The sequence below is a fragment of the Terrapene carolina genome, unplaced genomic scaffold (assembly GCF_002925995.2).
Source record: "Terrapene carolina triunguis isolate 2854851 unplaced genomic scaffold, T_m_triunguis-2.0 Scaffold113, whole genome shotgun sequence".
Classification (NCBI taxonomy): domain Eukaryota; kingdom Metazoa; phylum Chordata; order Testudines; family Emydidae; genus Terrapene; species Terrapene triunguis.
In genome coordinates this window covers 12,233,867-12,364,875 of record NW_020664464.1, presented here as the reverse complement: position 1 = coordinate 12,364,875, position 131,009 = coordinate 12,233,867, and the positions used below count along the sequence as shown (strand labels likewise).

The 131,009-nt window shown below is 42.7% G+C and overlaps 2 protein-coding genes across 2 annotated transcripts; one reads left to right on the top strand and one right to left on the bottom strand.

The window, feature by feature from the left end:
• Positions 1-29,396: 29,396 nt before the first annotated feature.
• On the top strand, positions 29,397-84,159 carry GDA (guanine deaminase). The gene is made up of 14 exons (XM_026652439.2): positions 29,397-29,633; positions 47,710-47,798; positions 49,588-49,759; positions 52,114-52,201; positions 63,611-63,716; positions 66,428-66,455; positions 68,435-68,542; positions 71,152-71,259; positions 74,032-74,129; positions 77,012-77,079; positions 77,557-77,703; positions 81,923-82,041; positions 82,770-82,797; positions 83,586-84,159. The coding sequence occupies exons 1-14, from the start codon at positions 29,511-29,513 to the stop codon at positions 83,654-83,656; spliced, it is 1,353 nt and encodes a 450-aa protein (XP_026508224.1). The 5' UTR covers positions 29,397-29,510; the 3' UTR covers positions 83,657-84,159.
• A 34,219-nt stretch (positions 84,160-118,378) lies between these two features.
• On the bottom strand, positions 118,379-130,606 carry ZFAND5 (zinc finger AN1-type containing 5). Its single transcript, XM_024211014.3, has 6 exons — positions 130,274-130,606; positions 126,135-126,292; positions 125,622-125,730; positions 124,880-124,980; positions 120,211-120,336; positions 118,379-119,899 (listed from the first exon to the last, which is right to left on the bottom strand). The coding sequence occupies exons 2-6, from the start codon at positions 126,283-126,285 to the stop codon at positions 119,751-119,753; spliced, it is 636 nt and encodes a 211-aa protein (XP_024066782.1). The 5' UTR covers positions 126,286-126,292; positions 130,274-130,606; the 3' UTR covers positions 118,379-119,750.
• Positions 130,607-131,009: the final 403 nt, after the last annotated feature.

Genomic DNA, 131,009 nt, shown 5'->3' with positions numbered 1-131,009 from the left:
TGGCTCCTATCTGAAATCACCTTCTAGGTCCCTCCGGCAACAACAGAACAGAAAACACTAAATCATCTATAGATAAAACAAAACAAGATAGAATGACATACTACTAAAACTAATACATAGAACAACTTTATGCCCACCGGATAGGTATCATAGGCATAAAAGTATTGATGTGTGAATAGGTGAATATTAATATTTGGGAGAATTTGATAGCCAGAGTCCTACTATTCAGGTATCAGGACCCCCAAATAAGAATATAATGCACATCTGAGTACCAAATTGGCATTTGCAACATATGCAGCAAAATATTTGGGGGTAGCTGAGTTAAGAATTGGAATTTTTTTATTTTATGTTAGCTTAGGCTGGAAGAGGCAGACTAGTGGTCTTTTATCTCCTTCCCCTCTGATGTTTTCAAAAGTACCCAAGCTTTTCCTTTTTTCCTTCTCGGAGAGTCCAGTTAGCATAAACTCCCCTCCTGCGTCTTAAGGATCCATCATTGGGCCCTCCTCTCCCAGTCATGTCAGTAGATATCTTCACAGGGCGGGCACCTTGCCCACTCACCTTCTTACAGCACCGGGAATTAGAACATTCCTGCAATACTAGCCTTTTAACTCACTAAAGTAAAGACACCCAAGAGTGCACTGTAGCATGGGGCAGGGTTTCCCAATATTCCAGTCTACGCTGGGGTATGTCTGGTTGAGAGTTTTAAAGGGCATGTACAACAAAGCCAAAGAAAGTGTTTCCTGGTCCTGATGCTTGGAGGATGGGGAAGAAAAATAAGCAGTCTCCTTACAGCTCTTCTGAAGATAGTTACTGGGGGGATTTAGGGCATATGGACCTACTGACTGGCTCCCTAGAGTAACTGAATGGAAAAGAGGGACTGCTAATCACTGAAGATCCAGAAGGGAACCAGTCAGACACCCTATGAAGACACTGTGCATGAAGGGAAGGCCATCAGACCACCTTCTGTCCAGAATTCACCCTACAGTTAGGAAGCCTAAGTCCTAATAGGGGAAAGAGGTCCTGCATAAAGGGAATAACCCTGCCCAGCCAACATATTTCTTCTGGGGGCAGGCTGTGGTGACATACACCCAAACACCCCATTTGGGCAAAGGGAAATGAACACTAAGGCCTGGTCTACAGTGTGTGTGTGGGGTCGATCTAAGTTACGCAACTTCAGCTATGTGAATAGCATATCTGAAGTAGATGTACTTAGATCTACTTACCGCGGTGTCTTCACTGTGGTAAGTCAACTGCTGACACTCCCCCATCGACTCTGCTTGTGCCTCTTGCTCCGGTAAAGTACCGGAGTCGACGGGAGAGCGCTTGGCGGTAGATTTATTGCGTCTTCACTAGACACGATAAATTGACCCGTGCTGGATCGATCACTCCAGAGGTAAGTGTAAACATGCCCTAAGAAGACATCTCAGTATTTGGGCCAGGGCAAGAGAAACAGAGCATGGGGATGAATCTCATTTTCAGAACTGGTTATAGCTAGCAATACTACACAGTTTGAGTCAAAGAGAGTGTTACTCACTTTGTGCAGTAACTGAGATGTGTGTTCCTGTGGGTGCTCCACTTCAGGTGTCAGTGCATCCCAGTGCCATTGATTGGAGATTTATGGTAGCAGTGTCTGCACGGGTCGCGCGTGCGCAGTAGGCGTCTCGCGGTGCTGTTGGTGCCGGGTGTAGTGTGCGCACCACCCGAGCCCTCCAGTTCCTTCTCTACTGCAGAGTCCTAGTGGCGAACTCCGAAGTAGATGGGAGGAGGGCGGGTAGTGGAGGGACACACATCTCAAAGAACCTGAGTTACTGCACAAGTAACTTCTTGTGCAAATTGGGTAATTGCATGTGCAAATGACCAAGTAAACATAGGGCAGACATAGCAATGGTTCTAAAAGTACTTTGCCTTATTTTTCCCCAGTGAGAGATGCTGATTGCAACAGTAACTTTGCTAACTAACTAAAGTCATATCTAGGAACAGAAAATGTAGGCCATACCTATAAAATGCAGAGACTGAAAAAGATGTAGGGGTCATAATGGACAAATAACTCAACGGGAGGCGGGAGCTCCCAGTGTGATGCTGTGACAAAAATGGCTAGTGTGATCAATGGATGTATAAACAGGGTAGTAGTGAGTAGGAGTAGGGAGATTATTTTACCTCTCTATAGGGCATTGGTGAGACCAGTATTAGAATACAGTGTACAGTTCTGGTGTCTATATTTTATAAAGGATGTTGAACAATTTGAAAGCAGGACTGTAGTGTAAAAGCAGGACTGTAGTGTTACATAGGTGCCATCTTCTACTCAATCTTTGTGCAAACCTGTTTGATTGAAAGTGGGAAGATTGCTATGGATTACGGGTAGCTTTATAGACCCAGCCAAAAATCTTTGTTAAAATATAGCCCCTTCTTCACACAATGAGGGGCACGACCAGGATGTGGGTGGTCAGACATAGTGGTCAGAGCAGGATCTGGAGGATGTCAGGTACTAGAAGGTCAGAGGGCAAACCAAGAGTCAGGCAGAGTCAGAGTATGGGTCTCTTCACACACACAGAGTCTGAAGCAGAGGAAGAGAGAGAGGCAGGCAGTCTCTTGTTGCTCAGACAGCTCCCCATCATAGCTTCCCAGTTTAAGTACTGGTACCAGCCAATCAATGGGCTGCTAGGAGGTGCCACTCAGGTCCTGCTGGGTGGTACTTCCTGCTGAGCCCAGCCTCACAAAGTCCTCCTGCAAGAACCCAGCCTAAGTTTTGGAGGGGGCTGTGGAGACTTCAGCAGTCGAGAACCCCCCATGATCCCAGGTTCTAGCCATTCAGGCTCTTACAATGAGTTTGATATGCCTGTAAACCCCTATATGCCTTTATTCTTGTGATGATTTTCTCTAATAGTCTGATGAAATCTGCTCTCCAAACATCAACAAATAGAGGTACTATTCAAATATCACTTAGATTTGGACATTACAAACAATAGTAATACTGGGATTCATTGCTGGCTCTCCAGGGTGCTGTCTGTGTTTGTGTAAAAGATAGAAAAGCCCAAGCCTGAGATTTTCACATGCAATGGAAGCTGGACACCCAACTACATTTGCTCTTTTGAAAATTCCATCCCATCTAAAATATATATATTTAAATATTTAGACTGTAAGCTCTTTGGGAAGAGAATGTCCACCTATGACAATGGGGTTCCGGTCCTTGGTTGGGGCTCCTAGTCTGTAGAGTAATACAAATCATAAATAATAGGAAACTTAACTGGGAAACTTAATGTATTGGGCTTGTAAGTAGTTGAAGTTCTATGGTTTGTGTTATACAGGAGGTCACACTAGATGATTCAATGGTCCATTCCAGCCTTAAAATCGTCCAATCTATATATTGATGAATTTATGCCCTAAATATTAAACGTAATGTATATATTTAGTCACCAGATGGCATTGCTATGTGCATTTAAACCTATCAATGCTATATCAAGAATAGGCATTGACTACTGTAAGCTTTATGGATCAATAAGCTGATATCACTTATCACTTTTCTCTCTTATTTTTCCCATCTGTAAAATGGGGATAATAATACTTCCCCTACATCCCATGAAAGCAAAAACCTCTTAAAACCTAAAGTGTTTATTAATGTGCCATAGAGGAAACAAGCTCAATCAGGAAAAGTTTGTTCCATTAACTTGTTCATACCTTTGAAAAATGTCACTCCAGGAGCTAAGGCCGTCTGGCATATGGTGTTATATAAATCCAAACCTGTGTACAATCTGTTTTTTCCTGTTGCTCGTCACTCTCTCCCTATTTCACAGCTACGCTAACCAAGATCACAGAAGTACTGAGCCTTGCTGTGTTCACCTGTAACATTGTTCTCAGTAACTTTTCTCTTGGTATTTGTTGCATTACAGTCAGATTTATGAATAGTGCCACCACCAAATTCAAGGGAATCAGAAGGGGTAAGTGAGCCAGGCAAGTTCTCTCCAAGATGTAAAGTCTGAATCTTAATAAAAGGTCTTGTTCTTGTTCTGCTATTTGTAGGATGAATAAAGGATTAGGCCAGTTCTTATTTTAGATTTAATCAAGGACAAGCTCATGGTCTAAACCAGTTCACCCATCCTTACGTTGAGATCAGATGAGGAATGTCTCAGAAAAATACACCGTTTCAGATCAATGTATACTTTCCCATAATTCAACAGACCTATTTTAACATATAAGTAGACACCTCTCATTATGTAAATGAACAAAAGTCATCAAAATAGTGAGTGCCTCAAGCATTATGTTTTTTAAAAATGTATATTCGGGATTGAAATAGAAAACCAAATCCCTTTTTTTGTGTAATAAAAAGTTGAGGGAGGAGAATGGCAGAAATGGCATGCTGACAAATTATCCATGTGAAATGTGTCTTTTACTCAGTTCTTCATTAAACATGGGTAATTATCTTAGCAACTGCCATATCACTTCAAACCCTCTAGCAAATGTGAAGTACAGAGCACTTTCCTAAACAAACTTAGCCATGAGATTTAATTACGGGAAATGACGCATTTTTCAGAATGTTCTTGGGGAGGGAAAACTTATTTCAAGCTGGAAATGTGTGTATGCTTTTTAAAAAAATGTTATTAATACATGTTTTCCCTAAACATTGTAAATGGCTGTTGTGGAGGTCCCCCTCCTCTTTTTTTCTTATTCTAAAATTATTGGTTTGAAAATCTGAGTCACTCTACATAAGAAAAAGGAACACACACACACACACACACACACATACACAGCTGGATTCTCCTCTCCCTTACAACACAGTAAGTCTAGACTAACTCCACTGAAAATATGATTCTTTAAGATATGATTAAGGCTGCGAGTCTATCAATGAGGTCATGGAAGTCAGATTCTGTGACTTTCTGGAACCTCCGGGACTTCTGCAGTAGCCGGTGCAGCTGACCCCAGGGCTGCCCGAGCAGCTGCGGTGCCTCGAGGCCAGCTGCAGCGGCTGCTGCTCGGGTGGTCCAGGCAGCTGGCCCCAGAGGCTGCCAGAGCAGCAGCGGTCCCTGGCGTGGCCCTGGAGCACCCTGGGCCAGCCATCCCCCGTGGAACAGCAGCGGTGCCCTGGGCCGTGCCCCTGTCCAGAGCAGCAGCAGTAGCATCCCGGTCCTTCCACCCCCCCACCCCGGAGCAGCAGTGGCGCCCCAGAGCCTCTTCACTTAAGCAGCAGCACCCCCTGGAGCCTCCCCCCTAAGCAGCAGCGGCACCCCAGAGCCCCCCAGAGCACCTACGATTTAGTCAGGGGTATTTATAGTACAAGTCATGGACAGATCACGGGCCATGAATTTTTGTTTATTGCCTGTGACTTTTATTGCCCATGACTTTTACTAAAAATACCAATGACTAAAATGTAGCCTTAGATACGATGTATGTGCAGTTGCTGGACAGGCCTTTAAAACTGGCTCTCTTGCATGTGCAAAATAGTAGCATATTTTCCCAAAATGTTGAGAGAAGAAGTTTTCATGTGTTCATTTGCACATTGATCAGTACATTCTGGTCATTATTGTTATTATTTTTATTGTGTTAGCACCTAGAGGCCCCAACCAAGATCTGGCTCCCTTTGTGCTCAGCCCTGCACAAACATATAGTGAGGCTACATCTTCACTAAAGATTTAACTGGTTGTGAATCACAAGCTTTCTGGTTAACATACTTTGTGTTCAGATACAAACACCCTCAGTCATGCCATCTCTGTGCCATGCAGCGGCCACCACACTCTGAGATCTAGGCAGGGGCGGATTAACAAATTTGCTGCCCCTAGGCCGTCAAAAAATTGCTGCCCCCCCCCCCGCCAGCTCACCTCCGCTCCCCCATGGCAAGCCGGGGAGGGAGGGGGGAGAAGGGGAGTTGTGGCGCGCTCGGGGGATGGCGGCAGTGGAGCAGGGGTGAGCTGGGGCAGGGAGTGGTTCCCTGCCCCCCCCCAAGAGTTACTCCCGTGCCCGCTGGCTCCAGCTCACTTCCGCTATCCCCTGAACGCGCCGCTACTCACTTCTCTTCCCTCCCTCCCAGCGCTTTCGCGCGGCAAGCCTGGGAGGGAGAAGGGGAGTTGCGGCGCGCTCGAGGGATGGCGGCGGCGGTGGAGCAGAGGTGAGCTGAGGCGGGCCGGGGAGCGGTTCCCAGCCCCCCATTACTCCCTGCACCTGCAGGCCCTAGCTCACCTCTGCTCCGCCTCCTCCGAGCGCGCTGCAACTCGTTTCTCCCTCCCTCCCAACGCGGCAAGCCTGGGAGGGAGGTGGAAGGAGGGAAGCACGGCGCGCCTGGAGGAGGAGGCAGGTCGGGGATTTGGGGAAGGGGCGGAGTTGGGGAGGGGGCAAGAGCAAATTTGCCGCCCTAGGCCTAGGCCTTGTTCACCTAGGCGATAATACGCCGCTGGATCTAGGGCAAGCCAAAAGTTACCTTGAATTAGTACAAAGCAAGACAAGCTATCTGCACAGCCACAACTAGTCACAACAATCAAGAGATGAAGGTCCACCAATCCCTTCCCACATTATTATTTTTGTTATTATAAAGAATATTACAAAATATGTGGGTGGGTTTTAGCCTTAGTCTCAACATTGGAAAGGAACAGCTTATAGGAGCTGATTGCAGTAGCTTTGAAACCCCATCCATTCAAATCCTACAATTATTTTGGGGATATTTCCCAATGTAACCACCCAGTGTTGCAGTAGAGCAATAATGGCCTTGCAAACCTTCATGACCACTGTGCCAACAGTGGATTTGCCAACAACAGATCCCTAACAATCAGTTTCCACTGGGTGATAGCAACATTCTGGACCATTATTGCCTCTCTCTCATATCCAGAGGTTCTGGTACTCCGACAAGCTCCTCACACAGCTACAGCAATGTGGCCTTCCTCATGTAAAAGTTCTGAGCCCACTACTGGTCATCTCATATTTTCATCATGATGTAGTCCTCCCACACTTGTGGTCCTAATCCAGGGACAGCAGTTTGAATAAGGTGGGGGAGGTCTGCCATGGAAGACAGCATCAACAGGATCCATGACTATGTGGTGCTGACCTTGTCTCCCTTGGTTTGTAACAGCAAGCTGCTACCATCTTCTCCTGCCAAAAAGCCACCTCAGAAACACCCACCAATACATCTTGATGACAGCTCCTGCAGAGGCATGCTAAAGAAACACTGCCTCCATAAAAGCCAGCAGGGATCAGTCCCAGTTGTTAAGGTGAGTGGGATCCGTACCTTACAGTACAAGGAGGTACCAGCACATTAGCTTCGGTCTGGCCAGGAAATGAATTTCTCAGGTCTACACCATTTCTGCCCACAATCCCCCATTGCAGGTGGCCACAGGACCATAGCACACATTCCTCCTTCCTCCCCTCCCCACTTCCTCCAGCCCAGGCCAATCATGGTGTTCAACATGGTGGCCAAGCCCTACAAAAGGGAGCATAGAGCAGCACAGTGAGTTGTGGTGCTATGACCTATGGGGTATGCACCCAGAAATCTTTGTGTCTCTCCTGATTGGATGCAGCACCAGTGTGGATGCAGGGCATGACAACAGGCACTCAGAACTTGACTGTTATTCTGCAGTGTGGTCGTGCTCTATCAAGTTTGGGAAAAGCAAGACAACTAACTTGTGATTGTCCAACTTGAGGTTAAACTCGTGAATTAGTTTAATAGGTGTTAAGCATATTCAAATTAGACCTTTATAATATGAAAGACTAATATTAGGAATAAGAAGGCTTTTCTGATGGCAACTGCAATCTTTTAAAAAGTCACTCTTTAGACTGAAACTGTCCATGTTTGCTCTTTGCTGAAAGGTGATTATTTTGTTTTATGTTATTTGAACCATTTTTGAGTTCTGAAAGAGTGAAAGAAAAACAATACGCTTTTCACATTATAAAAAATTATTGCCAGGCCTTTTTCTCATCTGAATAACTTAAAAAATAGTCTGAGCATTTCCATTCTTCCCTGCAGCCCCTTGGAAACAAATCAATAATGATAAATTAACCTGAATATTGGAATGAAACAATGAACAAAGGGGAGAATTTTTTTTTAAGTATCACAGTGAGCTGTTCATCTGAGATCAGAAGTTCAGTTGCCAAGTGAAGACATCAGCTGAGTAAAAGTAGCTGAAAGTGTTCTCTCTCCTGCTTTGGACAAGGATTAAATCAACAGATGTTTCCTATCAAAAGAGGAACTGAACTTTAGGTGTTGAGCAAGTTCCTAGCAGGGCTGCTGTTTTACAGTAACAAGCTAAGACCAAAATTTGCAAACATGAATGCCTAAAATTAGGCTCCCCAAAATGTACTTAAATGTGGATTTAGGAAAATGCTGGCCTAAGTCTTTTAATACATGTAAAAAATAGGGACTTGGGGTTTTTTTTAGAAGTGCTGAGCACCTGTAGCCCACACTGAAGTGAGGGGGAGATGGCAATGCTCAGCAGCACTGAAAACCAGTATTTATATGTCTAAAACAATCATGAAATAAAAAAAACCAAATGGTCTCCAATGTGGGGTTAAAAGAAACCACTTAGTAATGAAGTACAGGAGAGAACTGGGTGAAGTATATATAATAAAATAGGGAGATTGAATCAAAATTCTTGTTTTCCAATCTGGAAAATGTTTGTGAAATTGAAACAACTTTGTTTGTTTGTTGACAATTCATTTGGTTTATTAGCTTCTATTTTTCCCGTCAAGATCACTGTGGAAATGTTGCGGCAAGTGTTCACCTCACTAATTACTTATACAGTCACATCATGGCATGAAATGACTTCTTTATCCTTCAGTAATTACTTCAGCTACTTTTGCAACTGCATGAAAATATCACCTTTATTTTGTTTTGGTGCAGAACTCAGACATGGAGATTACTCTGTGGTCTTGTGTATGGCTCAAAGCCATCATGTGGTAATTCAGAGATGTGTCAGGGTCTACAGGCCCCAGGGCAGGGAGTAAAGCAATACTGGGCTACGGAGGCCCTGTCCCTCAACCGGTGCAGGGCATGTTCTGAGTGGAGGAGCAGTTTAAAAGGACTTGGGTAGCCCAAGAGAGAGGGGCAATGAGCTGCATATGGCACCATGAAGCAAGGCTGATGCTGAGCTGTGCAGGGTGCAGCAATAGTGTTGTGAAGGCTGCTCTAGCAGCAGGAACTTGGGTTCCTTCCTCCACTTTTGGGCGGGGGGGAGTTGAAAGCCCTGAGAGAGACTGGTTAACTGAACTGGACACTGAGAGACTGAGCAGTCTGCTCAGCTGATACCATGCCCCAAACTGAGACGTTTCAGGTTGGTAGGAAGTGACCAGAGGGCAACAAAATTTTGGATAGCTCAGTAATTGGGCTGGACATTTCTAACATCTCAAAGTACAATCAGGAAACTTGCTTTCATGCTGAAAATCTGTATCTTTCTCTGAGACACAATGCAGCTCAGGTATACATAGAAGGAATAGATACAGCGACTTTGCTGTCTCCACACTGTCACACTCAAAGGAAGCCAATTATTTATTTGTGGATGACTTTTTTGGATGCCCTTGTGCACATATGTCTGATAGGAAAAATGTTTATTTCTCACTCTGACAAACAGCCTCTCTCACACGCTGGCAAAAATTTGAAAAGCAATATTCTTGGTTGTGTGGAATTGACTCGCTAATGATTTTCCTCTAGTACGGATGAGTCTGCTGTTCATAGCTCCCAGCAAACTGCTTGATCTATGCAAGCTGCCCTGCAAAGTGCTCTGACCCCCGGTTCTGTCACAAACGTTAACTGTAACCACTTTTCATATGCGAGCATCCAGCCAGCACTCTAGGAGGAAGTACCAGGCACCTCACACAGTGTTGTTTCTTTGTCAGACAGGTTTCTACAAAGAGGACAAAATGTACACAACAGTAAATGACAGGAGTATTGACCCTTTAGTCTTTGTAGCTGAGCAAGAAATACACAAAGATTGCCAGAAGCTGGGAGTGGACGACAGGGGATGGATCACTCAATGATTGCCCTGTTCTGTTCATTCCCTCTGAAGCACCTGGCATTGGCCACTGTCAGAAGACGGGACACTGGACTAGATGAACCATTGGTCTCATGCAATATGGCCATTCTTATCTAAGAAGCAGTAATCACCCAGATTCATCTCTCCTGCTCTGAACAGGGCCTCACTAAGCAGGAGAGAGAATGGGTCTGCCTTCTTCTTCCCCTGCACCATATGGCCTAACCAGTTAACCCTTGTTGGGGTGAATCAATGACAAGCCCATTCTCCAACCCCCAGCAGTGCTTAGACCCAGAAAACCAGCACTTAAGATGCACATAGCTATAGCATGCACAAGTCGCTGGGACAATGTAAACAAGTGATTAGGGGTATTAAACACAAGTGTTATATAGGAATTGCTAAACCAGACCAAATTAGTGGTCCATATAGTCTGGTACTCTGTCTCTGACAGTGTCCAGTGCAAGATATTTCAAAAGCAGGAGTAAAAAATCCAGTAATGGACAATTATGGAATAACCTGCCCGTGGCCTATCTGGATCCTAAGTCCTTTCAGTTCCTTCTGTTTGACACCAACAGAAAGAAAAATTGCAGGCACACTAACGAATCAGCTGTCCTAGGGGAGTCGAGAGACACAGGAGTCAGCAGTTCATTTATGAGAGTTACAAGTAGATACTCATGAAATGGGCTATCACCCTGAAAGCTAATGGGACAGAATATAATTTTTACAGAGGATGGATATGTTTGGGAATGCATTGGGCAATCAACCAAAAACCTGTGATAGTGTGTGTAACTATCTGTACAACGTAAAGTTGTTTAATTAAGGGTGATTAATAAACCTTGGCTTTTGTCTGCTTGCAACCAGGATGGGAATACTCGTAAGAGTAAGGAGGTTTAAGATGTAGCAATAAAATTTATAACTTTGTATTTGTCCTATATCTGGGCTGCTCATCAAACAAAATGCCAGCATGTTATCTGGATTTCTATTTTTTTAGACCTATAATAGCAAAACGGGTCTTTTTAACTGCTGAACAGAGAAAAGGAGGAGCTGGTAATGTCCCTGCGGCCAATACACAGTACCTGCATGGGACGCAAGCATAAAACAAACTTTCTGAGGGCCTGTTTCATGTCTGTCATGTGTTTGTGGACACAATATTCTGCCTATGAAGGCATCAGCTTAAAACAGGACTACTACAATACCTAAGTATAGGCTCTGTAGTATTGGGAACTGTATCTTAAAGTATTTTAGCTTCCCAGATAGGAGGTCTGGGAGAGGGACACTGCAGAAGCCCATGTTCTGTTATGTTGAGGCAGTTGCAACTGTGTCACTGAATATAGGATCACTTTTGAGCACCTTGGGCCAAGCATGATTGCCAAACAACAATTTATCTTGTGCTTCCAGGCCTAATCTTTTCTAGCTACCTAATTTATCTGTGTTTGATATGGTTTTCTTGCTTTAGAATGCTTCTCAAGTATTTACAAAGAAATAACAAAACAATATCTCCTTCATTTCCTTCCAGCACATGAAAGTCAGTTCCCTGATCAGATGATCCAGGATTTTTTTTTAAGTTATTATTAATGTTGTGTGTGCGAGAAGAACTTATTGATAGGAAACTAAGTTGAATAAATAAGGTTTGCAGTTAATACTGAACACTGTAAAGCCTGTCCAGCAGTCATTTTTAGTTCTGGTGCTCACAAGTCTCCTGCAGGAGTAGTTGCAACGCAATGCCCAACTGATATCTCACCTTGTTCTGGTCTTTCCTGGAGGCAAAGCATATAGCGTCCATGCATTCAGTTCTTGGCCCCTCTATGGAGACTGTCAGCAGGGTTGCCAGTTTCAATGGTGGTGATTTCTGGGAAGATCTGGAAGGAGACCACAAATTCTTTTTCCAGGGCCACCATACCACCATCAAAGAATAAAAAAATCGGTGAGCAGCCTGGAACTGAATTACTGACCTAGGGTGAAAGACTGTAACCTGTTACCACTTCTCTGAGGCATTCACGTCTTCTCTGCTGTTGTTCCGTTAATAATAGTGTGTGTTGTTGTTTTTGATAAATGTGTGTGTTGTGATACAGTTTTAAAATGTAAACGTTTATAAAAAGTAAGCAATTCCAATAACTAAGACACCTAATTCCAGAGGCAATGCTACAGGAATAAAATAAAGGAGAGTAAATTAAATCCCTTATTTAGAATTAATTGTCCAGCAGAATCGATCTGATCTCAAAATTGCCATTGAATAATGTTTCAAACCTGTATTTGAAGACTCAAATATTAGCTATAAATCATGAGAGTGCAGCTCAGCTAATCTATACAAGGCAATAATCCTTTAAACAATTATAGGATTTCATCCAGGATCACGTTATTATTATGTATATTAGGCAGAAATTGTTTCTCATTTAAGAAATCTTGGGAGAAAATGCAATTCTCAGTTCATTGGCAATGTAACGGGTGACACAGTGAGGTGCAACAACTGAGATGTTGGCAATCCCCTTAGTCAGAGGCAGACTGCAGGCTAGAAAAGGGCATGGCTCGTGTAGGTGCCAATGAATCCAGTCTTTCTGGCAGTTGCATTTGTGGCATAAGTGTGATGACTAACGCGTGTTAAATTAGCCCTGCCCACACTAAACCCAGTTTAACTCTGACATCACAGTGGCTTTCAGGCAGTATTCAGTGTATGAAATAGTTCAGAAACCCAGATTTGCAGCCAGCTACCATGGAAAGTTGGTCTCTAAACAGCCACTACACAGAAGCATACTATTGTTGCCACTTTTCGACCCAAGTGGTTAGCCAATATTTGGGGTCTTGCAGGTTGTTTCCATTAGTAGGAGAAATTGATGTTGTCAGGTATTTCTTTGATGCCATCTTGTTTATTTACAAAGAATGTACACGAAGTCCTGTTTTCGTGAACAAAATAGGAAGCAAACAATATGAGACAGTTTCTTTGCTCTCAGTTTCAGCCAGCACTGTAGCCAAACATTCTCTGTCTAGGCTTTATTTCAGGGCCATGCTCCCAGTACTTATTCTGCTGTCTCCTTGGCTTTCTGTCTCCTTCACTGTGCCTGCTCTGGCTCTGTGGTGTTTCTCGCTGCTTTTCTCTCTCCCACACACAGCTCCACAAATCAATGCCCTAGCCTCTGCGTTTGCTATATCAGTCTCCAAGGAAACCCTTGGGCCACATGGTTCAGCTTCTACTCAAGCCTAGCCATGTGTCTGTGTTTTGGGTGGTACTCCTATTGTTTCAGCTATCTGTTTCCATAAAGAGCTCAATTGCTTTTTTACACTTATGCTGAATGGAAAGCGATTGTTACATCCACCAGCTTCAGTGAGATTTAACCCAACCCATAATATTATCTTCAAAAAAAAAAAAATCTTAAAGTGAATTGGCAATATGTCATTAGCCAGAACTCCACTGCAGTCCACTGTGGAGATCAACAATATCAATCAGGTGTCTTTCATAAATCCTTTTATTCCTCATCATCAGCCTAACAAGTGAAACTCTTCTGCACCCTTGCATAGCAGAATGATCAGGAATGATCCCTAAGTGCGATGTTGCTGTGTGCACTCATTACATAAATCAAGCCCCTCCCACCCATGTGTGCACAGGTACTGCATCTTTCTGATTTTACACTCACAGCAATGAATACCAGTTGCTGTATAGCTGTCTAATTTATGCACAGATGTGCACTCTGGTTGTAGATTGAATCGATCCCCGCACATTATATTTGTCTGTATTTTCACTGGGTTTGTGCTTGCTGCCATAGAGAAAGAAGCATTGATAAAACCTTCAATACAAGAATTGCATGTAATACAATAAACTGAAGATTCTATTAAAATAGATCTATAGTCACATCAGCCTTGAAAACCTGGCTTTCATACTGAACACTGGCATCTAGGCCAATCCAATTATTGTGACTCTCCAGACTAGATAAAAGATCAGGTGACTCTTTGCCAATTCAATACAAATACATATTATTTTATTTAGTTAGTTTTTCCTTTTTATTCTTCTTTATGCAGGCTGTGCTGAGTGGGCTGCTTAAGTACACACATAATGTATTGTACAAGTGCTTTTAGTACATATTCTGCAGAACGCCTCTCTAATTTCTTTCTACTGCATTTCCCTAGATACAATAATGACCATTCTCCAGAGCAGTCGATACATACCATTCTAACAGTACTAAATTCTCATTTTCATACACTCATAGACAGTAAAAAGCAAAGTGTTTTTTAATTACTTCTTCATGCTGAACAGGAGCTGAAAACATCTGATTTAATAAAATACACTGGATTGTTCAGAGAGGAGAAGGAAGTCAGGATCCATAGTGGGGGAACTCTAATGATCTTTTAGATTTCTGGCTATCCCTGTATATTTTACACAGCTGATTAGAAATATATGGCCAGATCCTCAGCAGGTGTAAATCAGCTCCATTGACTACTACGCCACATGCTGGTTTATGGATATTAGCGTAGCATAATTGCATGCTGATGTTGAGATGCAATTTTGAGCATCTATCAAAAGTTGGGAAATTCAAATATGGCCATGAGGAGTCTCCTTTTTTGTGGATTTGATATAAACCATAAGTGAAGACAGTGAAGTATTAACCTTTTCTATTTTCCTAGGCTGAGACTAATATGTTGTCTGACATCCCTAAGCAGAGGAAGTAAATAACTTACCCCAACCACACATAGGCTGTCTATGGTACAGGGGCCAATTTAAACAAATGGGCAAAACCTCAAGCGTAAACAAAAATACATTGGATGTTGCATCAAATGGGTTGTAATGAAACACACAGCTGAGTCAAATTGAAGCAAAAGGCAAAAATATTATGAAAACGTTCATTGATATGTCCCTTTTCTATCTCTTTCTGACAGCTGGATGTTGCCCCTTATTTACTGTTGCCCTTGACCTTGATTCATAGATGACTATTTCACCAAGTATAGGTATTTGAGGAAGTGGCTAGGTATATATTTCTGTGTTCAGCATCATTACAAATGCTGTTGCTTGAAGTCTCAAGGACTCAAATTTGAAGTCTTACTGCTGTTGAAAAAATAGGGAATCTCTTTAGCATTAATTGGTATGTAATGAGATAATTTCACTTTATTTTGCTCAGGGTCACTACTGACTTATTCAGTATGACTGATTTTTTTCCAGGAGAATTGCTTATTTGGTCCTTTTCACTCTATGTGCAGTGGGTCAGTCCCAGCTCTTATAAATATAGCATTGACCAAACTACAGTCAGTACTCTGGCTGGTAGAATACCAAGTCTGTGTGTTGTAGATAAAAGAGCTCCATTATGCCCTTTTCTCATCTAAGTTTCATGAAAACCCAAGTGACTTGCCAAGTAAGTGACATGAGACTAGGTCCCCAAAGAGCTTTTTTTAAAAAAAAGTGAATGAGGACCAAATTAAGAATGTAATCATCTTAGTCTAGTGTGCTTCCAAACTGCATGCTGTAAAGTTCTGGATTAGGGAACTGAGATGAAAAGGTCCTTAGCAAGCAGACACATGGGCTCAATCTTCAGATGAGTATAAACTGGTATAGCTCCACTGACTTCAATGGAGTCATGTTGATTTGCACCAGCTGAAGGGGTGGTTCAAAGATAGTGGTTCAAAGGTGGTTCAAACCACTATTTTCAAATGCACCAGCTTAGTTACATCCTGAGGAGATATGTTGCTAGCAGATACACTTGCACAGTAAAAGTATATACAGTAATGTATTTATCATTCCAAGTCAGTATTTAAACTGGTACATCTGAGTGTGATTTAAAGGAATTGGACGTGTGCAGTGTGGGTGGATGTACGTGGGCAGTGAATGGAAGTTTGTTATGGAGGTGAAGAGTCTGTGAATGTTTGTGGGTGTTGAGGCATGTGAATTGAAGTTACTGTGAATATTAAGATAGCTTTAAACTGGTGATTTCCTTGATTTGTATCAATTATGCTGATTGGAAATGTAGCTGATCAACCTTAACTCTAAGTTAATTAAGTTTTTGTAAGGGAATAGAAATACAAATTCACTCTTCCATAAATAAATCCTCTATACAAAATTATTCCATCATAAAACCATCCATCATAATACATCACTACCTGGTACCATCTCCTCCTCCAGAAATCTCTGCAGCATACAAATAAAGAGATCTTGATCATCAAAATGTGTCACACTTCTGCTTTATGCCCAGTTCCTCACCATCAGTGTGGCTGTGTGCATAAAGCATTTCTGATTTTTTCAGCCTACTGGCTGTATGAACAGATTCAGGTGAATCTGCCAGCTGTGTATAGATAGATGCCAGTCTGGTTTCCTGGGCAGTCTAGTCTGCACTGAAAACCTCACTTGTTCTTTCACATATCTTAAGCTGAATGCAGGAGGCATACATGAGAATCACTACCTTCATCACTAAACATTTATTGTGATTCAGAGTTCATCTTGCTTTAGGTCTCCCAAGTGTAAACTCTACTCATGTTCTACAGGTGAATGTATAATTGAATCTGCACATGTCTAGCTGTGTTTATTCAGGAAGAGGTTTCATTAGCAATGGCCAAAGAGGCATACCAGGTCACCCAGAATCATAATGTGGACAGAAACACCACTGAGGTCAATGTTGTTCAGTGAGAATAGAATTCCCCCTTTAAAAGTTCAGAAGTTTCAGAAACACTCGCACCATGCACTTTGCCTGGCCAGTGAACACTTCATGATGATCCACTAAGTCCTAGATAAACCCTTTCTGTTTAATATACTCCATACAGGGTATGTTGGTGAGAGGCACCATAGTGGACACCTGGGTTTGATCAGTGGCTCCTACATAATCCAGGAGCCCCCTACTGCTTAATCAGTGTTCCCAGACACACTTGCTACCTTGTTCATATGCCACTACACCACACTATGCATTGTCCTCAAAACCTCTATCACAACACAACAGTACTTACTGCAGATCTCCCAACCCCAAAATGTGACTAACAGGCTGTTAACTACTGGGAACAGCCAGTTCCCTTTGGGACATCTGCCATTCTCTTTTTCACAGTGAGGATGGCTCTCATCCTTATGGTCTGGTGGTGCAGTTTTGGGGCCAGCTAACCAGAGCTACAGAAAACTCTCCATTTTCACCATGAATGGCTGCTCTTTCCAGATCTCAAGTACAGTTTGGTCGCACCAGTCTATGGTTGTGGTCTGGACCCAAAAGCAGCCCTCCACCCAACGAACATCATCTTTGAGTACATGCAGCTATCTACTTGGAAGGTGCAAGACAGTTGCAAATAGCTCTATGAGATGCTCGCCTTGGTCTCTGGCTCTCCACAAGCACACCAGCTTCCACTGCCTGACTGCAGCTGCCTGCTTGTCTGAAGTTCCTGCAGAAACCTTTCCTGATGAGTAAGGAACAAACACTAAGCATTCACCCTGGCCTCCATTTTGAGAAAAGGACCAGGAAATGGTGCCAGCTTCAGGGAACTTATGGGAATTTCCTCTCTTCTCTCTCAATTCCCCTCTCCAAAATTACCTCAGAAGGTCTTCCCACTACTTCAGGGAGCTGGGAATTGGGGATACATATTCAGAGGGCAGTTTAACTGCACCAGTGTAAAATGTGGGTCTCAGGGCAAAAATGCAATGGTCCTAAGCCTAAAGCAGCATGTGGATATGCTGCACTGTTGGTATTTACACTGGTGCTATCCCAGTGGTTCCGCAAGGATGTGGCCATGGTGCAACAGCTTTAAGTATTGTTCATATGCTGTTCATTGCCACCCAAGCAATTATATTCATTATGAAGCATTCCCAGAGAACCTGTGCAGATGCAATGCTGGCTGTGCAAGTGACTGGGAAACAAGAGCTACATCCATTTTATTTGTATAAGATAATTCCTCTGTGCATCCTTTGTATCTGATCCAAAACACACAAAGTACAGCACTTTCACACAGGGAGTCTGTGAATGAGTGTGACATGCCTGAGAATAGAGTTCTCAAAGAGAATAAGCCAATTTCCTGCTTCTTCTGCCTTTCTGCTAGAGCTTACTATTTAGAGCTCACAACCTACATATCAAAGGGCCTATGAGTCATGTCAATAACCATGAGTCACAGAAACAACCTTCCTTAACAACTCTGCTCTGTAATTTTTTTAACCCAATACTGACGGCATGGTTGAAGTGACATTTATGTATTAGCATGACTTCACCGAGCTAGTGCAAGTGGGTGTTCTCAAGCAACAAGCGCCACTGTTGTTCTCCAGAAATACCGAAGGGAGCGGCGAGAGTAAAGGAATGAAGAGGTCTCATTTCCCCACCATTTTTTAAAATCAGGATTTCCATTGCTACGGTGAAATGAAATGTTTAAACAGGAGAAGAAGAAAAAAAGGCGCCTCACTTCCACAGTGACGCCCAATGCCAAAACAAAGTCCATTTGATACCAAGACGCAGTGGGGCAGATTCACTGTTGGGCAGCACAAAGGGAGCAGAGACTGACGGCAACCTCCTAGCTGGGAATTCCCCTGCCCTGCGGGAGTCCCCAGTGGCCTCAGAGCTAGCACCTATGCCACTCTTCTTGCAGCCCTGAACAGAGGGGGCATGTTGAGGGTGTGGCTAGAGTGCAATGTGCTCCAGCAATCCCCAGCTGACAGACAGTCCTTTGGGGACCATTGACACTTGGTGTGAGTGAAGGTAGCCCCATGGCTGTTCTAATCTGTGCCTGGGGTCTGGAAGTGAATCAGGAAGCCATATTCAGATCCCTGACAGTATGCCCTTTGCCCCACAGCTGGACCCAGGAGATGCTGGATGCAGCAGAGAGTCTGGCCCAACGTTTTCTAGTGGTCAGAGCAGGGGTTGCTCATCCTGGTGCTCTATAGCATACACCTCTGGCTGCCCCTTTCCCAGGTGTTATCAGAGTGCATATGTGATACAGAAATCATTCCCCCTCCTGAGGTCCAGTCTCCATTCCATGCAGATGGCCAGATTATCCAGGAAATATGGGATCTCAAATACTGCCAGATTAGTTACCCTGATACTGCCATTCCCAGTGAATCGGATAGTGAGGTGATGGGTGTGGTATGAAAACCTAGATGGAGATAGACAGATACACACAAGTAGTGGCACGGCACACTTCACCTCCACTTTCTTGCCACAGCTGCTCACTGCAGTCTTATTTTGTAAAGCTTCACTTCTTCTGCTCCTAAACCTCCCTCCTTTCCTTTCTACCTTCTAATCAACAAAGAGTTTTTATAATGGAGAATTTCTGGTATAACATTTCTAGCAAAATCTAATTTGTATTAAAGTTTTCAAAACTTTTGCCATCTGTGGATGTTGTTATAAATGAACCAGTAGTCATACAAATAGTGGCAAAAAAACAAATAGGATCACCCCAATAACAGTGAGCTGAACCCAAATGTTCTCACCTTTTTTTATAATTGTTTGCACTGCTCTAGCTGTGTGTGTGAAGGGAACAGCATAGACATGCCTTTTAGTCAGAGCACTGTAAGCCCCTTGAGCAGGGTGTGTTTTAGCTTAAAGTGGGAACCCTTGATGACATCTCTAAATGTCATTATTCTAGTAAACTGAAAAATATAGCTCCTCTAAAGGTGAAGTTTAGCATTCTTAGTAAGATTTTAAGAGCATCAGAAAGACATTATATGAGCCATAACATCCCTAAATGCTGCAATGCCACTTTTCTGAAATATCAAACAACTTTGGAAGCAAACCTAAAGCAGAATCCAACACAATCTGCAGAAAAGCTGTAATATAAATAGATGCTAGATAAAAATAGAACTGAAATAACACATGAAAGAAAGCAGTTAGTTACCTCTCTAACTGAAAAACAAAGATGAAGGAAAAAACAACGAAGCAGTCACCACACGAGGAAAGTGTCCCTGGTAGTACAGGACAATACTCAGCTGCAAAGAATACTGCTCCAATGCCACCATTCTGACAGCCTCCTAGCTAACTATGCATTTATAATGCACCTGCCAAAATGGTGTCTGGGCACCTTCGCTGGTGGTGTTTCCAGAGATACTTAGCCTCTGGCACTGACTTTGGAACATGCCTTCTCCTCCTTCAGTAAACTCCATCAGCCTACTCTCCTGGAGGCTTCAACAGCAGCACCTACCATACGTTAGTCTCACATGACTATCACTTTCAGATTACAGATAGCAAGCACTATATAAAAGTGCAAAGTATTACTGTTATTATTTTTATCTCAGTAGATAAGGAATGGCCTCCACGTACCTCAGAAATAGTCTAATAATGTGTGTTCCAACACTGCATCGATCTATGGTACCCAACGATGCTTCACAGGACTATCACTGAATGCCTGAGCATCAACATGCAAGATGAAAATAGCAACATTAGGAAAAACAAACAAATGGCAAACAAGTTGCTAGTAACTAGAAATAAGAAAAAGGACACGGGAAAGACCTAGGTCCACCAGTGCCTACCCTTTTGTAATTACAAGAAATCCACCATGTTTTTGATATACTCTCATGATGCTGTCAGATGATGCATGACCAATATTCTAGATCAGCATTTCTCAACCAGTGGGTTGCTTACCCTGGGAGGGGTGGGGGAGTCAGGAAAAGCAATCAGGAGGGTCACAAGGTATTGACAATCTAAAATGAAAAATATGTGGCTCTCCCCTACTCTCCATGTATCTTTACCTTTACAGGTCAAGTTTGCCCTGTCAACCTCTCAAAACACACACACAAATTCTATAGTCTTATAATCGATACATTTTTTATTCTTACTTTTATAGCAAATGTAAGGGGGTCATGAAAATTTTTGACTTTGAGTAAGATGCTGCCAACCTGAAAAGGTTGAGAAACAGTGCTCCAGATGAGAAAACAAGCCTGCTGCCAATAAGGCATAGGAAAAATTCCTTCTTGTCTCCAAATCTGGTCATCAGTTCAACCATGTACATGTGAGCAAGATTCACTCTAGCTAACTATTTATTCCTGTTTATATACCAGCAAAATATAATTAATTTATAGGCAAAAATCTGCTCTCTCTATTGCTTATACTGCATGTCAGTTTTATAAGTGCATGGGATCATGTACCTTGCAGCCCCTGCTTGATCCAGGTCTTGCTCATCCGCAACAAGCCTCTGTGACAAAGTCACACAACAACTGTTCTACACTACTGCTTCTAATGTGGGTAGGGGTGGTGGGTTAAACAGGGTCACTGATTCACCCGAGGTATCTGGCAGGATTGAAAAGTGTGTGTGCCAAAGGCCTCAATGCTGAGGTCATACCCTCACTGTTCTACTTGATGTACATGATATGTTTTATTCATCACCTGTGTAGTTGACTCCAGCAAGCTTTGTGAGAACTCCTTTGGCACAGTCACTCAACCCATCAATGAAGGCTCACTCAGGTCCACGATCAACTTATGAAACAGTAAACACTTTATTAACTAGAACCAGAGTGACAGGTCAATTCAATAGCTCAACTGGAGCAAAACTCTTTGTGCCTGAATCTGAACTCTTCTGTCAGCGGGATGCATTGAGATGCTGGCCCCACACCCTGGCTTTTAAAGTAGTAATGCACAACATCACATCTCTCTCTTATATTTCAACAAAACACTTCTCTCCTCTACCCCATTTCCAATAAGTGACAGTATATCAACAATCAGCGTCTCTGGCATCACACTTGATCCATGAAAGTCTTAATAGTTGTGGGTCAGAAGTTACTAGCACTTAATCAACTGGATTTCAGCCTTTACTGCTGATGCAATATAAAGTATTTATAAGTGCACGATAGCTATAGCTAATACCCTCTTCAGGTGAATTTATGTCAGTGATATTTGATGTGGCTGACATGCCCTCTGGTGAGAGGGTTACAGTATGATAACAGGATGTTTTGCGATGGTTCATGACACTACTCAGGTGGCTATTCAGATACAGTTGGCAGGCTGTGTTTCTCTTACTGGTAATGTATGCCCCGCTCATAAGTGCCTTTTAATGTGTCTTTAACTCCCACTTGTAGATGTGTCAATGTACTATGACCATGGCTGTAGACTCATGACTCTCTGTGTTCCACACTGCCAGCTCTGTACTGGAATTCACACTGGATCCCCATGACAGAAAACAGGCAGTAGCCTGGCCATTTGGTCATAGTATCTTACACTTTTTTCCCTGTCACAGTCTTAGTTTTGCATTAACTCTTTGCAGTGTTCTGGATTGTAGCACCATATATCAGAAACTATTTCAACATTTTGTCCATCAATGCCTCTTGCTGGAAAGTGTTTCAAGACAGTCACATTTCTAATCTCTTCCTTGCTTGATATAATTATTTTGTGAAACACTGATTTAACTAATTCTCTCAGCCCTTATTTTAGATTGTGCTTACCCTGGGCTGGAATGGCTGAGCTGCATACCCCACATTACACATTTCTATGCTTGCAAAAGGAACAGTGAAACCTAATAGTTTTCCAGGTGTGGCATGCCTTTCAAACAGGGCTTTTCATTTTGTAATCACAGTATTGGCTGATTTGTATGGTAAACAAAGGACTTCTGGATTCTTGGAGAAATAATCTATTAGAAGTAGACACTGTTGAAATATTTACCACTATCCATGGCTCCATGGCTAGTTGGCAGCCGGTATCAAGCGGAGTGCCCCAAGAGTCGGTTCTGGGGCTGGTTTTATTCAATATCTTCATAAATGATCTGGAGGATGGCGTGGATTGCACCGTCAGCAAGTTTGCAGATGACACTAAACTGGGAGGAGTGGTAGATACGATGGAGGGTAGGTATAGCATACAGAAGGACCTAGACAAATTAGAGGATTGGGCCAAAAGAAATCTGATGAGGTTCAACAAGGACAAGTGCAGAGTCCTGTACTTAGGATGGAAGAATCCCATGCACTGCTACAGACTAGGGACTGGGTGGCTAGGCAGCAGTTCTGCAGAAAATGACCTAGGGTTACAGTGGATGAGAAGCTGGCTATGAGTCAACAGTGTGCCCTTGTTGCCAAGAAGACTAACGGCATTTTGGGCTGTATAAGTAGGAGCATTGCCAGCAGATTGAGGGATGTGATCATTTCCCCTCTATTCGGCATTGGTGAGGCCTCATCTGGAGTACTGTGTCCAGTTTTGGGCCCCACACTACAAAAAGGATGTGGAAAAATTGGTAAGAGTCCAGCGGAGGGCAACAAAACTGATTAGGGGGCTGGAGCACATGACTTATGAGGAGACGCTGAGGGAACTGGGATTGTTTAGTCTGCAGAAGAGAAGAGGGTGGGGGGGGGGGGAGGTTGATAGCTGCTTTCAACTACCTGAAAGAGGGTTCCAAAGAGGATGGATCTAGACTGTTCTTAGTGGTGGCAGATGACAGAACAAGGAGTAATGGTCTCAAGTTGCAGTGGGGGAGGTTTAGGTTGGATATTAGGAAAAACTATTTCACTAAGAGGTGAAGCACTGGAATGGGTTACCTAGGGAGGCAGTGGAATCTCCTTCCTTAGAGGTTTTTAAGGCCTGGCTTGACAAAGCCCTGGCTGGGATGATTTAGTTGCTGTTGGTCCTGCTTTGAGCAGGGGGTTGGGCTAGATGACCTCCTGAGGTCTCTTCCAACCCTGGTATTCTATGATCCTGTGCAGAGCCGTCCCTTGGGGTAGGGCGAGTTGGGGCGACCGCCTGGGCCCTGCGCTTTGGGCGGCCCGGCACTTTGATAAAATCAGGACTGTCCCAATATTTAGCCCTTTGTCCCGTGACCCGACCGATGTATGATCGGGACGCCATTTGCCCCGATATTCAGGCAAGGAGGTGGGCGGGGAAGCGAGGCGGGCGGACGGTGAAGAAGAGAGCGGCAGTCGGACGGGGGGGCACACCGGACAGACAGTGAGGAGACTAGAGGGGAGGCGAGCGGCGGGCAGGTGGGTGAGGGGGCCAGCAGTAGGTGGGAGGGGGGTGAGGAGGCAAGCGGTGGGTAAGGAGGTAAGCGGCGGGCAGGTGCACCAGGCGGATGGCAAGGAGACTCGTGGGGAGGATGATGTGTCCCAGACCCCGCACCCCCCTAGGGACAGCCCTGATCCTGTGCCAAGGTAGATTAGGTGCCAGTGAGGTCATAATGGATCTTTGTTGTGCAACCTTTGTTCCTGACACATTTTGCATCTTTCTATCTATTGTTCTATGTTGAATCAATAAATGGTATGCGACTCATTCTTTTTGTTCTCTGAATGCCCTAATAATATTTGTCATTTATTTACTGCCTTCATCTTCCAAGCAGCACAAGAGCATTAGCTAGATCAATGACATTTTGTAACTTGCTAACTTTATTGGCCTAGCTGCATAATTATCAAAGCAAATCTTGTGTATGTTTTGTAATCAAACAAATATAAAAAGTTAACTTGTATAAAGGAATAATAATTAACGATTGTTCCTTGAAACCTGTACTCTGTAGAATTCCTTTGAACCTTCCATCCTCATTGAAGTGGTTGAGCAAATGCCATAGAACTTCTAGTACATTTTATCTAAATTGGAGAAAAAGACTCTCCAACTTCTCAGCTTTTCCAAAGTAGGGTAGGACTTACTACTGCTCAGGTTACTGATCAGTTACTATTCCGATCTACAGAGCAGCTCTCAAACATAGAAAGCAACTAATTAAATCCATGTGTTGTACAATAAAGGGAGCAAATTGCACTAAGTGAAATGAAAGATTGAAAAGTAGAAGCAACAGACAGGATCTATGACCACCTTCTAATGCTGCTGCAATCTCTCCTGCTGTTCCTAGAACTATTTTGACTTCATCTCCTATTGTTGCTCAGCATCAGAACTCAAATTCTAGCCCCACTGTTAAAATCTAGCAGAAGGATGCAGAGGGTTTAAAAAAATAAGAGCAAGAGAGACTGAAATGCTACTGAAAAATGATTGAGACTCTGAGATTTTATAGAGCAGTAGGCCAACCCCCCCCCCCCAAAATAAAAATAAAAAAAAAGTAGCATAATGTGAATGTGTGACAACACCAAAGGATTTTTAAGGCTAAGTAAATTATGTGACCAGGTTTTCTGGAAAGCAATCAAAACAAACAACACCTTCCCCCAGTGAATGGTTTGCAATGAGAGGTAAAAAAGGATTGCCTTCACTCTGGCTTATACATGAATTTAACCAAAAAAGGGTTTGTGCAACAAAAGTTGACATTGCTGAAGCAAACAGAAATACTTGCCAGCTAGCAATTTTCTACTTCCCCTGAGGAGGCCCAAGTTCCTAACTCAGAGGAACCCAAGTACTTGCCAAGACAACTTTCTTATAGTGTTACTGGGTGATTCATCCCAGCTGGCCCATCTCTGCTACTCTGACAACCCCAGCATTTAGCAGCTGTGATCATTCCTTTACTTAAAAAATAAAAAAGAAGAAAAAGTAGTCTGTTTACCTCTGCCAATCCCAGTAAGGAGTCTATGTACTCCATCACATTAGGGAAAGAGATACAATCTAGTTACATGTTACAACCTAACTTTTAAGTGCCCTGAAAATCACAGAAACAACACTGTGATGCACAAAGCCAAGTTAGACTATACAATGCACAGGGAGAGGCGCCTAGGAATGCAATCCACAAAAGCCAGAAGGCTAAGTGGGGAGCCACCTAAGCTATGCCAACAACAGGGGTGTGTGCTAAGCCTCACCCTTCTCTCACAGACAGGGACCTATCTCTGCTTAGCAATCCAGGAACAGTCAGATGACTTAGGTGCCTAAGCCATTTCTTGCAGGAACAAGTTATGTGCCTGCCTCACTCCATACAAAATGGGGTGATTGGGGTACCCACTTTATAACTTTTAGCTCAGTGGTTAGAGCACTCACTTGGGATGTGCAAGTGCAATTTCTCCCTCTGCCAGAGGAGGAGAAAGTATTTGTACAGGGGTCACCTTCCTCTCAGGAGAGTGCTCTAATCACTAAACTCTGGGACATTCTGATGTGGGGGCCTCCTCAGTGTCTCCTGTTGAAGTTCCATTGTGAATAAATAATGAAAGAGTGATTGGAGCAAGAATACTGGACCCAGGTCTTCCACGTGGGTACCCTAATCACTAGACTACAGAGTCATTCTCACTCTCTCTTTCTCTGGCCCAATGACTATTAAGTGAAACAGTCATTGGGTCACAAAGCAAAAAAATGACTCTACAGTCCAGAGCACCTATGTGCTCCCACAAAACAGAAATTCCATGATTCGATCAGCTCTAGTATAATATTCTTGACTTTTCTTGCAATGAGGTTTTGCTATTCCCTATGGCCTGTGTTCCCAACATTCTCACTAAAGCTCCACTAAACACACATCTGTATCCTTCCTTACTTAAACCTTTCCTTTGACTTAAATCAGAGGAGGGCCAGGCCCAGAGCATGTGGTGCCTTTGGTTGGTAACAAATCTCTGAGAGTTCATACTTTTCAGCGTGATGCACTCATGGAGTTCTTAAAGTGTTGCTCTCACCACTCCCACAACTTTGCAAAAATGTAAAGCCCTACAATAAAGAACCCCAGATATCTATTTTTTTATTATTTATAAAAAGTCCAACTTGTTACTTGATTTTGAAATCAAATTTCAGACTTTTTATGTCTACCCTGGATTCTTGTTAGAGTGCAGAGTCTCCAGGGGTTCCTAGCGATGACATCTGGGACAAGAAGAAGGAACCAGTGCAGACATCTGTTAATAGAGTATAATGGAATAAAATTCCCCTGAGCAATTATCCTTTCTACCTCCGTTGGATCTGTGTCTTTCCCTTTCCTTAAGGCCCTATTTCTTACCTTCTCCATGCCCCACATTCTTTTTCCCATCTCAAGGTGCTTTTCATCTTTCACACCCTATGAAGTTCTCCCTCACTTTTCTCTTTTCCCATAGACCCTCTCTATTTGGTCTAGACTCGACTGCTTTCTTCTTACAGTTCAGGCTGCCTGTTGGCATTTCTGTCTCTGGTCCTATATCCTGCACAATGAGGGATTCACACGCATGTACAGCATAGGACAGGGGTGGGCAAACTACAGCCTGCGGGCTGGATCCGGCCCGTGAGCCGTTTTAAGCTGGCCCACGAGCTGCACCACGCGGCTTGGCCCCGCTCCGGCGTGGGTGCTGGGTCGGGGGCTGCACCACGCAGCTCAGCTCCGCCCTGGCACTCTGGCCAGGGTGCAGGCTGGGGCCGCCCCACTCAGGCCGGGGCGCAGGGTCGGGGCCACATCATGCAGCTCCCAGAAGCTGCAGCATGGCCCCACTCTGGCTCCAATGGCCCCCTCCGGTGCTCCAATGGGAGCTGCAGGGGTGCTGCCTGTGGATGAGGCAATGTGCAGAGCTACCTGGCCACGCCTCCGCATAGGAGCCAGAGAAGGGACATGCCACTGCTTCCGGGAGCCGCTTGAAGTAAGCGCCGCTCGGAGCCTGCACCCCTGAGCCTCTCTCTATGTGCCAACCCCCTGCCCCAGCCCTGATCCCCCTCCCGCCCTCCGAACCCCTTGGTCCCAGCCCACAGCACCCTCCTACACCCCAAATTCCTCATCCCCAGCCCCACCCCAGAGCCCGCACTCCCTCCCCCACCCCAAACCCCAATTTTGTGAGCATTCATGGCCCGCCATACAATTTCTATTCCCTGATGTGGCCCTCAGGCCACAAAGTTTGACCATATTAAACAGATATAGCTCTTGAAACTTTGCAACTCCTTTTTTTAAATTAAAGCAATTTATTAAGGACAAAAACCAGTGTGTAACCAAGTTAACAAGGCCTATGACTGGCTATCATCTTGTACTTTGTGAATAGTATGTTTTAAAAAACTGAATTCTCTGTGACATAATATAAATACAATGATGTGATCTTTTTCTATAGATCCAAAGATCATTTTTTGTACATTGAAGAAAAAAGGAGGAAAAACACAACACTTTTCAGAATTAAAATAGCCACACGCTTTCTTTCTTATCTGATGGTGTCAGGTCACCATTGTACATGAGCACATTGGAGATGTGCCAAAGCAGAAGTGATTTGCTGTGGCTTCATTTTAGCAATATCTTGTTGGCTGAGTTGTGCTGATAAAGCAAAAGCAGGGTTGATATACAAATTCAGATCCTATTTTATTGGAACCCTTAAATAGATACTTTTGGGTTCCTGGGGGCTTAGAAACATCTTTGTCCTTCTCACCTCACCCCTGCCTGCACTCTGCCCTGAAGGTATCTTAGCAGCCCAGGATCTAGTCCACAGAAGGAGGGATTCATGGGGAGCAGCAGCGGCTCCTGGCACCAGCGCTCCAAGTGCGTGCCTTGGGCGGCAAGCCGCGGGGGGCGCCCTGCCGGTCCCTGCGAGGGCGGCAGTCAGGCAGCCTTTGGCGGCGTGCCTCCGGGAGGTCTGCCCGTCCCGTGGATTCGGCGGTGGGTACGCCGAAGCTGCGGGAACGGCGGACCTCCCGCAGGCACACCGCTGAAGGCAGCCTGCCTGCCGTGCTTGGGGTGGCAAAAAAGCTAGAGCCGCCCCTGATGGGGAGTCCAGAAGTTGGGATCATTTCAAGTTTTTCTTTTTAAATTATGAAAAATTCCCGTTGTGTGGGTACTTTGGAAAGAAATGAGTGTCTAGGAGGGGAGAGATTGGTAGCCTGGCAAACTGGGATAGCAGTAGAGTGACCAAATGTCCTGATATTATTGGGACCATCCCAACATTAGGGGTTTTGTCTTATATAGGCAACTATCCTTCCCCCCACCTCTCCCCAAGTGTCCTGATTTTTCACACTTGTTATTTGGTCACCCTCGATAGGAGCAGGGCCCGGAGGATTCAGGGGGCCTGGGGTCTTCGGCGGCGTGTCGGAAGGACCCCCCCGCCGCGGGTCTTCAGGGCACTTCGGCGGCTGGTCCGGAGCGGAAGGACGCCCCCGCCACCGAACTGCCGCCGAAGTCCCGGAGCGGAAGAAGCTCCGGGGGCCCGGGCGCCACGAGAGTTTTCCGGGGGCCCCGGAGCGAGTGAAGGACCCTGCTCCAGGGACCCCGAAAAACTCTCGTGGGGGCCCCTGCGGGGCCCGGGGCAAATTGCCCCACTTGCCCCCCCCCGAGCGGCCCTGGATAGGAGAGGGCAGTTCCATTTTATTTGCAGCCTAACGCTATCAGGCGTTGGGCTCCAGATCTATCCCCTCCCCTTCCTTTTTCGGTTGTTTCTGTTTTAAGACATGTAGCCAATGCAGTTCGCACAAGTGTTTTTCGCTGAGCGCTGACGGCTGACACCAGAGTAGCAGGAGCGCGTGTGTTTGGGGATGTGTTTGCAGCCCAACGGGTGGATCATTGCCAGGTCCCGCTCCTCCTAATCGCAAAATATGCTGCTCCCAGCCCAGGTGCTCAGCAAGTAAGCGGACTTTTGTTTTCTGCAGGCTGGAGCTCGGAAACCTGTAGCGTCCAAGGCTGACTCGGCAGCAACGGGGAGGAGAAAGCGCCTTCCAGCGCCAGTAACCACTCCCCAAAGGGAAAGTCATTAGGGGGTGGAGAGACAGCGCTAGGTGCAGGGGGAGCCGCTATTGGTACGCAGGGAATAGACAGCAGCCCCCTGAGTGCAGGAGGCAGCCAGGCAGAGCGAGCGACAGCCCGGAGCAGCAGCATCCCGCTCCTGCCCGAACCACGTCTCTCCCCGCTGCAACTCTGAGCGCCACCGGCCGCCTCCCTCCGGACACCGCCATGGACTGCCCGCAGAAGCCGCCCCTCGCTCACCTCTTCAAAGGGACCTTCGTGCACGCCACCCGCTCCTCGCCCATGGACGTGCTGCAAGGCCACCTGCTGGGCGTGGGCGACGACGGGAGAGTGAGTGGGAGGCGGGGGTGTGAAGGGCGTGGTGGTGGCGTGCGGGGGACGGGGGCTGGAATACCGGGGCACGTGTGGCAAGGGGGAGGGGCTGGAATATTGGGGTGCGGGGCAAGGACGTCTGTGTGTTCTGTTGGGGTGCCGGGCGCGGGCAGAGGTGCGTGTGTGGAGGGGTTAGGTAATATCGAGGTGTGTAGGGAGGGGTATTGCAGGAGAGGAGGCATGGCATACTGGGGTGCCTCTGTGGGGGTGTGCATAAGAGTGGGAGGATACAGTGTTGGGGTTTTGCATGTGGTACCATGTGGGGGTGAGATGGGTTTTCTGTAGCGTTGCATATGTGTGTTCTAGTGGGGGTATGTACATGTAAAGTTAACAGGTGTGTGGTTACTGTGGGCGCATGCATGCTGTGTTTTTGAGTGACTTTCTTTGCGATCTTACAATGAGGTTGTTAGCCGAGGAGGGCATGAAGCAGAGTGGCCTGACGCGCTGTCAAAAAGCAGACATAAATGATGTGGATGAATTTTTGGCATATCTTTGCTTTTCTTTAGGAAGATTTGAAATGCTGTGGTATATTCATTTTTAGCTATACAGATGCCTCCCAAAGTATTCAATTGCTCTCACGTGTGGCTTGAAATTGTAATTTGAGTCAATGTTCTGCAAAGGGTAGGGGGAAAAGTGTTCCAGACTCATTTTTGCTGGAAGTGGTTGAAATCGTTTAAGGAAACAAGATAAATTGGGGGAAGCAATAGAAGCAAATATTTTATGATCGGTAGGAGTTAGCTATAGGTAACTGGTAATTCAAAGAGTTAGCTTCATAGACAGGATAAACCACTTGGCATCTTTGGAGGAACCTGTCCATGATGTATAGATTACTTTGTTTTCAAAACAGCAGTTAATTTGGACCATAAATGTTTCCTCCAGTTCTTAATTTTCCATTCTCAGTAAAAATAAAATTCAGACTATATCTTTTTAAATTATTTCTATAAGAATAGCACAATTCTTTGCGTAGTGATGAATAGTCTCACTAGACATTTTCTCTTGTCAGAAGCAAAAAATGTATATACAGAGTAATAATTGACTGATGACTACAGAGCTTTGAAAATAGAAAGTACTCTATGAAATAAGAATTATTAATATAACTCACGGATTACTGATTCAGTGATGTGAGCCAATTAAAAAAAAAAGAAAATTACTCTTATTAATTGTGCAAGATCAAATATAATGGGGAAACTATGTTATTGCCCTAAGAATATTAAATCTAGACCTCAATCCTACAATGATCTCTGCACAGGTAGATCCTTGAGCCTTGTGGAATCCCACTGACTTCAATGGAGCTTCATGTGTAGATAAATTATAGAAAGATCATTTTCATCACCATGTCTCCTCTTTGTTATAAGGAGGAATACAGCAATTTATGTCTGGCTTGCATAAAATTTGACAGGCATGACTAGCAGACTGAACTTTTTATAAAACCCACTGCTATGGGTACCCGCATGGCCCCACAGTATGCCAACATTTTTATGGATGACTTAGAACAACGCTTCCTTAGCTCTCGTCCCCTAACGCCCCTACTTTACTTGCGCTACATTGATGACATCTTCATCATCTGGACCCATGGAAAAGAAGCCCTTGAGGAATTCCACCATGATTTCAATAATTTCCATCCCACCATCAACTTCAGCCTAGATCAATCCACACAAGCGGTCCATTTCCTGGACACTACTGTGCTAATAAGCGATGGTCACATAAATACCACCCTGTACCGGAAACCTACTGACCGCTACACTTACCTACATGCCTCCAGCTTCCATCCAGGACACACCACACGATCCATTGTCTACAGCCAAGCTCTAAGATATAACCGCATTTGCTCCAATCCCTCAGATAGAGACAAGCACCTACAAGATCTCTATCAAGCATTCTTAAAACTACAATACCCACCTGCTGAAGTGAAAAAACAGATTGACAGAGCCAGACGAGTACCCAGAAGTCACCTCCTACAAGACAGGCCCAAGAAAGAAAATAACAGAACACCACTAGCTGTCACCTTCAGCCCCCAACTAAAACCTCTCCAGCGCATCATTAGAGATCTACAACCTATCCTGAAAGATGATCCTTTACTCTCACAGATCTTGGGAGACAGACCTGTCCTTGCTTACAGACAACCCCCCAACCTAAAGCAAATACTCACCAGCAACCACACATCACTGAACAAAAACACTGACCCAGGAACCTATCCTTGTAACAAAGCCCGATGCCAACTCTGTCCACATATCTATTCAAGTGACATCATCATAGGGCCTAATCACATCAGCCATACCATCAGGGGCTCGTTCACCTGCACATCTACCAATGTGATATGTGCCAGCAATGCCCCTCTGCCATGTACATTGGCCAAACCGGACAGTCTCTACGCAAAAGAATTAATGGACACAAATCTGACAGGAATCATAATACTCAAAAACCAGTGGGAGAACACTTTAACCTGTCTGGCCATTCAATGACAGACCTGCGGGTGGCTATCTTACGACAGAAAAACTTCAAAAACAGACTCCAACGAGAGAACAAATGGATATAAACTGGCCGTCGGGAAGTTTAGGCTTGAAATTAGACGACGGTTTCTAACCGTCAGAGGGGTGAAGTTCTGGAACAGCCTTCCGAGGGAAACAGTGGGGGCGAAAGACCTCTCTGGCTTTAAGATTAAGCTTGATAAGTTTATGGAGGGGATGGTTTGATAGGATAACGTGATTTTAGTCAATAGGTCAATAACGTGCCATCGCAGGTAATTAGTATCAATGGTCAATGCGGGTCTGGCTGGAGAATCTTGCCCACATGCTCGGGGTTCTGCTGATCGCCATATTTGGGGTCGGGAAGGAATTTTCCTCCAGGGTAGATTGGCAGAGGCCCTGGAGGTTTTTCGCCTTCTTCCGCAGCATGGGGCAGGGGTCGCTTGCTGGAGGATTCTCTGCGACTTGAAGTCTTTAAATCATGATTTGGGGAGTTCAACAGCTGAGTCAAGGGAGAGAATTATTCCAGGAGTGGGTGGGTCAGCTTTTGTGGCCTGCATCATGCGGGAGGTCAGACTAGATGATCATAATGGTCCCTTCTGACCTTAAAGTCTATGAGTCTATGAGACTGCTGAGCTGGAATTGCTATGCAAACTAGACACAATCAACTCAGGATTGAATAAGGACTGGGAATGGCTGAGCCATTACAAACATTGAATCTATCTCCCCTTGTAAGTATTCTCACACTTCTTATCAAACTGTCTGTACTGAGCTATCTTGATTATCACTTCAAAAGTTTTTTTTTTCTCTTACTTAATTGGCCTCTCAGAGTTGGTAAGACAACTCCCACCTGTTCATGCTCTCTGTATGTGTGTATATATATCTCCTCAATATATGTTTCACTCTATATGCATCCGAAGAAGTGGGCTGTAGCCCACGAAAGCTTATGCTCTAATAAATTTGTTAGTCTCTAAGGTGCCACAAGTACTCCTGTTCTTTTTGCGAATACAGACTAACACGGCTGCTACTCTGAAACCAGATTGAATTTTGGAGCCCTTAAAAACACTCTCTCCTCCCGCCCCCTCCCCCTCTTCTTATTCTCACCATGGCCTGAATTTTGCACTTTGATCTGACTGGGTTTCCATCAAATGCAGATTTGATTGCAGGATTAGGACCTAACTTCCTCTTTCAGGGGCCATTGTAGGAGCCTTCTTATGGCTCATTAAGGCTTGGTGTAAAACCCACTGAAGTCAATGGAAAGACTCTTCTTAACTTCGAAGGGCTCTGGCTAAAAAGTTAAATTTCTATACAGCTGAATGGCTGCCAACTAAAGACAATATAGTTGAGTGAGTGGTTAAAGAGTTTGCTTAATATATTTCAAAGTTAATGAGTTCAGTACTTTAAACTTCTACGGTTATATTTTATTATTGCAGTGTCTGCTGAATCACTGTATTTTCCCCACACATAGTGCCTGATTCTGTAGTTTTAATTCATGCAGAGCTCCCATTAGAATCAGTGGGAATTTGATTGTGTAAAGACTGCAAGATTAGAAACTTGATTAGCCTTATCATTCAAATATATTCTATATATTTGGAAAATATTTCAATACTTTTGTGGAAGAATTAAAATAGAAGACTCTAAAATGGGATCGTTCAGACTCACAGAGCACATCAGGGGTTGTGTGTAGGAATCTCACAGAGGTCACTGCAGGAAGAAGTGAGCCCTGGGGAAGAGATGAGAAGGAGAAGCTGGAAGTCATGTGACCCATGGGAAGCAGACGAGACTCCCATGCAGAAGGGGAGGCTTGGAAGGCAGTAGAAAGATGATGAGGAGAAGGTTACAAAGGGGTGGTGAGAGTGGGGGCTTGGGCTGAGCAAGGTGGAAGCAGGAGGGCAGGCACGAGTGGAGCTGGGTAGGGTCTTAGAGGGGAGGAGAAGTCTGACCCAGATGCAGGAAGCAGAAGGACGACAGTGGAGACTCTGAAGAAGTGAGTGATATGAACAGAACCGCAGAGGAGAAAGGTGATTTTAGCAGCAGCACTTTGGCTGAGCCAAGTGGGAGCACATCTCAGCTGGGCCAGAGAGGAGGCAGTTGCAGGAGTCAAGAGGAGAGATGACTTAAGAAGGGAGTAGAATTTAGTTAGCATGTGGGGAAGGGATGAAAAAACAGAGTATTCAATGGCAGCTTGGGTGTGGGCTTCATGGAGGTTGCATGCTGGGGAGATCCAGGACAGAGAGGCAGAGAAGGAGGGGATCAAGGCAGCAGGAATTGATGGTAATGAATCTTCTTTTCCTTTGCATCCAGTTGGCCTGGGTATGGTGGGAAGGGGAATTCCCTGAGGCCTGTAAAGCTCTTTGAGATCTTTAGCTGGGTGGTGCTCTAGGAGGGCAGGGCATTTTGGTTCTGGGATAGAGAGTAAGTTCCTGCCCCTCCCACTCCCTACTGCAACAAACAATTCTGGTGGCTCCTAAGCAATCACAAACTTTAGCCTGAAGGGTTGTGGCACTGCACATGCAATCAGTCCCAAAATTTCCAGGGATGTTCAAGGCACCAATAGACAGAACCCTAATGATTTGGGTGAAAATCAGAAAACCATAAAAGATTGATTTCCATTGGTGAGAGAGGAAAATCAGGCCCACAGAGTGCCCCTTTGATGCTGAGCAAAGGTAATATCTGTGGTGCCTCTGCTGCGGCCTACACATATTGCAGGCAGCTGCTTAAGATGCTGCTTTCCCTCTTTGGGTGTACAGCTCAGCCTCCATAAGCAGCGAAGTGTGCAACCCTCTAGAATGACTCCTTTGCATCAATGGGGGACACACCTAGCTTCGCCAGTGACATTGCACACTCAGAGGGTGGTGGCTGGGTGGTTTGGGTCACAGCCAGGGTCCTAATCTTCCTACATCCAGTCAATGCCCAGAAGTCAATGTTAGGGGAGGAGACAGTACATCTTTTTTAGCCATGTCATTGCTGAAAACACTCCTCTCCCTGGAGGTATTAGCCTATCTGTCCCTGTTCTATGCAAGCGTAATGCTTCAGCTACTGCCATGCAGGCACTATAGCTCATTCCATCCTTGCACACTTCTAAGAGCCATAACTAAGCCCCAGAGCTGCGAGATCAGGCACACAAAAAGCACTCAAGCTCTGGAAACTCCACCGCTAAGGTTACTCCAGCAACATTAACTCATTTGTATTACATACTCTGTGTATTTTAAAAGTTGTTAATAGTAAAAGTAATACATTAAGGTTTATAGTTAAGACTACTTCATCTATATAGCTGACTTTAGCATAGCTAGAGCAACCTTAATTTGTAATTTCTTAACCTTTGAATGTTTAGACTGACAACCTTCATATTTCAGTAAACATTCTTTTGCATTTAAGTTCCTATGGTTTATTAAAAATAATAAAAAGTGGAACATAATTGGCTTGTGCAGTTCACAGACATTTCTGCCTTCACCAGACGATCTTGTGAGTGCCGTTTTCTGCTATTTGTCTTGCGTAGCATACAAACTCTGCTGGTTTGACCATCTCAGTTTATCAGTTTGTTGAGCCAGCAAATGTTTTTCTAACCAGTTGCTCATTTAACAAGCTAGGCAAAGATGTGTAGTATGTTGATCTTTAAGTGGGCAGCTAACAATTTAATGGAATGTAATACTGTGCATGCTCAGTTGTACATTTTCAAATGTGTATTGCAATTAAACAGGATAGTATGGGGTTTTATGATGGTTTTATTAGCATGAATTTAGAATGACTTTGCAGTAGTTATACAAGTCATCTAAAACAACTGCCAAAAAATCCACTTCTTTCTTACCATACCATCATATATTCTGTTTATTCCATATTTTACAGAGGTTTTAGAGTTGTTTTTTTAATGGTCTTAATTTTTTCATCTCCTTGCCCTCAGAGACTTTAAGGTCAGAAGGGATCATCATGATCCTCTAGTCTGACCTCCTGCACATTGTAAGCCACAGAACCTAGTCCATCTACTTCTGTAATAGACTCCTAACCTCTGGCTGAGTTACTGAAATCCTCAAATCCTGATTTAAAGACTTCAAGGTACAGAGAATCCACCATTTACACGAGTTTAAACCTGCAAGTGACCCATGCTGCAGAGGAAGGCGAAAACCTCCCAGAGTCTCTGCCAATCTGACCCATGGAAAATTCCTTCCTGATCCCAAGTATGGTGATCAGTGAGACCTTGATTTTTCTCACTATCATTAGTATAATTGTACAGATGGTTGAAGGCAGGGCCGGCTCTAGGATTTTTGCCGCCCAAAGCAAAAACAATTTTGGTCCCCCCCCGTTTTTTAATTACCTCACCCCCGGCCTCGCCTCAACTCCGCCCCTTCCCCAAATCCCCAGCCCTGCCTCCTCCCCCCAGGCTCTCAAGCCTAGGAGGGAGGGAGGGGGAGAAGCGGCGCCCGCGCCACGGCCACTCGGAGTCTCCCCCTCCCTCCCAGGCTCTCAAGCCTGGAGGGAGGGGGAGTAGCGGCGCACGAATCAGCTGTTTCCCACGCCGTGGCATGCGAGCGGCAGCAGCAGCGGAGGTGAGCTAGGGCGGCCGGGGCACATTTTTAGGGGCGGCATTCTGGCGCCGGCCATGCCGCCCCTAAAAATGTGCCGCCCCAAGCACCAGCTTGTTTTGCTGGTGCCTAGAGCCGGCCCTGGTTGAAGGCAAGAAAAATTATCACTTAAAATTTAAGATATTAAAAATAGTTTTTATATTTTGCTCTACAATTTTTTCTAATGTTGTAATTTTAAAGTCTGATAATCTCATAATCCGATAAAGATAGAAGCATGAGAAAGGATGGAGTCTCAAGACCAAATACTAGCCCTGATGTTTTGCGAGATAATAGAATTTATGTATGCACTGGACCAGGACTGAATATTATCCATATTAAGCCTTGGGCCAGTGAAGTTTTGTGGAAAAATTCACATTTGGAAGAAAGAAGGAAACAATTTTATGGGCTTTTAACAAAACAAAACATAGTTGTCTGTTTTGGTTTTTAAAAGCCTCCTGGGAAAGACAGATAAACAAGCAAAGTGCCAGTGACATATTTAAAGGTACAAGTTCAATAGAGAATGCATGGTGATAAGGTATGGTATAAAGTTTTTAGTGGCATGAGTTTGGGATAGCTGCATTGCTCAGAAAGATGGGTTACTCACTAGTAACCATTGTTGTTCAAGAGTCAACTTAGTGTGTTCATACTTGTGGATGTGGCTTACACTCACAAAGTGTGGATAATTTTTTTAAAAAGTGCCTTCTGTAATCTCTCTTCCTCTATTTCCTTTCTCCACACCATTATATTTTTATTAAAATTTCAACTATTCATATTTCCCATTAATAAAAATGATAGAAAATCTAACCATTTTTCTACAGCCAAGAGAGAAAGAAGGCCCAAATCTGCTTCCACTGAGGTTAATGAGAGTTTAGGCATTAAATTCAAGGGAATCTGTATTATGCCCAGAAAGAGAAATATCCAAAACAAACCATACTTACATTGATAATATATAAAAATCCAAGATGGGAAAAGTCCAGCCATATAAAGATGGGCTAATGACATTTGGTGCAAAGTGCATCTGCCAAGATGAAGCTTATTTAGCCTGGTTGAGGTAAAACAGATTCTGTAAATATCACCATAAATTGATAGTAATTTAATTAAACCATTAGATGTGAACTTGCCTCGGTTGAATAACCATGTGATCTTATTGCTGTTGACCTTTTCCCCATCCCACCTCTTCTGTACGTTATACTGGTGTGTCCCTTTCTGTCTAAAGTTAGGCTTCAATCTTGCAAAGACTTACACACATGTTTAACTTTAAGTATGTGAATTGTCCTAATTGACTTCTGTGGGATTCAAATCTTTGCAGGATTGGGACCTCAGATTTGCAACCTCATCCATGAAGTGCCAAGCCTGGTTTTGGTTGCTATATAAATAATAAATAAATAAATAAAAATACTAATGACCATACTGAAATGCGTTGGAACGTGACTGCAAACTTCAGACTAGTTATGAGCTGAAATAAATCATGTTTAAATTCATCTCTCATTGGTGACGTAGCTTATTTAGAAAGGTTTATTCTCTAAGGAGGAAAAAAAGATACATAAATGACTTACCACCTCTATTCAGCAGTGGAGAGTCAGTTACTACTGTACTTCAGTATAATCAAATGGAAGTTTGGGCTTGTTTCTATTCTGATTTGTATTTACATATGAAGTAGTAGGTAGTGAAAAAGGTAGGAGTGTGCGATTTCAACTTATTGCTCCCATGAAATAAGAGCCGCACCTATAAACAAACCTGTAAAGCAATTTTCTCTCTAAGTTTCCCACACTGCAAAAGTTGGGTCCCAAATGCTTTAGGCTACCAGGAATTATGGGTGAGTGATTGATGTGGAAAACTTCAATTCTATTTTGAATTATACAGAATTGTATTAACTCATTCTACGTTTTTAATAACTTCAGAAAGACAAAAGGTACTCATGAGTACTGGCAATCTCTTCTTGGTACCGATCAGAAGTACCATTGGTATCTAGGTTAATCTGAAAATTCCATTTCTTTCTATTACAGTGCACTAGATTGAAACTGGGCACCAGTCCCCATTTAGCATTCTATCATTGGTACAACCAATCCACCCTGGCCATATGGGAGAACTAGTTCCAGATCATGTAACTGTACTTGGGTGGGAAAAAGGATTTTATCTGATTCCTTTGAAAATAACAGTTTGAATTAATTTCCATGGTGCATTCACCTATTTGAACTGTTAGGAAGTAATTAAAAAATTCTCTTGCATCATAAAGTCCCTGGTTGATCTCTAGTTCTTTCGCAGACACAGAGGCCCTGATTTTCCAGTGTAATTGATTGCACCAGTGCAAGAAGAGTGCAGTACATGACCATTTTGATATGGCAGCATTTTGCATCCACTTTCTATTGATGTCAATGACTGCACATGCAATGACTGCAGAATAATGAAAAATATGACCCAGCGACCATTATTAATTAGGTGTCAGTTGCTATACACAGGCACATAAAACTCAAAAACAAAGATACTTGATGGCTGTGTAGGTGATGCCTTGTGGGGAACCTACGTTTGTATGAACAGCATGAGTCCACGTTTATGAATGTTCATTGACCTAGGTAGATTTTCAGGGGAAGTACTAGAACCCACCCTTACTCTGCTTTAATTTCATTCATGGTTCTAGACTAACCTTTCACACAGCCCTATGTTATTGCCTAATTTTTCTGTCTTTAGGGACTGTATATTTCTGCTAAGATGAATTCTACTTGACTGATTACAGTAAAGCTTTCTGTTGTTCCAGAACTGAATCATTTCAAAACATCTTGAGTAATGGTTTGCTATGAATAAAATACCCACTCCCATTCCATGGCAACAAGTCTGTTTCCAGCATTTGCCATCTGGTAGTTCATGTTTGTCTCTTACTTACTTTGTTCAGCAGCTAGCATTAGTCATTCCCCATCCATTTTTACTTCAGTATCTCTGTGACATTTTCTTTATTGCTCATCAGAAATTTCAATAGGTCTGGACTATAAAACACCTGCAGGTGTCCAACTGATTGAACTGGCTGAACACACCAAACATGCTTTCAAAAAAGAGAGAGAGAGATGTTGCCTTATCTGAAGTGTCAATGGATTATTACACTTTTCTGATTGTTGTTAAATATTTATTTTATTGTAGTGTCCTAAGGTTCCAGAGGAACTTAGTGAAAAATCTGCAATCACACACTATTCAAAAATACGCAAGATTCTGAAAAAAAAAAAATCAGCTTTTTCAATTAAAATCTTAGTTATCGTTTAAAAATTCTTAGATTTTCTCCAGGGAGACCCTTATTTATATCTTTTCATTAAATAAAACTAACTTATAACCACCACGTATCCAGGTACCTATCTGGTCCATGTTAAACCATGGGTGGGTTTTTTGCTGTTTTGTTGTCCTTGTCCTCCCTTTCCCTGCTCCATCTTATTGTGTGTTTACATCGGTTATTAAATCTTGTCTAAGGACTGATCAATGTACAGTTTTTGTACCACTATAACTATATACGTTTAGAAATTAGAATAGTTAATATTGTACAGCCCCCTAGGGTTGATGCAATTATGCCCGTATAAAGTTGCTTTAGCATTATATCTTATTCCCTTATATTTATGTTAGGCAATTCTTTTGACCCTTATGTTGCTGGATACTGTAAATTTGAGTTCCAGTAAGGCCACCATAGAGCTGCCTCTTCTTTCATATGGCATTTGAAAAGCAATGGGCTGGGATTATAATTGTATTTTAAGATTTGAAAGCCATTCTAATGCTTTTGGGGTAGCTAGGTGAATCCCCTTTGTACCACCACTGTAAGTGTGAATAAGGCAGTTGTCTGTGATGTGTTGCACGGTTTGTATTTCACCACAGTTACAATTTGGTGGTTCTTGGATTTTGTATTTGTGGAAGAAATACCTACACCTTCCATGCATTGTCTGAATGCAGTTGAGTGCAGGCCCCTTCCTACAGGGAAGGCAGAATCAACGAGAATGGTGGGGAAGCTGCTGCACCAAACTGGTGCGCAGTACTCCACTGGTGACAAAACAAGAGCTTGTACTGACATTCGAAGTGTGCATGCTGTTGACAATAGGGGGTGCTACTACCCCTGAAATGGATCTTTACTGGCTCCCGGTGGAGCAGATTACTGTCATACCAGTGAAAAAGGTCCACAGTAATTATCTTCAATACACAGCATTTTATTGAGAAGAAATTACACAAGCGGTAAAGGGTTATATTAAGTACATAACTCCTATGTTAGACATTAAGAGCTATACATTCCTCCTAACGAGTCTCTCTTTCACAAACACACAGAACCAGGCCCTGTGCTAGCCTGACACAGTTCCTGCTTGGCAAGCAGAGAAGGTGGTTACCAATTTCATAGATGGCTTCTTCCTTCCTGGTCTGTTCTTCTCAGCCCTCTGGTCTGTCTCAGATTCCCTTGAGGCAAGGCCTTGGTTGCCTTGAGACCCCTCTGGTTCACAGTCCTAGTCGAGCCCACGGAGCAGAGTTTTGGCTACTCTGTCTGGCAGTGTTGCTTCTTCAACCGTCAATTAAGGAATCCCAACCACATTAATTTACTTTGCTTGATTCTTATACTCTTTTTCCTCAAAGGAGTCACATGTCTTAAAAGCATGCCCAGTGGGTGTATTGTTACTAATTTTACCTAATTAGTGTTTTAGAAAGGGCTGGGGAGGGTGGTACCAAACGAAGCTCACCCCACGTTTACTCACTTATCAGTCATTCACTCTGGTTCTTTATAAGGTCATTACAACCAGGTCGACCTGTGCTCCATGCTGGAACTTTATGCATGTGACTTTATGCATGTGATATTTACTTATGCATGGGCCCATATTTGCTGACCAATAGGTTCAATATTGATCATACATGCAGACTTTGCTAGTTCTTTATCAAATATGCTTCTGCCTAAAGGGAACCTGCTCCCAGGATCCTCTGCAGCCATTCACCCATGTTTAAGTCATGCTCACACCATTCATTCAGTATGGCCACACTAATTTAGCACCATCCCACACAGGCATCACATCCCCAGGATGTGTCAGCAAGCTTCTGAATGATGTTAACCCTTCTTTTTGGTGGTGTCAAGGTATTGGCAATAGCTTGGCATCCGATCGAGGGTAACTCCAAGGTACCATGGATTGTGGTCATGCAATAAAGGCAGACCACAAAAGTCCACTTTCAGTGTCACTTTGGCCTCGTGGCTGTTCAAGTGGAAGGCAGAGATGAGTGTTTTCAAAGGGTTTCAGTTGCCAAGCTTTGAAATACGTCTCAAGCATCTGGAAGTCATTTTTCGTAACCTTTTCTGCGGCCTTCAGAGAGGATGCTTGCGTTGCTAGCACAATATCATCTGCATAGATGAATTTACAGGATGATATGACTGCAGTGTTGCTGATATAGAGATTGAACAGTGCAGGTGCTAAAACGGATCCATAGAGCCAGGGCCGGCTCCAGGTTTTTTGCCGCCCCAAGCAAAAAAAAAAGGGGGGGGGGGAGGCGGAGTGCCGCCACCGAAGCAAAAATAAAAAAAAAGGGCCCGGAGTGCCGCCCCTTGAAAAGGGCCGCTCCAAGCACATGCTTGGAATGCTGGTGCCTAGAGCTGGCCCTGCATAGAGCTGTAAGCTGAGAAACCCACAACTACTAGCAGAATTGTTGTACACCAGCTGTCATGAAGTGTGAAGGTGGATGCTGGAACTATGCCAATCACATAGGGTATGTCTACACTACGAAATTAGATCAAATTTATAGAAGCCGGTTTTATAGATATCGGTTTTATACAGTCGATTGTGTGTGTCCCCATATAAAATGCTCTAAGTGCATTAAGTCGGCGGACCGTGTCCACAGTACCGAGGCTAGCGTCGACTTCCGGAGCGTTGCACTGTGGGTAGCTATCCCACAGTTCCCACAGTCTCCGCCGCCCATTGGAATTCTGGGTTGAGATCCCAATGCCTGATCATGCAAAACAGTGTCACGGTGGGTTCTGGGTACATGTCGTGAGGCCCCTCCCCCTCCGTCAGAGCAACGGCAGACAGTTGATTCGCGCCTTTTTACCTGGGTTACCTGTGCAGACGACATACCACGGCAAGCATGGAGCCTGCTCAGCTCAGCTCAGCTCACCGTCACCATATGTCATCTGGGTGTCAGCAGACGTGGTACTGCATTGCTACACAGCAGCAGCTAATTGCCTTTTGGCAATAGACGGTGCAGTATGACTGGTAGCCTTCATCGGCTATCTGGGTGCTGGCAGACGTGTGGCCGCATTGCTACACAGCAGCAGCCCCTTGCCTTTTGGCAGTAGATGGTGTATTACGACTGGTATCCGTCATCGTCGTATTCCAGTTCAATCAGAGGCACCTGGGCAGACATGCTTTGTCTCCTGGAGACTCAGTCCTGCCGGCAGTCCTGTTGAACCGTCTTGACGATGATGGCTAGCAGTCGTAGTACAGTATCTTCTGCCAAGCACCCAGAAGATGCCGAGGGCTATCAGTCATGCTGCACCGTCTGCTGCCAGCTTAAGATGTAAAAAATAGATGTATTCATTTGCTTCCCCCTCCCTCCGTGAAATCAACGGCCTGCTAAACCCAGGGTTTTGAGTTCAATCTTTGGGGAGGGGGGGCCATTCTGTGTGACAGTTTGTGTTTCTCCCTGATGCACAGCCACCTTTGTTGATTTTAATACCCTGTACCTGTACGCCATGTCGTCAGTTGCCCCTCCCTCCCTCCATCAGTTTCGCGCCTTTTTTCAGACAAGATGCCATAGCACTGGGATCATGGAGCCCGCTCAGATCACCGCGGCAATTATGAGCACTATGAACACCACACGCATTGTCCTGGAGCATATGCAGAGTCAGGACATGCCAAAGCAAAACCAGGACCAGCCAATGAGGCGATTGCAGCACGGCGACGAGAATGATGAGGAAATTGACATGGACATAGCCCTCACACAAGGTACGGGCCCCAGCAATGTGCAAATCATGGTGTTACTGGGGCAGGTTCATGCCGTGGAACGCCGATTCTGGGCCCGGGAAACAAGCACAGACTGGTGGGACCGCATCGTGTTGCAGGTGTGGGACGATTCCCAGTGGCTGCGAAACTTTCGCATGTGTAAGGCCACTTTCATGGAACTTTGTGACTTGCTTTCCCCTGCCCTGAAGCGCCAGAATACCAGGATGAGAGCAGCCCTCACAGTTGAGAAGCGAGTGGCGATAGCCCTGTGGAAGCTTGCAACGCCAGACAGCTACCGGTCAGTCGGGAATCAATTTGGAGTGGGCAAATCTACTGTGGGGGCTTCTGTGATCCAAGTTGCCAGGGCAATCAAAGACCTGCTGATATCCAGGGTAGTGACTCTGGGAAATGTGCAGGCCATAGTGGATGGCTTTGCTGCAATGGGATTCCCAAACTGTGGTGGGGCGATAGACGGAACCCATATCCCTATCTTGGCACCGGAGCACCAAGCCACCGAGTACATAAACCGCAAGGGGTACTTTTCAATGCTGCTGCAAGCCCTGGTGGATCACAAGGGACGTTTCACCAACATCAACGTGGGATGGCCGGGAAAGGTACATGATGCTCGCGTCTTCAGGCACTCTGGTCTGTTTTGAAAGCTGGAGGAAGGGACTTTCTTCCCGGACCAGAAAATAACCGTTGGGGATGTTGAAATGCCTATTGTGATCCTTGGGGACCCAGCCTACCCCTTAATGCCATGGCTCATGAAGCCATACACAGGCAGCCTGGACAGTAGTCAGGACCTGTTCAACTATAGGCTGAGCAAGTGCCGAATGGTGGTGGAATGTGCATTTGGACGTTTAAAAGCGCACTAGCGCAGCTTACTGACTCGCTCAGACCTCAGCGAAAACAATATCCCCATTGTTATTGCTGCTTGCTGTGCGCTCCACAATATCTGTGAGAGTAAGGGGGAGACATTTATGGCGGGGTGGGAGGTTGAGGCAAATCGCCTGGCCGCTGGTTACGCACAGCCAGACACCAGGGCGGTTAGAAGAGTACAGCAGGGCGCCGTGCGCATCAGAGAAGCTTTGAAAACTAGTTTTGTGACTGGCCAGGCTACGGTGTGAAACTTCTGTTTGTTTCTCCTTGATGAACCCTCCGCCCCCCCCCATCCGGTTCACTCTACTTCCCTGTAAACCAACCACCCCACCCTCCCCTCCCCCCTTCGAGCACCGCTTGCAGAGGCAATAAAGTCATTGTTACTTCACATTCATGCATTCTTTATTAATTCATCACACAACTAGGGGGATAATTGCCAAGGTAGCCCGGGAGGGGTGGGGGAGGAGGGAAGGAAAAGGACACACTGCAGTTTAAAACTTTAAAACTTTAACACTTATTGAAGGCCAGCCTTCCGATGCTCGGGCAATCATCTGGGGTGGAGTGACTGGGTGGCCGGAGGCCCCCCCACCGTGTTTTTGGGCGTCTGGGTGAGGAGGCAATGGGACTTGGGGAGGAGGGCTGTTGGTTTCACAGGGGCTGTAGCGGCGGTCTCTGCTCCTGCTGCCTTTCCTGCAGCTCAACCATACGCTGGAGCATATCAGTTTGATGCTCCAGCAGCCGGAGCATCGACTCTTGCCTTCTGTCTGCAAGCTGACGCCACCTATCATCTTCAGCCCGCCACTTGCTCTGTTCAGCCCGCGATTCAGCCCGCCGCCTCTCCTCTCGTTCATATTGTGCTTTTCTGTAGTCTGACATTGACTGCCTCCACGCATTCTGCTGTGCTCTTTCAGCGTGGGAGGACATCAGGAGCTCCGTGAACATATCATCCCGAGTCCACCGTTTTCTCCTTCTGATCTTCGCTAGCCTCTGTGAAGGAGAAACATTTGCAGCTGGTGGAGGAGAAGGGAGAGGTGGTTAAAAAAGACACATTTTAGAGAACAATGGGTACACTCTTTCACGTTAAATTTTGCTGTTCACATTACACAGCACATGTGCTTTCGTTACAAGGTCACATTTTTCCTCTTATATTGAGGGCCTGCCGGTTTGGTGTGAGAGATCACTCACGCAGTGCCAGGCAACAGAATTCAGCTTGCAGGCAGCCATGGTAAGCCACAGTCTTTTGGCATTTTTTAACCTTCATAACATGTGGGAATGGTTTCAAACAGCAGCGCCCTCATGTCCCATACCAAGGACCCATTGGGTTGGCCATTTAAAATGGGTTTGCAATGTAAAAGGAGGGGCTCGGGTTTCCGGGTTAACATGCAGCACAAACCCAACTACCCCCCCCACACACACACACCCCAATTCTCTGGGATGATCACTTCACCCCTCCCCCCCCCACCGCGTGGCTAACAGCGGGGAACATTTCTGTTCAGCCGAGCAGGAACGGGCACCTCTGAATGTCCCCTTAATAAAATCACCCCGTTTCAACCAGGTGACCGTGAATGATATCACTCTCCTGAGGATAACAAAGAGAGATAAGGAATGGATGTTGTCTGCATGCCAGCAAACACCGGGACCATACGCTGCCATGCTTTGTTATGCAATGATTCCAGACTACGTGCTACTGGCCTGGCGTGGTAAAGTGTCCTACCATGGCGGACGGGATTAGGCAGCCCTCCCCAGAAACCTTTTGCAAAGGCTTTGGGAGTACATGAAGGAGAGCTTTCTGGAGATGTCCCTGGAGGATTTCCGCTCCATCCCCCTACACGTTAACAGACTTTTCCAGTAGCTGTACTGGCCGCGATTGCCAGGGCAAATTAATCATTAATCATTAAACACGCTTGCTTTTAAACCATGTGTAATATTTACAAAAGTACACTCACCAGAGGTCCCTTGTGTGCCCTCAGGGTCTGGGAGCACGCCTTGGGTGAGTTCGGGGGTTACTGGTTCCAGGTCCAGGGTGATAAACATATCCTGGCTGTTGGGGAAACCGGTTTCTCCGCTTCCTTGCTGTGAGCTATCTTCATTGTCTTCATCATCATCATCTTCCGCGTACCCCGAACCCACTTCCCTGTTGCGTGTTTCTCCATTGACAGAGTCAAAGCACATGGTTGGGGTAGTGGTGGCTGCACCCCCTAGAATGGCATGCAGCTCCGCGTAGAAGCGGCATGTTTGCGGCTCTGCCCCAGACCTTCCGTTTGCCTCTCTGGCTTTGTGGTAGGCTTGCCTTAGCTCCTTAATTTTCACGCGGCACTGCTGTGCGTCCCTGTTATGGCCTCTGTCCTTCATGGCCTTTGAGACTTTTTCTAATATTTTGCCATTTCGTTTACTGCTACGGAGTTCAGCTAGCACTGATTCGTCTCCCCATATGGGGAGCAGATCCTGTACCTCCCGTTCTGTCCATGCTGGAGCTCTTTTGCGATCCTGGGACTCCATCATGGTTACCTGTGCTGATGAGCTCTGCATGGTCACCTGTGCTCTCCACGCTGGGCAAACAGGAAATTAAATTCAAAAGTTCACGGGGCTTTTCCTGTCTACCTGGTCAGTGCATCTGAGTTGAGAGTGCTGTCCAGAGCGGTCACAATGAAGCACTGTGGGATAGCTCCCGGAGGCCAATAACGTCGAATTCCATCCACACTACCCCAAATCCGACCCGCAAAGGCCGATTTTAGCGCTAATCCCCTCGTCGGAGGTGGAGTAAAGAAACCGGTTTAAAGGGCCATTTAAGTCGAAAGAAAGGGCTTCGTCGTGTGGACGTGTCCAGGCTTAATTCGATTTAACGCTGCTAAAGTCGACCTAAACTTGTAGTGTAGACCAGGCCATAGTGATGGACTTGTTATTGAGTGTAGATAGTGCCTGGATTCACTTCCCATAAGAAGTTGCAGGTACAAGGTGGTTTGGTTTGCTTAGTGGACCATGAGTAGGCATTTCAAAGTCAGACCTGGGAAATCAGGTAGAACAGATGTTTTAATACAAGCACATTATGTACTTTTACATTTCTGCTGTAAAGAAATATGCACTTAAAATCAGATGTTGTAAAATGATTACTGTTTTGTCATCATGTGATGTTAATGTTGTGTATATATTTAAATGCAATATTAAAACATTTAACTATTTTGTTTTTCTCCTTTAGATTGTGTTTTTGGAGCAAGCAGATCAGCAAGAGCAACTAGCTAAGAAGTGGGGCTTCAAAGCATCTGATATAAGAGAGCTTAGTAGTCAGTAGGTATTGTATTTAAGTTCATTTAGTCATTTTGGTTTCAATTTGTTCCCTGGATGGCTGAAGTATTACATATGTATTTGCACTTATGGATCCAGACTCCATTCTGTCCTTTGTGGTTTTGCCTATGCAAGGCATTTTGGATTGGGCCCTAAATGTGGGCAGTGAATACGCTTTTGTCATTCCTTGAGTTGGGAGTTTAGCAATGAGTGAATTGTGGTAACTGATTCATAACTCTCAGATTGTAAAGCCATATTTAGGCTTGACAAATAACCTATGCTTTTTGCATAACTGTAAACAATATTCTCTATCTTTTTTAGTAGTGTAAATTTACATTCTGTTGTCCATTTTGTTGGCAGCAGGCTGTGCCAGTTGATCCTGGTGGAAAACACAGCAGAGTTAATAAGTGGGGGTAACACTTCACTTTAAAATTCTGGCTCAGCTGTCAGTTAGCATGATGTCTGTTTGTGTTAGCTACCTGTCTGATAAGACTGAGGTATAGATTTCAAAATATGACACATTTGTACATTTCACACTATTGAACAGTTAAGCAAATAACACATACAAACAAAATTCTGCCAATATTCATCCAAATTCAAAAATGAATTTTGATTCAACCATACTTGCAATTCTTGCGTTTGTGCTTTGAGAACATTCAAATTGTCAATATTTATTATCAAAATAGTAATGAAAAGCAAATTTGAAACAAAAATGCTTGAATATTTGGCAAATGTGAATTTTGAGTTGTATACTTAATTGTAATATTCAAAATACATGCTGTGTAGGTTAGTTACATATGTCACCCAATCGGGGCAGAAACTGTAGCATGTGACTTATGGAACAAATTAACAGAGCAAATTTCAAAAGTTTGAATATAAAATGTTCTTAATTAACAATGCGGAAGTTTCATGAAGAAATTTGTGAATAATGTTGAACAAATAAGTCAGAATTCATGGTTTATGATATTTCATAATCAGAAAAAATTCAGCAAATACATTATTATGGACGATTCACTCAGCTTCATTGCCAAATGCATTTTTTTAGAGATCTCATCACATTTGGAAGAAATATTTATAGCCATAGAAATTAGTTTCCAAGAAAATAACTTCAGAGTATGAGAATAAGAGTTTTGTGATACTACAAGAGGGGAAAATTATTATTTTCTACTATTTTAAAAATATTTGACATATTTACTTTTAATTCCTGATGGAGCCCATGACCCAGGGCTTCTGGTGCTGGAAGTCCACTCAGAGGGGTAGTTGTGGTGACACAAGGCCAGGGGCGGCTCCAGGCACCAGCGCAGCAAGCGTGTGCCTGGGGCGGCAAGCCGCGAGGGGTGGCCTGCTGGTTGCCATGAGGACGGCAGTCAGGGGGCCTTTGGCGGCATGCCGGCGGGAGGTCCGCTGGTCCCGCGGTATCGGCGGCGGGTACGCCGAAGGCGCGGGACTGGTGGACCTCCCGCAGGCATGATGCCAAATCTGCGTTACCAGTGGACCTCCCGCAGGCATGCCGCCGAAGGCCGCCTGACTGCCGTGCTTGGGGCGGCAAAAAACATAGAGCCGCCCCTGCACAAGGCAGTGTCCTAGAGTGCCTGATGCTGCACACAGTAAAAGGATGTACTTCCTTAGTAGAAGTCTGTACTTTGGATGCTGAACATCTGGGGTTCAAACCCCGCAGACCATTCGTGCTGGGGGCCATCACACAAGCATGTTGTACAAAACAAAAACATAAGTTATTCTTTAAGAGCAATTATTTAAAAGTCCAAACTACTATGATTTTTTTTTTTAACAGTGAATTCTTCATGCCAGGAATGGTTGATACACATATCCATGCACCTCAGTATGCATTTGCTGGAACAAGAGTAGACCTACCTCTTTTGGAATGGTTAAACACATATACATTTCCAACAGAAGCCAAATACAAAGATAATGATTTTGCTGAAGAAGTATACACCAGAGTTGTAGTAAGTACAGCAAATGTCTTCTGCGTACTATTATAAGGTAAAGTGCACATTAATGAACTATATCAGCTTTCAGAAGCTGACAGTACAACTCAAAAAAAATTAAGGAACTATATTAAAATTTATATTATGAAAAATAGGAACTAAATAAATTGGGAATATTGTCATTGTTCAAGATTGTAAACCAAGATTATCTTTCTAATTCTGATGTCTAGGAGTCTGATTAGGTCTGTGTGAACCCAGCAAAGTTCAAGGTATTCTTAGCTTCTCTTTTTTAGGGTTTTAGTGGTTTGCAAAGCTGGTTCAAGTTTAGCAATCTAGTACAAGTATAATAACTACGATGTAGTTCCATTGAAATTGTAATATTAATGAAAAAGTAACTTATTGCACAAGTCTGTTACTTGAAAATACCAGCTTTATGGACTTTATCAATGTGTGTTTCTCAGTGAAACAGCATTTAATCTATGATGCATCGCCTTTATTACAGAATGTATTTTACATTAAATGTGTACTTAGCTAAAAATTAAGATACTTATGTGATGGGGACCAATATAAGAATCTAGATAGCCCTTTATATAATGTGCATCACCAAAATAGTTCCCACTTCAACAGTTGTAAAAGTCCATAAAAAGAATATGAAATAGTTGGGAAATTCTCAGTTAAGACTAAGTATAAATTAATTCAAATTATCCATAATGAATATATGTCTTTTTGCCTAGTTGCTTACATCAGAACTCATTTCATCACATGATAGGCAGCAATTAACATATATATCACCTATCCTAGGCTCAAGGCACCTTTGCCAACATTTAAAAATGCAATCAACACAAGTAAAGCCAGTGACTGCTGCACAACCCCAAGCCAAAGAAGACTATTAACATCTACTTCAGGGAGATTATACCTAGATACAGTTTCTCTATGATCTTACCCAAACATGAAAGATTAGATAGTGTATTGTCAGCATCACACGTTGGTTTCTTGAGTAGAGGCCTCACAGCAGCTTTCTTAAGAGATGCCTACTCCCTGAAGCAGATGTTGATAGTCTCCTATCTCCTAGCAGTTCACCATCGAGGGAGGACATGAATCCAAAGAATACGTTGTGGGATGAAGGGAACTATTACAGTTTTGAACTAATAAGTACAGTAACTCCTCTCTTAACATTGTAGTTATGTTCCTGAAAAATGCGACTTTAAGCAAAACAATGTTAAGCGAATCCAATTTCCCCATAAGAATTAATGTAAATGGGAGGGGTAGATTCCAGGGAATTTTTTTTCACCAGACAAAAGACTATATTATATATATGTATACACAGTATAAGTTTTAAACAAACAATTTAATACTGTACACAGCAATGATGATTGTGAATCTTGGCTGAGGTGGTGGAGTCAGAGGGTGGAATATTTCCCAGGGAATGCCTTAGTGCTGAACGATGAACTAGCACTCGCCTGAGCCCTCAAGGGTTAACACGTTGTTAATATAGCCTCACACTCTACAAGGCAGCACAAATGGAGGGAGGGGAGACAGCATGGCAGACAAGAGAGAGACACACCCCCTGTGTGTGTGAGAGAGAGATGCGCATTGCTCCTTTAAGTACGCTGACCCCACTCTAAGTACATTGCCTTTTTAAGTAGATCAGCAAGTTGAGACAGCAGCTGCTGCCTCCGTCTTGAGCCCGGTCGTGTCACTCTCTCCCCACCCCCCGGCTCTATGGAGATAGGGTAAGTGGGGGGGAGGGGGCAGGAGCAGGGGGGAGGGGGACACCCTGACATTAGCCCCCCTTGTTCCTCCCCTGGCACAGAAAGTAGGAGGCTCCCGGGAGCAGCTCCAAGGCAGAGGGCAGGAGCAGCACATGGCAGTGAGGGGAGGGACAGTTGAACTGCTGGCAATTGATAGCCTGCTGGGCGGCTGCCACACAGGGAACTTAGGGGAGCGGGGAGCTGATAGCGGGGCTGCCGGTCCACCCTGGTTCCAAGCCTCCACCAACCAGCTGCAATGGGCTGCTCTTTCTGCAAATGGTGGACAAAGCAGGCGGCTGCCAAACAACGTTATAAGGGATTATTGCGCAACTTTAAACGAGCATGTTCCCTAATTGATCAGCAACGTAACAACGTTAACCGGGATGACTTTAAGTGAGGAGTTACTGTATATCAGCCCATATCCATCATAGTTTTCCCATTAAATACATTAAGAATCTGCTATAAAATTAGTATTTTTTCACTCCTCACTTCTCTTTCAGTCCCAGTCAGTGCAAAATTCCGTAGAGCCATCTTGCAGATTAAAACCACTGATTGCATGTTTTGTCATTTTGGCAATGTGACACACTTTTCATACAGCTCAAAACTGAATTCTTTTTATAGAGAAGAACGCTAAAGAATGGCACGACTACAGCATGCTACTTTGCAACAATTCACACAGCTGCTTCTTTGCTACTTGCTGAAATTATAGGTAAGAACATAAGAGTGAGTTTTAAGAGAGATTTCAGCAGAAATAATAGTTTGTTCAAATCAATGGAGCTATGCTGATTTACACCAGTTGAGAATCTGCCCCTCTATTTATTCTCTCCCTGAAATCCAACTATCCTCGCTCAATTGTTCAATCCCTCTCCCACTCATTCACTCACATTTACCCTCTGCTCCATCAATTACCACCACTGTCACCCCATGTCCCAATAAACAATTGCAGCTCCCAAATCAACTGGTACGTTACATCACTCATCTCTTTATGTGGCTCTGCTGCTCCTGCTCTCTTGCTGCTTGGGTACTGGAAGATCCTATGCCTAAATGGCAGGAGAAACAGTCAATATCTTTGCTCCCTACCCCACTCAGGCATTGGGGTGGGGTCAGTGCCAACATCTTCACTTACCCCTCAAGTCTGGAGAGAGGGACCTGCACCAAGATCTTCTCTCCAATCCACAGGGAAAGCAATGTTGTCAACTCCCACTATGTTATTGCAAAGCTTGGGATAACTTGGAATCTTTATTAAATCCTCAGTTTCTGGAATCAAGTGAATTTTGTGAGAATCTCAGCTTTCATTTTTAAAAAGTACGTTTCTAGCCCTGCTGCTTGTGGAGAAAACTTGAAGCGAATGAACCCTGAAGGCTAAGAAACCTGAAGACAGAAAAAAAGAACCCAATACTTGTTTATTTAAGTCTCATTGGGTTACAAATATTGACTAGCTTTAAAACAATCTCGTGGAGGGGCTTAGGCTGTACTCATTATTTTTGAATGGTTGGGGATTTCCCCCTCCCCTGCAACTAGGCCTGGGGAAGGGGAGCTGAGGCAGGATCTTGATTCTTTCCCTTGGCTTAGCAGGGAGAGGGGCTTTGTTGGGATCTTCACTCCCTCCTCCACCAAGTGAGAATGGTCAGTTTTGTCTCTTGGTGAACTGGCCTGGAGAGTCCAATGGAGACGCGTGCCTCTTGGCTAAGGAGCTCCCATGCACAGGAAATACTGGTCAGTGCATATGTCTGCCACCAGGATGCCTAGTGTTGGGGAAACCTCAGCTGGGGCAAAGGAGAAGTATTTGCCTGACTACAGTTATTGGAATAAAAGTTTACAGATTCCAATGGTCTGTGAATAAATATTTTACTTCCTTGTTTTTGTAATGTTTTCATATTTTTTCTGTGAGGTGGCTTATTGCACAGAAGCACATTTTCAGTGTGCCCTCAAGCTAACTTCTGAAGTTACATCCATGCTTTTGCACATGCAAACAAAATCTAAGCTGGTTTGCATTTGCAAATGTTATATGAATGTTCAAATCAAATGTAGAATTGATTCTCTGTGCTTTTAAGGCCCAGGACTGAAATGTCTTTGGGCGGACACTTTTGTATATAGCACTTGCCCATACAATTACTGTGTCCCAAATGTTCAACTGACATGTGCAAGTCCTCCGATGTTGTTAGTCTTCTGTTTTCATAAGGACCAAATTCGGCCTCAGTTCCAAATAAAAACAAATCAGAGTAATGACTTATTTGAATTGAACACTTTAGACAGTATGATGGATTTGTTCTGATATAGTTTGCATGCAATAAATGTGGAATATACTCTTGGCTCTTTCCTCAACACCTAGGAACATTAAGCATGTGAACTTTTGTGACCATGACCAACATGCTCCTAGTGGAATGACTGAAAGAGGCCATTACTATTAATTTTGCATATATCTCCTTTCCTAATTATATAGTAGAGATCTCATGCAAACGGAACAAAATAATGTGAGCCAACAAAATTTTTGTAACCAAGTGTGAAACCATATATGTTAAACTTTGCTGAATCAGGCCCTAACTGGCGAATCATCTGTACAAATGCCCTGTTTATATGTGCATTTATGGTAATTGCACATGCAAATATCAGCACACAATTGTATGCTCATTTTTGCATATGAATGTCCAACTTCCTTTTCTCATTGCTATTTGGCCTTGATTAAAGGACTAATATAATTTTCCAGGAGCAATATAAAAGATAAGCCAGTGGAGTAACGCAAGAGACTCATGTGGCCCACAATCTTATCTGATTATTCATTATTATGTGGTATCTTAAGTTTGAGTGCTCCTGGACCTTATGCCTATATATTATAAAGGGGCCATAGACTTCAACCCAGTTATGAATTCTCTCATTTCATTTTTAATTGAAAATGCCTCACAGTATGTAACAAGCCCTGTGCCCTGTCATGGCTGACCTTTTCAGAGATGATTAAATACTGCCATGTTTGAGGATGTAGATTCTGCATTTACTTTTATGTCATAGACAAACTATATATTAAACCAAATATAGGATTTGTATGGTATTACTCTGTGAAAACATAAGTGCTCAAAATGACAAAGATGTAGAGGGTCTGCTTGATCTCATTATTACTTGATAAGCACCAACACTGTTTTCAGTGCTGTACAAGACACACAGAGACATGTCTTCTGCTTCTAAGAGTTTACAATCTAAGGCCCTAATTCAGCAGAGAGCAGGCCATCCCTATTCAATACAGCATTTAAGCACGTGCTATATTTAGGCACATGATTACCTTCCATTGACTTCAATGGGACTTAAGCAGCTGCCTGAAGTTTAGTCTGTGATTAAGTGCTGTGCTGAATAGGGATGGACTTAAGCACATGCTTAAATCCTTTCCTGAATGAGGGTCTAAATAGGCAAAGACTGAATGGAAACAGACCAATGGGAGACCAAGATGATTTTGCTGACTTAGGCCTGATCTACACTAGACAATTAAGTTGACTTTACTATGTCAGTCAGGGACATGAAAAATCCACACCCCTGAGTGGCATAGGTAAGCTGATCTAACCCTGAGTGTAGATGGCGTGACGTTGATGGAAGAATTCTGTCAACCTAGTTACCGCCTCTTCGGGAGATGGATTACTTTGAGGGGAAGGGTTCTCCCCTCAGCATAGGTAGTGTCTACAGTGAGGCGCTATAGTGGTGCAGCTGTGTCGCTGTAGCAGTTCAAGTGTCAACAAGCCCTTAGAGTGCCATCTGCCTCATGGAAGTAGTGAGTTTTTGAACGGTTAGGAAGGGCCATTTTGGTTGGGATTTGAACAAGAGCTGCTTTAATAGTGATCATGGCTGCAAAAACAAACTGCAAATACAAAAGGACAGAACCAGAATTGTGGCTACCATATTTGGCTATTCATTTTTAAGTGACATCATAGATGAATAGCAGATAGCACCAATTTGGTCAATAATGTACAGGTATCACTTAAGCGTAATAGCACTAGGGACATTTCTAGTCATCATTATCATAATCTTGTTCATCACTATGATCTCTTGCGAGAGCGTGTGGGTTACCACAGTCTTCATTGACATGGCAAGTACACAGTTCTATGCAGGGAGGATTGTTCAGACTCCAGACGTGGTTGACTGTGCAGCAGCCCCTACTGGTAAAGGCACAAATAAGGTCTTATAGAGGCTCAAAGATCATTGGGCCTTAGAAGAATATAGAAAGTAGTTCACAATCTAAATTTTTTCTATTCATGTTGTGTTGGTGACCCAATATCTGGTTTGCCTGTGTGCAAAGACATCCAAATCTTTGTTTGCCAAGATACGTGTTTGTCCTCATGTGGTGGGAGTTTGGCCAGTGACTTGTCCTTTTCAGCAGCTAGATTGAAGCGCTAGCATTTCAGGTCACTGTGGATCTCCTTTTCTTTCTCGCTCTTGTCATACAGCACTACTACCTACTTCCTTGCTACAGCAATTGCAGCTTGTCCATCACTCTGTCCCAATTTGGCAAGATTTCAGAAGCAGTGAGCTCCTTTCATTTTGACATTAAACACAATTCCCCTCCTCCCCCAATACCAAATAGGGATGACAAAGAAGTGTACTGCAGGAAGTCTGTTGTAGAAGTCAGGAGTGAGTGCGTCACAAATTGCATGCACAAGTATGAAGTGATGCTTGTCAATTGTGCTGGTAATGGTGCCTGGTTCAATACACACGTTATCTATGTGTTCCATTTTTGGAAAGTAGTGACCTGGAAGGAATAAAACATCTGTCAGGTGACCTAATAATCACTATGGTTCCTTTGACATCATGAGACCCAAAAGCCATATTGGCACATATAGTATGCAGAAGCATCCTTGTGTCCACTGCCCATTGAGTGCTGTACAAGTCTTGGGCTTCTTCAGCACTTCTACTGGTGATGGACTTTGCTATTTCACCATTGGAAAAGCCTCCAGCAAAGAGAAGTGTTTTTGTTGGGTGTGCTCCTACACTCTCGGGTGCATTTTTGAACTAAATATTCACAGAGGAATTTTACAAGTGACTGCTTGTTGGATGCCATGTTTAGAAACTTTTTCTATGGAGGCACAGGGCATCTACCAGTCACCTGGTATTTCTTATATCCAAACTTAGATCCTGTCTGGCGCTGTCTCCCTCTGCAGTTTTCACTGAGTTACTGTTGTCTGAGGGAAGTAGGGCTTTATATCTTTGTAGCAGCATAGACAGAAGAATCACCTTGTAGTTAGACAGTGATCTTATGTACATCTCTCCCATTAGCTGATAAATTCAATGCCATAAGAGGACTATTGTTGCTGTGTAATTAGATGATTTTGCTTTAAGATTCATTTTACTTAAGTAGGAAGAAAAGCACGTTGAGTTATAAACTGCATCCTTAGCAAACGAGTCTTCCACATATATTCTGCAGAATATGTCATCATCTCATTTTTGAAGTGCTGCCTCCCTTAGATTGCTCTCTCAACTGTTTCAATTGTATGGAGTTTGTCTGTTTTTCCTCAAGCAAACAATGCAACAGGATCAATCACTGGAGGACAGGCTTGCTCTGGTGGCTATAGAAGCAGATGAACATGATGCTCTCTGATCAGATTCAGAGTCTGTTTCCCCCCACCCCCTGGGTTCAATTCTGACATGTGCCAAATACGAGTTGCTTATGTATTTCTGAAAGCAGCCCCTGTGACAGAGTCTTGGTGATGCAGCATCTAAACTAGAAAACTCATTCAGTAGCTGCCAATACAATTCATGTCTCCTGGTTTCTGCTGTCAGAATTCTGTCCAGCACTGGTGGCTTTTGATGGTTTTTCATTCTTTTGATTTTCTTGACAAACAACACATTTTTCAGAGTTTATGGGGGGTCTTTTCTCTTTGCTCTATGCTTTTAAGGGGCTTGTATCCCTTGTGTCTTCATATACTGTAATTCCCTTGTAGAGGTAGAATTCCCAAAGTATATTGTTAGCATTACCACCACCATTGCTAAATTAGATACAAATTAGATCTATATGAATCAAATTATACCATAGAGTTTCTATGGTTAGAAATCCCAAGCTTGAATAATAGGAATATAGTAGTAGAAATATACTGCAGACCATCTGACCAGGATAGCGATGGTGAAATGCTCTGGGAGATTAGAGTGGCTATAAAAATAGAAAACTCAATAATAAGGGAGATTTCAACTAACTTTATATTGACTGGGCACATGTCATCTCAAGATGGGATGCAGAGACAAAGTTTCTAGACCCCATTAAAGACTGCTTCTTGGAGCAATAATCATGGAACACACAAGGGGAGAGGCAATTCTTGATTTAGTCCTACGTGGAGCACAGGATCTGGTTCAGAGGTGAATATAGCTGAACGGCTCAGTAACAGGTGACCATAAAATAATTAAATTTAACATCCTTATTGAGGAGGGGGGAAAACCAAACAAACCTTCCACGATAGCATTTAATTTCAGAAAGGGGAACTACACCAAAATGAGGAAGCTAGTTAAATGGAAATTAAAAGGAACAGTCACAAGAGTGAAATACCTGCAAGCTGCATGGAAGCCCTTTTAAAAACACCATAATAGAGGCTCGAATTAAATTAAAAAATAGAGGACCAAAACAATGCCACTATGGGTAAAAGAGGCAGCTAGAGGCAAAAAGGCATCCTTTAAAAATTGGAAGTCAAATTCTACTGAGGAAATAGAAAAAGGAGCATAAACTCTGGCAAGTCAAGTGTAAAAGGGGTAATTAGACAAGCCAAAAAAGAATTTGAACAGCAACTAGGCAAAGATTAAAAAACGAACAGCAAAAACACTTTTAAGTACAACAGAAGCAGGAAGCCTGCCAAACAATCATTGGGGCCATTGGATGATCGAGGTGCTAAAGAAGCACTCAAGGAAGACAGTGCTTTTGAGGAGAAGCTAAATGAATTCTTTGCATCAGTTTTTACTGCAGAGGCTGTGAAGGAGATTCCCACACCTGAGCCATTCTTTTTAGGTGACAAATCTGAGAAATTGTCCCAGACTGAGGTGTCAATAGAGGATTTTTTGGAACAAATTGTTTTACAGTAATAAGTCACCATAAACAGATGGTATTTACCCAAGAGTTCTGAAGGAACTTGTAAGCTGGCATGGCTGTCCCTTCGCTTCTGCCTCTGAGGGAGGCCACACCTCCTCCTTAGTCTGCTAGAGTCTTTTCCAAGCAAAGAACAAAAGGGGGGAATTAGTGGTTTTCAAGGGGCTCCGGCCTTCAAGAAGGGCAGGGCTATAAACAGGCTGGGCTTTGGTCTGCAGTCAGGTAGAGCTGTAGCAGTTTATTCACCCCGTCTTTAAGCAGGGCTCCGGCAGGAGTGAGCACCAAACACAGTCAATGGGGCTCAAGTAGGTATTCCCAAGGAGCGCAGGCCTCGTGGGCTAAGGAGGGGGGAGTACTGCAACCCTAGGGGTGGGGTGGCAGGGGGGATGCGGGCCCACCCAACTGCACCGCGTCCTAGCCCAAGGCCCTAACAGTGGCAGAATGGTCTGCAACTGGGTCAGCGGGGAATCCACCCGCAACATGATGAGCGTGTTTCCAGCGTCACCATAGCCAGATGGTAGTGTGGCTCCCCTGGGCTGCTTCCTATTTTCCCCATCAGTCTCCCCAAGATATTCTGCCAAGTGGTAGCAGCTCCTCAGCATTGGGGGTGACAGGGCTCTCTGGAAGCTCAAGCTGGTCCTCATGCCAGCAGCGGTTCTCCCTGGCTTCCAACTCCAGCAGCGGGGAAGAAGCACGTCTCCCCTTCGGCAGCTCCCTCCAGAATGAGTTGCTGGGCTGGCCTTTTATATTTCCCCTTCCCGTCCCCCCCCTCTGCTTCTAGCGTGCAGGGCGTGGCCCTCCTGGTTCCACCCACCAGGTGGCTTGCGGCATCCCTCCACTTCTGCCTGTGAGGAAGGCCACACTTCCTCGCTACAGAACTCAAATATGAAATTGCATAACTATTAACTGTGGTGTGTAACCTATCATTTAAATTGGGTTCCATGCCAGATGACTGGAGGATCCCTAATGTGACGCCAATTTTTAAAAAAAGGCTCCAGAGGTGATCCTGGCAATTACAGGCAAGTAAACCTAATTTCATTACTAGGCAAATTAGTTGAAACCATAATAAAGAACAGAATTATCAGACATCAGTAAACATGATTTGTTGGTGAAGAGTCAGCATGGCTTTTGTAAAGGGAAAATCATGCCTCACCAATCAACTAGAATTCTTTGAGAGGGTCAAAAACATGTGGGCAAGGGTGATCCAGTGGATACAGTGTACTTGGACTTTCAGAAAGCCTTTGACAAGGTCCATCACCAAAGGCTCTTAAGCAAACTAAGGCTACATCTTCACTACGGGGGGGGGGGGTCGATTTAAGATACGCAAATTCAGCTACGCGAATAGCGTAGCTGAATTCGACGTATCGCAGCCGACTTACCCCGCTGTAAGGGCGGTGGCAAAATCGACCTCTGCGGCTTCCCGTCAACGGCGCTTACTCCCACCTCCGCTGGTGGAGTAAGAGCGTCGATTCGGGGATCGATTGTCGCGTCCCGACGAGACGCGATAATTCGATCCCCGAGAGGTCGATTTCTACCCGCCGATTCAGGCGGGTAGTGTAGACCTAGCCTAAGCTGTCAAGGGATAAGAGGGAATATCTTTTTCTGGATCAGAAACTAGTTAAAAGACAAGAACCAAAAGGATAGGAATAAATAGTCAGTTTTCAGAATGGAGAGAGGTAAATAGTGGTGTCCCCCAGGGGTCTGTATTGGGACCAGTGCTGCTCAACATATTCATAAATGATCTGGGAAAAAAAGGTAAACAGTGAGGTGGCAAAATTTGCAGATGATACAAAATTACTCAAGATAGTTAAATCCAAAGCAGACTACAAAGGGATCTCGCTACACTGAGTGACTGGGCAACAAAATGGCAGATGAATTGAATTATTTTTTTTTTTAATTAATGGAGATATCCTATCTCCTAGAACTGGAAGGGACCTTGAAAGGTCATTGAGTCCAGCCCCCTGCCTTCACTAGCAGGACCAAGTACTGATATTTGCCCCAGATCCCTAAGTGGCCCCTTCAAGGATTGAACTCACAACCCTGGGTTTAGCAGGCCAATGCTCAAACCACTGAGCTATTCCCCCCCCCCCCTTAAAATTAAGTGTTGATAAATGCAAAGTAATGCACATTGGAAAACATAATCACAACTATACATACATACATACATAATTGGATCAAAATTAGCTGTTACCACTGAAGAAAGATCTTGAAATCATTATGGATAGTTCTCTGAAAACAGCTGCTCAATGTGCAGTTAACAGTCAAAAAAGCTAATATTAGGAACCATTAGGGAAGGGATAGGTAATAAGACAGAAAATATCATAATGCCACTATATAAATCCATGTTATGCCCACATCTTAAATACTGTGTGCAGTTCTGGTCAGCCCATCTCAAAAAAGATCTATTAGAAATTGAAAAGTTACGAAGAAGGGCAACAAAAACGATTAGGGCTATGGAACAGCTTTGGTATGTGGAGAGATGAAAAAGACTGGCACTGTTCAGCTTGGGAAAGAGATGACTAAGAGGGGATATGATAGAGGTCTATAAAATCATGAATGATGTGGAGAAAGTGAATAAGGAAGCATTATTTACCCTTTCACATAACACAGGAACCAGGGATCACCTAATGAAATTAACAGCAGGTTTAAAACAAACAAAAGGAAATACTTCTTCACACAATGCACAGTCAACCTGTGGAGCTCATTGCCGGAGGATGTTGTGAAGGCCAAAACTATAACTGTATTCAAAAAAGATTTAGATATGGTACATCAGTAGCTATTAGCCACAATGGTCAGAGATGCAACTCCATGCTCTCAGCATTCCTAAGCCTCTGACTGCCAGATGCTGGGACTGGATGACAGGGTATGTGGATCACTTGATAATTGCTCCATTCTATTCATTCCCTCTAAAGTGTCTGATATTTGACAGTGTCGGAAGACAGGATACTGGGTAGATGGACCATTAGTTTGACCCAGTATGGCCATGCTTATGTTTTTATGTCAGTATCAAAATGCCCATTTTTGATTAGTGAGCACTTTGATTGAAGCTGTGTATTGTCATCTCTAATACTAATAGTAAACTGTGCATAAGTGTCATTGAACTAAAAAGCTAATTTTTTAGAATATTTCAAAGGCTAGTCCTGTATGCACAGGCAATTACAATTTAAAACCTTCTACCAGGCAGACTAGATGCTACATTGTATGTACAAAAGCTTACAAATGGAAGCATTGCATTAGTAATTCACATACATCTATATCTACCCACTATGCAGTACAAAGTATGGGCGTGCAATCTACTGCTACAGGTACACAACCTTCAGTATGAGACTGATCTGGTCAGAAAATATCAATTGAAAATATAAAAAAACTATTATAATCACTGTGAGGTACTTTGACAATTAAGAATATGCGATGTGAAAACATTTCATGCTAATACAGCGGTCTCAACCTGCGGGCTGCATTTGGCCCATTTAGCACACAGGTGTGACCCAGCTCAGCTGCTTGCTACAGGCCGGCCCGCATGGTGGGGTCTGGGTTCCCGGCTGCCTGGCGCAGTGGGGTCCGGGCTGCCCCGCTGCCCGGCGCAGTGGGGTCTGGGCTGCCCTGCTGCCCAGCATGGTGGGGTCAGGGTCCAGTCGGGGCTGCCGGCCTGACCTGCGTGGTGGGGGTCCAGGGTCAAGGCTGCTGGCTGGTGGGGTTGGGGGTCCAGGGCTCCCGACGGCCCTGCAAGGTCAGGGGTGGGTGCCTGGTCCCGCCAGCTCTGGGGCAGCCGCCTGGCCCTGCAAGCCCCGGGACAGCTGCATGGCAGAGGTCCGGGGCAGCCGGCTGGCCCCACGCGGTGGGGGTCCAGGATCCATATGCGGACCACAATGATAAATAAGTTGAGAACCACTGTGCTAGTATATTGCAAAATTGCATATTGCAGATGCCAAACAACTTCATCATTTCTGGCAAAAAACCCAATGCTTGCCCATGCAAAAACACCAAAGGGTCTTTTAATGTATTGTCATTTGGTAGCTTTGACCTATAATTTTAGCACCTTAATCTGCTGTTTAATTTAAACAGAAAAACTGTAGTCGTAGTCATGCTGCAGTGTTTCTGGAACTGTGCAAAAGTGACACGCTCTCATTCTGGGTACCATTGTTTCACCTCACCTACAGCACCACTGGACAGTTCCACATTATACCTCTTCTAAATGTACATAAAATAAGCTTTCAAATGATATGTAATATGGATGGGGGATACGTTAACCTCCAATAATATGGCCCTGTGGAGAATTGCCACATGCCTATGAAGACAGGAACAGTGTGTTCACTAATGACTAGATTCTGCCCAGCTCTTTTGGAGGTGTGCTGCAGTGGTTGTGCAGCACTGGTGTGGTCCATGGAAGATCCAGGCAGAATTGCAGTCCCTCCCCAATACCTAATGGATGCACAGTGCCCAAAAAGCAGTGCTTAATTTTTGCCAGGGCTCAGCCCTGGCACCATTAGGCTTGGCAATTCCTAGCCCTGTCACCTCTGGGCTTGCTGCACCAGTTATTAATGTAAAAAAATTGCTTGAGCCCAAGCATCTCTGTCATTACAAATTAAGCACTGCACAAAAGGGACAAGAAGGTGGGCTCTGACTTCCAACTGACCCGTGCAGTCAGATGGCACACAGGAAGGAGCAGGCTGCATGCCACAAAAGGGTGTGGTGGCATGCATGCTCCCCCTGTGGTTGGGGAATTCTGGGAGGCAGTTTGCCTGCCAGTGCTCTTCCTTCAGCAGTTTTGCACTCTGGACTATGTGTAACTGGCACGATCTAGCTCTTATTTATAATGTTTTCAGTAGCGAGTACTAGGGTAATGTTCAGAGTGTCCATTTAAATCTCTGTTGCTCATTACTTTCTCAAAATATTTTCCTTTTGGGCTAAAAAGTCTCAGTCTAAAGATGAAGAAAAGAACATTGCCCTGTTCACTCTTAAATGAAGTTATCTGGGCCAGAATTTGTTACTCTGGTTTTAAGTGCAGGTCTTGCTAGCAGTTTGTTTGGAAAACAACTAATTTTGAGTTTTATTCTGTTATACGTTTCACAGATAAATTTGGTCAGCGAGCATTTGTTGGAAAAGTTTGCATGGATATCAATGAAATTGTTCCAGAATACAAGGAAACCACTGATGAATCTCTCAAGGAGACAGAAAGGTAAAATGATTATACTGATAGTATTATCTTTAGAAATTGTATTTTTAATAAAAGTGAAAAAGGACAGGAAGGCTAGTTAATGATTAAGCCTAAAACTTTAAAGTGTAGGAAGTAATTTTTATTCTTCCTTTAAAAAAAAAAAGTCTGATTCTCCTCTCACATGAGTTTTCCACTAATGCAACAAAATCTGCGTCAGTGGAATTTCTCCTAATTTACAACAGTGTAAATGGGAGAAGAATCTGGTCCATACAGTGTACACATGCTTCTTTTAATGACTCTTCTGAAAAGGCTGAGGTTTAACATGAAGGACCTGATACAACAATGAATTAGACTGGGCACCAGATTGGTGTATGGATGCATGCTGATCTGGGAGCCATTTTGTGAGGTCACTACCCTGCAAGTACTTGAGCACATGTGTAATTTTACTCATATGAGTAGTCACACAAATGCTTAAGTGTTTGCAGGATCAGGACCATATTGGGAATACAGGATAAGGTAACATACGGCAATCTAAATATTTTATGGAGTGAGTTTGGAATTCCCACATTACTTATGTAGGTTATCCCAAGTGAATGCTAGTAAAATCTTTTTACCACTACAAGTTATCATGGATTTTTTTAATGGCATATATTTAAAGAAGAGGGTTTTTTTAAAAAAAAGGTTTAAAGATTATTAGTGTTGTACTAATGTTTTTTTCCCTTGGCTGTTCACCCAGGTTTCCTTAGTACCAACTCCAGCAGTACAAGCATTAGAGCAGTGGTTCTCAACTTATTTATCATTATGAGCTGCATATGCAGCCCACACTGTGTTACTTGGGCCACAGGGGCTGAATGATAGGTCAGTGGCAGCCTGGCCCCCAACCCCCACTGTGTGGGGCTGGGGGGGCTTCCCGCCCCAGATCCCAGACCCCACCACATGGGGCCAGCTGACCGCCCCGGACCCCCACCCCTGCAGCTTCCCCAGGCCCCCGACCCCACGGGGCCGGCCGGCAGCCTCAACCCCGGACTCCCGCCATGTGGAGTGGGCTGGCAGCCCGGACCTGACCCTGACCCTGACCCCGACCACACCATGCTGGGCAGCGGGGCAGCCCAGGCCCCACCACGCTGGGCAGCCAGGAACCCAGACCCTGCCAGGCGAGCCAGCCTTGAGCACCCAGCTGAGCTGGGCCACAGCTGTGTGCTAATTGAACCACGGGTTGAGAACTGCTGCATTAGAGAGAGAGGACCTTCAGTTCTGGTACTTGTTTAAAACATCAGAATGATCTAAAACAGCTTTCCTGTCATGTGTTTGAGATTCAGTATCATGACTATAATAAGAATGGATGCTCTATAATTTTGGAAAAGAGGAATTCCAACTCTCATGGATAAGATAGCTGTGTCCAGCCTGGAACGTTTGCTTTTGTGTGACATGGACTTCAGCCATGAAGTGGGAGAAACTCTTCCTTTCTGTTAAAAAAGGAAAGTTTTTCGGCATGTTCAACTTAATTTTTTTAAATATGGTCACGATTTGAAAACTGCTCAGAATTTTAGAATATTAGAGGTAAATTCATGAGCATAGTTAGGTTAGGAAGTCAAAAGAATGAAATAAATGTGGTTTATCACATAGTCCCATAATTTATCATATAGATTCCAATAACTTACAGCAAACTGTTTATATCATATATATGGAGGCGATATATAATACCTTGCATTTATCTTGTACCAAAGTGTGGAGAGAAAGTGGTAAGTGGGCAGGACTGGGAGGAAAGTAGGTGGGAAAGTCTAGATTTTAAAAAAACCTGTATTTAAACCTGAAACTACAGTAGATGAAACTGATTACACTGAAAACTGAAACCAAACCCCTGAACTGTCCAAGATTTGCAAGAACCTCTGTTGCCAGTGAACCTCCAAACGCCAAGGACCTTTCCTGCCCCCACCCTGCCACCCACTGGTGGGCCCCTAGGACCCTCTCACCTACAGGAACATTAGAATCTTGTCTCCCTGCATCACAGGCCCTCAGAATACTCCCACATTCCAAGATGTGGGGACATGGTATGATTTGGGGGCCAGCTTTAGCTCATCTCTAATGTCCTGACCTCATTTTTAAAAAAAATATATTTGTAGAGCCACTTGTGCTCTACTCTTTAGTTTTGAATGGAACAAACTAGTCCACATTGTGTTTTCAAATGTGTAAATATTGGATACCCCTCTGGGCACTTTAAGTGAATGAAGGATAGAGAGTCTATCAGTTTAAATCTCAATATATGTAACTACTGTAAATGAAGCATAAAATATTGCAATGTTCTAAAAATAGGATTTTAAATAATAGAATAGATTCTATGCTCTGATTTAAATTCATGTGCAGCCAAAATTAAGATGTATTTTTTAATAGGGCTGCTATAGCATATAATCATGCTTTCTGTTGATTTAGTATAACATGTATTTGGTTTCCAATGAGAACACAGAGTAATTACCACATGTCTGGGGTTAATTACTACAAGTGATAAAACTTCTGCATATTTAGGGCTGGATTCTCAGCTGGTAAAAATTGGTGTAGTTCCACTGACTTCAATAGATCTATGCTGATTTACACTAGCTCAGAAACTGACCCTTACAGTTTTCAACTTTCTACATAAAACCAATTCACACGTGAAACACTTAATAAAACACTACGGTAAATATTTTTCCTAGATTTCTTAATTTATAATACTGGTTACTTTTTTCCCCCTTCAGGTTTGTTAAAGAACTACTAGAAAAGAAAGTAAGTAGAGTTGCTTTTTTATCAGCAGCGTAACCCACATTCTGTACTGTCATGTACTTTTTTTCCTATTTGCTGTATGAAATGGCTAAAATTCATTTCTCCTTTGTTTATATTCACTTTTGCATTCCCTTTTTTCTATGAAAATAAAATGAAGATTTGGAAGAAAACAATCCAGTTTGAATGAATAAAATTGTTAACCCTAGTGACAAATCAGTAAAGATAGATTTAATGACTAATTAAATCCTTAATCTGTACAAACTTGTTTGGGAGCTGTGGGTTTGAGTTGGCAAATGTCAGTGTGACACAATGCATTCAATATTGTTTGGTCAGAGCACTGCAGAATACTATACTTTGAAAAATAACTTATTTTCTTTAAAACTGCTCAGCTTCCTACAAAGAACAATTCTATGGTCATAGGAAGAAATAAGCTAATAAATCATTTCACTGTTTATAAACCATGCTACGAAGAGAAATCTTTGTTTAACTCAGAAAAAATAGTTGCCTTTTAAGGTAACGGCAGTATGGTGCCACAACTTTACACTGCAGTTAATAATACTTTTCCACATTAGTTTTTTGGATCAGCACATTCGGTCACATGTGTGAAGAAGATTCTAACGAAAATCTGCAGATATATTTTATGGCACTGTTACTATAGTCAAGGAATGTTACGGCTTTTCCTTGTTAAATTTCTTTTTTCAGTGGTTCATTTGTATGATACTTGTTGCCAAGATTTCAAGATTGATGCCTAAAGTTAGGCACCTAAATCCATATTTACTTACCTAAATAAGTGACCTGATTTTCAAACTGCAGCTGGGAGCTGAGTTGAAGAGACTGCAGGCCAAAACATCTGGCACTCTTCTCTAGTGGTGTCACATGCATAATGACAGGCTGGCATGTGAGGGCCATCAGAGAGACCAGTAGTTGCCTGGCACTTGCCTGTCAGACCCCTGTGAATGTTATGCTATTTTCTATTCTGTTGGCAATCTTCAACCCAAAACGCCATGCTTAAATTTAATGGCTAATTCTACTTTGTTGAGTATAGTTATCTTAGAGGCCTAGAGTTTAAGGCCAGAAGGGATCAGTAGATCATATTGTAGTCTGGCCTCCTGTATACTATAGATCACAAATGCCTTCCTTACTTAATATGTCTGGTCATCTCACTAATCTTCCTGTCTATGGAAGCCAGGAGCCTGATTGTAGCCAATGCACCTGCATAGGGTGGAGAAACTGGAACAAGAGGAAGGCACAGGAAGTCCAGTGCTTCCTGGAACTACCTGCAGCCTGCATCAACCCCTACTTAAGCTGTGTCTTAAGTCCTGTTTACGGTGATAAAAAACCTGTGACACCAAGTCCAAGAGCCTGGGTCAGCTGACTTGCACTCGCGGGACTTAAGCTGCATGTCTAGAAATAGCAGTGTAGACATTCAGGCTCGGGCTGGAGCCCGGGCTCTGAGACCTCACGACCTGCACTACTATTTTATAGCCCCACAGCCCAAGCTTCATGAGCCTGAGTGGCTGTGCGCTGGGTATTTTATTGCAGTGTGGACATACGCTTAGTGGCACAATCTGGATCATAGAAATCAGAGATGGGAAAAGCCTATTAAATTACCTAATTCACCCCTTACTGGCCAATGCATAGCTGCCTTTTGACAATGGACATGAATATATTCTTCCAGTCCAGTTAAAATCTCAGTGATTTCAGGGAAGGTTGCTTATGGAAAAATCTTTATAGTCTACTAAAATGACTTATTGAAAAAACTTTGATTCTCTATTCCTGTGACAATGGTTGTAATAAAAATCAGAAAATTGCTGTATAGAGATGCATTCATATGAGCAATGGATGCAGTAGAAAAAGAAAACAATACAAAATAAAGCCCACTCCTTTTTCATCATCATATAAGCTGGAGGGTCAGTGCACTCTTGGCCCTGATGCACAGATTCTTATTTGCAATCTCAAGTATGCAATTTGAATATTTTCAGTATCAAAAGGTACAACCCATAGTGACGCCTCGTTTTGGACCTTCCTGCACTGAGAAGTTGCTGAGTAGACTTGGTGACTTTGCGAAGGCTCGTGACATCTACGTGCAGGTAGGATTTGTGAGCTCTCTAAATACCTTTTTGCACTGGGAGAAAACTCACAGGGCAGGAAATATTAATGAGAAATCAGTTTCAGAAGCTTCACTGTTTATCTGATATTGCCTGTCATAGTTCAGGGCAACTACACCTGTATTCCCCCTCACAGCCCAGCAAGGACACCCACACTAGACTCCCAGATCCTCATCTCACCTGTCTCGGGTGGATACATGTGTCTCTGTCTCTCCTGACTAAGGTTTTACCAGGCTGTGCAGTTCCCTGCCTACTCTGTGAATTCCCCAGCAAGTCAGATTGCCTAACCAGGCCTGCTTTGATTTCTCCTCCAAGGCTATATACAGTGTAATTGCCCACAGTTAGAAGTTACCAATCGCCCTTTCTAAGCAAGCACGTTTATTCTTAAGGTAAAAGCATTACAAGGAAAACATATTAAAACAATACATGAACCTGATAAGCTTACCGAAGATCACCCCCCTTCTCCAACACAGGGTCTGGCCAGTGGTCAGTTCTTCAAACCCCACCAAGGGGTTTTCAGCTGTTAGCTCAGAACGAGCACACCTATAAATGTGTGAGTCACTCCTTTATACAGTTTGGGTCTTCGAGCTTGGGACCCTGGGAACAGGTAATTAGCAGACAGTCTCTCTCTCTTCAGGCCATAGCTTCACAGGGCTGGGATTTTGCATAACCAGAGGCAGGGGTGGGGATTTGCATTAACTTCCCCCTAGATATTTCCCAGGAAATCCACTTCACATGCATTTTCCCAAAAGTTCATTCTTGTCTGCCACATTGTTCGGTGTAGTCCATTGATCAGTGAGGCCCTTACATACATCACCTTTGCATTTAACATAACGGACTTCAAAGATACGTAAACTTAATTCAATAAGATCTCCCAAAGATATTGCAGGAAATTGGCATATCTGTCATACTGCCCAATTCAGCAAAACAATTAATTTGCATACTTAACTTTGAGCCGGTCTTTAAATTCCACTGAAGTTGTTAGCCCCCTGCACTCTCTAGCTCAGGGAGTGGGCAGGGGGGTCATAGCTGGATCACTGTGTGCTTCAGCAATGCCAGCTGGTGCATGGTCTTTGGGGACCATAACCAGTTGTTTGTTTAATGTTGCTGCTATATGCCTGTGCCAGCTCTGGCATAGGTGAGAGCATCCTGGAGAACTATAACCAACAGCTCCTCATTTCTCCTGCACAAAACAGATCTCAGCACAGAAAAGAATGAGCCTTTGTATTCAAAGCATCTTAATTTAACATAGTTAAAAGAGAAGTGCATCTTACTGTGTCATTAAGTAACTGCAGTTTAGAATTAAAGTGCTTTTTAAAGCTTACAGCTGTGTTAAAGCTGGGAGACACTTTTTGGTTACATAGTCTTAATTAGATATTACACTCAAACTACGTTTGCATTATTTAACATTACAAGAAGGGATATTTGTAAATATTGGAAACATATGTTCCAGAGACAGTACAGAGCGGACGAGATTCTCAGCCACACCAGAGGAGTACACAGCACATCAGAGGAAGACTAATGGGGGCAAAGGTGTCCTTTGTGATGCCCTGAATCTGGGTCTAGTCTGTGTTGGTCTGGCACCTCTCCCCTTATCCCACTGGTCCAAAGTGCTGCTTTAACATTTGTCAACCACCAGTGACCTGGTGCCACCAGTACTTCCAGGTGTCATTGAGGATCCAGCAGCACCCCAAATTGAAAACTTTTTAAATGAAAGGATAGGAAGGACAAATCACTTCCCCCACTTTCCCTTAACACACTATCAGTGCCTCCCTTATGTCCAAACTAAGCTTTTGCCAGCTTGTCTTTATCTAAGTATTGCTCTCCGCCAGGCACTAGGAAAGCAAAACTAACTAGTGGAAATGCAGCTGCTTTACCTTTCCGGAGGGAGGCTGAGAGTTCGAGTGCGGCTGCTGGAATTGTGAATTTAGCCAGCTGAAAGGAGCTGGCATGGCAACCCTAGGGACGGCTCTGGTTAAAGGAATTTTGCTCCTCAGACTCCAGATAGCATAAAGATCCAGTTTCTCCTTATCAGGGATTTTCATCCCCTTTTCCTCACAGTCCAAACTGATAGAACAAGTGTTGGCCCTTGATTCCTCTTCATATGAGTGGGGAGGGCAAATAAAGTATTTGACATTGTGATGTCTTACAATGTCTCATTTGGTTTCAAAGGCCCTCTTGTCTGCATGACCAGCACTTTACACTAACTAATGCTTCTTTCCTGTTCAGTGAGTTACACAATTACAGACGTTTACAATGCAAAGCATGTACTACAGAGGTTATGAATGAGATTAATACATGCAGCATCCTGCACTATTCATAAGACCTAGACACCAAATACATACTTACCACTCTAATATTTATCTTAACAATGCTAATACACAGGTAAGCCAGACTGGTTTCCAGCTATCTATTTGTCAGTGTTCACTGAGGCTTGGGGCTTTGGCATGAGCTGACACCTGATCTGCCAGCATCACAGTTGCAAGTCTAGTTAACTGTTAGGCCACCCAGAGTATTTGTGTGGTCAGTTTTTATTGTTTAAATCTAAATAAAAAAGCAAATACTGATTACTGTTTTTTCCCCCCTTACAGAGTCATATAAGCGAGAATGATGGAGAAATCAAACTTGTGGAGCAAATGTTTCCTGACTATAAAAATTATACTGATTTATATGATAAAACCAAGCTACTTACAAGCAAGGTAGCGTTAAGGAACATTCTATAGTATAAGTTATGAGATTTATCAATATGGACAATATACTGGTGAATTTTATTCACTGTCCTCAGGCTTGAACGAGTTGCATTTCTGTACATCCAAGGAGATGCAATGAAATCAGAGAAGATAATGTAAATATGATTTACTATAGGGATAGTTACTGATCACAGACAATAAAAGCTTTAACTATTCAGGTGTGCCAGAGCTCTGCTCAACACTCTTTAGGAGAGGACAAAGGTAAAGAAAATTTGTGCTCCCAATCTGGTTTGTAATGGCCCCCTAGAGAAGTTGGGTGGGGAAAGGACAGGAGCAGATGGTTTAGAACTGACTATGCAGCATCTGGGGATTTCCCCAGAAAAATCTCCAGCTACCCTGCTATTGTAGTTTTCCTACCCCTTTCTGCTGCCTGAGGATTTGGCCTATTGACTTGTGTATGATCCACTTCATTTTAAAATTCTAAGAATTGCACATTTAAAATTTTTATTTAGAAGTCACACCCACACTTTCTCCCCCCCCCCACTGAGTAGTAGACATGCAATTTCAAGATATTTCAAATCAAGTTTACAAATTCCTAATATGTTGTATGAAAACTTGTTTATATACGTGTGTGTTTGAACTAGTGGCAATATAAATCTCCAATTTTTCCCACACACATCTTGAGTGTGTGATGTTTTCCAAACCATATTTTAAGGGCGCAATGTTAACTTCTGCTTTATCAGTGAATACAGTTGTGTTTAGTGTTACTATTAGGTTTATATTAACATGTAAATTTGGGGGAGAAATATGCATACGTTTCTTAAAACTGTCAAACATTTAAAATCTTAGGGGGAGATTTCCAAGGTACAAAGGGCAGTTGGGAAGTCATTGGGAATGAGGCACTGAACTTTGTGCCTTGGAAAGGCTCCTCCAAGTGTACACATCTACATAGCATTTCTATTAGACAAATAAATATAAAATTGCTAGTTTATAATGCAGTATTACTACCCTTATCATACAGTGATAAAGTCTATGCACCATAAGCTGTTATGCCCCTGACAATACCACAGATCAAGGTTGACTAATGATAAAACAGGACTTACTAAAGTACATATCCCTGCCCTGTTGTGTGTTATGTAAAGCACTGAAAATTCCTATGGAAAATCTAGGAACCAAACAGTGCTTTCTGACACAAGACTCCTTGCTTTATAAATTGTTCCTTTAAAACTAATCATAACTAAAGAGTAAAAATTTCTAAAACATCACGTCATTGTGTTTTACTTCTTAACAAGTAATGCCAACATTTCAAAACACACATTTGCAGGTTTGGAGATGAAGGGTTTTTCTTCTCTAAGACCCAAGAGAACTTTATGCATGTCCTTAACTTTAAATGTGACCAGTCCCATTGGGCTGGATTTTTGACTGCGTCTGAATTTCGGGAGTCCTGAGCCAGATGGCCCTTGTGCAAGTTAGGGCTTCAAGGGAACAGCTGTAACTTATTTGTCAGCAGAAGATTGGGCCTAGCAGAGTTCCACTCTGCCATAGCCACTCTCACTCCTACACCAAGTGTTGAGGGGGCATCTGGCATATTTTTGTGGCACAAGGTAGACTCTGCAGAATAGAGAATCCAGCCCATGACTCCAATGGGACTACCCAGGTGGAATTACTCAAGTGTTTCAAGTTAAGAATATGCTTAAGTTTTCTGTTGAGTTGAAGCCCATGTAAATCTTTAGTACTCACCATGCAAAATATCACTGTCCAAAACTTTTACTATATTTCTAGATGCTGACACCTTCACAGGCTAGGTGGCATGCCTCAGTCATAAAGTAGTGTGTGATAGACAAATACTTCATCAACACACTTCTACTGTGATCCAAAATGCCGCAAGCCCTTTACCCAAATTAGAAAAGCAATTTTAATCGTTTGGGCACTCTAACATACTGTGTTCTAAAACAGTGAAATGGACAGTATAACCCTTTGGCTCCTCCAGGAAATCTGATCATTCTAAAGATGCCGTCAAATACTTAAAAAAATAAGATTTATTTGGGGAAAGGAAAAGATACTTATTATATTTTGAAATGTCAGACTGCTGGTTGGAGAGTACTGGGTTTATGTCCCTGTTAAATAACAAAGCATACAGGTATAGGATCTTTATATATATATATCTATATATATATATAGTATGTTAAGAAATTGTGTTTTTTAAAATCCACATTGTAGGAGGCTAAAAAGGAAAAAAAATAATAATCTCCACACCAAACTTTAATTTAAAAACATTCCAGAGTCGACATTCTTGTGCAAAATATAAGACAGGATTGCAGGAAACAAGTTGTTGCTAGAAAATAACCCAGAATCTCTGTAGTGTTTAGTGCTATCCTCTTGTCCTCAGTGTACCCCAGCATATTCCCTATCTCAGGACCTGTGAGAGGCAGCATAAGGGTGATTAAATCAGACCTACACTGCTCATGCACCTGGGGAATTCGTGCCCAGTCCCTTGTGGCTCCTGTGCGACAGTTATAGAGCCAGGGCAAGAATCAGCTCCACTATTTTTCCTCTAAAGCAAGGAGAGAAAGCCAAGGGAAGTGATTAATTATTTAAGGCCTGATTCAAAGCTCATTGATGTTAATGGGAGGTTTCCACTGACTTCAATAGGTCTTGGATCAGGTCCTTAATACACACTTCACCTCTGACAATGGGAAATGGCATTGTGGATAATAAAAACAAAATAATAAATTCACAGGCAAAAAAAAGTAATTTCTGTGTCATGTTGTTTCTCTCTAGACTGTGATGGCCCATGGCTGTCATCTCTCTGACGAAGAGCTGAAACTTTTTAGTCTTCGAGGAGCTGCAATTGCCCATTGCCCCAATTCAAACTTTTCGTAAGTAAAGAAATAGCTAATGGGATACAATAGGCAGGGCTGTGATTCAGTGGTGTAAATTCTACCTGCAGTGACTAAATGTCATGATTTATAGGACCATAGGCAACCGGAGTAGTCAATTATTTTTGGTCAAGGTCCAAATTTCTTGGTCAAGGTATAGCCAAGGTCCAGATTCCAGATAAAATAATAAAACACCACCAATAATCATGATTATAAGTAAATAAAAAGATTTTGGGGTCCTTTGGCAGTCCAGATTTGGCTCGCGGTCCGCCTACTGACTACCCCTGCACTGGAGTGAGGAATACTCGCTCGTGTTCCATTGCTGCATGATGTGGAACAGGAACTGCTTTGTGCTGACAGAGCTCTTTGTTCATACATTGAACTGTAAGAACTGGGATATCTCCCCTTTTAGTACATTGCCTTTGTTGAAGCATATGACAGATTTAGCAGGAAACCCCCACTCCTACCTCTGGTTTACAGGAAATCCCCATCTATTGTTCCCTCACTCTCTCCACATATTCCTTGTATAGCACCCAGCTGACATGGCCAAGCAGTTTGGGGAAGGTACAAGGGAAGAATGTTGCATATTGAGGGGTTGTCTAGATTAGTGAGGTTTGTGTTTTGTAGAGTTGATCAAAATTTTCCCAATGGAATATTTTTCATTTGAAAAATGCTGTTTTGTCAAAATTGAAGCTTCCTGAAATGTGTTGATTTTGCTTAAATTTTATTTAAAAAAAAAACAAAACAAAGCATTCTGACCATGTTCTCATTGGAATAGAATGTTATAATGTCTCATTTCAAAACAACCTTTTGTTTCAAAATTTATTGTATATTATAATATAAAAATATCAACATTTGAACTAACCATTTGACTCCAAAACAAAAATACTTTACAGGAAATTTCTCAGTTTTCTGATTGTGTTCTTATTTGGACTGAAAACAGATTTCGAAATCATGGAATTGCCCATGAAACAGAAATTCCAGTTCTTGCACAGCTCTAGTTCCATGCTTGTTTACATTAGGGTTTACACAGGTGTGACTTCCCCTGGGAACACTGTCAGTGCGTGTTACCAAGATAAGTCACATGGGGCAAGCCCCATTTTGCTCTAGTGCAGTGGGTTTACATTAGAGTGTTGCATAATTTCCCTAGAACTAGACAAGCCATGCAACCCAGTAGCCTCAATTAATTGGCTCCATAAGGAATCTCAGATTTGTTTCAACTGCTCTCCTGAAACAGATTTGATCATAAAATGGATTTTGTTTTTATTTTTCATATTTATAAATCAACCATCTTGACTTTCTACATCAACATATCACATTATATATGAAAGAAGGCCAAGATATTAAAAATGGAAGCCTAAAGCTAAGCTCTTAATCTTTATTTAGGCACCTAAATAAGTGACATGATTTTCAAAAGCACTCAGCTGCTCCTATTGACTTCAGTGTATTTACTCCTGACTTACATGGGTGTAAGCAAGATCAAACTCAGGCCCTAAAGAAGTCTTATTTTATTGGTATTATTTTCATGCCAAATGCTGGAAGTCACGTAAATTAAAGAAGCAGGGAATTTAGCCCCCCCCTTTGCCTTAACTCATAGTCTTCTCAGTTGCTTCTCCCACCACTTACTCTCCTCTAGCTCCTGCCCTCTTGTGTAATGTAACCATCATCCCTTCATGGGGTCTCTGGAGAGCTGTGGTCACCAGTCTTAGCCCCAAACCAGTCCCTGGTGACATGCCAAGTATCCAAGCAATTGTGTCAGTTCGCCTGACGCCCTGTAATCCCCATCAACCACCTTCCAACTGCCATGGAACCTTCCCTAACTGCTCAGATGAATCATTTATGGCATTAAGTTACACACGGCCAGTTTGTAATTTACATTTCTTCATCTCTGCTTTTGATTTTTGGCCTTCTTTGCTGTCCTCCTTCCTGAATATATTAAGGCCCTGCTTTTCAGTAAGTGAGGCACTCAATGAATACAAGACTACAAAAGTGGCATACTGAGTTTTTATTTTAATTTTACTTTATCCTTTTAATGATCAAGGTTTTATAATTCAGGTTTATGAACGCAATTTTTTTATTTCTATTGTGTAGGCATCATCCGCTACATCAAGGGTGGGCAAACTTTTTGGCCCAAGGGCCACATTGGGGTTGCAAAACTGTATGGAGGGCCGGGTAAGGAAGGCTGTACCTCCCTAAACAGCCTGGCCCCCACCCCCTGTCTGCCCCCTCCCACTTCCTGCCCCCTGACTGCCCCCCTCAGAACTCCTGACCCATCCACACACACACCCCGCTCCTGTCCCCTGACTGCCACCTCTCGGGACCCCCCACCTCTAACTGCCCCCTCCCGGGACCTCACCCCCATCCAACCCCCCTGCTCCCAGTCCCCTGACTGCCCTGACCCCATCCACACCCCGCCCCCTGACAGGCCCCCTGGGACCCCACACCTATCCAACCCCAGTCCACTTACCACGCCTAGCAAAGCATGCAGAGCAGCGTGTCTGGCTGCCGGCCTGCCGCTCTGTTCAGCAGGAGTGCGCAGCTCTGCTGCTCAGAGTGCTGCCCCTGCGGCGACGGGGCTCTGTGGAGGAGGGGCCGGGGGCTAGCCTCCCTGTCCGGGAGCTCAGGAGCCAGGCAGGACGAGGTCCCGCGGGCCGGATGTGGCCTGCGGGCCGTAGTTTGCCCACCTCTGCGCTACATACATTTTGGGAAGTGTTTTGTATACTGAAGAGACATTGCCATGGAACTGTTTTAGGGCCGCCTTCTTCTGTTGTCACTAAGGTAACCTCTCCCTCCCCCCCCCCCCACATACTGCTTGAATGCAGGAATGAGCCTTTAGTCTTTTTCTGTGTTTGTCATGGAGGATCTGTTTCTTTCCAATCCAGGTTGTGCAGTGGCATTTTAAACGTACAAAATGTTCTGAAGCACAATGTGAAGCTTGGTCTTGGCACAGGTTAGTAATTTACTGTAGAATCACTTATTGAGAGCCTATTTAGTGCACAAATGGCTAGCCACATATTCATGTTAAAGCACTAACATGCTCCCAACCAGTGGGCCTGATTTTCCATTACTTTGCATCTAGAACAGGTCAAAAAAATTTTAGAGAAATGTTTTGAAAGTGAATGAAGATAGTTTTTGTTCCACTAGTCAAAAAAGAACTGGAGTGGGGTCTGGAATTATTTTCTAGATTGTAGGAAAATAATCTATATTATTCTGCATGTGATCTGTATTATCCTTATAGAGATGTTCATGCACATATAAAAACCTTCTTTAGGAATTAGGCAATAGACTCATTGAAGACTGGGCATAATGATGAACCTTTCCTTATTTATCTTGTCTGCCATTCTGTAACGTTAAATTAAAAGTCATACAATTTCCACCCAGATCATTATCCCCAAAAGCTAACTTTTAAGATTTTGATCTATTGTAGATGTTGCTGGTGGGTATTCATCTTCTATGCTTGATGCTATCAGGAGAACGATGTCTGCATCTAATACCCTTCTACTCAATAAAGTGAACAATACAGGCTTAACTCTTAAAGAAGCTTTCAGACTAGCAACTCTTGGAGGGAGCCAAGGTAAAGAAACTCTTTTTTTCTCTAGAATGTGTGTGTGATGCTTTGATTACAGCTTTGCAGCATACTGTCCTCCATCCTTAAAATGGGGCCAGATTTTAGGATCCCCCCTCCATTGTAAAACTTTTGGCAACAACATGGAGTTATTTGACAATGGTCTTGCTTTCAGTTTGGTCCCTTTTTCTGGCTCTAACTTTACAATCACATCTGTTGTGCAGAGAAAGGCAGAGAAAGATAGGTTCATACCACTGCAGAAAATCTTAACACTGGTGAATGTTTCATGGAGATACCATATGATGGCAGAAGGGCATTCATATTGACATAGCCAGTTTGAGTAGTTGAATCTTGTTAATTTCTAGGTACTTTTTCATTTTTTTAAAATCCTCAGACATTTCTTTCACTTGCGGATGATGGATTTCTAAATGTTGCAGTAACTTAAAATGCTTTGTATTTTCAGCAGCCAACACTTCAAAACACTGCACAATTGCTGTAAAACCATATATCTTATATTTGTCATCACATTCATGCATTTTCTTTCTTCTTTTGAGTCCTGCCACCAGGGCCATCCTTACCCATATGCAAAGTACACAGCTGCGTAGGGCACCAGGAAATTTGGGGCATCACATTTCCTGGTGCCCTGCACAGCTGCATGCTGCTCCAGCCTCTGCCCCACCTCTTCCCCATGGCCCCCACCCCTGCTTCACCCCAGCCCTGCCTCTTTCCACCCCTGCTCCGCCTCAGTCCCATCCCCACTCCACCCTGTCCCCAAAGCCCCCAGCCCTGCCTCTTCCTGCCCCTGCTCCACCCCAGCCCCACCCCCACTCCTCTGAGGACTGCTGCAGGGCCAGGCTTGCACTCACTGGCAGCGGGAAGTGCAGCGGCCTGGCCCCAGCTGCGCAGCCAGTGAGTGCTGGGGAGTGGTTCCCCTCTGTCCCCCAAGCCAGCCCCGCCCTCCCCCCACGGGAGGGCTGCATAGGGCCCCAGAATAGGTAGGGACAGCCCTGCCTGCCACAATCTTTTGCACAAAACAGTCCTCCTTGCCAAATCACTTCTCAGCCAGACCGGAGCGCCAAGAAAGTATAAACAACATATGCAACATGTTTTTTGAGAGACTCAGTAGTGTCTTTAACCTATAGCAATATAGCCAGCACATCCAGTGTTCCAGTTAATGATATGTTTTGAATGAATACTTACACTTCATGTTTTTTGTAATAAGGTTTTTAATATAGTTTATACTGTTCAGTGGAAAGCAAACCCAAGCGTGGGTACAGATTTAATATTATTTAACTAGCAGAGGCGTTGTCTTCAGTCACATCTTGCACGAGTCTACATTTGCCATGAGGTTCTCAGGTTCCAGCAATATGGGGTCTTTAAAGAGACACACCATTATAGGGCTTATGTCATATATCGATTTTTTAAATTATTTTAATTTTATTGAATCTCCTTTTTCTAAATTAGTTATTTACACATTCCCCTATCTCCCTTAGACCTCTGCAGTTTAGGAAACTGTGGATTATATAGATTTCTTTTTGTTGACATGTGCTACTCTCTTTTATTAGATTTGACTGCTGAGACTACTGATCTTTTAACACCCTCTTGTGTTTAACAGAGAAACTGCACAAAGCACACTAGAGAAAAATCTCACTATACCCTTTCAGGTGAATTAGGGATATGTCTACGACTGCAAAGAAAAACCCATGCCAGCTGACTTGGGGTGCAGGGCTGTTTCATTGCAGTGTAGACTTCTGGGCTCCGGCTGCAGCTGGAGCTCTGGGACCCTCCCATTTTGCAGTGTCCTAGAAGCCTGGGCATCTACACTGCAGGTAAACAGCCCAGCAGCCCAAGTCACATGAGCCTGAGTTGGCTGGCCTGGGCCAGCCACAGTTGTCTAGTAGCTTCTGGACATACCTTTGGTGTTTAATTTCATTCAAAACCATGTTCCACAAAGCTAACATTTTATCATTTCTGATTTTTTTTTAAAACATCTCTAGAATGCTGTGAAATGTGTGTAGCTCTCAAATTTCTTCAGAGACTAAAATTCCATTGCCATCCATTAACTATCTAAAAAAACAAAAGAGCAGATACTGTGTCGATATTACACCCTATGCAATCCCAATGCCTTCTAAGACAATTTTGGGGTATTTGTAAAGTTTATTTCACATTACAAATTATTCATACAAACTTAAAATTATCCTAGATCATTTCAAAGGAAACTAAAATAACAAAAGCCCTGATTTTTAGAAGTGCTGAGCAAATCCCATTAACTTCAGTGAGGACTGTGGACGCTTAGCACCTCTGAAAATCAGACCCAAAGGGCTGTCATTTTATATTACTGTACAAGGCTCAAAATAATAAAGAAGAAAAAAAAAGGGGAGGGGGAGAAGGACCCTGCTAACAAATAAAACAAGCCTTACAGCCCTCTGTTTGGCCTTCATTTCATGCTCTCCTGTCCAAGTGCAAGAAACAATTCTGCAGACAACATACAGCTTTAAAAACTCCAGAGTTCTTTTCAGCAAGGCTTCATGTGAGATTTACCCAATTGAATGAATTGGCAGCATACTAGATCAGTTGGAGATGAACCAGAAAAATATAAACTGGTTGCAGACTCAGTAAACTCTTAACAGAATTTTTGCTGTGTTTTAGTTGATAACAAATGACTTTATAAAGAGCTCTTTCATCCAGAGATCCCAAAGCAGTCTGCACACATGCCCGCCTTAATTACAATCTATGTAGACACCCGTCACTGAAACTAAAAGGCCTAATCCAGTGCCCATTAAAGTCAATTTGAGTCTTTCCATTGACTTCATTAGACATTGAATCAGGCTGTAAGTGAAGAATGCTTTATCTGATTGGCCCTATAGGATGATAAGTCTGCAGGCAAAAAGTAATAACTACATAACTGGAATTTGCCCAGGAGTTGTCTTGGAGCCTAAGCCATCTCCTCTATCCTGCAAATGGCTCTGCACAGGCAAATGCTTGAAATCAGTGGGGCTGTATGCAGGCACTGCCGATGCAGATCTAGGTGCAGGACTGAGGCCACACTGTGTTCAGGGTTGCATTAGCTAAACTATTCACACACATGTTCAAATCCTGGCAGGGGTCAGTTTAGCTCTGCACCCTTCATGCTAAAGAATTAGAGCTTCACTCCTTCTATGAGGTACTCAGCACTTTCAGCTGCCATTAAGGGCACTCAGCACCATGCATGATCTGACTTTGTGTGAGGATCTGTTAGAACAGAACTTGAAAAAAAATCAGGATAGAGTGAACCTTCTGAAGCGTGATGTTGCGCAAGCCTCTAGGAGCCAGGACAGTTTTTGGGGGGTTGCAAAGCTAGTCTTAGTACACAAACCAATTTTTATTTATAGTTTAAGCCCGTTATATTGCAAGTGTCATTCAATTTTTAAAAAAACATTTGCACCTGTGATGCTTGAGTGGGTTCATATTGCGTAAAATGATGTTGTAAAACAATTTCTCTGTGTGGACATTAGACATCCTGTGACATTTTTTATAAAAAGTTAGGGGTGTGCTCCATTTGTCCTGGGCCAAAATTTTCTCTAACCGTAATGTTCTGGGTGCTTATTGGTTGTTACACCTTCCAGAATAATAATACATACCTTACATTATGATCATAATAAATACTTTCTAGTCTATATAACCCTCTGTCAGAGAAGCTCAGCCTCAAAGGACTTTACAGACATTAATGAACTAAGCCTAACATCCCCATTGTGAGGTAGGCAAGTATTATGTCCATGTTATCCCCACAAGTGGCTGCATTTCGGTATAAGTATGTAGTTTTAAAGTGCTTTTGGATTCTGCAGGATAAAAAGACATTTGGAAATGTAAGAGATTGCTCATCCTAGGTGTTTGAAATTAGAATAATCAATCACTTGATGACGCAGTGGAACCTAGACATAGGATGATGTTAAAAAGGTAAAACAAAAAGACATTTAATGACAATTTAAAAGGTGCTATAAATTTCATTCTCACTTGCCTTATTTACCTAACGTTTTTCTCTAATAACAATTTTTTTATGAAAAAAGTCTCTTAAGAATTCAGAGGTTACGTTATTTCACTATTTTAAAGCTCTGCTTTTTGTCATAGCAATCTAAACATCTGCAGATTTCCATCTGGACATAGATCTCAAACAAGTTGCCAGACACTTGTACAAAATGGAATGTGCAGAAGACCAGAGGCTCGTTTATTAACTAATTTTGTTTCACAGTCCTAGGACTAGATGATGTGATTGGAAACTTTGAAGTTGGCAAAGAATTTGATGCACTGCTGATCAACCCCAAGGCTTCAGACAGTCCTTTTGACTTGTTTGCTGGAGATACTTTTGAGGTAATCAAACCACTAAATTATTGAAATGCTTCAGAAAGTTACTGAAAAGAGCAAGCTGCAGATCCAGGAGGGAGACGGGATGCTGTAGCATTCAGGGGCTGAAGCAGCAAGGGTCCTTCCAGGAGTACTTAAGTGACAGCCAGGGTACTGCACCCTACAGTATATCAGCCACACTACTCAGTGACAATATGGGTGAGGGTTAGCCCCATTAGTCCCTAATGACCAGTGTTGCTCCTGAATGTTGGCATTATCCCATTACCTCTGGTAAAAACAATAGGCCAGATTAATCCCTAGGACTGTTCTACTGAAATCTAGTGTCATGAATTTGAACCTGTTGATGCCAGTGACATAAAACTTGTTTATTAATGCTAGCATAATCTTTTAGCTGGGTTTATTTAGTAAAGAAAAAAGAACAAAGATTTTACTGGGCAAATTAAACAAGGTTATTAGCTGATCAGTGGGAAGACAAAAGAGTGAGTAGAGGAAAATGTTATGACTTGAACAATATGCCTGTTGAAGTGTTATCTAATTTATAGTGCCACATTTTTCTGATATGGCTCTTCTAAGAGATATAGCCTCTTTAGCAAATAGACAAATCAAATTTTGATTTTACAGTTAAAAAGCATGTGTTATGTGAATTTGTTTTTGCAGTCTTTTAGTTTCATACAGATGTGTTTTGGGAAGAGAGGAACTGCTTTCTGAAATTTGTGCTTTTTCCATATTTTCAGGATATTATCCAGAAGTTCCTGTATCTAGGTACGCCCCAGCCTTCACTATACAGAAAAATTCTCTTTATCTCATACTTATCTAGATAATCTTCTGACATAATATGGAGATTGATTGCTTTTCCTTGTTATTCTTTTAAAATCACAAATGTTTAAATAAGAACTGAGAAGTACAGCATTTTTGCTATGTTATGTGGTTACACAACATATGTTTTACACAAAATCCTGTGATCTGCTAGGCTAAGATTAACCCAACCAACTAGCAGGTTTTTAACCATGACTATTTGTGTCTACACTGGAAGCTAAGTGGTGTTTAACAGTGCATTAACGCTAACACAAATCACGTTTTTAAACACAAATCACTTGCCCAGTCTCTACAAAGCCTAATGCCCTTTGATGTAGTATGCCTTTGTTCTCAGCAAGAAAGATGGGAAGTCACTTCTCAGGAAAACATACACACTCTTTACTTGTGATTGGCTGGACTAAGGGCTGGCCTACACTCAATTCTGGCATCAATTTAATGGAATTGTTTGAATAACCACATTTTTTAATTAGTGCAAAAACTGAGTGTAAACCAGCCTTTAGATCTACAGGACTAGCACTGCCAGTTTCATTCTTTTAAGATTTAGGGGAGGGGAAGGAAATCTTCCTAATAGAAGGCCCATGCCACATGAACCCTTTCCCAGTCTAAGAGGGGGCTATGTGCTGCAGTCTTTGGAAGTGATCAGTTCCACACCTGATGCTGAGTATTGTGTCACTTACACTAGTTGCATAAGATGTATAGATTTATGCAAAAATCTTTTGACTTTATTGTTTCAGGTGATGATCGGAATATTAATGAAGTATATGTGGCAGGCAAGCAAGTGGTTCCTTTTTCAAGTTCAGTATAATTTCATTTCCGTTCTGCAAAACATTCTATGGATCATTCTGCATCTAAGTTCGAAGGGATTGGTTAAATGCAGTGCCTCATTGTCAAGAGTGACACCTCAGTTTCTTCGTTTAATGCTATGAATTTGCAAAATAATTATGAGCCTTGTTAGATTACAATTTACCTTACCAAGATGATCACATTTGTATAAGAAAAAAGCTTCTAAATCCATCTTTACAAATCACATCCATGAGCAGTGGGGGGCGGGCAGAAGAGAAAGCAGGGGCAGCTAGATTAAAGCCAGTGCGGTATACCTACTCTACCAGAGGTTCCAAATGAAAACCGTGCAGCTGTCTGGAGCTCACAGATTGCCAGAGCCAAATGGAATTCAAACCTTGCATGTTTTTAGTTCTGTTCTAAGCCTAGAACCTCTGGGCCTGATTCTCTTCGCACACAGCAATTTATACCAGTTAACTGAATTGACTTCAGTGGGATTACTCCTGACTTAAACTGGTGAGAGATCAGGCCCAGTGATTTCTGCAATCAGAAATTTTCTTTTGGTAAAGAAACTTCATAGTTTTTAAGGTCAGAAAGGGAAAGTTCTCCCACCCCAACTGTCAACTTCCAAATGATCAAGAAGTTTTGTATAAAATGAGTGGATAAAAACAGAGGATCCATAAATATTCCCTGTGTGTTCACAATATTTGTAATTCCTGTAGAATATAGTTTTGAACTGAGATGGATTTTTAATAGCAAAACCAGAGCAGTCTAAATTTATAGAATTTACTTGTTCCTGAAAGTGCTTGTCAGGAACTATTATCTGTGTTTGAGCACAGAGGCAGGCATAATCCCAGTCTGGTTCGCTTCCAGTTTAAAGATGCCCTTTTAATTTTTGAAAAAGTCTGTGAGGTTAAACTCTTCCCTTGAAGAGCACATTTCCCTATGTTTTAGCTCCACCATTTTGCCTCTGGGGTTAGGCAGTTGGTTTACCTCCTGCTGGCCTAATGCCTCTTTTTCGTGATTGCTTTGTAACACAATGGAAGTGCACTTGAATTTAAATACCCTCAGAGACCTTTCCTCTAGGCCAGTTCAACACTAGGCAATTAGGTCAGTATAACTATATGTTGTTCAGGGGTGTGAAAAATCCACACCCCTGAGTGACGACCTAACCCCAGGCATAGACAGCGCTAGGTCAACTGGAGAATTCTCCTGTGGACATAGCTACTACGGCCTGGTCTACACTAGGACTTTAATTCGGATTTAGCTGCCTTAATCCGAATTAACCCTTCACCCGTCCACACTACAGAGCCAGTTAATTCGAATTAAAGGGCCCTTTAAATCGATTTCTGTACTCCACCTCGACGAACGGAGTAGAGCCTAAATCGATTTTGTTAATTCAAATTAGGGTTAGTGTGGACGCACACCACCGAATTACTGTATTTAAGTTAATGGGGTAGTGTGGCCGCACACCACCGAATTAATGTGGTTTAAAACCGAATTAAGGTGCTTAGTGTGGCCGCGCACAATCGAATTTATACAACCTGTTTCCCAAATTCGAATTATCTAAATTCGGATTAATCCTGTAGTGTAGACATACCCTACTTCTCAGGGAGGTGGAGTACCGATGCTGATGGGAGAAGCCTCCCATCAGTGTAGGTCAGTGGTGGGCAACCTGCGGGCCATGAGCCACACGCAGCCCGTCAGGGTAATCTGCTGGCGGGCCACCAGACCGTTTGTTTACATTTGCATGGCCGCCTGCAGCTCCCAGTGGCTGCGGTTCGCCGTTCCCGGCCAATGGAAGCAGTGGGAAGTGGCAGCCTGCAGGCCACAGGTTGCCACCACAGCTCCAGAGGATCCCTAAAAATCTGCAAGATATAGCAGCCAAAACACAGCAGAACAATTTGGGGAAAAGTCACTGAGGATCCCATTGTGGAATTTTACCCCCCCCCCCAAGGTTTTCTATGAAATTCTGCCACCACCCCACCATTTGCACAAAATTGCCTAAATAAAGACAAATCAAAGCACAAAACCCCCACAAAAATACACCACAAACAAAATACGAGCTGGCCTCCAGGAATAAAGGGAAGATACGAAACAGAACTAAGGACAAGGCCAGATCCTCAGCTGGTGTAACTTGTCATAGCACAATGAGCTTCAGCTGAGCGTCTGGCCCAAAGAGTACAAATGGGTGAGAGAACCTCTAAAGCACATATAACCAACTGCTTCCAGTTGTCTACCCAGACTCTGGATGGAATCTTTGATGTTATTTGTGTCTTTCATTTATGTTCAATGGCAGCATGCAATTCAGAAAAAAGATGGGCTGTGGGAGGCTAGCTTGCTGGACCAATATGCTTAATATGCACTATGTTAAGACCAGCACTTTTTATTTATTATAAATGGAATCTATTTGAAATTTTATGTCTTTATCTTACTGTGTCACTTATTAAACTTCTGCTTTTATTTATTAATGAAATTGCTACTAAATATTGCCTATGCTTTATGCAGCATTATTTGAATTATTCATGTGTAGCAAGTGGTGATCTGCACTTTAAAATGTTGCCTTGGCCTAATGTTTATAGTTATTCTGTGATTTTTGCCAATAGAAGGCATTGTAGACTGAGGAGAGAGATTCTGTATTTGTTCATTTGTACTGAATGTTTTCATTGCTGGAGTGTAATTTCTGCTGGTAAAGAAAGAGTTAAAGGAACCCTGTCAAGTAGTTTATGCTCAAGTGTAGGTTGTGGGGACCGGAGGAGAGGGGTCCTTTAATAGAACCTGATATGAATAAAAATATTTTCATTGAATTAAGAAAAGTTCTGTGGAAACAGGCTTTTAAATTTAGCCTGTAGTGTGGACAGCAAAACACAACAAAAAGCAACATAAATGGACAAAAGTAAATTGGAGTTCTTTTAAAGAATATTTCAGTTCTAAAAATCAAAGATATTACCAGCATAATCAGACAAGGACTTCAAAACATGTATAGTTTTAAGTGTTCCCATAGGTAATCCATAACGCATGACAAGATGTGTAGCTTTTGAATTTTATAATGCATTTATATAAATCAATGGTACAGCCTCATCTGGAATACTGTATGTAGTACTGTCACTCCAATCTCAAAAAGGATATTGCAGAATTAGAGGGGAGGACCAACAAGAACGATCAAGGGCCTAGAAAAACACTCTTATAATGACAGATGGAAAAGCGTGGGATTATTTTCCATAGAAAGGTGGAAAGAGGGAACATGAAACCAGAATATAAAATAATCAATAGTGTTGAGAAGGCATATAAGAAACTTCTCGCTGTCTCATAACACAAAAACAAGGGGACATTGAGTGAAATTAAAATGTGGGACATTCAAAACTGATAGAAGGAAATTCTTTTTCATACATTGTGAAACTCATTGCCACAGAAGTCAGTGACTCCAAGAACTTGACAAGATTCAAAAGGGAACTGGACATTTATATAGACATCAAGAATATCCAGAGAATTATAATTAGCAGTGGGTGAATAACTGATTTTTTGGTTCCCTGGCAGTTCTGAAAAATAAAAAGAATATGGTTTCAGTTAACCCAAACCCAGAAACTTCAAAAAATTTTGATAAGTCAAAAAAATCCATTTAGTAATGTTTTGTTTCAGATATTTTTAAAGGGCTAGATTCACAAAATGCTGACAGGGTTAGAAGATGGCAGTGACGGTGCCCTCCTTATAACTTTTAGTCCAGTGGTTAGAGTACTCACTTGGGATGGGGAAGACCATTCCTCTGTGCCTGATGTGGAAAAGAGATTTGAACTTGGGTATCCCACAGTGCAGGAGAGTGCTGTGACCACTGGGCTATGGGGCAGCCTAGGGTAGCTCTCACTTTTTCTTGCTGAAGTTGTTTCACTTGTTATAAATAGTCATTGGAGCAGTGACTTGAACTTTGGTCTCCCACATCTTAGGCGAGTGCCCTAACATGGCTTGTCCTAATCTACACTGACCACAAAGTCATGGTCACCTTCGTCTCATCTAACTCCAGGGTTCCCAGTTGTGTTGAAACACAATAACATTTTCTAATGCAGATGAGCCTTCAATGGCTTTTCTGCTGAGACCGCCACCAGGGAATGGTGGTGGCTTTTGTGAGGTGGATGCCTATCCCAGAGAATCTGCACTGAGACTATCCTCTTTATCTTTATGTTCCCGTTCCGTGTCCAGTAAGGTTCCAAGCTAGTGGGTTAGGTTCATTCCAGGGTGACAATGACCTACGTTGATGTAAACCTTAGTGTAGGTCACTGACATTAGGACATTCACTAGGGGACCAGGCTGCAGCTGTGCAAAGCAATCGTGCAACCTCTACTAAGCTTCAGCAGCCACGGACAGCACAAGAAGCAGTGCTGGGCTGTATGGGCAACGTGCTGATTCAGTACATCCCCTCACAGGGTCCTTCTGGGGAAGTTCTTGTGCAACTTAAGCTGTTCCCTCAGCAGGGACCTAGAGAGAGGGTTGTGGCAGCAATACTGGCTGTTCTCCTTAGGGAACACACCCCTTCCTACCCAGCATGTAATTTACACCTCCTTGGGCCAGTTTTGCTGAAACTGGCCAATGGTCCAGTCTGCCTGGTTCCTGTTGTACATAAGTCCCAGTTCTCTCTTTCCAGCTGTTTCTGAGGAAAACACCCAACAGAAATAATGTTATTCAGTTCCTCCTTTCTATTCTAATTAAGTATATCTTGGAGGGGGGAGTATATTTGGAATAATGGTATTTGTTTTTTGCACTGTTCTGCTTGTTTCTGATTGTGCTGAATGAGCACCCATGTACTGCTGAAACAAAATAAAGAGGTCTTGTGTTTACATTAATCACCATCTGATTCAGTGTTTGACTGATAAACCTGGCCAGCTCACTATGTAAAACATATACGGTGAGGATCATAGTACAGTGCAGAGTATTAGTGAGATGCACAGAAGTTACCTTTTGCCCTGTGGATCTCTGACATACACATTACAAGTAATCTGTAAAGCCTGCTTAGTATGTATAGCTTTGTTTTATGGGAGCTACCAATCTTTTTTAGAATCAAAATGCTAGTTGTGCTTTATGTGACTTTATTACCACGTTTACAGGCCTGATAAATCAACATAACTGCTTCACTGACACTTTTATTATTTTGTGCTTAAATAGACCATCCTGAAATGCCTCATTCACGCATTTGGCAGCAAGTACACAAATGCAGAAAAGAATCACTTTTTTTTTAACATATTTTTCTCTGCTTTATAATTTTGCAAAGCTTAGGCATAAAAGCGTTCCATATCTCAGCAGCTATGAAGCACAGTAGACATGGATTTCCTTAAACCAAAAATCCCATAGAACTATTAATTACACACTGAGGAATTATGTATCAAGGTTTTGAGAATTATGCACAAGTGATCACTAAAATATGCAAAGTTATGTGCAGATTAATTTTTTTCCCCCCATCAAGCAGCTTGTCAACAGAAGTCATACAAACTGGTCAGTAAAATACGGAAACTAAACTGCTTTATTTGTTACAATTCTTAATAAAAAGGCCCATTTAAACTTTGCAATACAGGAATTCTGCTGCTGTAAATGCTCAACACTTCATTTTGGAAAATAGGTGTGACAACTGTTTTGCTAAATGTTTGTTAGCAGTGCTATGTAAAGATTTTTCTAAAGGATTGTCTACATACAAAAGTTGTACTGTTTGTATAGTTAAAGTGGTGGACACAGTTAGGCCATGCCTACACTACAAAATTATATCAATAATTAGTTATTGCAGCTATTAAATCACTTGTGTGGGTACAGGCTTGAGTCTTTGTGTTGGTGGTGCATGTCCTCACTAGGAGCACTTGTATCAATTGTATTGTCAGTGTGGGGCACTGTGGGATGGCTCCTGAAAGCCAGAAACAGTCGACGTAAGCAATGCAGTGTCTAAGGGTACGTCTACACTACGAGATTAATTCGAATTTAGATAATTCGAATTTGGGAAACAGATTGTATAAATTCGATTGTGCGCGGCCACACTAAGCACATTAATTCGGTTTTTAACCACAGTAATTCGGTGGTGTGCGGCCACACTACCCCTAATTTGAATTAACAAAATCGATTTTGGTGCTACTCCGCTCGTCGGGGTGGAGTACAGAAATCGATTTTAAGTGCCCTTTAATTCGAAGTAACTGGCTCCGTTGTGTGGACGGGTTAAGGATTAATTCGGATTAACGCAGCTAAATCCGAATTAAAGTCATAGTGTAGACCAGGCCTAAACTGACACCCTGTTGACCTAATTACATCGACAGTGACTCTACACCACTCAGGGACCTGGTGTTACTAAATTGGCATAGAGAGGCACTTAAGTCATCAGGAGCCAAATTTAAGTGAATACACTTCCACAGGTAGGTTGACGCAAGGCACCTTCTGTCGACCTAACCCTGTTGTGTAGACCAGGCCTTAGACTGGTATAAGGTGCTTATACTTATATAAAAACCATGAGTAGACCAGGCCTGAGAACCTTTGGGTAAGGATACAACTAGATTTTTCAGTACAGTGAGTCAATACGGGTGTGGTGTAAAAGCCCACTTTAAGAACACAAATGAGCACGAAATTAGGCATAACTATCTTTTTAAATTAGCTGTTGACTTTTAACCAAAATAAAGATAACCATGATGTAATACTTTCATACTTTCAGTGTGTTCTTCATGGGCCTCATCCCAAGGCTGTGAAAGGAAAGACTTTCACTGACTTCAGTTAGTTTTGGATTAGGTCCAAAGTCTGCATCATTTATAAATTAGCTTATTGGTTTACAGTTTGTAAATAAAGGGCACAATTATAATACAAGAAGCATGATGCTCACGCTCTTCTTTCCCCCTGTGAAAGTCTTCTGTCTGAAAGAGCAATGTGTGTATAATGAATTCACAACTGCATCCTTGTAGCTAATTGCAAGCACAGACATCTTTTAGATAGCTTCCCAAGTTAGATAGCCAGAAGTGGCACAGGAACAAGATTCAGCAGCAGCGGCTCCTTCATTCAGCATCCCCTTGCAGAGGACCTAGCCCTCCTGTTATACAGCCGCCACCACCCTAACTGGAAAGGTGAATTTGGACTCTAGTCACTTTCTACCTTGTCTACAGTGGCAAGTGCCATAAGCCACCTCTCACCTAACCCACTCACTAGTGAAAAGTACACCACTGTCCACCCCCAAAGTACAATTGCACAGGTTATGGAAGTATGTGTAAGGCTCCCTGCACATTCTGTTTTCAAAATCCTCAGCCTGGCCCTGCCCACAGCAGTTGAACATGTATCCAAGAATTTAACAGTGTACAGACCCAATTGTTTGGAATATTCCCTTTCTGGAATGTCCTGCAACACCCACAGTGACAGACACAGAACTGTCCCATTTAAATACTGATATCAGGGCTTTTAAACGATGAAAACAGCAGTCTTTTTGCTTAATGCTGATGCGGTGCACATTTTCTGAATCCAGATTCTATTGAAGTCCCACATAATAGAAGGATAAAGTTTTTCTCCTGAATTAGTTATTAAAATCAAGCCTAAAAAGCTATTCTGATAAACATTCATTTCTGTCAAATCTACTTCTCATAACAGATTTTGTTGTATTTTTCCTATTCTTTTCAACATATGCTAGAAGATGTCACTTTTTTGTGTTTGTTTAAGCAGCTAAAACATGAAGTCATCCTGCAGGGAAGGAGTGGAAAATCTTGCAAGTTTTCCATTGAACTACATGGAAGACATACAAATTCCTCACACCTGCCTAGGAGAGACACTTTCCTTTTTGGTTGTGTTAATAGCTTCCTTTTTATCCTGAACCAAGAGGGAACAATATGTCAGCACCAAGACAAACATCCTCCTTCTCAGCTGTAATTGGGCAGAAGCTGTAATTGGTCTTGACAGCATATGAAATTACAGAAAATCATGAATAATCCATTATGTTGAACAAAAATATTTCCCTAATATTCTGCAAGAATGTCTAAAACTAATAATGGGGAGGAGGGGGGAGCAGTTCTGCTCTTAGATATATGGGTGAAACTCTTATTGAGTGAAGGTAGAATTCTGTTCTGTCAGTGAATTCTGCCTGACACCACTCAGTCACTCTGGCTACTTGACTGCCTCTCACTCTTTCTGTGTGGTGTATCTATAGCATCCTTTAAAATTAACAGTTGCCATTGTTATACTTTATGACTGATGAAACTGCAAACAGATGTGAGAAACAAGAATCAAGCTGAAATACTGAATAAACCAGACATTGCTGAATGTTGCTGCATATCAGAGCTATGTGTCTAAAGATGCTGGTATCATTTCCAGCATCATAATGATAAAATTCACGCCCTCAACAAAAATATTTGAGAAAAAAGAGGAACTGATGCTGCATAGAAGAGACCATTTCCAGTCGAGACTCCAATAAGAGGTCATTAGCAGATGGGGAACTGAGGCACCAAAAGCCTCTGAGCCCGAGCTTTAAAAATATGTAGGCATCTAATTGCCTTTGAAATCAGTCTGACTAGCACAAGGTCACACAGGAAACTTGTGGGGGAGCAGGCAATTGAACCCAGGTCTCCTAAGCTAGTGCACTAACCACTAGAAAATCCTTCCTTCAGCTCCCTCTTTAACCTTATTGATTAACATAACCACTCTACCAAGAAGGCACGATTCACTCAAGGCCTCCATAATACCTCACCCGGCATGCAGTAACAAATGACTCATATTTAACTCCTTTGCTGTTTTCTCAGTAGCTCCTTGCTCCCAAAAGAGTATTTTAATGAATCAAAATCTACTCTTGCCATGCTTGTCTCTTATATTTAATGCTGGTTTTTTTTCCTGGGGTTGAGTCTGGGATGCATTAGGCTGGAGTCTTTATTTAAGACTCAGCCATGAGATCTACATGTACAGACTCTGAGAAAGTGATAGACGCGAGGCTTATGTTGCCCCTCCCCTCCTCCCAAAAAAAGAGGTAGAATGATCCAATGGTCATGTTCCCACACTGGGAGTCAAGAGATCTAGGTTTTCTTCCCAGCTCTGTCACTGACTTTCTTCATGAACACAGGCAAGTCATTTAACCTTCCCGCACTTCAGTTTCCCCCTCTTTAAATGTTACTGGATCTGCATCAAGGACCCTGTGGCCCATCTTCTGGCCTACCCCCGTTGCAGTCCTTAGTTCTGGTCAATGTGGGGCCACCATGGAAGCTCCGCCACGCCAAAAATGCACAGGCTTCTCAGAGGCTGTTTCATCCAGAGTTCTCACACCCAGCCTCAGTCCTGGATTAAGCAGTGTAAAGGGCCTGGCACTGGTACCATGGGAGAATTTCATACAGGGTGAACATTTCCTTCTCATTCGTAAGTGTGTGTGGGGGGGAGTTTGCCAGGCTCCAATGAGCTCTAAGGTGAGAGCAGACAATTTTAAAGTGAGAAAACACAGAGCAGCAAGAAATAGACAAATCCTAAGGACAAACACTTGCTCAGCCCAGGACACTTCAGCCCCAGCACATCAGCAAGAATAGCAGCTGTAAGTTAGGTGTAGCACATCATGTGAGCACAGCCCTCCACATAAATGCACACACTCCGTTCCTTTCAGCAACAGAGCAGATAGATTTAAGCATGTTTATGGTTAGGCATCTGCTGCTTTATGTTACTGGCAGGGAAAAAAAAGCCAAAGTTATTGCCCCATAGTGCTGCTTTGAGGTGACCTGCTGTATTTGCCACTATCTAGCCATACATAAAATTTCCCAGACATTATTATAGTCCAGTTATAAAACTATTCCCATTACCAAAATAAACAACTTAATGGGAGAAAGAAAGAAATAACCCCAGTAAGTCTTGTTTATTTAACCAACAAATTGATGGCCTGGCTGGTGCTATCAGGGTCGGTCAGAATATATATCTGCATCTCTAGCAGCAATGGCTTCCCCTGAATATAACGGGAAAGAGACAAGAGGGAGCAGGAAAAGGTCCTGAAATAAAATATTTCTTACTGATTGGTATGAAAGAACAGGACATAAGGATTGTATATGACTTTTAAAACAAAACAAGCATTAACTTTCCACAAGGTACATGAAATATATCAAACATTACATCTCACACTTAGGATACAGATGTTTCATATACTGGATAGTGTAACAGATCTTTTAGATGTTACATGTAACAGCCGCAAGCCCCTTATGCTTCTGTCTCATGGTTATCAAAAACTTTTGATGAAGTTGTACGGAACTGTGTAGTTCTCTTTGTGTTGTAGGTTATATTTCTCTCTTGACAGAATCTATGCTCTAGGTTCTGAACCAGATCCAGATCAGGCCTCAGATTCTGCCCTCCCAAGTCCAAATTCAAGACTCAGGGCTCTGATTCTGGCCTTTGTTATAATGCCTTTATGTTGGATCTGGGCTCTGACTGGGAAATACCCTTGTGAAAGTGGCTTCCTTGGGTAGCACAGAGCTTCCGAAAAAGCACTTTGCTACTCCCCTACTCTACCCTCAGGGCCCCAGAATAGGAGTATGTTGAGGAGGTGTTCTTGGGGGAGAAGACATGGCCGGGGAGCTGCGGCCCTCTGGCTGTTCTTGGCCAGAAAATGACCAAGAATAGCCAAAGCACCTAACATACATTAGCACAACCCTCTGGCTTCTCTAACTTATGAGAAGGACTGGACCAGTCAACCCAGAGGCCATAAATGTAACACCTGTGCTCCTATCCCCACCCCCAAGCTAAGCATAGCTTCGTTCAGCCGTAGTTCAGAATTGAAGCCCACTGCCTGTATTTGGATGGGCATTTTGTACACTTGATTATTACAGTTTTTTTGATTCTTTCCCTCATTTTTTCACCACTAGAAAGAATCTGAAGCTCTCTGGGAGGACTGGGCTTTATATTTTGGCTGCACGAATACATTATTTTTGTAAGGAAGTCAGTTATGATGGACCTTGTGAAGGCATCTGGAGGACAACAGGGTTATTGGGTGTGTGTGACATTTGGTTGCGATTTCTGCATGTGCACTTTAATTAATGGCCTGCTCCCATGATTTTAACTATTTCACTCCACCTGGTGGCACAGCAGCTCATTTCTGTGTAGTCTGGGGCTCCTTGGCTGGCAGCTGCAAAACCCTGGCAAATTCTTATCTGTGCTGTCTGAATATGAAAAAAAAAAAAAAATCAACTCTCGCTGCCTCCCAGAAGAAATTGCTCTTTTTCTCCACGTAGTCGTGGACTCACCTACTCAGTATTTAAGACATCATATTTAGGGAAGATATGGCAGTGTTTAGGACCAAAGGGCGTGTTTCCTCTGTCTCTCACAAGTAAAGAGCCTCTTTCTGAAGCTCTGAACACACCTGTCATGGTGTATATGGAATCCACAGTTAGGGGATTATTTTAGCTCTCCTTGACTTTAAATATGAAACAGTTATCAGAAGATAGTGATTTGATTAGATTTGCATTAGTTCATTTAATTTCTCTGTGCTTAAGGTTTATGCTACCTTACTTCATAATGGCATTATGTGGAATTAATGTTTGTAGAGCACTTTGAAATCTTCAGATGAATGGTGCATAAGATACACAAGCAGATGTTTAGAAGAAATATATATCCACTACCAAAAAATTACTACTATTTTAGACCTTTTTTTTAAGTCACTTTCAACCATTCATCTAAAAACTGCTAGGTTATGGGAGAGGGCATGTCCTACAGCTACACCAGTGGCTCAAAATCCAGTGTAGACAAAGCCTAAGAATTTTAGCTAATATAATGTACAAGAATTGGATACTATCCCTTCCAATAGTTTTTCAGCCCTTTAGTGGCACCCACCGTGTTCTGGAAGCCACTAAAAGCCCACCAGAGGAGCAGTGTAAATAGGTAGCTAGGCATTGCAAGTTTCCTATAATTAATAAACACAATTATTTAGTCCCCACTGCTCACATGGTTCTTTATTTTATGTCCATTGTGTAAAAAGCAAAAGATACAGCAAACAACAATGTTATAGGCCCCAGTCCTGGAAAGACTTAGACACGTGTTTAACTTTGTATATGACACGTCACTGGGACTTCTTATTTGTGTAAAGTTTGTTTAGCAGCTGTTGCAGGGTCTGGGCCATACTTTGTAACCTAAACTTCCGCCTCCGCTAGCAACATATTTCACAGTACTACTCTAAGGTGTATTTGCGTTGGACTCTTGTATTTTGTGATTTTCTCTCAGTAAGTTGATTGCATTTGCGGTGTCTGAAGTTGTTGTTTAAACTGTTAGCTCAGGGAGGGCTACTACTGGGGGGAAAGGAAACTGAAGTCTGACCTTCCTGGGATGGAAAGAGGAATAAAGTAATCGTAATCAGAGAAGGGATTTGCAATCCTCATCCGAAAAGGTGCCATGAGGAGTTGGGGTAGGGAGCAGCAAACACTCCTTTACTGTTCACTTTTAAAACTGTTTCAGGGAGTTGTGTTTTAGAGTTTTTATTCATAAGGCTACTGAGCTCCAGGAAGTTCCTTATTAACAGCACCACCGTATTATGCACACAGCTATAAACCACTCATTCCTTGGCTCCCACTAGTAAGAGAAGTTAATGCAGAAGATTTTTAACAGGGAAACTAAGAATGAGCTTTGGCTTCAGCTGCTAACAGTATGGAAATGATCACAGTCTCTAAGATTTCTTTTTAAAAGCTGTCTGGCTTAATTACTGTTGAAAATAAAATAAGTTAAATATCTGACGGTGGCAGAGTCAGGCTTGAGAACAAGGGAGAGGTGTCACTTACCCATAAATACAGAATTTCAAATAAGCCAAAGGCATGAGAACTGTCTCTGGTATTAGCACCGTAGTCATCCCTACATCTTTCCTACACATCTCCGAGGTGCGTATCTCTAACTCCCAAAGAAAAATAAAGGGCATCTGATTTTAATGCTGGGAGCGGTGACTTTAGTTGCCATACTTGCTGGCAAGCAATAATGCAAGCCACACATGTTTTTCTCACAGCTGATTGTGTAAGAGGGTGAGACAAGACTGGCAAGATAAAAAAAAAATGTTACTTTGCAGAAAGAGCCAGGCAAACGTATGTTTGCGTGATCACAGCACATTATTCAATTCCTGAGACATCTCACCAGTAAGGCTGTGACAGGTGCACTTAAGACAACATACAATCCACACCAAAACTGTTCAAACCATTCTCTCCTCCTTGGTTCACTGCTGGGGGGGGATGAACTGGAGTTGAAATGGAGCAATGCTGGCAAGGTCACCGAAAGCAGCTCTCCAGGAGAGGAGGAAATGCAGAAAATATCAGTGCTACTTACAGACACAGTGTACACATAGACAGTGAAGGACAGTATATGTCAGGTACAAAGTTATCTCCTTTCCCTCACAGCTTCATGTGCCAAGTGCTGCAGTTCATACCCTGTCTGTACTAAAAGCCAGAAAATCCCCTCTGCTTCCTTCCTGCCCCCAGGGGGATGAAGGCAAACCCATACCTTGGGCTTTTTTTTTTTAGGTTAATGCAGCATTAACCTTCCTTTTTCTGAAGTTTTACCATGCGATGTCTGCTGATAAAAGTGGAGGTTTATGGGGAGCACTGGGCAGAGCCAGGAGACAACCACTCTCCAGACTCACAGGGATTACTCCACTTCTCTGTTAGCTTTATCTTACAGACACTCATGCACTAGAGTCTCACCCTCCTTGTGTGGATGAGGTTGACAGGTGCATGCAAGGAATCAATGGGAGCAGAGTTTATGAGTTATCTTTGCTGCTACAGGAAATCAGGGGAAGCTGAACAGTAGTATGGAGTGACTGGGTCTCCAGAGTAATGCACCAGCTCTCTTCAGATGCCCTGAGATTCACAGAATTTCCCTGTGGATCTTGAGGCATCTGCAGATTAAGGGAAGGATGCATCTGACCACTTGGTGGGTGGGGACAGCTGTATCTCACCACCTGACAGGATGATTTAGAGGAAGTTCTACAAATTGAAATGTCTGGAGTTTCCTGGTTCTCCCATGGCATTTTCCACAAAAGGTCACAATTTGGCCACAAATCATTGTTTAAAAAGCTGTATTTTAAGAAAGAGACTGAGCTTAGAAATGTTTAATGAAGGTTCATGCTGCTGCAGCTGCATAGCTCATGGACATGATAATTAAAATCTGGGAGATTGGGTAAAGTGACCACGTGTCCCAGTTTTACTGGGACATTCTTAGTTTTTCATATGATGTCCCTATGTTCCAAGAACTTCATTCAGAACACCTGAAATGCCCCAGGTTTTCGTCTCACGAATCATGTCTGTTTTCTTCTGTAACTACAAACTATTTGTTTAATACTCATTGATAAATAAATGCACGCAGGAATCATCCAGTGGAATGAGTGTTCCATGTGATGAACAATGTTTTAAGAAAAAAGTTGAATTAGCATAGACACCGTCAAAGTGTTTTTTGGTTTTCTCAAAACGAGTGTTAGTGACACTTGTTCAGTGTTGCTTGAGAAACTCATTCAGAGCACTAAGTTACTGGAGAAAATCCTCCACTCTGAGCAAAATGCCTACATCACCATTGAGTCAGAAGCTGGCAGTATGGGCACCAGCACATATTTTAAAAAGAGTACTTTTGCCTTTTGTCTGACTATTTCATGACACTGCAAAGTGTTGCCACAAAAGTGTCCCAGGGTTTTCTTTTGAAAATATGGCCACCTTAAAACTGAGATATGCCGTGCATGCCATTTGCAACCAAAAGACCCTCAATGCAATCTACATCTCTAACTACTGGTGGAGAAGATGTTGTCAGACACTGAGAAAAATGATGAGTACTGTGTAATCAGGTATAGACATCTCAGTCATAGAAGAATCTTCAGCTGATGTTAATTCTCTTCACAGAAAAGGAGTGTGGGTCAAAACCTGGAAACTTGAGAGCAGCATCTGTGAGATCTCAGAGCCCTCTCTTTAACTATGTCATAAACATCAGTAAGTAGACAGTTTCACCTTTGGAAGGTCATTGCCAGTTTCAAAATCTGCCAGGAATTGAGCCCTGGGTAGTTCAAGATGGAAATACAGTTCTTCTCTTGATAGGAAGGGGAGGTAAAATGAGACAAAACCAGGCGGCTCTAATTACTGTATTCCTTTCCAACACTGGCCATTCTCTGGTCTTTGCACATTAGTCAGCAGCAATCAGCTCACCACTAAAGTGCTCCTCTTTGCGGGATTCATTTTGACCTGGGAGCTTGTCAGCATGCCACACTCTTCAGCTGTTAAACTCTCATTGGGAGTGATTGGGTGATTTCCGGGCTTGGTGCTAAACTATAAAGACTTTCCCATCTAGGCTATCAGCTGCAAGGAAATACTGGGAATATTTTGGGGTGGTTGAGGTTTTGATTTGGATTTAGCAAAAGAGTGTTTTCATATCTTTATTTTGCAATTCAGTTAGGAAAAAAGCTCGTTGATCCAAATCAGCAAAAAAGGAAGTGGAATGAGCTCATTCTCATATTAGACATGGAATAACAGCCAGCTCTGCCACACAAGCAGAGCAGATGGGAGCCATCAGCAGCGGTTAGGTGCCTCAGAATGTCTTGTGCAGGAGGCAGACAATTTCCAGTTTGCCTGCCACAGCAAAACCTTTGAGCAGACCCTGCCAGGACTCAGAAGCAGGGGTGAACCTGATTCAGATTTGCCCAGACTTCAGAAAGCTTCAGTTACCGTGTAGCTCAACTTCCTGACCCAAATACAAACCTGATTAGCAGTCTTGACAGGCAGTGTCTGTTTTCACCTCCTATTTGCCTATCTGAAGGTACTAGATAGCTATGTGCTCATTCATTTCTTCACACCTGGGACTTCAAGATACCTTTCTGGTGCTTCTGCATAGAATATGTAGTGCTTTATGAATACAAATGAGTGGGAATTTAAGTCACGATTGCTTGCCCTTCGTGGAAACCATACTTTAAAAGAAAATGTGGCAGAGTCTTTCCACATGCCTGCACAAATAATTACACTGTTAGAGAGCTATAAATCCATTTCTTTCCTATTTTTTGTTTCTAGGCCTATAATACATCGCATTTATCTGTAGTTCTCAAAGTACTTTACAAAGGTTAATAATAATTTCTATGAGCATTTCACGCATGGGAAAACTAAGGGCATGTTGTCAGGGGGACATTCAGGAATGTTAAGCCAAATTAACTAACAGTGTGAATGTAACATGCATTCATTAAAGCACATTAAGGTCTTTTGTAGCAGTCTCATTCAAAAGTAAAGTGAAGTTTGCTTTAGCTTAATTCACTCTGGGTGAAAGAAACTCAGAACAGCCTTTGGGCAGGTCTCCACTACAGAATTACTTCAGTATAACTACATGGCTCAGGGGTGTGAAAAATCCACACCCCTGATTTATATAGTTATTCTGACCTAAGTGCCTGTGTAGATAGTGCTGTGGTGGTGGAAGAGCTTCTCCTGCTGACATCGCTACCACAGAGGTGGATTAACTATGGGTGGCGTAGAGCAGTGATCCCCAGATCTCAGTGGTTCAGGAGCCAAATTAGCATTACCCAAAAGAGCCACAGTAGTGTGAATTCATGGTTTAATTTACTATAGTGCTATATATTCATAGTTAGTTTGTATATATATTATTCTCACAGCAAAATGAGTAACCAAGTATTATTATTTAATCAACAATTAGTTAATAACATAGTAAAAGCATCCTGATTGGTCAATAATTAAATAACATGGTGTTTTAATATCATGTGCTGCAAAGAGCCACAGGAGACACATTAAAGAGCCATTTATGGCTCACGAGCCTTAGTGTGAGTATCACTGGCATAGAGCATCTTCATTAAAGCGCTTCAGCGGTGCCGATGCAGCGTTTTAAGTGTAGACCTGCCCTTTATCTCTAAAATGGGTCCAGGCCAAAACTTATGCCCATCCCTACGTCATATTTAATTAAGCAAGATGGATTTTTCACAAATGTTGTATTGACTGTGATGAGTCATTACAGCACCCATAAGCCCTGACTTTCTCACACAAATTACAGGCTAGCAGAAATTTGCTGCCAATTCATTTGGTGAAACTCAATAGCACTCAAAGCAGTGCTCTGACATTCTAAATATTAGTATTGTGGGATTGGCTGGCAACATCACACGCAACGGGGGTAGAAAGTAAGTGAGCAAAGAGCGGGAAAGAGTGACTATGGAAAGGTCAGAGTGGAACAACACATCCCCACCATTAACACATAGTGGGTAAAATGCAAAAGTCTCCATACCACTTAAGCCTCACAGTGGGACTGTGCAAGATGCCTGCCAGCACAGATGCTGCAGGGAGGGAACGGGTGGGGAGTGTCTGAAGCCTCCTAGCACCAGGGGAAGGGGTGGGGTGAGCTTTGTGCCAGCCTCACATAGGTGGAAAAATGGGGATCAGACAGGGGAAAGGCCACCAAATTAGCAAGAATCCTATGGCTCTAACAGCCCACAAAAAGGAGAGCGGAGGGGAAGCAGCTGCTATTCTAACGCATGAAAGAGCAGCTGAGGAAGAGAGCTGTGCTACAACCCATAATGCTGATCTCAGGTCGGTGGGTGGATTTTTCTCCTTCACCTGCATGCAGATTACCTATATAAAGCCTAATTCATATTTACCTTTTTGAGATATAAAAGTGACCCCATTTTGGTGACAAAGAATTTAATGAAAATAGAAAATCATGCTACATTCATCCATTCCGGTGATGATGAAATGATTGTAACAAGTGTGAAAATTACACACACTTAACCAGTTCTCCTTAACATTATCACTGTTCCTCACATGCCATTCCTCACATGTCACTCTGAGAACCCTAGTTGATAAGTGATCAGTTAATTAGCCCAAATATAGAATTCTCTTTGGGGTAACTCAAAATATTTGAAACAATACCATCATTCTAGCTGGGCTTTCATTCCAACAGAGAACAGCGTTATTTTGCTCTGGCTATTAAAGCAATTGATTGCATATAGATGCACAAAATACAAATTATTCCCTCAGACCATTATTCATACAAACACTTGGAATTATTACATTCTGTTTTCGAAATTGTCCTCCAAAAGCACACCTAGGCAAGAACTCCCATATCATGGTGACAAGCATGGGTGTATCGACTGATACATACATACAAAGATGTTAATTGCATTATATTAGAGTGTAACAAGGACAGGATTGCATAATTATTTTTCAGTGTCCAGTATTACAGCCCATTCCTTCAATCCTTTCCCATACAAGGAGTCCCATTGATTTCAATAGGGCTTCTGTGATTACGAGTTATAGAATTAAGTCCCTTGTTAGTAGTACTAGGGCTTACTTGAAATAACTACTGTACTACATTGACTTAAATGGGACTGCACATGCATGTACATTTAAATTCATGGTTAAACATATAATAGTAAGCTCTTTGGGGGAGGGACCATCTTTTTCTTATGTGTCTGTACAGTGCCCAGCAAAATGGCGTCATATTCCATGATAGGGGCTCCTACGTACTATCACAATATAGACTAATAACAATAAACAATAATTAGTAAGTGCCTTGGTGGATCAGGGCCTAGAGTAGAATGACTAGCATTGTAATACATTTTTTCCTATCCTGTATAAACAGAGTACAGTTGTCATCCTAAATTTCTATGCTACTTCGGAGGAAAATGAATAATTTTGCAGCCCTAATTATACTTATTTTTGCTATTATTTTGTTTTTAACACTATGGAAAGATTTATACTAAGGGAATTATCCCCCTTTGCCTGTTCCAACACAGCACGTGGTGCTTGGAGATCTCACAGGCTGATTGTAACTTCCTAATATTAAAAACACCCAACGTAATTATTTATTGAGTTATGTTTTTGAAAGCTTAATTGTGTATACGACAATAGTGCCAAATGTTCTGATTTCGTCCATGTACACTAGACGACGACTCACTTAGCTCTCGAAATCTCCACCTGTTTAACTCCCCAAATATGGGGGCTGAGCTAATGGATTCAGTGAGGATTTAATAAGAAAATTCCTCCACAGCCCACTCACTTCCATACTAAGAACTGGGTAAATTGTCCCACTCAATCCCCAGATGATTCGGTGGAGGGATTGCACATTCAGTAGCCCAATGAAATAACTACTGCCTTTTGCAAAAATCCAAGTTCAACTAAATGCTGACCACTGACTGATGGTATTAGCAAGATGGGCTTTTAGAATATTGTTTTAATATTTTATCCCATCATCATGCAATAGAACAAGTCTTCTCGTTTTTGTTTCCATATCAAATCAACAAAACAGTTTAGAATATCAGTTGCAAAATTCCCTAACACGATATTACAAGCATTCAAAACATTATCTTGCCTCCCCTTTAGTTTACATAGACCTATATTATCTTGTGCTGTGCAGCTGTAAAGTCTCACATGCAGGACTGGGTTGAGTCAGTATTTGGATGGGAGAATGCCAAGGGACAACTAGGTATTGCAGAAAGTTATATGCATAAAAAACTTGTTATAGAAAATAAAAGGCCAAAGGGATATAAAGGGAAATTAAGTGCAAAGAATTGTGTCTGTCAGCTGAATTGGAAAAAAAACAAACAAAAAAACCATATAATTATATGCACCTTAGATTGGTGATTCAATAGGTGGCACTCTTCCCTCTGAGACAGTAGTAATAAATCAGCCTGGTGTCAGGGAGACTATTTACTGGGGTCACTGGCTTTTGAATGATAGATAAAATAAAAGGTTATGACCAATTTTAGTAAGCATATAAACCTGATGTTTTGGTCAAATTTCAGCTCAGACAAGTTTGTCCTGCCTACCTGAATTTCCTCTACTGATTCAAGTGGATGCAGGAGTGTTTAAACTTTATGATATTGGGGGCTACCCTTGCATCAAATCTAAATACACACACGAATATTTTTTTCATGTGCTTGATACTTCTTGGTGAATAGGAATTACAGGTTTTATTCTTGGTGAATTTAATTGACAAGCAAGCAGATCAGCTTTGTACTTAACCTGCAGTTGTGGTAAAGGGAACTCATGAATCACCTTTGTCTTATTTAATTTCTATTTCGGTGTAAATAAAAAAAGTGCCTCTCCTAAACTAGGGTGCCATTGGCTAAATTCAGAGGCTGCAGCCACTGGGGATGCTTTCAAGTTGCTGGAGGAATTAAAGTTAAGAATGAATCATTGTGGTGATGATTCAAACTCAGTGTCATGTTGTTTAAACTGATTTCTCTTGTGCAAATAGACAACCAGCACTGACCACATTCACATTCCAGCCAATGGCAGATCAAATGGAGCTCTCGGGGCTGACTTCCATGGAATTACAGTATGCCAATTTACTGCAGCTAAGTGCAAACCAGACCTCTCTTCTGACCTTAGGGCCAGATTTTTAAAGGTATTTAGGCACCTAAAGATGCAGATAGGCACCTACTGGGATTTTCAAAAGTGCCTGGATACCTGGCTCTTTGGGATCAGGAGTGAGTGATTCCTTGGGAATTAGGTATTTAGGCGCTTTTGAAAATCCCACTTGGTAGCTATCTGCATCTTTGGGTACCTGAATACCTTTAAAAACACAGTCTGTGCTGAATACTATGGCCCCAGCTCTGCACTCTGCCCCACTCCTCTGTAAGGAGCATGGTGGTAGGAAGGGACAAGATCACTGTGCTCTTAAGTCTAGCAGTTAGTCCCTTAAGGGACTTTTTCAGCCAGGGCAAGTTAGTGCAGGCTCAAGGCTGTTCTTACTTGCACCACAGGATAAAAGGAGGAGGTGAAAGAAAGTTGCCTATGTCCCCAGTACAAATGAAAACACAGAAGGTACCTGGGTCATTGGGTTCAGTCTCCTGCTATCACAGGCAATCCTGCCATATAATCACCTCCGCATCTGCCCCCAAGGCTTCAATTCCACCCTTAGAATTCCATTACAGAGGCAACAAACTTTGGCCACAAGGGAGCTATTTTAGCTTGTCGGGCGTCTGCTCTGCTCTTGTTTCTCCCTTTGTGCAGAAAACTGGTGTGGCCGATTGCACAGAGCTTCCCTCAAACAGAAACAGCTGTAACTTACTGCCCAGGAAAGTTCTTTTAAAAGCTACAACGTGCAATTGAGTTTCGAAATCCAATGATCTAGCTCTCCATAGGAAGCAATGAGTATTGACACTGAAGGAGTTTGAGTGGATAAGAAAAAGACTATAGTCTGAAAGAAAAAGGTGCTTTCAGTACTAGCATTCATCTAGAACTATCCCATAAATGGAGGAAGACAAGCACTACAGCAACAGAGACAATACACACATTTTTAAAATCAATTTACACAAAGAAATAGGAAACCTTTGTTTTTGCAGGAGAATATATGGACTCATGTTTGAGCACTTTGTATTAGGTTAAGCAAAAACTATATTTGGTTGAAAAACAAGACCAAACCTAGCAAAAAATATTAAGAAACACCAGTAAGAAATGTGAAAATTATACAGAATTAGAGGGAAACTAACAAAAACCACTCAGCATTTACCACCAGTAAAGATCTTCTTGTGTCAGTTTATTTTTAAATATCTTGGTATTTTTAGCTTAAAACAGCATACTACTTTTATACTTAGAAGCAAGCAATGCATATATTCTCCAGTACTAATCAAATTTTACAAAGATGTGTTCCTGGCATAATCTTCTGCTTCTGTTTAGTTAGTTAAAAAATAAACCCACTCAGCAGCTTTTCAAACCACGTGACTGCTTGCTTTAAATAAGTCTTGGCAAATTTGCTCCAGACAGTGTTAATCGGCTACCAAGGAGGTCTGAACAGTGAAGTAAAGTGCAAACAGGGTGAGCAGGAAAACAGGCTGGGCACAGATGGATATTTTGGGACACAAACATAAAACCCTCAAGAGTAAGAGAACTGCTGTATGCTGTTTTCATTGTTATGTGGGGGTGTGGTACAGTCATTTCCTGTACAAAAATACCAACAATTGAAGGTTATTCACAGGCATATTTGGGGGAAAAGGGAAAATTAGGGACACACCTTTAGCCTTCATTAAAATACATTGGAGCACATGGATCTTTTTGGTGAGACAGAAACAGAATGGAAAAACAGTACACTTTCTGCTACAAACAGGGCAAGTTGCATCTAGGCTGCAATTTATCTGTTAACAGCATGTCTTGGAAGCATGACTTGCAGTTTAGAGGCCTGGTCAATGACAACAAGTGGTGTACAACCTACCCTAATCCCATCCTTACCTTAGAAAGCAACTGTTCTACCAGGGCTTGGAGGAAGATGAGTCTGTGGGGTGAGGTGTCTTGAAGGCAGCAGTGGAATTCTGGGTATCTCTAGAGGGAGGTGGTTTTTTTTTTCGTTTTTTTTTCTTCTTCTTCTTAACATACGCCTCTGAGGAGATCAGGCCAGAGATAGTTGTGACAGATAACAACAGTGGAAAGTTAAATGTGGCCTAATAGCTAGGGCACCCATCTAAATGCTAAAGAAGCTGGGTTTGAGTTCTACCACTAAAGTGTTGTGTAACTTTTCTGTTCCTTAGTTTTTTCCTTATCCCTTAACTAGGGACAATAATGCTTACCTATCCTCGTAAAGCACTTTGAAATGTACAGATGAAAAGGGCTGTTTAAATACTAAGTATTATTCACTAGCCTGTGCGTTCAATTTCCTTCATGATCTATATGTGTGATTGAAATGTCAGTACTTGCTAGGGCTTGTCCACACTAATTACATTAGGTTGGCTGGTTGTTCACTGCCAACACCTGATGCATTGTTAAGCATACAATCACGGTTTACGCTGAATGTTTAGCATTGTGTAAGTTACCACAACTCCTCAGGGCTGCTTTCTAACATAATATAAGTTTCCAATGAGACAAATGCTAAAGGTCTAGAAAAGCTCGCCAAAGAAACACTTTTATTCCTCTTGTCAGTCATTTGTTTACTGCTATATTTATAAAAATGCACCTTTCACAAATGTATCTGGGTGCATATATGTTAAAAAAAACAACAACCACCAATCCTCGTCACCCAAGTCAGCTACAATGCCACCCTCAAGATCAAAGGTAAACATAAGACTGGTACCCACTGTCTCCACTGCCTAAGACAAAAGCCGGAGAAAACAGATATGTTCTAAAGATCAATGGGCTTAGGCTATCTGAAACAAATGGGGGACCAGAGAGCCCTCCAAAGGTAGCCTCCTGCCACCAACCCCTGAAAGTAGCCCCAACTCATTAGATGGTATCTGTTGTGATGGAAGATAAGGGGAGACAGTCTCCTAGGCACCATGACCCAGATCCTCAAAAGTATTTAGGCACCTCAGACCCCTTGATTTCAGTGGGAGTGAGGTGCCTAAAGAGCTCTGAGGATCTGGGCCCATGTGATCACGCTTAAAAGATCAATGCAGCTGGAAGCTAATAGGGATCCAGTGCAGTCTTTGGAGTGGTGGTGTAATGTGCTCCCTCAGCCAGCCCAATTAAGCTTCATTGTCCTTCAGCTGTATCTTCTGCGTATGCTTCACAGCTTCCATACAGAATACCTTGCAATAATCCAATGACAGAGGTGACAAAGGAATGGAAGACAATAGCAAGCTCCACATATGAGAAAAACAGTGTCAGTGAGCCAGGTGCAAATGGAATTCAGCAATCCCAGCTCCTGATACCACCAGGAACTACAGGACCAGCTGGGATTAAATAAAATAAATATATGGAGATATACCTATCTCATAGAGCTGGAAGGGACCCTGAAAGGTTATTGAGTCCAGCCCCCTGCCTTCACTAGCAGGACCAAGTACTGATTTTTGCCCCAGATCTCTAAGTGGCCCCTTCAAGGATTGAACTCACAACCCTGGGTTTAAGCAGACCAATGCTCAAACCACTGAGCTATCTCTCCCACCCTCAGCACCCCTCTATTACAGACCTCACTGACAAACACTTGAGTCACAATGGTAGGCACCACCCCTCTCATAATCTCTGGCTGCTTCCCCCAGCCAACCCACCACCATCTCTCTCTTTATCAGTATTCAGCCTGGGCTTTTACTCCAAAGTGCCTGTTTCAGCAAGCAGTGGGAAACCACTACAGCATTTCCTTTGACAAAGAGGCACAGAGCTGTGTACCATCCACATAGTGAGGACATTATAGCCCAAATCACCTCACTAGCTCCCACCCAAGAGGCCTCATGAGCATGTCAGACATGAGAGATTACAAAGGAGAAGTCTTCAGATCCTACTGAGGAGAACCACTGGGTTGATGAGCAATTGCAAACACCACTCTGTGAGATCTGTCTGAGAGCTATCTGTCTGAGAACCATTCAAAAGTGATCCCACCCACCCTGCAAATAAGACAACAAAACCTCATGGTTGATGGTATCAGAGGCTGTTGACAGAAATGAATGAATCAACATGGAATCAGTTGCTCAGTCCATGGTTAGAAAGAGATCAACTAGACAGACCAACTCCATCTCCATCCCACTTCCAGGCCTGAAACCTAATACACAGTTTAACTTAGTTTGTTTACAATGTAATAAGAACAGTGTAATAGGGACCGAGCCTTTTATAACACAAGCTATACTTTTGCAATTGTTGTATAGACATTCATTTTCATTTGAGGTGCATTACTAATATTTTATACTAAATGTAATGCTTAACGGCTAAAATAAATGCTCACAATTTTTTATGAGAAGGTGTATTGCTTTCCCTTGCCGAACACTTTGTTTCAGCAAAAGAGTTAGTAACATAATTTTAACAAGCTTTTTAGAGTTAATTTGCTTGTGATACCAACTTCACTCTTGTTAACTGTTTAGAAGCACAAACTTTAACAACCATTGCTTCCCATTAACATAACATAACATAACAAAAGAAAAGCGTATAAAATTAAACCAACTATAAAATTAAACCAAAATAAATTTTAAATACAGGTACATGCAAATACTTTGAGGGTATTTGAGGGTATACTTTTATGATGCTATGTTATGTTTGGGAGCCAAAGGTGGAAACCTGTTGAAAATGTGGAAACCTGTTGAAATTGTTTGGTTAGCTTTATGCATAAATTGTTATTTTAAAACATTTTAAAACATTTTGGTACAGCGGACAGCTCGCTTACTCACCAGATCAGAGGTCGGGGTCACCAGCGTTGTCAGACGCTACCGGTGTGGTGCTCTGCTCTGTTCAATGTTAATATCAATTGGCTGCGTGCGTGTGTTCCCTTTGTGTGCTGCCCCAGCTCTGTGCAGATAGCTGACACAGTAGACCCCGAAAAAACCCCCAATGACCACAGACTCTAGTAAGGTACGAAGGCACGTCGGCCAGGTTTATTGTCGAAGAAAAACACAGTCTTCAGCTCTCGGCATAAAAGTCCAAGATGTTGCTGAGGTGTGGCTCGCTAGTACTTACTTGCTCCCTGACAATGGACTCAGCTCAGTCAGTGGCGGGACTTTCCACTGCCCCCTAGGCGGGACAAAGACATCGCCCTAGGGATGCATTCTTATACACAGGTACAAACAAGTTACACATCACTCCTGATGTATTGAGGTGCAACCCCTCTACGTAGTAAGGTGCCGCCTCTCACCTTGTACGTGTTGGTTTGAACAACTCTATCCATCATATTACTCTTTTGGCCCTGTCATTGGGATGGGTCAGCTTGTTCCTTGTTGTGTGTGAAATGTACAAGTATGCTAATGTTCTGACATCTGGTGTCCAGTACCTTTTAGGTATGTCTCTTTTTGCAGCATCAGCCCTTTCCTTGCCAGCTTCTGTGAGCAGGGCCTGCCTCTGGCTCACAGCTTAACTTTGCTTTATGTTAGCAAAGTCTTGACCATTACTTTAGTTCAGGCCTCAGGCCTCATACTGGGCCTCTGATAAGGGTTTATGTTTCAGGGCCTCCTCTTACTACAGTTGGTTGTCCCAAAATCCTAGTCAGGAACTTCCCTGCATATTATACTACTCTGGCCTTTGTTAAAGTTGATACTAATAGGTCAGCAGGGTGAGGGGCAGACTCATGTGATAAATAAAATATGCGTGAAAACAGTTGTCCATGAGCTTTAAATGTGAAGTGAAATCAACCCCAAAATTGACAGAGGCCCAAATAGCAAATGTGTAAATATGTAATTTAAAATACTCATACATTTATAGCACTTTTGTCATTAGATATACTTTTTTAAATGTACCTAAGCACCATAATCTTCTTTTTTACAGCTAGGGAAGATGAAGGGCACAGAAGTGAAGTGATTTTGTCTAACATCAATGAGTTTGAAAAACAAACCCCAGTCTAGTCTCCTGACTCCCACTCACATACCCTATCCTCTGGGACATGCTGCCTCCATCACTTATACTAGTTTTATTATGGAACCATCAGAGGGTGCTATAGGAAAAGCCCGAAATTTGTGAGACTGAATCTGAAAGAGCACGTTACAAGTGATGTGCAGGAACCCCCCCTCCCCAAATCCTTGTGTCCCTTTTTGTTTCTTTAGACATACAAAGAGGAACAGAAAAAATTTATAAAATAAAATATTTATAAAATTCAGGTCCTGTCTAGGCTCTGTCTGTCTGTGATAACCTGAGAAGAGCTAAAACATATATACAGCCAATTTTTTCAGGTTCCACTAGCTTAGGATGACTCAATTTTTGGGCAACTAGAGACACCATAAAAGGACCTGATTTTTAGAGGGCAGGTGCTCAGCACTTTCTGAAAATCAGGCTCCTTTAAGGTGTCTCAAGTTGGTCACCCAACAACAGAAGCATCCAAAATCACTAGTCACTTTTGAAAATGGAGGCCATTCACCGATGTAAAATTGCAGGATGAAAGCTTTTTGAAAATTCTTGACACACTATTAAAAAGGAATTAATGAACTATATTGCAAGGGCAGAAGGAGAGGAGGGAACCATGCCGCAACTCACACATTCCATGTGATGTTTGTGAAAAAGGTGGTTTCTGCCACAACCCAAACTTCTGACCTTATATAGACAGCTCTGGTTATTTGTGGTATGGGAAAGCTTGAAGACAAAGGGAATGACCATTAAAAAAATTCTTTACATAATGTACAACCTGACACATCTGGAAACAGACATCAGAAAGACCAGGGTTTCAATAATGTATGGACTCGCTTCATTTTAAAAATCATCACCAGTATTTTATTTTTTTTTAAATAGATAGAGATTTAATATATAGATTCAGCACTTAAATACTCAAACCATCACATTTTCAGCTGCCTGCTTGCTTTAGGAATCCTGTACTATGCCCCTGAGGGGCCTGTAAGGAGAATATGCAGGAGAAAAACAATGTATAATAGAAATGGTAATTTATGCAAGAAAAGCACATTCTGTGCACTCTCCAAACTAATTCATGCAAAGCGATTATTGCTGTGATTCATTGTCTCATGAATAAGCCTAAGAGTCTAGAATGCTGGCTCACTGGAGAGTGATATGTACTGGATGAGATTTCTTCCCTCCATCCATGATTCTTATGTACATTACGTGTGTTTTTCTTTTGTGTCAATAGTCCCATTTTATATCAGTTTTCAAATCTGTATTCTCACTTCTTGTAAGAGATTTTAAATTTTTCACTACGACTCCTTTCCCCTTTATAGCAAACCCTCTTGTTGCCTCTTTGGTGTTACCCAGCACATACATCCACTCGCATTTAAGATTATTTGTTATAGCCTGTCCACACTGACTCCTTCTAATCTGCCCAAGCCCTTAAGCATTTGTACCATCTCCTTTTCCTTAATCATTCACCACATATTTTCTTATTACAAGCTTCAGGCAAAATTCTGCTGACTTTCATTCTCACACATAAACACGTGCTTCTCCCATCAGGGCCGGCTCCAGGCACCAGCCCACCAAGCTTGTGCTTGGGGCGGCACCTGGAGGGGGGCGGCGCGGCGCTCCGGACCCCGGGGAGAGCGGGGCCACAGCCGGGCTCGCCGCCCTCCCCCCGGCCGCCGGGGGGAGAGCGGCGAGCCCCTGCCAGGGCTCGCTGCCCTGCCCCTGGCGCTCTGGCCGCCGGGGGGAGAGCAGAGCCCCCGCTGGGGCTCGCCGCCCTGCCCCCGGCGCTCTGGCCGCCGGGGGGGGGGGAGCCAAGCCCCCACCGGGGCTCACCGCCCTTCTCCCAGGGCTCCGGCTGCCAGGGGGAGAGCGGAGCCCCCACCGAGGCTCGCCGCCCTCCCCCCGGGGGCTCCGGCTGCCCTCCTCCCCCCGCAGGTGGGGGGGGGGGGCGGCCGGAGGCTTTTTTGCCTGGGGCAAAAAAAGCCAGAGCCGGCCCTGTCTCCCATTGAACTAGATCGGCATTGTGGGCGGGTATTTGAGGGAAGAATCCGGACCTCGGTGTTATTTCCTTGCTGTTGATTTCCTTTCTTTTCCATTGATTACACTGCTGTCTCCTTGGATGAATTTGTGCTCAGCAGAAAACAGTAACTGTCCCTATATTCCCTTCAATTGAACACAGCAAATTAAAACAAAACTAGGACTTGTCCTCTAGCAGGTTAAATTTCAATTGGCAATTTAAAGGCCAAAGTACACTCTGCTGAAGTGCATATCATACAATGCCAAGGAGAAATCATCATTATTCATATCAAAGCTCTGAGAAGTAAAACTACATATAAAATTTTCTTCTGGTGGATTTTGACCCCCCATCACTGGAGTAATTGATGCTTATTGCACATGTAGCAGGGAACTTTGATCTTTGTAATTTATAAAATTCCTTGACAATGTCATCATTGTCTTTCTCCTTCCCCTCCTCCAGATTTGGCTTCCTTTTTAGATTGCTCTCTTAGTAGACTGTTCAAATCTGTCATTTATTATTTTCAGTGCTGAGTGGTAATTTCATATTGTCCATTATGTAGAGCACACTGAAGTTTTGTGGGGCTATAACTCACTAGCTCCTCCTATTTAAGTTTCAGTAGAAATTGCCTGCAATAATACCCTTGGATACTTAAAGCAGAAATGGAGGACCTTATTCAAAGTAGGGGGACCAGATGTCCCAATTTTATGGGGACAGTCCCAATATTTGGGGCTTTTTCTTATATAGGCTATTACCCCCCATCCCGATTTTTCACACTTGCTATCTGGTTCCCCTAATTCAGAGTTTATTTCCTCCAAGTGCCTACGCTGGTTTGTTATTATAGGGTTTCTTAAGAATGCTGAGCAACTGTCACAGATTTTGTTTCTGCATCATTTGCCTCACGTTATATGTCCGCCATCCTGCAACTGATCTTTGGTAGAATGAGACTGAGAGACATGACATGCATAGAATACATGAAAGTGTGTTTAGTATACAAGTTTTATTTACACTTGTGACTAATTTGGTCTTCCCAAACTCATACTAATAGACTATTTATACTGTAACTCCACTTACTCTATATACACACATTCATGTATGTGCATATTATCTCTCTCTTCATTATAAATCCATCATTTGTCTCACCCAGAAATTTTCATTGTGAGTAGGGGGACAGGCAGGGCTGGTTCCAGGCACCAGCGCACCAAGCAGGTGCTTGGGGTGGTCAACAGAAAGGGGCGGCATGTCCAGCTCTTTGGCGGCGGGTCCCTCAGTCCTCGCTCAGTCCTCGCTGCCAAAGTGCCGCCAATCGCGACTTTTTTTTTTCATTTTTCTTTTTTTCCCCACCGCTTAGGGCGGCAAAAACACTGGAGCCTGCTCTGGGGATAGGGCCATAAATTCAGGAGTTATGGGTTAGTCACTGTAGGAGGCAGAGTCAGATGTTTTTGATTGGCTGAGTTGACTCTCCAGATAACTCCTCCCACTGAAGAGCCCCTCCGGAGAGTCACTTCCAAAAGCTGATAATGTTTTATTGAGATATAACAGTTATTTCAAAAACATTTTCACAATAGCTCATAAATCTGCCCAACCATCAGGAAGTAGAGCTGTCCAACCTGACAAAAACATATCAACTTGGTCATAGATTAAATGTAAGCACATGGCTATGCATCGAAATTCTCTAAAATGGGAGGGAGGGAAAAACCCAATGTAACACTATTGAAAAAAAGCTCTCTCAGTAGGAGATGAAAAGTACAGGATGGGATGAATTTGTGGACTCTCTCGCTCTGCCCAGAATGAACATTTCCAGGTAAGTGAGAGAAATTTTCTTGTTCTTACCTCCCCTGGATGGGTCCATAAATCCATTAGTGATGGGAGTTTTTTGTCTCAGTACCCTCCCCCCATCACTATCAATTGTTAGGTGGACTAAGGAAGAGCTATGGCTCACAGCCCTCTCCTGACATGGTCTGCTTCCCCTGATTGAAGTCTATCAACATTATAGAATTTTGTGAAGGTATGTAGTGATGCCCAAGATTGCTACCCTGCAGAACTGTTCACATGGTGATTCACGTTATCCCTGGCCTCCAGCAAGAGGAAGACACCTGTGGTAAGTTCAACTTCCTGTGGTAAGTTGGTGTCATCTCCCTACCATCACCAGCCTTTCAGCCACTCACACAGTGTCTTCAGGGCTATGCCAGTCCTAACTTCAAAAACATATCAACTTGGTCATAGAAAGCAGGGCTGGCTCTGGCTTTTTTCCTGCCCCAAGCAAAAATAAATAAATAAACGAACTGCAGGGCGGCCGGAGCAGCAAAGTAGGGGAAAAAAAGACAAACCCCCGGTGTGGCCGGAGCGGCAAAGCGCGCGCACACACACACACACCCCCCACACTTGCAGGGCAGCCAGAGTGGAAAAGCAGAAAAAAAAAGCCTGCAGGGCGGCCAGAGCCAGGGTGCAGGGGGACTCCCTGTGCTGCAGACGTGCAGCGGAGTGCATGCCTAGTCTAGCGGGGGGGGGGGGGGGGAGAGAGAGAAGCGGGGCAGCCAGGGCTTCGGGGGGCACTCGCTACCTACCGGGAGGGCTCTGCGCCGCTCCGGTCGGCTGGGAAGGAAGGACATGGGCTGCCCTGCCCAGTTTGCTGCAGGGCGCTCCCCTCCTCCGTGCTACCGCCCCCTACAGGGCAGCTGGAGCAGCGAACCAAAAAGAAAAAGAAAAAAAAAGGGTGGCCAGAATGCCGCCCCTTGGAATCTGCCACCCCAAACACGAGCTTGCTCAGCTGGTGCCTGGAGCCAGCCCTGCTTGAAAGTTAACAACGGGTCCACCCAAGCTTGAGTCCCTTAGAATAGTCTCGCTATGATATCCAACCTGAGGCTACAAATAGCAATTCCAGATCCTATACAGCCAAAGGAGCAGTGTACGCCCCAGTTTATCAGTTTTCCCTTAAACTACACAGCACTTGCGAGCATTTTTGGAAGACAAAAGTTGGTTTATTAAAGAAGGATTTAACTAGAAATGAGAGTGGTGGAAGCAAAGTTATAAATACAACACAAAATCATAAAACTTGAACCTACGTCAATGCTTATCAACAGTTACCTTTCCCATCTCATAAAGGAGATTCTCCCACCCCCCACAACGTTCATTCTGTTGCAGAGGTGTCTGGTTTCTCAGGATCCAAATGTTCATAAAAGGAGACCATGCTCCATCAGGGGTTGTCTCAGTGCATGGACACAGAGTACTTCTCTCTCCTCTGTATTATACTGAAACAACCTTTTGTTTCCATTCACAGATTGGGCAAACCGCTGTCTTGTAAAGTTTTTTTTTTACCTTTAAGTGGCTTTGATTGAATGAGAAACCATCAGAGGCTATGACAGACAAACTCTTAGTACTGGGCAAGGCTAAACCATTGCACCTTGCATTGCATCCCTCCCCCGGCCAAACAGGGTGGGGTGACAACTCCTCCTTGCCCAAATGGGCCATCACATTATCGCCTAGTGACTAATTTCTACTTCAATACATTATTCCTTAAATGTTCCCTGTACATACATCTCACAATTACGAATCTTGACAAGTTTTCTGTAGAGACCCTTCATTTTACTCTTTATGGATACCTTGGAAGACCTTTGGTGTAGTGAGTTTCTCAGGTCTGAGGTGAGAGTAGTTCACATAGAACAGGGGACCCTTTCCAAGGGGTTTTTGTGTCACAGACCCTTACTCCACTTAAAGGGATGACTAGCAGGAGAGAGGGCCAAGGATTCAAAGTCATAAGAGTTCAGAAAGGAAGTCCTATAACTCTGAGATGACCACTAAGAAGGCAGGCTAAGAGCCAATTCTAAAATGGCTACTTGGGGTGCACAAGATTTTGACTCCAAAATAGCCACTATGCCCCCACTATAAAGAGAAGGGGTAGTAGCAGCAGGAAATTGATTTCTCTGTGCCACTACTGGTTGTTAGCACCCCTGAGAAATGGAGGCAATGTCCTGACCACAACATGCACAGTAGTGTGGGAGAGGGAGGAGTCCTTGGCAACATATGTAGCCCTATCATGATTCTTTGGCTGGTGGAGCAGAGGGAAGATGACGGTGCCAGATCAGTAGGCTGGAGCTCCTGAGACCTTCGTAGTTCACCTGGTGATGGGGCACTGTCCGTGCCAGTGGCCACAGATTAAACACCTGGTATCAACACCTGTCCTCTCCGAACCTCTTATTAGTCTGCAGTTACTACTGGCATGTCCTATGGGGCATGCTGGCAGCCTGCTTTCTAACTGCAGTAGTATCAAAACTAGTGGAATAAAATGAACACTTTCCTCCTTCAATGCGCTCAGCCAAGGATGCTGAGCACAGACCCTGCCCTTTCCCTATTTTGCTTTTTTGCCATTACCAAGGCTAATCTGGGGGAAATCTTGGAAAGAGTCCCCATGGCACTCCAGGCAATTGTGAAGTGAATTTTAATGGCCCTGCCCAGAGCAATATCTCTGCATTACGAAGTGGAGAGCGGAGAAAAAAAGACCCTAGAAAAAAAGGGAAAAGAAAACAAGTTAATCATGGTATGATCATTCTACAGAGCACCTGAGTACACTGCTACAACATTGGAGGGAGGGAAAATTCTGGCAGGTCTCTGTAGTGGGAGGAGTTATCTGGAGTGAGTCAAGTCAATCAAAAACATCTGACTCTGCTTCCAGCAGTGTGGAGGACTGACAAACCCATCACTACTGAATTTATGGACCCATTCCCCAAAGCAAAATTAACTGCTTTATTAGTTTGCATCAGGCTTACACTTGACAGATTTTTTTTAAAAAGCATTGTTTTGCATTTTCAATCTAAGACACTAGCGGCTGTTTGTTGCCAATAAAATCTTTACAGGTTTGCTTTGACAAGTAGGCTCTTAATAGAGAGCACATAGGAATACTATGCACATTGGGGTGACACAAAGCACTTGCAAAGACATCTGTCAAGATATTAAAGACAACCACTCTAGTCAAGGAATGGACCAGTGGGTTTGGGGTGCCAAGAAGATTATAAATATTACACCTAGCTCCTGGCTTCCTATGAAAGGGCTAATTAGTTAGAAGACATTGGTCTTGAGGGGCATACAGTTGCCCTCACATCATGTGGTCAAAGGTAGATAGCTCCCACAGCTCTCAAGACATCTGCAGAAGGGTGAAGCATTGACACAAGACCCAGTGCCTCCACCTTAGTCCCTAAGGGCTCGTCTACATTGGAAAGCTATAGTTTTAACTATACTGGTATAGTTAAGTGCTATTAATCCCTTAGCGTGGACACAGTTGTACCAATATATAGATACTGTACAGGAAAGGGAATACCACTCCTTTCCCACACAATATACTCTGTTATCTTACAAGTCAAAGGGATGGGTATTTGTCTGAGAAAGGGATGGAAGTGATATAAACTATAGCTGTCAGTTAGGGATTTTCAGAAACACCATGTGAATTTAAACTCTCGTGAAATATTTAATTCAAGTGTCCCATACTTCCTCAGATAATCCCTAAGTCATACTAACCCATGACATCACTGACATGTTTTCACAAATTGTTCTTGATGGCATATAGTTAGGGTTCTCTACCCACAAACTCCCAACCTGAATTCTCTTCAAATATCCATGTGCAAATCTCTACTTCTCAGGATCAGAAGGTAACAGATCTCATCATGCTTTCTATTTTAAATTCCAGGGCTGGAGAAATGGTACTTTTCATTGCTTTAGTGTGGCTCCTTTTGGCTTATACCGATATGGATTATCCTCATCTTGGCATGTGAAGCTCCAGAGCAAACCCTTTCCCCATGTCATAAGAACAAGCAATGACAATAAGCAAGCACATGCAGAGTCAGTAGGCTGGATGGACGACAACTTTTGTTTCCATTACAAGAAGTTCCCATGTATTATCCATTGGTGAAGGCTGCCTCTTTCCAACAAGTTACCATGTGTCATGCACACCAACCTGTGGCTTCTTCGCATAGCTGGGAAGGGCAACTCTCACAGCCCAATATTTGAAATCCACATTTAGGTATAGATCCCAGGGAGGGGCCCAGTGGAAATGCTCCTGCTTTCAGAGGTTTGGATAAAATGGTGCTGTACAGTATACTAGTTATGTGGTCCCAGAGATCCATTGGAAATAAGATTCGTAGGCAAAGCAGTAAGAAGAAAAAGCCTTTAAGTTCACAGCTAATGCTCTCCTTCTTCCCTGTAGACATGATGTTACTGTTATTTGGTGAAATTATCTGGCCATCAAGAAAATTAGTTTGTATTCCATCTGCTATGCTTTTCTCACCCAAAGAAGCAATCTTAAATTGGTAAATGAAAGCCAAACAGGTTAGAAATATGCAGGCTTAAGGCACATAGAAAAAAAAAATCCCACATAGCAGAATCTAGAAACAAGTTGCAGCCCTTCCCCCATCCACAAGACAGCCTTGTATTACCCAGTAACTCAAAACCCAATGAACTATAACAAAAGGAATTATTTCCCTCTGTACATGATTTTATTATTTACATAATACAACATAGCATAGATGCTGGGTAGCATGATTATGTGCAATACATAAATATGAACTATCTGTACACATTTGCATATCTAATAACTCAGAACTGAAGGACAAAGTTAAAGCAAAAAACCTGATGCTTTTAATAGTGAAGTAAAAACTAAGACTGAACACTGCAATAAAAATCAGAAGTAGCGCCTTGTGTACATAGTTAACTATTTACAGATGATAACAGGCATTACCACAACACTAGTCTAAACTGTACTGATTTATATAAAAAACAAGTTTCATACATCACAAAAAAAACTTCCATTATAACACAGAAGTGATATTACCAGACAAGCATCAGTGAAGTATACTGCCTTTTCTAGAGTTATTGTACAATGCTGTAGATAATGCAGCCCATGCAATACACCCAAGAACACTAGAGTCCTACACCCAAATACAATTAAAAATGATAAAGCAGCCCTCAGAGTGGTGTCAGGTACCACTTAAGTCTACAGCAGCCATGTTGGGTATGGTTTTCCATGCAGAATGGTGCCATCTTATATTTAAAAAACTATTAAATAAAAAAAGCTCTTATTCTCTTGAACCCAACATGAAGATACATGAAAAATTAAACTGCTCAAATATCTTTGCAACTTAGATGCCAACATATTGTTGTTACTTGATAGAGCTGCTGTGGTAAATCTAAAAACAAATAGCTTTTTTTCTTTTGTAAATAAAAATCTTACAGCATTGTGCTACACAACATTTTTAGCTATGCAAGAGTAAAGCAGACAAACCTTCTGTTGCAGGCCAGTTCATCAAGTTTCTAAGAGGGCATTTCCTTTGGGAACCTGCTCTGATTGTTCTGAACTATATAATGTAGTCATTTCCAGGATCATTCACACCCTTTAAGTCTCAGAATTTCTCACTTTTCCTGCTGCATTAAACAACTTTAACTATATCTTAAATATGGCACCAACACTCCTCTATGTAAGGTGGATCCTCTATGTAAGGTCACATTCTGCTTCAAAACAATGAATTGTGGAAATTAAAGATAGGAGAAGATTTAACTATGGTAGAAGTAGACTGCCAACTTTTTTCTGGTGTATCTTTTCCCCCCAAACAGGCATGTAACACTAGCCAAAGATGGTATACCTCAATTACATTCCCACAAGGCAGATCTGCTGCAGACATGCAGATTTTACACATTTGTTTGGCACATGTGAACCAGACAATTTGTCCTCTGTGCATTTTTAGCTTTCTGTGCAGGTCTTAATTAATCCAATTTTATTCTGGGGAGGGCATATACATTTTAAAAGGGCTGTATCTATCCAATTCTGCCTGTAACAAACACCCAAACATCCTGAAATATCAATAAGACAGACAAGACTAAAGTAAAACTCTGGAGAACATCAAAAGAAAATGCCATGCATCTGCTCTTTAATGTTTTCCTAGGATATATTAAAATAAAAACAAAGTCAGTCTTTTCACAAGTAGGTTAGTTTATATTCTCTGGATTTTTTCAGCCACAACAACTGGATTTTCTTTCCTGATTTTAGCTGCAGCTTCTGCTTTGTAGTCATATGGGCAGTTGTGCTTGTCAGAGTAACGGTGAAGTCCACAAAACAAGTTTCCACATCGGCAGTCAAATCCTGTACAAACAAAAGGAAGCAGTTTCACTTTCAGCTCTACCTAAACTATGATTTTAAGGCTTAGTCACTACAGAGAAAGAACCAAATATTTACAACGGTTCTGTTAAGAGCAACATAGGAAGAACAAAGATTTCATGCATTTCAAAAAACACAGCTGTTTCACGGGGTCTCATCCCAATGATTTTTGGAATGCTTCCTACCCAAAATGAGTTTTACAAAATACCAAATACAAAAGTTCAATCCAGAGAACTAGTAAATGCATATGCTAGTCAACAAAAGCGGTTAAGTATCGACAAAGCCTTTTCATATACCTGTAAGGCCAACCTTCTTTCTGCACATGAAGCATCTGTTCTTCTTTGGTTTGGGCAATTCAGGAGCACTCTCTTCATTCTGAGAAGTACTGGGTTGAGATACTGATGGACTTGGTTGAGTAACAACTATGGGAGAAGAAGCAAAAAAAAAAAAAATAAAATAAAAAAAAATAAAGCAAACTGAAATGAGAGCTCCAGATTAATTTTGAATAATTCAACAAGCATTTGTTCAAGAATGTAGGTACAGCCCAAGACACTACATTCCTTTCCCAGAAACTATGCAAAATTCATAACGTATACAATACCATGTATAAGGTTATTTTATATGAATACTGATGTCTTTAGCTATAAACCTTCAGCTGTGTCTATTACACCAAGTACTAGTAAGTCAGGAATATGGCCACTTCACCATTTACATGCGAAAATGGAGAGAAGGGTAAGCTTTATTTAACCTACCTACATAAAGAACTATGAATGGAAAGTGTCATAAGTGCACGGTGAGTGCTATGTAAGCCATAAGACCTACTTTGAATATCAACGTATACAGGAAAGTTTAAATTTAAGGTCACATGGTAAACCAAGTGTATAGTTGTGTTTTTAGTATTCCTTTGAGAGATTTCCCCCCAGTGTTTAATAGGTAAAGCATTGTGACCACCTACTCTTTAAACAATCTAAATTGTACATAAGTTTTTTTATTTCAGAAATCAAGTAAATTGAAAAACCCTAAAAGCATTAAGCTATACAATACTTACTGCACAATTAACAATCCAGATTAATGCACTACTGTTTGTAACAATTTCCAATCTAACAATAGCCAGGTGAGACAAAAAGAACAGGAGTACTTGTGGCACCTTAGAGACTAACAAATTTATTAGAGCATAAGCTTTCGTGGGCTACAACCCACTTCTTCGGATGCAAGGTGAGACAGTAATGCTTCAATGTAGACACTACCTACACACCAATGAGAGGGATTTTCCTGTCGTGTAGGTAATCAATCTCCAAGAGGTGGTAGCTAAACTGATGGAAGAATTCTGTCAACCTAGCATGGTTTACACAAGGACTTAGGTTAATTACACTGCACAGGGGTATGGATTTTTCACATCCCTGAGTGACAGTTATGCCAACCTAATTTTCTAGTGTAGGTCAGGCCTAAGACTGCAACAGCAGCTGAATTTTTGAATCACTACACCACTGGTTCACATAGTTCCCTGCTATGAGCTCTATTCTCATAGAGAGAAGAGTTACCTTTGCCTATGAGAATGCTCTCCACTTTCTCATACAAGCACTCCTTCAGTAATTTAGAAAAGAGCAACAGCCCACATTTATGCTGAACCTAGACATTCTTGTATTACAGTAAATTCAGCGCGGCAGTAAAGGTAGCATAGCTAAACTGACTCATTCATTCTAATGCTAGTTTTCAGTTGCTTCTCCCATGAACATTTGGGGTCCCGGTTGAGTCTAGTTTCATTTAAGAAGCTTTTCTTGGACTGTAAGTCCAAAAGTGCAATGTAGTTTTACAAGGGTCAAGACTCTGTGACTTTAAAAAAAAGACATGTTTAATCATTAAAAGGGGTGGTTTGCATTAAGGTTCCCCATCACACCCAGTAATTCTGAACAAGGTATGTTTTGACTTTGTTTAAAAAAAACCCCACACTTATAGACATCTGAAAATAACATGCTAAGCATATATAGCATGTTCAGTTCCCACCCTAAACAGTTTACAATCTAGATGAATGACAAAATTAAACAGATGGAAATAACAGATAAAAGTTTCAGTTGCTTGAAAGATTGGGACATGTAAACGCAGGTAAGCCCTATTTGCTTACCCTTTCTTGATAGACTGTTTATGGAGTGTTACACATTCTCTCCCCAACTCTGACATCTACAAGCTTCTGGGAGAGATTGCCAGGTGCCATAATCCGAAGTGCCTACAATACACAGATACTCAAAATATCTTCATCCCAAATGCTAATAATAGCCACACTACTTGTCACAGTACCTGGGTATATTTATTTATTTCTGGAGGAGCAGCTAGCTGAAGTTCAATCTTGGGAAAATTGAAGCGATGGTGGGTAGAGGGAAATAATGAAAAGATCAAGTTTTTTCCAAACAGGGCATCTTTCCTACTGTTTCAAAATGGTATGTGGTTTTGGATCCAATACTAGACCTCCAAATAGCAACAGGAGCAAGTAAAACACCCTTCTTTCTATAGCTTGCCAGAAGATCGCATCCTGTCAGGTATAATTCTGACCCAAGCCATAGTATTCCATGCATTTGTGACCACAAGCACAAATCCACATGCGATAAAAGTTGAAGGACACAACACTAGTGCTCAGGTCTCTAATGACTACCCACTAAGTGAATGGATCAAGTCCTAGTATTTATCCTCAAAATGCTAAATGGGCTTTGACCAAGTCTGTTCAGAGGACATCTTTCTTCTTTGTGATCATGATCCCTCCAAACATCTGTGATACTTGTAGACTACCAAACTCAAACAGGACAAGATTAGTGAGAGGAGCAGCCAAAGCCTTTTCAGCAAGCCCGCCCAATGATGTTCTCTTAAAGAGTGGCAGATGACAATGAACCTAAATCTTGTCATAACTTAAGATGAACAAGTCCTTCCTCTTCGATACAATTTCCCCCATGACTTTTTTCCCTCCTGTTCTGAAAGAATGAATCAAAGAAATCCTAGGTGCTGCTGGATGGAGGAAGAAAAGGAAGATGTGAACAGTCTACAAATAAGTTACTTAATTTTGAAAAGTGCTCAGATACTACAGTAGGCACAATACAAGGACTTGATAAAAACAAAATTAGAGGCTAGATTCTATGGTCAGGCAAAACTGGCTTTAAGATACCCGTTGAGTGGCCATATGCAGAGTTTAAGGAATACGGACTGCAGAAAACACACTGGAGCAGATAACAGTTTTCCTAAAGATCCAAATAAGCTGGAAGAATGCCAGTGTAAAGATTTCAAAGCCCGGGGGGTTGGGGGGGGGGGGGGGGGGAGAGGAGGGGGGGGGAGGGGAAGGAAAAGAGATCAACTTAAGGTTTCCCAGGTATTTACATGGACTTCCAGTATGCAATTTCTGTTCCTTTCCATCTAAATTGCAGTAATACCCTGAGTTTTGAGTTCCACAGAGGCATTTACTATTAGCCTGTAAATTAGTCATCTGTTCATCCCCAAGGAGATCAGAAGCTTACAAGTTATCAGTTTCAAAGATGACTTCTGCAATTTGGTAACCAATTTTAACTGTTAACAAGAATTTTCAATTTGACTCACTTGCCACAGTGTCATTACTACCTTATTTTACATGTACTGTTTCCTTCCTCATTGGCGCTCTCAGGTATGACCTCAAGATGCATTGTTAAAAGGCACACAACTGAGTTACAGGAGATAATTTGAAACTTGCATAGCTTATAAAAGTCTCCTTAAACTCTGTACACACCCCAAAAAACATCAGAGCAATAAATACACTTGTATTTATCAATCCATGTCACAGAATCATATTACTGATGCACGTCTTTTACATCCCAAATAGCCAGAGCTTAAGTATGAATACAAAACAGTTTAATGCAAGACATTAAAGCAGCTCAAACCCTACACAGAAATAAAGGGCTAGTTACTGAAATCTTCCTGCAACTCTTAGCCTTCAGGTTTTTCCAGTTTTGAAAAATGATAATTTTGTTTAAGTATCACAGAAAAAAATCTCTTGTAAAACCATGGCAGCATTTACAAAACAAACACCAATTTTATAAAGCTATTTAAATGAAGTGTTTTGAAGGAGACACACCAAATGGGAAAAAGGAAAAGAGACAATATCGGTGTTAGTAGCTGTAGAATAATTACACATCATTCAAACTTGTATGTGACAGTTTAACAAAAATATTGGTTCAAGGACTTGGTAGCTGTTGGCGTAGACCTGCTTTTCACAAAAAAGATTAATGCTCTAACTTTTCTTTAATTTAAATAATACCATTGTAAGGTATCTGCAACCTTCCCAACATAAAAGTACAACTTCTAAAGTATCCGCTTGGATTATGAAAATATGGCCCAACTGTTAAGTTCACTCCAATTCAAGAACAATGGATCAATTATACCCACAGGTGCTTGATCAGTCTGTCCTTTAGACAAGTCTGTTACATGCATTAAACTAAGAGCACAGCCCTGGGACAGAGTTATAAAAGAAATATTCTCTTAAAATATGTTTAGCCAGTAAGCTCAAGTAATTATTTATCCTCCATAAAAGCTGCATTTCCTTCTCTAATACGGCTGAATACACAAGCCAACAGAAATTTAAGACAAAGCTACTCTTAGATTTTCAACAGCGATTTCTACCATTTTAGCCCTCTGTTCTTTTCCCTTACAATTCTAAAACAACAATAGGGTACATTCTAAGTGTTTCAAAATTTAAACTGCAAGTTTAAGAGCCAAACTTGCTCTCTTGTCAAATTCGTCAATGGGAATTGTGTGCATGTCCAACTGTTAAATTTAGCCCCAGCTATTTTTCTCTGCACTACAATGTATACTCAAATATTCAGAACCACCACCTTCCATTTTTAATATTGTTCCTATGACAGTGTTATGATGGTGAGGGAAGAGACGGTAATATAAACTGTCAACTTCTGTTAAAAGCCACTAGTTGTATTCAAAGTTAATTTGATGGCACACCTGGCTCGGTTGTCTCTGTTTTCGGTGTTACTTTTTCCTCTCTTGAAATGCTCATTTCTGTCATTTGCTGTGTTACGGGCAAGGCAGCAACAGGCACATTTCTGTTACATTCAATGAGAAAAGCAATTCATGTTAGTTTTGAGTTTACACTAAATGCATGTGTTGTCCAAACTCTACTTAAATATTCTCAGCAGTTTAAACTATTTGTTTTGCCATTACAGAGGTAGCTTCTACCATATTTAAAGAAAATAATGAAAAAGGCTTCTTTTAATAATTACTTCAACTCATTCTACAACAGTGTTTCTTAACAGCTGGTCTGTGCACCAGCACCAGTCCCTGAGATCTCCCTGACACAGTTTAGGAAGGCAGCAAGACAGTCCCTGGTATCAAAAATGTTGAGAAATACTGCTCTAGAAGACCGAAGGAGCTATGTAGCAAACTGCTGTTCAGCTAAGAGTCAAGAAAGCGTTCTTGTAATATCCAACAGTCCAATGCCAAACATCATATACCACTTACATCAGAATTCTCAAATGCTACCACTACATCTTCAATCAAGTTCACAAAGCATTGGTCAATTATAGTTCTCCACCAGGCACAGTTTGTCAGCTATTTATTCCTCCAAAAACTAACTACAATAAGGTGATATCAGTATGCCTAGTCCATGATTGTTTTAAGTATAAACCCTCTATTGGTTTTATAGATTTAACTCAGTTTAGCCTCAAAACAGTAATCTACAACTTACCTTAATTTGTCAGATGTGCTGCCAGCAGCACCTTCACAGTTTAAGCTAGCATCTACTCTCTGAACTGATGCAGAGTCTGAGGTAGGACTGCTTGAACCACTGGCTGCTCCTATGTAACAGAAATTTGAAAGTTAAGTAAATGCGTAGAATATAAATTAATATCAACTACTCAAGCACACTTATGTATAATATTAGTTTAGCTGTTCTCACCCATTTACTTGATATTTTATTAGATTGCTTTGTGTCTTTAAAACTGCATGCCAATGAAATACAACTAAAGTGATCATCTAAATATATGGATCAAGTGCTCAGCAGAGACTTAGGGTGGGGCAGCAAGCATAGTGCGTTGTCCAGAATGTACAAATGAACATAATAGTTTTATTCGTTGCTAACCCCCACCCCAAATCATTGCTTGTTTTCAGCATAGCCATTGCAGATGTTCCTGCCTCTAACATTTGTCCTACAATTCCTGCCATCTTCTCAGACATGATTTCTCCTAATAAAAAAGTTTACCCATTGGACTGATTCTGCCACTATTCTGCTGTCGCTGAAGATGTTCTTTGTAGCAGACGGAGCACATTCCATTTGTCCTAGGATTCCCATAAAATCCACATCCGGTACTACACAGCATGGGCCCTGGGGTCTGGTTTGTCTCCTGAGCCATCTCTGTGCTGTAAATAAAACCAGAAAACTGCATTAAAAGTTGGCATGTCACCAAAATCGATCACAGTTTGTATGAGACAGTCATTAGTACCTTTACTTTTTCTAATGATGTCAGCATTCTTAACAAAGGCTACATTTGTGTTATGTAAAGTTGCAGTAATGGAAAGCATTGATATTTTTATACCTTTATAAAATCCTAGGAGAAAAATATTTCAACATTTCCTGTGTGTCACCTGTCACTCACTTTGGCTAATTTCTATTCCTGAAGAAGTCAGATCCACTGAATAAGCCACACCAAATCTGTGTACACTAATCAACTCTGGAAATTAATATAATCTATTTATCAGACTAAACAGCAAATAAACTGCCTTTACTGCTTATATGACATGTGGGTCAATTTCAATACGCACTTCTAACTATAGAAATAATTTCCAAAATAGAGTAAGTAGTCTTGTTGTGTATGAAAGAGGACACTGTATGTTAACTGGCAGCAACATGTGTGCAGAATCTTCCGTATTTGGAATCTGTGGGCATTTCTGAAACACCATGAATTTATTTCACAGTGCTTTAAACGTTGCATTTGCAACAAACTTGAACAGAAATCTTGCAAGAAATGACTTTGGCTGCTAAAAGACATCCATTTACACAGCCTACTCATTTCCATAAGCTCAGCAAAATACTCTGGCTAAAGAATTTATAGCAAGGTACCCATGTCTGGCATTGGATAATAAAAGTCCTCACCTCTGCATAACATGAACAGCAAAAATTAACAAAATAAATACCTCACCTTCACTAGTGATTTATCGCTGCAATGCGAGTTTAGTAGAAAACTTGATATAACAATGAATCCTTGGCTCCCAAGAGCACTATTATAACAGGAGCACAGTATAATCAAGTGATCTGCTACAAATCCAGGACAAATTAAAATATTAGACTGGGCCATTAGAAAAATTGTGTTTTAAAACAATACACCTTTGGGGGCACATTGAACTTTTCAAAGCTTGAAAAGAGCTAGATATTTTGACAAAACAGCCTCTCCATATTAGTGTCTCCCTCTCTAGTAACATCCAAAGTGAATTACAGATATTTGAAAAGACAAGTTTAAGATTCACAGCAACCCAATATACATATGTTGATACATAGGTGCTTGCTATGGACCAAAACATACGTTCTGTAAATTAAAGGTCTGCATCTCCTAAGGGTGATAAGCCTTTCTTTAGAGATACTATAGTAGCTGAAACTACGCTGGGGTATCATATCACTATGTGGCTCCAAGGGAGATTTAGGGCCCACTATAGCAAGTACTGTAAATACACAAACAATCCCTGACCCAGAAAATTTACAAACTAGACAAGGCATATCAAGGGGCAAAAAGGAACAATTACATGTACCTTTTACAGATCTGGAATCGAAGCAAAGAAATTAGGTGACTTGCACAAGGTCACTCAGATAATTTGTGACATCTCTTGATCTAGATCTCTAGTTTAGTACCTTGAGTACAAGACCTGCCTTTTTGACACTTGCCACAGGCTTCTCCTACCGAACTGTGGTTTTACAACCACTTCTATTTATTTTAAGGACCCATGCAGATTGAACTGATCAGCTATGCAGCACAAACAATGGACTATATGAAGTGCTGCCAGATGACCTAAAAATACAGAAAATATTTTCTTCTAATCTATAGTAATTTTAGGCTTTACAATTTAGATATTCAGAGGATAGAAGTGCTAATTTTAAGTGAGTGGTGTCCCTTTTAATAATTTTAGACCTGTCAGCATCCATGAATGAGTCTCCATTACTCCAACTTGCTCCTCTTAAAAATGAATATGTTGTAAACATGTTTTACCACATGCTATTTAAATCTATTTTTAGGTTTTAATTGTTGTTTTGGATATAATGTAAATACAAGCACTTTCATAGCTCCTGTCAGCACATTCTTTCCCTACGAGAAATATATGCCCCTAATTAAAAAGGACAAGTTATTTTCCAGTGACTGTTAAAGAAATTGTGCCATTTCATTTTTCTTGTACCAGGTACAAGTATCACCTGACTAATGTTTCCTTTAAAAAGCACACACCAGCATGAAGACAAACATACCTTCATCATCCATTAATAAGTATTTATCAACCAGAAACTAAATTATGCTCTTTGTACCTTTGGATTAATGTAAAGGGGAAATTCAAATGACTATGGGTTTCATAAACCTAACTGTTTCAAGCTCTTTTATGACAGAAGTGTTTTGCTTGTCACACAGCAGCAGCTGCCAACTAGGATGGGACTTCATAATTTAGCAGTCATCCACTTAATGTCACACATTCAGTTCTGTCTTTCCCTTAGAAAACCAGCTTATAATAGTATCACATGTGTGCCTGCTTTCCTTAGTATTTCTCAGAAGCTTAGGTCACATGGGTGAATGCATTAGCTTCCGCCTGTCACAAGGCTGCAATGTGACAGGCTGAGCAAGAGGCTCAAACACACAACCTCGTCAACAGGGGCCTCTGAAATCAGCTTCTATTTATAGCTCAAAAGGTTGCCAACTCCTACACAACCCACAGAACTAAAGCAGCAAAGCATACACCCACTGTAATGGAGAAATATAAAATCCAATTAACAGGATGATTACAGCTTCCTCTCTGAAGAGAGAGGGAGACATTCTTAAATTCTACTTAGAAAATGCAGCATCATGGGCTAGTCATCTCAAACAGCCATTACCATTTTTAACATACAGCATAAAGACAAAACAGCTGAGTATGATCTGAGGCCCAAAAGATGACTGCTGTTGCACTGCCTCGGCTCACACATATACAGTACTCAGCATTTTTGGGTGGGTGGTTTCAACAGAAGCATTTGCCTGCATATCACAGTTTGTTCCTTTTTAGATGCAAGGAAGAGACTGATTAAAAGGTTAAGGTTCTTGTTCCCTCCTGTTTCCTTTTACAGAAGGAACTACGTTTTGCAACTTGCATTAGCTCAGCTAGTGATTCTATTACAGTAATCTGGATAGCTGCTAGTTACACAAGTTAACCAAGGGCAGGAAAATACTACAGTATATATATGTAAGCAGCTGAAGACTATATAGGAGATATTTTGTTGTGAGTTACAGCTAAACTCAAGGGCCCTTTAATAATATAATTAACAATGAATTTGGAGTGGGCTTTACAAAATACCATAAAACAGCAGCAATGAACTTTAGTTCTCCATGCAAAAGTGCTTTATTGAGCAAGCCACAAGCAAACTGCAATAGCCACACCAGATAAATTCACATTTTAAAACGGACTTAGTGAGGGGAAAAGAAGAACAGAAAAATCAAAGCAATATCTAAATCAATTCTAAAATGGGAGTTGCGTCAATGATGGGGCAGAATGCGCTGGCTGACCTAAATCTTTATTTATCCTGACATCCTCCTCCAGACCCCAGGCTGACCCAGGGCATTTGGCGCTTTAGAAAGAGGAGCTGAGGCGCTCCCTAGATACACGGAGAATATAGATTGACACAGACAAAGGCAAAATTAAGCCGAGCCAGACAAATAAACAGAAAGGAAGGGCGCCGCCAGCCTCCCGCGGCAGGAGACACTCGCCAGGGGCCGGGCACGCGGGGCAAGCGCTGTTCGAGCCGGAGCCGCGAGAGCGGCAACGTGCCTTGTTCCTCGCCCGGCCACCGGCAGCCCCAGGCCTGCTGGGCCCCTCTCAAAATCCCTGAGTCACGCCGCCCAGCCGCTCGCTCAGCGCCGCCGGCCTCCCAAGCCCCTTCCGGCTCTTTGTTCTTCCCAGCAGCCGCGAACCCCGGGTGCGGACTCCCCCAGGGCCGGCGGCGGGGATCGGGCTGTTAAGGGCCCCATTCGCTGCCCCCTCCCCGCCCCCCGGCCGGGACCTTTGCTCGGGGCTCTAAGGAGCTGTGGGCCCTTCTCCCTCGCTCCCCCGCGCTGCTCGGCCCTCCCCACCCCCGAAGGGCGGCCGGCGGAGACACACAGGCCGCGGGGCGCCACTGACCTGCTCGAAGGGGCTGCTGGAGAGGGCCCCGGGCGAGTGGTCGGTTCTGCTGCGGCCAGACAAAGGCGGCGGGGGGAGGGGTTGGCTGTCCCGGCGCGAGCGGGGCGAGTCCCGGCCCGGTGAGGCGCTCACGCCGCCGCCGCCGCTCCTCTCCTTTGTTTCTGCAGCAGCGCGGAGAGAGACGCGCCGCGCGGGGGGGAGGGGGAGAAGAGAGGCGGATCCTCCTACTCCACGCGCGCCGGCTCGCGCTGCTACTGCTGCGCCGCGAGGCTCCGGGGCCGGATGGAAGCGCCGCCGCACGCGCAGAAACCGGCGCTGGTGTCGGTCGGTCGATGCCGCCGCCGCCGCCGCCGCGCGCTGTTCCGGGGAGGGAGGAGGCTGAATGCGAAGCGGCCGCTCAGAGCCAGCGACGACGCTGCTGCTGCGGCCGCCGCGCGCGCTCTCTGGAATCACTCTGGCGCGGGGGCGGTGGTGTGCGGGGGGAGGAAGAGAAGGGGAGACCGGAAGGGGCGGGGCTTCTCGTGATGTCACCGACGCCGTAGGGAGAGGAGGCTGGGGGCCGTGGGCAGCGTAGTCACCTCACAGTCATCGTCACGGTCACCGCCCTCATGGGGGAGGGGGTGTCCACGGTGCACGGGGAAGCTACGGGGCGGGGTTTGTACAGTGCAAAGGGCAGGGCAGCGATGGGTGCGGAGTATGTAAAGTGCATGGGACGGAGGCAGCGGGGAGGGGTGTG

Coding starts and splice junctions, on each gene's coding strand:
- GDA (XM_026652439.2), top strand. CDS start 29,511: ATGGACTGCCCGCAGAAGCCGCCCCTCGCTCACCTCTTCAAAGGGACC. Junction 49,760..52,113: donor AAGTATACACCAGAGTTGTA/GTAAGTACAGCA, acceptor TTCTTTTTATAG/AGAAGAACGCTAAAGAATGG. Junction 66,456..68,434: donor AAGAACTACTAGAAAAGAAA/GTAAGTAGAGTT, acceptor GAATATTTTCAG/TATCAAAAGGTACAACCCAT.
- ZFAND5 (XM_024211014.3), bottom strand. CDS start 126,285: ATGGCTCAGGAGACAAACCAGACCCCAGGGCCCATGCTGTGTAGTACC. Junction 124,981..125,621: donor AGCACATCTGACAAATTAAG/GTAAGTTGTAGA, acceptor TGAATGTAACAG/AAATGTGCCTGTTGCTGCCT. Junction 120,337..124,879: donor AACAGAGACAACCGAGCCAG/GTGTGCCATCAA, acceptor CTTCTCCCATAG/TTGTTACTCAACCAAGTCCA.